General features: G+C 46.3%; 17 protein-coding genes across 21 annotated transcripts in view; 7 read left to right on the top strand and 10 right to left on the bottom strand.

Moving 5' to 3' along the window:
• Positions 1–3,541, top strand: part of LOC117850064 (uncharacterized) — a 4,138-nt gene extending 597 nt beyond the window's left edge. Inside the window, exons 2-5 of the mRNA XM_034731844.2 lie at positions 1,255–1,713; positions 1,830–2,207; positions 2,775–2,842; positions 3,067–3,541. Coding sequence (XP_034587735.1) covers positions 1,255–1,713; positions 1,830–2,207; positions 2,775–2,842; positions 3,067–3,280 — 1,119 coding nt within the window. The 3' untranslated portion in view covers positions 3,281–3,541. The remainder of the gene's footprint in view (positions 1–1,254; positions 1,714–1,829; positions 2,208–2,774; positions 2,843–3,066) is intronic.
• A 36,194-nt stretch (positions 3,542–39,735) lies between these two features.
• Positions 39,736–45,566, top strand: LOC117847596 (protein PSK SIMULATOR 1). Of its 2 annotated transcripts, none has more exons than XM_034728821.2 (12): positions 39,736–40,462; positions 41,023–41,348; positions 41,502–41,594; positions 41,679–41,769; positions 42,474–42,561; positions 42,816–42,913; positions 43,069–43,138; positions 43,691–43,791; positions 44,082–44,198; positions 44,305–44,381; positions 44,478–44,522; positions 44,639–45,566. In XM_034728821.2, exons 1-12 carry the CDS (start codon positions 40,139–40,141, stop codon positions 45,153–45,155), a joined length of 1,947 nt encoding a protein of 648 aa, XP_034584712.1. In that variant the 5' UTR covers positions 39,736–40,138; the 3' UTR covers positions 45,156–45,566. The 2 variants fall into 2 exon arrangements, with proteins under 2 accessions (XP_034584712.1, XP_034584711.1); XM_034728820.2 differs by having other exon boundaries at positions 39,737–40,462; positions 41,664–41,769.
• Positions 45,567–45,705: 139 nt separating this feature from the next.
• LOC117847597 (DAR GTPase 3, chloroplastic) lies at positions 45,706–48,797 on the bottom strand. Its single transcript, XM_034728822.2, has 9 exons — positions 48,601–48,797; positions 47,681–47,827; positions 47,454–47,570; positions 47,226–47,369; positions 47,032–47,118; positions 46,597–46,712; positions 46,314–46,495; positions 46,128–46,185; positions 45,706–46,038 (listed from the first exon to the last, which is right to left on the bottom strand). The coding sequence occupies exons 1-9, from the start codon at positions 48,748–48,750 to the stop codon at positions 45,915–45,917; spliced, it is 1,125 nt and encodes a 374-aa protein (XP_034584713.1). The 5' UTR covers positions 48,751–48,797; the 3' UTR covers positions 45,706–45,914.
• A 647-nt stretch (positions 48,798–49,444) lies between these two features.
• On the bottom strand, positions 49,445–53,385 carry LOC117847598 (probable magnesium transporter NIPA6). Of its 2 annotated transcripts, none has more exons than XM_034728823.2 (9): positions 53,008–53,385; positions 52,728–52,784; positions 52,559–52,649; positions 52,260–52,420; positions 51,786–51,913; positions 51,564–51,701; positions 51,389–51,481; positions 51,171–51,309; positions 49,445–50,021 (listed from the first exon to the last, which is right to left on the bottom strand). In XM_034728823.2, the coding sequence occupies exons 1-9, from the start codon at positions 53,159–53,161 to the stop codon at positions 49,891–49,893; spliced, it is 1,092 nt and encodes a 363-aa protein (XP_034584714.1). In that variant the 5' UTR covers positions 53,162–53,385; the 3' UTR covers positions 49,445–49,890. The 2 variants fall into 2 exon arrangements, with proteins under 2 accessions (XP_034584714.1, XP_034584715.1); XM_034728824.2 differs by having other exon boundaries at positions 51,192–51,309; positions 53,008–53,383.
• A 16,113-nt stretch (positions 53,386–69,498) lies between these two features.
• LOC117848228 (amidophosphoribosyltransferase, chloroplastic) lies at positions 69,499–71,518 on the top strand. The gene has a single exon (XM_034729561.2). The coding sequence runs from the start codon at positions 69,673–69,675 to the stop codon at positions 71,308–71,310; it is 1,638 nt and encodes a 545-aa protein (XP_034585452.1). The 5' UTR covers positions 69,499–69,672; the 3' UTR covers positions 71,311–71,518.
• A 577-nt stretch (positions 71,519–72,095) lies between these two features.
• On the bottom strand, positions 72,096–75,923 carry LOC117848229 (protein NRT1/ PTR FAMILY 5.10). Its single transcript, XM_034729562.2, has 3 exons — positions 75,630–75,923; positions 75,319–75,536; positions 72,096–73,518 (listed from the first exon to the last, which is right to left on the bottom strand). The coding sequence occupies exons 1-3, from the start codon at positions 75,724–75,726 to the stop codon at positions 72,214–72,216; spliced, it is 1,620 nt and encodes a 539-aa protein (XP_034585453.1). The 5' UTR covers positions 75,727–75,923; the 3' UTR covers positions 72,096–72,213.
• Positions 75,924–76,808: 885 nt separating this feature from the next.
• LOC117848226 (protein NRT1/ PTR FAMILY 5.10) lies at positions 76,809–82,851 on the bottom strand. Of its 2 annotated transcripts, none has more exons than XM_034729560.2 (4): positions 82,668–82,851; positions 82,338–82,555; positions 78,058–78,602; positions 76,809–77,965 (listed from the first exon to the last, which is right to left on the bottom strand). In XM_034729560.2, the coding sequence occupies exons 1-4, from the start codon at positions 82,786–82,788 to the stop codon at positions 77,161–77,163; spliced, it is 1,689 nt and encodes a 562-aa protein (XP_034585451.1). In that variant the 5' UTR covers positions 82,789–82,851; the 3' UTR covers positions 76,809–77,160. The 2 variants fall into 2 exon arrangements, with proteins under 2 accessions (XP_034585451.1, XP_034585450.1); XM_034729559.2 differs by lacking the exons at positions 82,338–82,555; positions 82,668–82,851 and adding exons at positions 79,490–79,707; positions 79,815–82,292.
• Positions 82,852–86,074: 3,223 nt separating this feature from the next.
• On the top strand, positions 86,075–87,095 carry LOC117850216 (cypmaclein). The gene is made up of 3 exons (XM_034732024.2): positions 86,075–86,353; positions 86,465–86,498; positions 86,650–87,095. Exons 1-3 carry the CDS (start codon positions 86,294–86,296, stop codon positions 86,829–86,831), a joined length of 276 nt encoding a protein of 91 aa, XP_034587915.1. The 5' UTR covers positions 86,075–86,293; the 3' UTR covers positions 86,832–87,095.
• Positions 87,096–89,980: 2,885 nt separating this feature from the next.
• On the top strand, positions 89,981–91,930 carry LOC117851004 (uncharacterized). The gene is made up of 2 exons (XM_072292768.1): positions 89,981–90,166; positions 91,243–91,930. The coding sequence occupies exon 2, from the start codon at positions 91,272–91,274 to the stop codon at positions 91,566–91,568; it is 297 nt and encodes a 98-aa protein (XP_072148869.1). The 5' UTR covers positions 89,981–90,166; positions 91,243–91,271; the 3' UTR covers positions 91,569–91,930.
• A 630-nt stretch (positions 91,931–92,560) lies between these two features.
• On the bottom strand, positions 92,561–96,306 carry LOC117851002 (bifunctional aspartate aminotransferase and glutamate/aspartate-prephenate aminotransferase). Its single transcript, XM_034732898.2, has 10 exons — positions 96,150–96,306; positions 95,824–96,031; positions 95,375–95,468; positions 95,190–95,293; positions 94,321–94,569; positions 94,099–94,212; positions 93,790–93,873; positions 93,203–93,373; positions 93,019–93,132; positions 92,561–92,930 (listed from the first exon to the last, which is right to left on the bottom strand). The coding sequence occupies exons 1-10, from the start codon at positions 96,251–96,253 to the stop codon at positions 92,790–92,792; spliced, it is 1,383 nt and encodes a 460-aa protein (XP_034588789.1). The 5' UTR covers positions 96,254–96,306; the 3' UTR covers positions 92,561–92,789.
• A 769-nt stretch (positions 96,307–97,075) lies between these two features.
• Positions 97,076–100,062, bottom strand: LOC117851001 (uncharacterized protein At5g49945). The gene is made up of 3 exons (XM_034732897.2): positions 98,937–100,062; positions 97,725–97,928; positions 97,076–97,641 (listed from the first exon to the last, which is right to left on the bottom strand). Exons 1-3 carry the CDS (start codon positions 99,960–99,962, stop codon positions 97,414–97,416), a joined length of 1,458 nt encoding a protein of 485 aa, XP_034588788.1. The 5' UTR covers positions 99,963–100,062; the 3' UTR covers positions 97,076–97,413.
• A 585-nt stretch (positions 100,063–100,647) lies between these two features.
• LOC117848115 (uncharacterized) lies at positions 100,648–102,456 on the top strand. Its single transcript, XM_034729434.2, has 4 exons — positions 100,648–100,873; positions 101,005–101,110; positions 101,879–102,027; positions 102,140–102,456. The coding sequence occupies exons 1-4, from the start codon at positions 100,733–100,735 to the stop codon at positions 102,233–102,235; spliced, it is 492 nt and encodes a 163-aa protein (XP_034585325.1). The 5' UTR covers positions 100,648–100,732; the 3' UTR covers positions 102,236–102,456.
• Positions 102,457–103,589: 1,133 nt separating this feature from the next.
• Positions 103,590–104,922, bottom strand: LOC117848114 (uncharacterized). The gene is made up of 3 exons (XM_034729433.2): positions 104,398–104,922; positions 104,122–104,199; positions 103,590–103,994 (listed from the first exon to the last, which is right to left on the bottom strand). The coding sequence occupies exons 1-3, from the start codon at positions 104,740–104,742 to the stop codon at positions 103,905–103,907; spliced, it is 513 nt and encodes a 170-aa protein (XP_034585324.1). The 5' UTR covers positions 104,743–104,922; the 3' UTR covers positions 103,590–103,904.
• Positions 104,923–105,195: 273 nt separating this feature from the next.
• On the bottom strand, positions 105,196–111,253 carry LOC117848113 (embryogenesis-associated protein EMB8). Of its 2 annotated transcripts, none has more exons than XM_034729432.2 (14): positions 110,860–111,253; positions 110,656–110,745; positions 109,962–110,029; positions 109,779–109,870; positions 109,561–109,650; positions 109,241–109,363; positions 109,056–109,133; positions 108,731–108,816; positions 108,408–108,456; positions 108,161–108,217; positions 106,262–106,392; positions 106,100–106,183; positions 105,894–105,960; positions 105,196–105,822 (listed from the first exon to the last, which is right to left on the bottom strand). In XM_034729432.2, the coding sequence occupies exons 1-14, from the start codon at positions 111,111–111,113 to the stop codon at positions 105,316–105,318; spliced, it is 1,776 nt and encodes a 591-aa protein (XP_034585323.1). In that variant the 5' UTR covers positions 111,114–111,253; the 3' UTR covers positions 105,196–105,315. The 2 variants fall into 2 exon arrangements, with proteins under 2 accessions (XP_034585323.1, XP_034585322.1); XM_034729431.2 differs by having other exon boundaries at positions 109,779–109,876; positions 110,860–111,252.
• Positions 111,254–119,066: 7,813 nt separating this feature from the next.
• Positions 119,067–120,948, bottom strand: LOC117846889 (subtilisin-like protease SBT3.11). Its single transcript, XM_034728008.2, has 3 exons — positions 120,609–120,948; positions 120,319–120,416; positions 119,067–119,392 (listed from the first exon to the last, which is right to left on the bottom strand). The coding sequence occupies exons 1-3, from the start codon at positions 120,818–120,820 to the stop codon at positions 119,289–119,291; spliced, it is 414 nt and encodes a 137-aa protein (XP_034583899.1). The 5' UTR covers positions 120,821–120,948; the 3' UTR covers positions 119,067–119,288.
• A 1,747-nt stretch (positions 120,949–122,695) lies between these two features.
• LOC117849968 (serine/threonine-protein kinase SAPK4) lies at positions 122,696–127,930 on the bottom strand. Its single transcript, XM_034731723.2, has 9 exons — positions 127,666–127,930; positions 127,458–127,532; positions 126,867–126,968; positions 126,699–126,752; positions 126,458–126,550; positions 126,277–126,369; positions 123,711–123,815; positions 123,521–123,619; positions 122,696–123,426 (listed from the first exon to the last, which is right to left on the bottom strand). The coding sequence occupies exons 1-9, from the start codon at positions 127,783–127,785 to the stop codon at positions 123,085–123,087; spliced, it is 1,083 nt and encodes a 360-aa protein (XP_034587614.1). The 5' UTR covers positions 127,786–127,930; the 3' UTR covers positions 122,696–123,084.
• Positions 127,931–135,355: 7,425 nt separating this feature from the next.
• Positions 135,356–136,747, top strand: part of LOC117847876 (uncharacterized) — a 1,904-nt gene continuing 512 nt past the window's right edge. Inside the window, exons 1-3 of the mRNA XM_034729171.2 lie at positions 135,356–135,625; positions 135,822–136,024; positions 136,124–136,747. The exon at positions 136,124–136,747 is cut by the window's right edge and continues 512 nt beyond it. Of these exons, the coding sequence (XP_034585062.1) occupies positions 135,518–135,625; positions 135,822–136,024; positions 136,124–136,747 (935 nt within the window). The 5' untranslated portion in view covers positions 135,356–135,517. The remainder of the gene's footprint in view (positions 135,626–135,821; positions 136,025–136,123) is intronic.

The following is a 136,747-nucleotide window of genomic DNA, read 5'->3' as shown; positions in this document are numbered from 1 at the left end:
CCAAGAGTATCCTAAAAAATTCTTCCCCAAAACTATGTATTGGGGGTTCTCCTAAAAAAAATTTCCCCCAAAAACATATTAGTCCACAGCAGATCGCTAATAAATAGCCCCCAATATTTCAAACACAGGCCACGTCATCGTATTGGGCCCATCGGAAGGGACGCGCGGGCGTGCGGGAATCAGGATTGGGGGAGGAACGCCAACGCTAAAATATACGCGGTGGCAGGCTGTTTTTTAGCGTCGCTAAAAAATTGGGGAAGGTTTAGGTGGATTGTTGGAGTTCATTTTTTCTCTTTTTTTTCCTAAAAAAGATATTGGGGGTAAGATTAGCAGCCTCTTGGAGTTGCTCTAAGCGGCACTGTTAGATTGGTGGTAATGTTGCATCAAAGGAAAGACTACAAGTGTAACAGCATTTCAGTCATCGACATATTAACTCATTACTAAACAACTATCCTAAATGGCCACATTTCCACAATTCGTACATGTGCCTACCTTGTGCTTCTAGTTTTGATTATTAGTAACATTTATTGTACACCGCATAATTTGATGCGTCATATATTGTATCTATGCTTTGTTGTACAAGCCAAAAAAATTGATCTCATGATGTGCACACATACATACACAGTATGCTGGCTGTTGATGGAATGATTGTAATCCTGAAATTACAAGGTATCATTTCACTAGACACTAATAGTGTGAACTATTCAAGTATAAAATGTTTAGCATTGCAAATGGGCTCTGTTTTTTTCCTGTAATCATAGATATGCGGAACTCAAAAACGCATGAAAGGAATGTGGCATGATAATAGAAAAATTGTTCTGACCTACGGTTTTAGATTTATTGGGGTGTTGAGAACTCAAGCAAGACAATGGTAGCCCCCAATCCCCATATGCTTGAACTCTCTTAAAGAAAACCAGGCCCGTTTTGGAGTATTTCAAATTGACTCAGTCAAAATTGTTAGTGATCCGTGGCCATTGTGCATGGAAGTAAACAATCATTATGGTCTTTTGCTCTGCCTGCCATTCTTTATACATCTCATGCTATCAGGATTGCAATTCTTGCGCAGGCCTTTCAGTTCTGCGTTTGCCTTAGATTTTCAAATTATATGTCAGTACCTCAGCTTTCTGCTGCTTAGCTCTTTTGGTTTTGCTGTTTGCGTTATCTTGCAAATTTGACGCTTTTCTCCATTTGAAAAACTGTTCTCTCAATTTAACGCCATTTTATGCTTTACTAATAGTTTACATGCTCATGCAGTTCTTTGGCAAGTCTAGTGAGCAGATGGTTGAGTTCTTACAGAGTTCTGTTGGCATTGTACATAAGAACCATGCTGAGAGTATAACATCATTTATTAAAGAGAGTGTCGATGAGGAGCTGAAGGATACAGATTCATCTAAACCCACTCAAAAGAAGAGGTTGACCTTTTGTGTGGAAGGGAATATTAGCGTTGGAAAGACCACTTTCCTCCAAAGAATAGCTAATGAGACTATTGAACTGCGTGATCTTGTAGAGATAGTTCCTGAGCCTATTGATAAGTGGCAGGATGTTGGACCTGATCACTTCAATATATTGGATGCCTTCTATGCTGAGCCACATAGGTATGCATACACTTTCCAAAACTATGTGTTTGTGACGAGGGTCATGCAAGAAAGGGAATCTCAAGCTGGAATAAAACCTCTCAGACTGATGGAAAGAAGTGTATTCAGTGATCGGATGGTAGGTCAATCTTTATTGAAAATGCTAGTTCATTAACTGAACGTGCATTTTAGTTGCCTTCTGAAACAATCATTTTGTATCTTTATCTAACTAATTGTTCTGTTAATGTGTACCAGGTGTTTGTCCGTGCTGTTCATGAAGCTAATTGGATGAATGAGATGGAGATCAGTATCTATGATTCCTGGTTTGATCCAGTTGTGTCATCACTCCCAGGTCTCATTCCAGATGGATTTATCTATCTAAGAGCTAGTCCAGATACTTGCCACAAAAGAATGATGCATCGCAGAAGATCAGAGGAAGGTGGTGTTACACTTGACTACCTGCAAGGTTTGCATGAGAAGCATGAGAGCTGGTTGCTTCCTTCAAAAGGATCAGGTCCTGGTGTATTATCAGTCAGTCAACTGCCCATGCATATGGAGGGCTCCTTGCCTCCAGAAATACGGGATCGTGTATTTTACTTGGAAGGAAATCACATGCACTCAAGTATCCAAAAGGTACTTACTCCCAGTGTTTCTAATGCTTTGTTCTAAGGAAAGAAATCGGACCCTCAGGGATAACTTGTTGGCTACTGGTATTTCTCGAACTGTTAGTATTAGGGCTCTCCAATGTTTGAATGAAAATGGTTAAATGAACATGACCGATGGGCTTTTATGAATTTTCAGGGGTTCTATTGGCTGGTTATAACTTCGATTTCATAATAATGTAGACGGCTATGTTTCGATTTGATAGGGAGGACAGCAAATGCATAACAGTTATAGATCAATGCACTATATATATCAGCCATTCTCCTCATGCTACTTAGTGTAAACAGCATCATTTCTTACGAACTGTATGTATATTGTTGCAGTTTTTTCTTAGCACACACCCTATCCAATGTTGGAATCCAAATGCAACAATAAAAAATGATTCACAAATTCAGAATTAGACTTTAATAATACTAATCCCACTAGGATGGCACTGGTTCCTGGTGGTATCTAGCTAGTTGCAACTGAGATTTGCGTCCCTGCTTACTCCTGCATTACCTTCAAGCAGTCCAGTTGAATGGGTCTTTTTCTATGCAGGTCCCTGCTCTTGTCTTGGATTGTGAACCTGACATTGATTTCAACAAAGACATAGAAGCTAAACGACAGTAAGTTTGCAGACCGTTCCCTATACGAATTTTGTTGTTATAGTTGTTACTAGCCTCAAGTTTTAGCCATGAACGACATTGAGTTCTTTACTCTAGTTGTTATAGTTCTGTTCCCATCACAGTTTGCTGACTTGAATTCTAACTTAATCCTTTTTTCCTACGAAGGCCCTGACCTACCCATAAAATGCTGCTTTCTCATTTAACGTCTGTCTTTGTCTATGTAGATATGCTCGGCAAGTTGCAGAGTTCTTCGAATTTGTCAAGAAAAAGAAGGAAGAAGCTCCGTCGGATCAAACAAGTGCTGACAAGGACCGCATGAACCCGCATGTCATGCTTCCTAACAGAGGTCGGCTATGGGTCCCTGACGGCAACCCCTTCACAGGCTCCCCTATGAATCTGGATTTCAGAAGAGCCATGTCTTCGTACCTCTCAACCTAGGACTCAACTGCAGAAAGAAACTAGCCGCCTCGCTCACTGACCTCGCAACGCAAACCGCTTGTTATGCCTCAAGTCAAACCCTAGGCTGCCCGATGCTAGCCACTGATGTAAAATAGCCCGTCTGTGTCTCTGTCCTGTAAATTACGATCTTAGCGCTAGTCCCACGTTTCGCAGTACTAGCATACGCGTCTGTCTGACTTGATCAGATGGTGGGTCTAATCTGTACCTTATGCTCGCTTGCTTGAAGCATTCTGTTGAACAGATCTGGAGTCTGGGACGAGAACACGTGCGTGTGCTGCCGTACTTGTACCATGTGTATCACCTGGAAGGTTCCTTGCATCCTGATGATGAAGTTTTGCGTTTAGGGGTGTTTGGGAGGAGGGGATTACCTAATTAGGAGTATTAAATTTAGATTAATTACAAAATTAATTACACAACCTCTAGGTTAAATCGCGAGATGAATTTATCAAGCCTAATTAGTCCATGATTTGACAATGTTGTGCTACAGTAACCATTCCTAATGATAGATTAATTAGGCTTAATAGATTCATCTTGCAATTTAGCCTAGAATTTTGCAATTAATTTTGTAATTAGCTTATGTTTAATCCTCTTAATTAGTATCGGAACGTAACATCCGATATGACAGGGTTAAAATTTAGCTCCTGGTATCAAACGTGATACGCCCCTTAGTTTCCTCTTCGTTTCGGAGTGGCTGCGGTGACCGAGCCGCCCTCGAGGTTGACCGGTGAAAGCCCGTGGTTGAAAAGGGCGCTGGTCAATGGAGACGTACACTGGCTGCCGCAGAACTGGCAGTTCAACTTCCAACATTTGTGGTCCCTGTCGCCTGATGCTCTGATCCGGTGGTGCCTTGTCGTGGGGCAGCCGGAACCCGGCGAACGCATGGAGCCATCTGGTCAAGTGGCCGCACCGCGGCGCAGTCCGCAGGGCACGGGGCACAGCGTATCGGGCAGGGAAAGGGTTAGCCATGGCGTGCGTCCCCCAAAGACGAATGGCGAGTCAGATTGGCGATTCCGCAGGGACGGATTACTGTCAGCCCCCCAAACCCGTGGAATTTCTTTGAACCACCGCTGGTCCTGGGATTCATCCTTTTCTTTTCTTTTTTCTTTCTTTTTTTGAAAAATAAGGATTCATCCGTTTCTCCAAAAATATGACAAGTGCAAACAAGTGGAGTAAAAGGCAAGAACACCTGGGCCCGAGGGTACTGCCCAGTGTCCAGGGAAGGTGAATGACCCGTTGACCACGTTGGGCAACAAACACTGTCCTCTTTAGGCATTCTGGGTTCAGAAACATCTACTGACTCCTGTGTTATGGACCGCTCAACGGCAAGGACCACATGCCTCTGGCCAGGCGCGCGACGTGAGCGATGCCTGTGCCCGGCGCCCGGCGCGGCCGAGCGGAGAACGAAAACGACTGCCCGGCAGGCGGGGCAACGGCACGGAGGAGATCCCGTCGCCGTCCCGGCGTCAAATCGGAGAGGAGCTGCAGCAAACCGCCTTCGCCCTCGGAGGAACCAGGTCTCCCTCTCCCACCCTCCGTACGGACAACTGTCTCGCTCCATCCGATGGTCATAGACAGTTTCTACGCTCATTTTCTGCAGTTCAAGCGGAATCATCTATCCATATGCACAACTTCGTATCAAAATAATTAGGGCTGTTTGGATTTGCTATTGCTAAAGTTTATTAATTTAAAATTTAGCATTTCTAGTCATTAGCACTCCTATCTGAAGGCACAACTAATGGATATAACTGAAGTCCATGATATGTCACTTTTACCCTTTTGTCTCCTCACCCCCCCTCTCTCTCCTTTTGGTCCTTTCAAAAGCCATTAGCACCCATTATCTCCTCCCCACTAGCTAAGGTTTTGTTTGAGAATCTTATGCTAAACTTTAGCACCCTCAAATGGAGTGCTAAAGTTTAGTCTCTTGGGCTGTTTGGGAACTATGCTAAACTTTAGCACTTGTGTTGACAAAAGACTCATTTACCCCTCCTTTTCCTCCTCTCCTTTACCCCTCCTCAACTTCTTCCTTCATTCAGTATCCCAATCTCAAGATCCTTCTTGCCCTGGCGAGGTGCGGCCGCTCCTCGCACCGACGGAACAAGAGGCGGAGCGAGTCTAAGCACCGGTCGGCCTTGAGCAGCAGCACGTCGAGCATGGCGTCGGGGTTGGCCGCGGGGGGTGCCGCCGCCTCCTCGCCGTTGAACATCCCGGAGGTCGCCATCTCCACCATCTCCGTCACCTCCGTGTCCCTCCACCCGCCCTGCCGCAGCACGGAGCCGAGCCGTCAGCGTGCACGGCGTCGCGGCGGGCGCCTCGCCGGACAACGGCAACGCCAGCTCAAGCTCCGTGAGGCCTGGGAGCACGGCGACACCGGAGGCCCGGAGGTGGGCCAACACCGCAGCCGTGACCGAGGCGAAGGAGTGCAGGCCATGCCGCGGGGACGCTGACGCTGACGAGGACCACAATGTGGCGACGCTGACGGAGCTGTTCGTGGAGGGAGGCATGAGCATCTGGACTGGTGGTGGAGGGAGGCGCGGCGGCTTGGGGAGGAGACGAAGCCGCGACTGGAGGGGAAGGCGCGACGGTAGGGTCCAGATTCGGCGGCCGCCGTCCTCTCCGCCTCCTCGACCGACCCGACTGCGTCGCTCAGGGAGGCCTAGATCCGCCGCGCGCGCCGGCGGGAGGGGCGACTGCGGAGGCAGCGGGGCCGGCGGAGGCAGCGTGGTTGGCGAGGCACACGGCGAAGGACGGTGAGGGACACGCGGTGCGGGAGGGAGAAGAGGGGCAACAGAGGAGAGAGAGAGAGAGAGGGAGGAGGGTCTGTTGGGATACGAGGTAGGCTACGCTAGCGCAAAACAAAATTTTTCTACCGCGTAAACCAGGAAAACTGCCGTATATGGATCACGGGATTACCACTCGACGCACTGGTGCGGAAGATGTAGAATCGCATCGGGGCAGCGAAGTCGATCAGCGTAGTCGAACAAGTAGTCGATCGCGTCGACGTCGAGCAGCTCCTCAACAGCTCATCCACGTGCAGCAAGGTCATCCTCGTGCCGCGGCTCGTCGTGGCTTGTCCAAGTGCTGCAGGTGCAACACCTCCAAGGTATCCACACGTGTAGGGAGGAAGTGTCGCAAGCCGGATTGCTAGGTCCGCGAGTTGCAACAGGGCGAGGGCGTGGGAGGCGCGACATATGTGTTTTCGGCCAAAGGGATGAAACCCTAGGGCGCCTCACCCTTCTATTTATAGAGGTTCCTGACGGGCCTCTGGGTCCGAGGCTCATTAGTACTTCTAAACCTGATCCAACTCGGAACATATCCAAATTGGGCTTCCAACCCCTTAAGTGTGTGACCCTATGGGTTCGGATACGTATAGACATGGCACGAGTACTCCTACTCAGCCCAATAGTCGGTAGCGGCCTCTAGCAAGATGTGCCAACTCCTATACGCACACGAAGATAATATCAGACGAACCATCACAACATCATGTACATGCTATTCCCTTTGCCTCACGATATTTGGTCTAGCTTCAAGCCGACAGCTCTTTCTCGATCCTATGATTCGGAATCCCTTTGTAGGTTAACTCTTAACCGTACGTAGCATGGCCATGCATTTCCGGATCCGATTACTCGAGGGGCCCAGAGATATCACTCTCAATCAGAGAGGGGCAAATCTCATATTGATTGACTATGCCTCACAGCATGCTTCCTGACAAATTCGAAAGCTACCTTTTTAACTACCCTGTTACGGTGTAGCGTTTGATAGCCCCTAAGTAAGTCGATCCATATCTTGAGTACATGCGACAATCTCAGGTCTACGGACAAAGCGTACATGTTATGTAAAGAGAGAACTATTTCTCATGTTGGGTCAGTCCTAGCACATGTCTCTACATATGCCTACATTATTAGTTTGACATCTCCATGTCCATGACTTGTGAAACATAGTCATCAACTAATACATGTACTAGTTTAATATTCATGTGTGTCCACACATAAACTCCGACTAGGGACAACTTTTAGAATAACCATACAAATAAAGAGTTCCACATACAATTCACATAATTGCAGATCAATTCAAGTAGCCTTTAATGGAAATTCAATGAACACAATATACAAATCATGGATACAATAAGATATTATCATCTCTATGATTGCCTCTAGGGCATACCTCCAACAGTCTCCCACTTGCACTAGAGTCAATCTAGAATATATCTAATACCCATAGCTCTTATGTGCGCATCATGCTTAGACTGCGGTAGAGGCTTTGTCAACGGATCAGAAATATTCAAATCCATCTGTATTTTGCATATCTTGATCTCACCCCGATTAATGAAGTCTCTAATGAGATGAAATCGCCGCATAACGTGTTTGTTCTTCTGTGATTCCTTGGCTTGCGCAATTGCCCCATTGTTATCATAGTAGAGATTCAATGGGCTGGACGCATTTGGGAACACACCAAGCTCAATAAGGAAATTTCCTTATCCAAACACCCTCGTTCGCGGCTTCCGAAGCCACGATGTACTCGGCTTGTGTCGTAGAATCGGCCACCGTCTCCTGCTTGGAACTCTTCCAACTAACAGCACCACCATTTAGCGTGAACACAAATCCTGATTGTGACTTTGAATCATCTCTGTCGGTTTGAAAACTAGCATCGGTGTAACCTGTTACAACGAGCTCCTCCTCACCTTCATAGACTAGGAACATATCTTTAGTCCTTCTTAAGTACTTAAGAATATTTTTCACCGCTGTCCAGTGACTCTCACCCGGATCAGATTGGTGTCTGCTTGTCATACTTAGCGCATATGAAACATCTGGACGAGTACTTATCATTGCATACATGATAGATCCAATAGCCGAGGCATATGGTACTCTACTCATGCGATCTCGCTCATCAGCAGTCGAAGGACACTGAGTCTTGCTGAGATGTATGCCATGTGACATAGGTAAGAACCCTTTCTTCGCCTCTTCCATGTTGAACCGCTTCAACACTGTGTCAGTGTAAGTATCTTGGCTTAATCCTATAAGCCTTCTCGATCTATCTCTATAGATCTTAATACCCAAAATATATGCAGCTTCCCCTAAGTCCTTCATCGAAAAACTATTTTTCAGTGAAGTCTTTACGAACTCAAGTATAAGAATGTTATTTCCAATCAGCAATATGCCATTCACATATAAGATTAGAAATACTACAGAGCTCCCACTAACCTTCTTGTAAACAGAAGACTCTTCTTCGTTCTTGGTGAAGCCAAACCCTTTGACCACTTCATCAAAACGAATGTTCCAACTCCTAGATGCTTGCTTCAATCCATAAATGGATCTCTAAAGTTTGCATACTTTTCCAGCATTTTTCGGATCGACAAAACCTCGAGCTGTATCATATACACATTCTCAGTTAGGTTTTTCCATTCAGGAAAGCTATCTTGACATCCATCTGCCATATCTCATAATCGAAATATGCAGCTATAACTAGAATAATCCGAATGGACTTAAGCATCACTACGGGCGAGAAGGTCTCGTCGTAGTCAACTCCTTGAACTTATTGAAAAACCTTTTGTGACAAGTCGTGCTTTATAGATCTGAATATTTCCATCAATGTCCTTTTTCTTCTTATAGATCCACTTGCACTCTATTGCTTTAACACCATCAGGTGGGCCAACCAAGTTCCAAACTTGATTGTCTCCCATGGACTCTATTTCGGATTGCATTGCACTCTGCCATTTTTTGGAGTCTGGGTCCATCATTGCTTCTGCATATGTCGCATGCTCATCATTGTCCAACAATAATATTTCCCGCATTTCGTGGAGCCTTGCCGACCTTCGTGGTTGTGGCGGTGCTTCTCTTGCCATGGGTGTATCAACTTGTTCTGCTACGTTAGCATCACTCGTTGATTCTTGCCCGATCGACTCATCTCGAACTTTTTCAAGATGCACTGTCTTTCCACTCTTTTCTCCTTTGAGAAACTCTTTCTCTAGAAAAACCCTGTTCCGAGCGATAAACACTTTGCCCTCTGACCGGTTGTAGAAATAATATCCTAAAGTTTTCTTTGGATATCCCACGAAAATGCACTTATCGGACTTGCATGTGATCTGGTCCGACTGAAGTCGCTTGACAAACACTCCACATCCCCATATCTTTAGAAAATACAAACTGGGAGTCTTTCCAGTCCACATCTCATATGGTGTCTTAACTACGGATTTAGATGGTACCCTATTAAGTGTGAAAGCTGCTGTTTCTAGAGCGTATCCCCAAAATATAACGGTAGGTCCGACTAGCTCATCATTGATCGAACCATGTCTAGCAAAGTTTGATTACGTCGCTCGGATACACCGTTTCTCTGAGGTGTTCCAGGCGGCGTAAGTTGTGGAACTATTCCGCAACTCTTTAGATGATTGATAAATTCGTGGCTCAAATACTCGCCTCCATGATCAGATCACAAGGCCTTAATTTTCTTGCCACGCTGATTTTCAACTTCATTCTGAAATTCCTTGAACTTTTCAAAGGTTTCAGACTTGTACCTCATCAAGTAGGCATATCCATATCTACTAAAATCATCAGTAAAAGTTATGAAGTACTGGTACCCTCCTCTGGCTGTCGTGCTCATTGGTCCACATACATCGGTATGTACAAGTCCAACAAGTCTAATGCTCTCTCAGGAAAACCTGTGAAGGGTGCCTTGGTCATCTTGCCTAGTAAGTAAGCCTCACATGTCTCGTATGATTCAAAATCAAACGAAGTTAAAAGTTCATCAGTATGGAGCTTTTTCATGCGTTTCTCACTTATATGACCCAAACGACAATGCCACATGTAGGTAGTACTCAAATCATTAGGCCAAGGCCTTTTAGCATTTATGTTACAGACAGATGAACCATCAAGATTTAAAACAAACAATCCATTCACAATGGGTGCAAAAGCAATAAACATATCATTCTTAGAGATCACACAACCATTGTTTTCACTCGCAAATGAATAACCATCCTTCATCAAACATGAAGGAGACATAATGTTTCGACTTAAACTAGGAACAAAATAACAATTATTCAATTCCATAATAAATCCTGACGGGAGGTGGAGTTGCATTGTTCCGACGGTCAATGTAGCAACTCTTGCATTATTGCCCACGCAGAAATCAACTTCTCCCTTTTCAACGCTTCTACTTCTTATCATTCCCTGCATCGAATTGCAAATATTAGCAACCGATCCGGTATCAAATACCCAAGAATTAATAATTGTATCAGCGAGAAGTATGTTGTCTATAACATTAACAACAAGCGTACCTGAGGTGGAATTACTCTTACTTCTGCCATTCTTTAACGAAGCTAAGTACTGCTTGCAATTTCTCTTCTAGTGACCAAGTTCGTGACAATAAAAACACTCTTTGTCTAGAGCAGGTCCAGATCCAACTCTAACCTTGGGTGCTGGGTTTGGCTTGGCAGCCTTGTTCTTCTTCTTCCAAGAATTGCCCTTCTTCTAAAAGCTATGCTTGTTCTGTATAGCCATCACATGGCTGCTACTAGTACTTTTCTTAATGTCACCTCTGCTGTTTTAAGCATGCCACACAGTTCATTCAGACCCTTCTCCGTCCCATGCATATGGTAGTTCGAGATGAAGTTCCCATAGCTAGGCGGAAGAGATGAAAGAATGAAATCAATGGCCAACTCTTGGCCCACTGGGAAGCCTAGCTTCTCCAACCGTTGAGTGTAACCAACCATTTTGATTACGTGTGGTCCTAGTGCTGCGCCTTTTGCGAGCTTGCTCTCCACAAAGGCCTTAGACACATTGAACCTTTCAATCTTGGCCTGTGTTTGGAACATGTCTCTAAGCGCCACGATCATATCACTCATGGTTTGTTTCAAACTGCATCTGTAGTTCGAGGTCCATGCAAGCAAGCATAAGGCAGCTTACTTCGAGGTTAGCATCACATGCTTTCTTGTAAGCATTCTTAACAGCAGCAGGTACATCATCAGTAGGTTCTTCTAGTAATGGGGTATCTAGAACATCTTCCTTTTTCTCAGCCCTGAGAACAATTCTCAGGTTACGGATCCAATCCGAGTAGTTTGTTCCATTCAACTTGTCCTTCTCAAGGACCGAACGCAAAGCAAATGGTGTGGTGTTGCTAGGTGCCATCTACAACAAAATAATAATGCAAAATACTAAGACAAAGATATCCATGACAGAGTAAAACACATTATATTATTTAACAGAATCTACTCCCACTAAAATCAATATCCATCTATTGATACCTAGTAATTCAGGATCCACAACTAACAAGTCTACTAGTGAGCTTTAGCATCACCGCTAGCAAATAAGGTAGATCGGTAAGCAACTTCTTGCTAATCATATCACATATAACTCCTGTTGTTGGGTGACATCTCCATGTCTCGGTGCCCAACCTTTATGCCCCAAGGTCCTTAACCGTTAAGATAACCTTGTTAAGCAAACCAACCCTTACGCATGTAAGTGGTCGATACAAACCCGTCTAGTCAAGGAAAACTAGTGGCACCCTAATTTCATAGATCCGCCACCAATTATACAAGACATGGGACGGTGCAAGTTTTAGTTGGGAGGGCATACAAACTTAAACTTTGCAAGGGATCATTCTACTTCTAACATCTTATTGTGCAAGAAGTAAAACATAAAGACTAGCATTCACACAGTTGTGACACAGTATGACCCGTTTTCTATGGTGATGACAATGTTGTGCAGGAAGAATTGCCACTAGTTGCAGAAAATAATAGTGGTGATGAGACCGATCGGAATGACTCAGGACCACCATTTTGGTACATCAGGTCCAGAACAAGAAGAAGCATCCAGAATAAGAACAAGAACTACAAGAATAGGTTGACGGTCAAGTTGACGAAGAAGCAGTTGTAAGTCCCTATACATGCTTATTTGCTTTTCCAATAATTAGCTAATTTTCTCCACGTTTTGAATTTTAATTTATCTTGGTTGCCATGCTTAACAAGTCCGTACCAGCATTGAATCTCTACGTGGTCATTTCACCTGCATCCATATAATATACATGTTTCCCCACAATTCTATGCATGTTCATTAGGTTTCTCTTCATGCAGCCAAACCTCACATGATTCTTAAACCATTTAGGAAATTCTTCTTCCAGACTTTTGTCCTTTCTCCAATACTTCTCTGTACATGCTGCATCACATAGTTTTAATATTCTTGGCTGCCTTGTCTTTCGGTGGTGTGTTATTTTAACACTATTTAGTAGCAGTTATCCAATCTGCCTTTGTTCCCAAATTGTTGAATATATACTTTTTTACTATAATTAATAAACTAATAGTTCATTTTTGGATGTTGTAGATGTCAATAGAAACTATGCGGAACCTGTTGCTGAACGTCCTTGGTATCGCTTCACAGCCCCTGGATAGTTCATCCTTATGAAGATCTTGAACCTGAACACCCCTGGTATCTCTTCTCCGCCCTAATCCTATGTGTGTGGAATTGTTGTCAGCACTTGGCATTCCGTCGTGACCTCCGATGCTTGTATTATGAACTTATGTGGTTCTGAGCTGTCAGTGAAATTGTGGTGCTATCATGAATTTATTTGGTTGTAACTTCATTGTGGTGAACTTTCTGTGAATTGTGCTGTATCATTTAGTGTCTATGATGAAATGGTTCTGTATGAACGTGGACCTGTATGATATGAACACAGGTAACATCCAGAAAATGGAACGTGGTGATCCAATAAGAAACTGACACGTGTACTAATCGGTAACTAACACGTGGGCCAAACAGAAAAGAACACTTCATAAGTAGAATTGCAAACGTGGACTGATAAAAAAATGACACGTGGACCAATAGTAAAATGGCACATGCAACACTAATGAAAGGACAGGTGGAACCGTAAAAAAAGGACATGTGGACCAATAGGAAGATGACACGTGGACAAACCGGGAAAGGACATGTGAACAAACGGGCACATGACATCTGGACAAATGTGAAAATGACACATGGGCAAATCGGGAAAGGACACGTGGACAAATGGGACAGTGACACGTGGATAGACATGAAAAAGAAACATGGACAGTAAGAAAGTGACATGTGGACCAATTGGAAGGACAACACATGTCAACACGGGATGATGACATGTGGGTGAATAGAATAATGACACATGGACTTGCGTCATCTCGACACGAGGCCTTATGCTAGCTAGCCATGTGGCTGTCCTCTTTGCGACATGTGTGGCCCGACACGTCACCTGCCAGCGTGGACGAAGCCACGTCACGTGCCGGCGTTTCCGGGACATGTCACTTGCCAGCGTGAACGGTGCCACATCACCTGCCAGCATGGACGGTACCACGTCACCTGCCAGTGTGGACATGGACATGTGGATTTGAAAGTTCAATGACGTTTCTATGACCCGTCATAGAACGAAATATGGTTCCATGATGAAAGTTTTTTCATCACAGATAGAACCAGTTTTATGATGTTTTTGGGCAGTTTGTCATGGAAGTACAAACTTGACGCTCCATTTTCAACAGACTGAATTTCCTCACAAATTCATCGCAAAACTTCCTTTGTGATGAATTTGGCCTCCACAGTGACGGAAACTGTTCATCACCGAAGCTACGATTTCCACAAGTGACAATTTATTTTCAAAAAAAATTAGTAAAATAGTATCCCACTGCCACCAGATGAGAGAGGAATGAAGGAGTCAGAACCAACACGCACGCCGAGATCTCACTTTGCACGGGTAGCATTATGTGGATATCTTTTATCTGCTGATCACGCATGTTGGTCACTGCTAAGTCCTCTGCCTTCTTCTTCTTCACTCATTTTCACACTTATCAATTTATGACCAGTGAGGAGAGTCATGAGGTGTAACCTTCTATGTCCAAACACAAACATCTCCCGAAACTGTTCATGACTAGTGAGAAGTGTTACAAGAAGGAAGAGAGACTAAAAAAATGAATATGATGATGCTCTTCATTGATTAAATAAATGGTGTGGTTACATATTTATACAAGGAGAAAGGACATGCCCAAAGGGCATCATGTCCCTTAGGAGTTGACCCCTTCACGAAAGGTCCAAACCCTTTCATGAAAGATCTTGTACAATTATCTCTAATACTAATTGATCACTAATAATATTAATTCTAACACCCCCCTTGATATTTTTGCTCCTTGTAAACTTCATGTAATCGAAAAACTCCAAAAACTCTATGAAAAAATATTGAGGAGAAACCAACTTATATGTCCATATGCCATTAAAACTCCGTGGAAAAATATAAGGAGAAAATGGTATAGCATATTTAAATTATTATCTTATTGCAAACTCGTATGAGAAAAACCTTTGAAAAGGAAAACTCATAATAAAGTTTGGAGATCAATAATATTATGATCTGAGGATCATATTCGAATAATCTTCCCAAAACCCAATGGGAAAATATGAGAAGGAATTGCATGTTTTTTATACCTCCTTATAAACTCTTGTAGAGAAAACATAAGATATAACATATAATATGTCTTGAATACCACACCTAGTGGGAAAAATAGGTGATATGTCATATATTCTTGTATTGATATTGCCTCATTAAAACCTTCTATGAGAAACCTTTGTGATGAAAAACTCATATAGGAAAAAGAGTACAATATGATGATAGGTTAGGGAGTCTCCCCTTGAGCCTTGCAAAATTTAAGTTGCCACTCACCACTTACCATGAACACCGTTCTATAATGTAGTAGTAGGTATGGACATGGTTCAGCGATCTGTAGTTTAGTATGGCCGTACTGAAAGCATCTGTAGTTCACCTAAGTTAGATTTTGGTAATTAATGACAATGGTTGTGGACTAACAATTTCATTGGAGATATGAGTTTAGGTTAGTCCTAGAGTTGAATTGAGCTTCAAAGGATGCTATGATGATAGCTTGGATGAATTTGCATTGGAAAGCTCAAGGAAAAGGTATATGATAGGGCTTTTCTATTTTACCGGTCAAGAGGTGCTTAGTGGATGATAATGACAGGGTTAATAGGCTAGATAGCCATACTATCAAGAGGGGTCAATTTCATTTTCTTGATGGTTCAATAGTGTCACTTTGCTCAAACAATTGCATCACATGCATATAGGTCTATCTTGTTTCAAAAGTGGGAAAAACGTTGGTAAAAATGTGTTTTGAATATGGCTAACATGTTGTGTATGGCGGACGGTCTCCCTTAAAGGCGGACCCTTATTTCACACATGTTTTGATAAGTGTGAAAATGAGTGAAGAAGAATAAGGTAGAGGACTCAAGGAGTGACCAGCATGCGGGATCAGTGGGTAAAAGAGATCCCCACAACGCTACTCGCACAAAGTGAGATCTTAAATGCGAACCGTTATTTCACACACATTTTGATAAGTGTGAAAATAAGTGAAGAAGAAGCAGGTAGAGGACATAAGGAGTGACCAACATGCGGGATTAGCGGATAAAAGAGATCCCCACAACGCTACTCACGCAAAGTGAGATCTCAGCACGTGTGTTGGTTCTGACTCCTTTGTTCCTCCCTCATCTAGTGGGAGCGGGATGCTGTTTTACCGATTCTTTTGAAAATAAATTGTTTTACTGATTCAAAGAGCGGCGACAATCAGCGCATGCATGCGGCAACTTAATGGCAGCTAGGCTTGGGCCCCTTGATCGGTCGTGTGAAAGAATGTTTCGGCCTGCTGCGTGGCTCGGTCCATGGAAACCACTAGCTCAGGTCGAAACTTTGTCTCACACAACCGATCAAGAGGCCCAAGCCCAGCTGCCGCAAAGTTGCCGCATGCATGCGTTGGCTCCACCACTCTTTGACTAATGGGGTGTTTGGATGGTGTGTTAAACTTTAACACCTTTGGTGGGAAATGACTCCATTGCTCCCTCATTTATGACCGGCAGAGAGAGAGAGAGAGAGAGGGAGGAGAGAGAAGGGAGCAATGGTGGAAAAAAGTGGAGAGGGGGACCACTTTTAGCAAGTTTAACAACTTTTAACACCCCCTTGAGGTGTTTATGAAATTGGGGGTGTTAAACTTTAACACATCCCTTTTAACACATGTGTTTGGGAGGCAATGTGATAAAAATATGTTAAAAGTAGGGTGTTAAACTTTAACACCCTCTATCCAAATAAGGCCTTAAGTAAGACAATTTATTTTCAAAAGAATCGGTAAAACAACATCCCACTCCCACCAGATGAGAGAGAAATGAAGGAGTCGGAACCAATGCACATGCTGAGATCTCGCTTTGCGCGGGTAGCGTTGTGGGGATCTCTTTTATCTGATGACCCCGCATGCTGTTCACTCTTCTGCTTTCTTCTTCTTCACTCATTTTCACACCTATTAGTTTATGACCAATTAATGGGTTCCTATACCAGGGGTACCTCCAAGAAAAAGATTTAAAATGACTGCACATGAAAAGGCCAAAAGCCCAACAGGGAGGAGCATATTGGAGGCGGCCCACCTCCCGACCTCCCCAGGTCAGGAGATAAAGAACATGATCCGCCGTACTAGCCAGCTTGGGAATAGGGCCTGCAAGGGGCCGACAATGTCCCGCCTACTCCTTGACTAAGGGCAACAGGTGCCGTACCAAGAGCATTAATTAAATGCGAGGTGAGGCCCCCCTGACCGCCCCACGCTAGGATGTGACCTGACGAAGGGAGACGATCTTTAGCTAGGGGGTCCAAGGGTGAGGCTACACCATTCGGACTGCCCAGGACGACCTGCAGGACGAGGCCATGCGGGCCGTACTCGCTCACACACCTCGGCATTATCATCATCCTCCCCACTATAGTGATCCATCGCGGTCAAGGTCAGACCGCCACGTTAGGTTTGGTACGGGTCCGCAGGCAAGGCGGGACTCAGTGTCAGGCGTCACGTTGTTGAGTGGCCGTGAGCACGGTAGAGAGGTTGGGAAAAGCTAGAGAAAGTGGCACGCCATGCCCTAGTCGATGACCCAAGGCTCTCCGACTCACCCTAGGTATGAACGTCAGCAACAGCGTTTGTCCTGTTCACTGCCATGGGGTTGGCGGACGGGAGGGGGACGCATCGTGGAAGCGGCCAGGCCCTGCGTAGGCAGCCCATGCCGTACAGGGCCCCCGTACAAGGCGCATGGTTCCCACGGCAACGAAGGGGATATGAGGAGAAGGCCCCGCAACGCTAAGGAAGGCCGGGTCGCCCCGGCATAGGACAACCCCGGGTCACCCCGGCACAGGACAGCCCCCGACCTCTGAGGTTGGGGAACCCCCTTCTTTCTCCAAACATTGTCGTCCAGTCCTTCTTTCTCGCTCTCTCGCAAACATTGATACCCACGCACCCACGCATCGCACGAACGCTTGCTTGCAAACACCCCGATGTAAGTTCAGTGCACTTGATCCAAGGAACACGACTCCTGCTGAAGCTGAACATAGGGATCTTCCCGAACTAGTATAATTCCTTATGTCTTGTGTGCTAGCCATCGGAAGTGAGGAGAGCGTGGCGTACAATCACTAGTCGACGGTGCGAAACACCGACACCAGTGAGAAGAGTCATGAGGTGAAACCTTCTATATCCTATCAGAAACATTTGCAGAAACTGTCCACGACCAACGAGAAGAGTCATGAGGTGAAGAGTCGTGCCGTCGCTGTCTCACTCCATCCATCGATGTTCGAGTTCGACGGCGTGTGATCCTTCTCGGATCGATGATCTGGTCCCCCGAAAGGACTTCACAGCCGGTGAAGAGCACAAGCTCAGGTCACGCTGGAAGCCGTCCCACGCCGACGCCGAGGTCCTATGCTCGGGGGCTCGCTGCCTGAGGAATAAGGAGGGGACCTCCCCTCCCGGATTTTAGAGCATCGACCAAGCTAAGTTACTTCCCCTAGACTAACGACTCGTCGAATTGTCGCATAATCTTACTAATTGAGGTCTATTGCCCGAGCGGCTCATGCTGACCCGCGTGGGCAATCGGCACGACCTGCTCGCGGATGCTGAGCTCGCATCTGCAACCCCCAGCTTCCGCTTAGCATGCGTCCCTTGTTCCTGACCTGCACCGCTTGAGCGACCTGTGCATGATAAAGCTCGCCGTGGACCAGTCCCCGAACTTTGCTGCACAGCATGAAAATGAAATTCTTGCGGCCGGTCCCCAGGAGCTGTGATGCGGGGAGGAAAAGGAACATGTGCAGAGCGTGAGTAAGGAATTAACTTAAAAAGGCCTCCCGAGCGTTACAAAAGCATCCCAAAGCGCAAGCAAACAAAGGCCTACAACAGCTACTCCGTGCGAACATGGGAACGGCCGTGTCCTGAACCTTGGCAGGGACTTCCGGGGCAGTTGCGCCCTGGACCTCCGCCGAGGCCTCAGAGGGGAGTTCACCCTGAGCATCAGCTAGGGCGATGGGAAGGGCCTCACCCCGAATGACGGCCGGCGAGATCTGATCGGCCAACTCCTGCGCACCAGCCACCACCGCGTTCCCGAGCTCCTTGATCTCCTTGGTCGTTCAATTCCGTGCGTACCCGCTCCCGATGGCGGTGAAATTCACGTTATCATAATGCGTGGCCATAGGGGTGAAGGCCGTATGGATGACTTGGTACAGGCCCTCCACGATCAGATCGTCTACCCGACCATGGAACGACCCGACCCGCTCCGTCTGCAGGCCCTCAGGGGCCACGCCCACGAACAGATGGGCGTACAAAGCCTTCGCCGCGCCTCGCAATGCCTCGAGCTCGCTGGACGCGGAGGATAGCTTGGCGCGCAGATATGCGAAATCGGGCGCCCGATCAGAAAAGACACGGGAACAACCAAGTCAGGAGGGAAACTGCACAGTGATGGCGGAAAACGAACAGTCTAGAGTGCCCACCTCCACGTCAGCAGAGACAAGTTTATTTTAGTTTAATTTAATGGGACAAAGTAAAGAAATACAGGTAATGTGAGTCCATGCATAATTCTTAAATTTTCATAAAAATTATGTTTATTATATCTCCGTAGAGAACACCCCTTAAGAGTTCCAACATGAGTACATTAAAAGGAAAGATTACATTATATGGTTATCCTATTACATAACTACGAAAGAAAAGTCCTAAGTCTTCTCGCCGTAGAGATGAATGCTTGCCGTAGACCAACACATGGTAAATGGTTGACTTTAATTACTATCTCTCGTGAGCTCATGCACTTATTTGGAGTTCATGCATGGTTTTAGCAGAGATACATTCTGCATATACATGAGTCACTGCTAACTTGTTTGTTTGCTTAGCAAGCCTGAGATGCAAGTGTGTGACCCAGGAGTAGCATATTCACGCCACCCTCTCATTTGATTGGAGGAGTGACACGCCGTATGTGTTTTGTAGACCATGTGCGCCATAGATCTAGAGCTTAATCATGGTTATTGTTATTTCTGTCTCACGTTTATTTGTCTAGTATTTAACTTTCACTAGACGTGGAGATGAGACCCAGGATAACTCTCACGGATGAATGCAAGAGTGACCAGACGTCATGGCCCAGTTAGTTATACTGACTGTATGCTGGTGTAGATGATGTGATAGATGTGCGTATATGATGCAACCTTGATCAATTTACTATTGGATACGCGATATGTATTGGCGTATTTGGACGTGTCATTTGACAGGAACATATAGTGTCGTTTAATTCATTTCATGGCTTAATCTAATATGTATTTTCATGGGTGCAATCTAATTTAGATGCAGGATTATTTTAAGTATCCCTGTGATCACCCGTAACATGCATAGCACACTTGTAGGATGCCCATGTGATGGGCACACGTACATGTAGCCTACAGCGTGGCGTGAATGATCATTAGCCATGAGAAACTACGTTTATGAATGCAAGACGATGCATATCTTTAACATATTTCATCACAACTGACGACGCTAGATTTGCATGGCGTCAATTTGTTTATCTCTATCTGAGGTGCCTAACCTGTTCTGAACCAGATTAACTGAACCGGCCGCGCCGAGGTGCAATTTGTTTAACTTTAACTGTGATGCATGATCAACCATCTCGGTTAATTCCCTGGCACAACTAATGCACATGCAGCGCAGGTTAGACATGTATAGACCAATGTTTGTTTATTAGCTTGCTCATTCGAACATCAATGAATTGACAGCACTCCTATATTCGTAGAATGCAATCCTTTTAATCTTGATTATACTTGATGCAGTTGCATGCGACTCGACCCTTTTTGCTAACTATGCGGCAACAGGCCGGCAGCACTGCTTGTTTATCTCGCTGCCGGCACGGAAAGAACATGTATGCGAGCGGCACGCCGGGACGTATGCAACCGCTTGTGAGATGGCATGGGATGGAGCCGAGATCGCGTCCAAACCAATTTCATACCGTGGAATGGACCCAAGATCGCATCCAAACCAATATCATACCATGGGATGGAGCCAATGCGCGTCCAAACCCGTTTCATACCATAAACCATCACCGGGTGGACGAGCCAAGATCGCGTCCAAACCGGAGTATAACCAGGGCACTTCTTGATGGCCCTTGTTTACCGAGGCAAAGCTCATGATCATTGCACTGTTGGCCGAGCTTTTACCAGAATAGAGAGAACATGAGGGAGAGGAGAAGTCGATTGGTGATGGAGAGCCAACGAGGCAGTTAAGATCAGGCCAGCATCATGAATCTTCTCACCTCCTTCAGGATCTTCTTTGCCGCGCAGCAGCGTCTTGCGGCACGCCCCTTTGGACTCCTTTCTCTCACAGTGTTTGTGTGGTGTTGCGGTTGCGGAGGCTAGTATTCTTGCCGGCAGCCTGACGGCGCTTTGGTGGAGAGCTCTCAGCGCAGCAGCCTGGCGGTCTCTGTCTCCCCGACCAACGCCCATTTGTTTTGATTTCCTCTTTTGCTAATGACGCCGGCGCGCGGGATTTAGAGAACGTGGAGTTCGTGAGAGTTTGAATCGCCAGGACTCGGTCCGTGCTGCCTGTTACGCTTTGACTTCGTCGGCTCTGGACGTCATTTGGAAATCCCGGCGCGCGCAAGGGAGATCCCTGCGTATGGCAGGTGGCCCTGCAGCTTTGCCCTTTAATTATATGATTACGAAAATGCTTAATTATTTTCTGGCCGGCACAAAGCTGTAACCTGCGCATGCGTCACGTCTGTTTTGCTCTTGAGATTAGCTTGCTAGCTTCGTCAACGCGGTTGATCATATAGATGAACGAATGTTTGTCTTGCATGTGGGCTTCTACCTTTAACCTGTCTAATCGATAGATTATCGATAGATTAAGACATTGTGTATCTAGCGTGCACATGCATGCAGGTAGTAAGCACTCATATACGTGCATGTACTATGGCTCATGCATGTTCATTTACTTCACTTGTTATTTTCTTGATCTCTTCCTTTTTGGATCGGCATGTGAGACATGGCTATATAAATTCTGTCACTAGATTGACTAATTATTTGATTAGCCAAGTGAATACTTTGATTTCCATATACTATACGTATTCGTAGAGTACGACCGGCGGCCGTGTATTGCTTTGAACACGACGTATCTGCATGTATTAGAGTATATTAGGCAACTCTGGATATGGCTAGTTTAGGATTGATCGTAATCCCGGGATAACCTTCCTTATCTCTAGGAGAGGCTACTTGCCCTCCAAGCCACACTCCTATATAATCAGCCCAAGGGACTCAAACAATATATCCCACGCATTATACACAATCTTTCATGGTATCACGAGTCTAGATTACAAACCCTAGGTCTCCGGCTTCCGCTGCCATTGCGCCGCCCCCGGGAGATCAATCTCCGCCGGGGGTAGTGCCCTCGTAGGATGCGTAGCCAATCCCTCTGATCAATTGCTCTCGTATCAAGTTAGAGATGCTTGAAGGGTATGGTGATGCCGTACTCCATGCTGAAGCACTGGAGAAAGAGCTTGCTAAGGAAAAAAATGTATACCTCTCTCTTGATGATGAAGCACGATAGCACGATGGCGACCTTCAGGAATAGAATTTAGGATCCGGAGGACGAGAAGGAGCATCTCTCAATTAGAAAATTGAAGGTAGTCCCCTCTCCTTTGATGTCTTTCGACTACTGATTATCTCTTGCTCTTGCTGACCCCATGCTAATGTTGCAAAAAATATAAAAAATTGGAACCAGAGCTTCAAGCATCAATCACCAACTGGAAGAATGCTTACTACTGAGTGACAAATGAACATGACAAGCTGGTGTGTCACGTGGAGAAATTGGAGCATGATTTGGAGAAGGAGACGCATATGCGCGAGGATGGCGAGGTTGATCTGGTCAATGCCATGAAGACCATTCGAGAGTGTGAAGCTGAGCTGCAAACTTCCAAACTCGCTCTGAAGGAGATATCTGATGTAGCCCAGCTAATACAGGATATGGTGGAGGCGATGGCTGTTATGCATGAATATGCGAATCTAAACTAGGGATAAAATCGACAGAGTTGCTCGATGTTCCTCAAGTTGTCAACATTTTCACCAGAGAGATATTGGAACCTATACGATCCAAGTCCAGTGACCTTGGAGATAATGAACAATCCCTCCCATGGTGAGTTTAGCTTGTGCAGCCCCTTGATGTCTTGGATACGCTTGAGGACCATATCGCCTATATTGAACAAACGTTCTTTGACGTTGCGATAATGATAGCGGCGGATTCCTGCAAGGCACCCTGCAAATTGGACGAGTGCTGCACAGTGAGCTTCTTCGAGGCTATCTAAGTCTAGACGTCTTGTTTCTTCTACTGCGCCTTCGTCATACTACTCGACTATTGGAGATTTCCACATGATGTCGGCAGGTAGGACAGCTTCAGATCCATAGACCAGGAAGTAGGGCGATTACCCTGTAGGCTTGCAGGCTGGGTATGGAGCCCCTAGAGGACATTGGGTAGTTCTTTGAGCCACTTGCCTCCTTTCGTGTTTCCGATATCGTGCAGCCTTTCCTTGAGAGGTTCCAGTACCATCCCATATGCGCCTCAACCTGGCCATTGGGCCACGGATGAGCGACAGAGACGTACCGGACATCAATCCTGCTATTCTCACAATATTCCCATAACTCATGATTGTTGAATTTAGAGCCTAGATCTATGATAATGCAACTGGGGAAGCCGTAGTGGTGGACAATTTTGTCGAGAAAGTCGAGTACTCTATCTGCCTTGGGGCAGGTTACTGACTTTACCTCGATCCACTTGGTAAACTTGTCAATTACCACCAGTACTCTATTGAATCCTCCAGGCACCGTGGGTAGTGGGCCAATCATGTTGAGCCCCCAACATGCGAAGCTCCAAGAGGGTGATATGGTGATCAGCTTGTAGGCAGGGACATGCTGTTGCTTGGCGAAAAATTGGCATCGGCGGACTAGTTCCTCGACGTCAACGAGAGCTGTAGTCCAATAGAACCCTGATCTGAAAGCTTTACCCACGATTGTGCGTGAGAACGCATGGTTGCCGCAAATGCCTTTGTGGATCTCCTCCAGTACGTCCTTGTCATCTTGCTGTGAGACGCACTTCATGAGTACTCCTGATGATGCACCTCTTCTGTAAAGCTTGTCTCCGACTAGGTCATAGTTTTTGTTGCGTCGTGAGACTTGTTCTGCTTCTATTTTATCTGGAGGTAACTTTTGCTCTTTAATATATTCGATGAAGGGAACTCTCCAGTCTACATCGATCATCATAACCTCCCGATCTAGTGCGGTAGGACCTCGATCAGTGGTTGTTGATGGTGCCGGCTCCATTATGGATGGCTTGTGTAGTTCATGGATGAAAACTCCTGCTGGAACTTGAGCACGAGTAGATCCAAGCTTGGATAGGACGTCCAGGGCAATGTTGTTGTCATGAACTACATGGTGGAACTCTAGACCAAATAATTTATTCTCTCGCTTGCGTACTGCCAGGCAATACGCATCCATGTTCTCCATGTGGCGATCCCACTCATCATTGACTTGATTGATTATCACCAGTTAGTTGTCGTAGACTAGCAATCTCTTGATTCTTAGCGAGACTACCAGGTGGAGCCCGTGCAGAAGTGCTTCATATTCAGCTTCATTGTTGGATACTTCCTAGAAGATTTGCAAGACGTATTTGAGTTGTTCGCCTTTGGGAGATATCAAGAGTAATCCTGCACCGGTGCCCTCGAGCTTGAGTGATCCATCAAAATACATGACCTAATGCTCTGGGCGCTCTGCTGACGTTGGTAGTTGATTCTTGTGCCATTCTGCTATGAAATCGACTAGGGTCTAGGACTTGATTGCAGTCCTCAACTTGAATTCCAAGGACTGATCCGAGTTCTACCGCCCACTTAGATATTCTTCCTGTGGCATCCCGATTGTGGAGAATTTCTCCCAGGGGGAAGTCGGTGACAACAGAGATCTTGTGCTCTTGGAAGTAATATAATAACTTGCACAAGGTGAGCAGTATTGCGTACAGTAGCTTCTGGAGCGGCAGGTATCTAGCCTTGGAATCTGACAAAACCTCGCTGACGAAGTAAACAGACCACTATACTTTGCATACATGGCCTGGTTCTGGTCCTTCAACCACGATCGTCGTGCTGACGATGTTAGTAATCGCAGCAATGTAAAGTTGCAAGTCTTCATTGGGGTTTGGGGTTGTGAGGACTGGTGGCTTTGATAGGAAGTTCTTTAATTGTTGTAGGGCTTGATCGGCTTCCTCGGTCCATTAAAACTTGTCTTGCCACTTCAGTAGTTTGAAGAAGGGTAAGCCCCGTTCTCCAAGTCTTGAGATGAATCTGTTTAGGGCTACCATACATCCAATCAGCTTCTGGACGTCCTTGATGCCTGATGGGGCATGCATGTCGGTGATGGCAGAGATCTTCTTAGGGTTAGCTTCAATACCTCGGTGACTAATGATGAACCCGAGTAGTTTCCCAAAGGGCACGTCGAAGATGCACTTTGTTGGGTTAAGATTCCATCAGAATTCTCGCAAACTTGCGAAAGTTTCTTCTAAATCCGCAATCAGGTCGTCGGGATTTTTGGTCTTTATGACCACATCATCCACGTATACCTCCACATTATGGTGTAGCTATTTCTTGAAGCACTCCTGGATTGCCCGTTGATAGGTAGCACCTGTGTTCTTTAACCCGAAAGATATTGTTGTGTAGCAGAAATCTCCGTATGGGGTGATGAACGTAGCCTTGATCTAGTCTTCCTCCTTGAGAGCTATTTGGTGATACCCTAAGTAGCAATCGAGGAAACAGAGTAGGGCGCATCCAGCTATGAAGTCGATGTCTTGATCAATCCTGGGCCCCGAAGGGATCCTTTGGATAGTGCTTGTTGAGGTTTGTGTAGTCGACACACATCGTCCACTCATTGTTATTTTTCTTTCGCACCATCACAGGATTGGCGAGCCAGTTTGGATGATAAACTTCTTTTATGAAGCCCGTCGCGCGTAGTTTGGCCAGCTCTTTCCTGATGGCTTCCCTTCTGTCTAGGGCGAACCGTCGTAGGCATTGTCTTTTTGGTATATCTTTTGCATTCACGTTGAGTGAGTGCTCGATCAACTCCCTGGGACCCCCGGCATGTCCGCTGGTTTCCACGTGAAGATGTCTCGGTTGGCCCGAAGGAAGCTGACGAGCGCGCTTTCCTATTTAGGATCCAACCATGTGCCAATCAGGGCTATTTTGGAGCTATCACCAGTTTCAAGGTCAATGGCTTTGACGTCTACTTCGCTTACCGGCTTGACCTTGCTTGTCCCCGAATTTTTTTCTGGAATCTCGAGCTTTGATGGGGACAATTTCTTGGATGCGACAAAAACTTGCATCATCGAATTTGGTACTTGGGTAATTGTTGCTAGCTCCACTGCTTCTATGTTGCAGTCATACGACATTTTCAAGTCTCCACACAGGGAGAGTACCCCTTGGGTTTTGGCATCTTGAGTACTAAGTATACGTAGCGCGAGATGGCCATGAATTTAGCTAATGCTGGTCTTCCAAGGATGGCGTGGTATGATGTTTTGAAGTCTGCTACCAAGAACCGGATGTATTCTATTCGGTAGTGTTCTTTGGTCCCAAAGGTAACGGGCCAAACCACCTGTCCGAGGGGTACAGCCGCGTTGCCTGGGATGATCCCATAGAATGGAGAGATCGTTGGGGTGAGCATATCGGTGATGTCGAGACCCATCTTCTTCAGTGCCTTGGCGAACAGTACATTGAGACTGCTACTGCCATCGATGAGTACTTGAAGAGTATCTTAGCCCCCTAAGTGGGTTTGGGTGGATTAATGACGCGAGCTTAAGTGTCTAATGAACTTTCAAGTGCATAAGCAGGTTTAAAAGGAATGATGGACATGGAGCACTAATAATTGACCCCTCAAAAAAGAAATAAATTTGAGTATAGGAATGCCACACTATTAAGAGGGACGCATAATCTCTGGTTTTTACATTGAATAAGGTGCTCTAGATGATCTAACCAACCTATAAGAGATACCTTTGCACCTACACATCACATGGGGATACATAGAATGGTACTAAACTGAGAGCTCCGGATTTTTTCGAAGATTGTTCCAAAATATTCTAGAGTTTACAAGAGTCTCCGAAAAATATTCCAAAAAATTCTGGAGGTCCTAAGATTTTTCGAAAATTGTTCCGGAAGAAACCGGAGGTTCCGGAGTTTTCGGAACAAGTTCCGGAAAACTCCGGAACTTAAGCCCCAACGGCTAGTTTCGGGGTGAAGGTGTATTTATACCCCTTCACCCCCTCCCACAGCCACTCTTGTGACCTAACTTCATGCTAAACTTCTGAAAAACATTCAAGTCCCCATCTTTAGTCCCGTTTGGCATTATTGGTGAGATTTGGTGGGGATTTAAGGAGGTATTCAAGGGAAGGGCAAGAGAGAGTGCTAGTGAGCTTGTTTCCCATATCTTGAGCACCTTATTCTTCATCAAGATGGTGATTTCGCGTTTGTTAATCTTTGGAGCTTCAAGCTCCTAGCTGGCTAGGCGTTGCCCGTGGAGCATCCAAGGTTGTGGCTACCTACGGGAAGTTTGTATTACCCCGACGATTAAGTAAGTGACTCTAGCTTGATCTTTGTGGTCGCTAGAGTGAGAAAAGTGGCTTAGGTGTGAAAAGCCCACCCTCTGTGGGTCCTCAATGGAGACGTAGGCTTCAAGGTGTGAAGCTGAACTCTGGTAAACAAATACTATGTCTCTTGTGCTTGTTGTTCTTAAGTTTGTTCATATTCAAGCATAGAACATATTTCTAGCGTATGTGTTCAATCTACTTTTCTAGCAAGTTTTACGCTGTTCTATCTTGTACCAAATGCCTAGAATATCCTGTTGCTTAACCTATTTTTAGCGATTTACATTTGAGCAAGTCTTTCATAAGGTCGTAGTTCAAAATCTTGTTTCTTCGGAGAATCCATAGATTTCTCCGGAAATTCCGTAAGTTACAGAATTTCCAGAACAATCTTCGGAAACTCCGGAAGTTGCTGATAAACTTGTTCGAAGTTGTGAAAAATCTTTAGGTTCGACTATTCACCCCTTCCCCTAGTTGATATCCTAGATCCTTTTAGTACTTTAGTAAATCTGGAGCCAACGACAACTGGGTCTAGGACAAGGGGATACCGTCCTTGGTCTGAGAAACTAGTCCATTGGTCATTCATGGAGAAGGAAATTGGCACCTCGGACCATTTGAGAAACGTTGGCATCGCAGATTTAATGGACATTATCTCTCGAAGGGTGAATTCCGCTTAGTAGCAGTACCCGGTGTTCCGCCGAAGATGATGTTGATGGTGTTTGATGGGATCTGAAACTTTCCATTGTCACAATCGTCTTCGTCTTCCTTGGCCTTGCCCTTGTCTTTGGTGCTAGATGGTTCTAACAGGTCCTTCATGACTCTGTGTAGACTGAAACAATCTATCGCGGAGTGCTTGTGGTATGGATGCATGGGCACTATTTCTTCAGGAGCTCGTTGAACGAGGGCTTGTCTTGATTCTTGCCACCACCTTTTTTGGATGACTGCGAAATTGCCACAATAGTATTGTGACCTTCCGAGTAGTTATTTTGGTTGTCATTGCTAGGGCAATCATTGCAGTTCTTGTTGGTGCGTTGGCCATTGTATTGATTGTTGTTATTCTGGACTTTGTTGCGATTGGACTCGAACCTTTCGATCTCCTTGTCTTCTTCATTTGCCCATGTCTGCAGCATGATCTTGATATATTTGAAATCCTAGAACATCCGACAGTCATGGAGGCCATTGTGAAAGCAATCTATAATGTCGCGCTCTGCGATGTCCACGATTGTGGCCTTCTTGTCGAAGAAGCGACGTAAGTAACTCCGCAGGGTCTCGCTTTCTTGTTGTTTAACTTGAGGCAAGTCAATCATATTGCTAGGACGTTGCATTGCCCCTGCGTAGTTGTTGGTGAACGCTACCTTGAGGTCCTTCCCCGAGTCGATGCAGTTTTTATCTAATGATTCGAGCCATGTGAGTGGTTCTACCTCCACGCAGATGGGGAAGTAGATGACTTTGGTGTCATCGTTTCCCCCAACTGCTTGTACTGACAGCGAGTAGCACTGTAGCCATTGGAATGGATCCTGCTTGCCATCGTACTTGGTGATACCCGGAGGTTTGAACTTTTTGGACAGAATTGTCCTCCTCACACGTCTTGAGAAGGTGGGAAACCTATCATAATCATCTCCTGGATGTTCAACTTCTTGCTCGCGTTCGTGGTGCTATTCGTCAATGATGGTACAGGCGTCGCAGCTGGCATTGATCTTGTTGTGGAGGTCTTCTGCTAGGAGTTCAGATTTTGGGTTAGCCCTACGGTGGCCACGGCCTCCCGAGGGTCCTGCCCAACTACCTTGGTCTCTATAGCTTGGTCTGGTGCCTCCGAGTTGGCTTGGTCTAGATGGAGGGCCTCTATGACTGCTGCCATGTTGACTGCACTGGGATGGGGAGAGTTGGACTGACTGTATCGGATTCTATTGATTGAGATGTTCATACGCGAGTTCCACCAGTTGAGCCAATTGTCTGGTGTACTTGTTCTGAGGCATCGCGCAGGTGATAAGATCAATAGATGCAATGGTAGCCAGGGGAGTATGATGGTGACGCGTTTGAATTACTTCAAAGGCATTATCCAGGTTCTAGATTGGTAGGTCTGGTGCAAGATGGCGACAGCGCTCTGCTCTTGCAGCGATCCTTGCTTGTCATCTAGTTCTTTGAACTCTAGACTCTTCTCCGACAACATTGGCGGTGATCTCATCCTGCGAGATGTCATCTGAGTGATGCTCATGTCATGGGTTTTTGTCCCGTTGCTCTTCTTCATCATCCTCTTGTCCAGTAATTAGAGTGAAGGGTTCTCATTCTGGGGAATAGCTTCCTAAACTTGAAGTGATGGCCTCTATGGTGCCGCCTTCCTCATAGATGGGCGACAGATACAAAAAATGTAGGCACTACCGTGCAAGGCAGCACCCGGAGCCCGCAGGGCATGCTTCTACAAGGACGGCACGAAGCAGCAGGCGCTCATGTCGCTGATCTTCTTGTAGCACCAGCACCTTGGGGTCCACTGACGCATAGGTAGTTCCGAGGATGAGGGCACTTTCAACTCCAGCAGGCGATGCCACAATCTCCCCTGGCAAGAGAGCAAACCACGACCGCTCTCAAAGCCTCCCAATGAAGCAAGAGGGGGCCATAGTTGTACCCAACTAGCTCAGAAGCAGAGCCGTGGTGGCCTCCGACACGCCCTGTGGTCCCACAAGGAGCTAGCTGGGGGCAGTAGAGCTCCCCAACGATTTCCGACGGAAACCGGTGTTGTTCCTGGTTGTTGCCAATCAAGCCCATTGGATCCACGAGGATCTTGGAGCAGGATCGGCAATGGAGAAGAAAGGGCCACTGCTCCTCCCAAAAACACTCAGCTGCTCGCTGACATTCTTCTAGCACTAGGGGCAAGATGCACGGTAGCTAGTCCAGAAGGGAAAGGCACGCCCTCTCATCGGCCTCATCTAACTATCCACACACGAAGGTTTTGGAAGTAACGAGCGGTGCTCTAGACAATGCATGGTGCGGGCTTTATAGCCCGGGCACAGGGCTAAGCCGCATGAGACCATGAGGCTCGTTACAGCAAGAAAGGGGTGCCAACCGGATGGAAGCATCGCGAGTCTCAACGCGTCGACAGACCCACGTGAATGGAGATAGGATGGGACGGAGCCCTGAGCAAGGCCCGGGATTCCACGTCATGTGAGGCACTGGGCGGACCGGTCTTGGCTACGCACCAGCATGAGTCTGCGGAAAGACCAGGGGTCCAGGAGGGATCTCCTGACAACGTCAAGCAACAAAAACCAAGCAGCACCCGCATTAATAACCTTCTGAGCGAATCCCCGATTCCCTCAGAAGCTCTGAGGTCGGGGAACCCCCTCCTTGTCCAAACATTGTCACCCGGTCCTTCTCTCTCGCTCTCTCACAGACATTGATACCCACGCACCCATGCATCGCACGACCGCTTGCTTGCAAGCATCCCGTTGTAAGTCCAATATACTTTATCCAAGGAACATGACTCCTACTGAAGCTGGACATAGGGATCTTCCCAAACCAGCATAATTCCTTATCTCTTGTGTTCTAGCCATCGGAAGTGAGGAGAGCGCGGCGTACAATCACTAGTCGGCGGTACGAAACACTGACACCAATGAGAAGAGTCATGAGGTGAAATCTTCTACATCTGATCAAAAACATTTGCAGAAACTATCCAAGATCAATGAGAAGAGTCATGAGTTGAAGAGTTGTGCCGTCGCTATCTCACTTTATCCATCAACGTTTTAGTTCGACGGCATGTGATCCTTCTTGGAACCATGCCCCGGCCTAACTACCATCGTTTCCAGCCGTTTCGGACGCTAATCGCACAACAAAACCGACCATGTGCTAGGGGTGATAATGGATCATGGCTCTCATGATTCCTTCACAATACAACTCAGCCCTATCTATTTTTAGTTCAAAATTATATAATATTATGGTCCGGCCCTTATTGAGACCGTGTAACACCCCAGGTGTTAAGTTAGGGTTAAACAAATTCACTTAAGCAAAATGAGCATCATGGCATTTCATCAATTTCTTTCTTGTTAAGAAAATTGGGTTCTCAAAATTTTTTTAGTTGTTCTCCCGACTCGAGTTTTGATTCTGAGGTTTTTCCAAAATCGTGACCCTACCTGTCATCCGCCCTTATTTCTATCTTCTTTGGAATCCTCTGTTCGGACCGATGGGTTCTGCCCGATGGACACCGCGTCGCGCATCGTTCCGTCCATTGTCGAAAGTCAGCGCTCGCTTGACTGAAACCTCAGGCCGTTCCTGAAGTTTCCCCACATAAGTAGAGACTAAATGTGATACAAATATTAGTCCTAGGAGGTTGATAACACATTTATTCAACAGATGGTTCAAAAACCGTACAACTCCCGAAGGAGCAGGCGGGCAAGCCACACCCAAAGAAGAACTAAACCAACAACGATACAGATCCAAGTTGCAGTCCAGTCGGACTCCGGGCTGCAATCAGAACTAAGCGTCAGCGGAAGCATCATGCAAAGGCCAACACCATAGGCAGCGTTGGGTGTGGAAACGACCTCCTACTCAAAATCCTCGGCGACGTAGTCCGGGTCTTCCTCTGAAGCAACAAAACAAGGGTGAGTACGAAAGTACTCAACAAGTCCAACCCCATCCACGGAGGGGGATACAAGCAAGAGTATCTACAGAATATAACATGGATAAGGGTGAGGTTCATTTGCAGTAAAGCTAGATTTTCAACACATGCAAGGGTTCACTTTCAAGAGAGTTTTCGCAAAGCATTTTCTTTAGTAACCGAAACATTAAAAGGGGTTGATCCTACACAAAGGATCCAAATTTTAGTGCTATCGGACTCCCCGTCTGTCATAGCTCATAGCACAACTGCCGGACACTTCCAAAATCCAACACACGCCATAAAAACCATCCATCTCCAAGTGCTAGTTATGTGACCAAGCCGTAACTCGTCCAATGCTGTGGACACGGCTACCCGGATAGGTTTTAACTCTGCAGAGGTTGTACACTTTTCCCACAAGTAGGGTACCATAGCACGATCATCTTAGTGCCGGTGCAGATCCTAACAAAGCTATTACCCACCTTAGCTAAGCCTGACTAGCCAACGCGAAAGTAACCAGGGGGTTAATGACCTACCAACTAGGTCTTAATCGGGACCTAAGTCACAAAGATCTTACTCCTTTTCCATAGTCTCCCGCTGCTCACCAGCTCTCCTGGTGACTAGTAGACTAGCTAGTAGGATTTATGCTAAGCCGTTGCCACATACAACGGTCGAGTGGTTGCACGATGGTTGGGTTAGGCAATATGACACATCAACTCGGTCCTTAATTTGTGACAAGATGGATATCTCTCAACCTTGCTCAACCACAAAGGTACGAGCCCAAATTATTGGCATCTCACACAAGAAACACCCATCCATCCCATCTAAGCATTTCTTTCCTTCATTCCCGAAAACCCATTTTCCCTTTTTAAAACACTCACTCCTTTATTCCTTAACAAAACACATTGTAGTCATGGTTGAAAAGAGTAACAAGATCCTAAGCATTCTAGTAGTAATTATCATCCAAATAGAGCAAGTCATATTTAGAGATAATTATAGGACAAGCAAAGAATAATCATAGCAATCAAGGGGTGGCTATCCAATCATGTTTCATCGGTAAAACAATATGCAATTTGTAAAACAGGCCAATAGGTGGTGTTTGAAAATTTAGGATAAATATGCATCAAAGGGTGAGATTGGACTTGCCATTCTCAAAGCCTTCCGGGAGTTCCTGCTTGTGGTACTGGTCCTCGAGCTCGAGCTCATGGTCAAACTCCTTCTCGTGCTCCTCCTCGGGTACTCTGCAATCTACGGCACACACAATCGAGCACACAATAAATAAAAGAAAAATTAAAATTTTACCCGTTGAGCTACGAACAGAGAATGCAAACGGAAATCTGAAGGAAGGAGTATTTTCATGAAATTTGGATATGCCTTAGTGGAAGTATATGGGAGGAGGCCGTGGTCGAATTTGGGCTCAATTGGAGGGAGTTTGGCGCATGAAATGACGAGTTAACGGACCATTTAGGGGCTTAAAATAAGGTTTAGGACTAAACTGCGAGAACCAGGGACCTATTTGTAATTATTTTTGAAAGGTGGAAGGGCGTATCCGTGAGATTTTTTTGAGAGAGGTGGGAGGGTCGGTTTGCAAATAGGGGAAACCAGGGGGTTAGATCGAAATTGAGTCCTTCTTCTTCCTTGGATCGTGATAGGAAGATGGGAGAGGAGGGGAAACCGGTGGGCGGGCCGGCCGGCCGGACCTTGCCGGCGACGAGCCAAGTGGTGGCGGAGGTAGAAGAGGATGAGGGGATCCCATTTGAGGCCTCACCTCGGGCGGATGGTGACCGGAGATGGGGCGCCGGCGGCGGGCAGGGAGGTGGCTCGAACAGAGGTTGGGGCAGCACGTAGGGGAGTAGGGAGGGGCGGCGAGCTCTTGGTGGGGGAGGAGGAGGCCGGCCTCGGGCGGCTTTTATATCCGGCGGAAGGGGGTGGGGCGAGCGGCGCACACGGGGCGGCGAGGCCTCGATGGCCGGCGGCCTTCAATGGAGGCCGAGAATCCCAGCCGGTGGCGTGCCGGAGCAGAGCTCCGAGTGGATGGCGTGGTGGGGGCCAGCTCGGTCGACGAGGAGTACAGGGACGACGACCAGCGTGGCGTGCGGTAGTGGGCGACGACCGGTGGCCGGCGATGGGACACGGGTGGCCAAGCGAGCGGCTCGGCACGGGCAGCGGTGCGAGGACGGCCAGGCACGGCGCGGGGCCGGGCGCAGACGCAGGCGGCTGGGCGAGCGGCGCTAGCGCCAGGCGCCAGGCGCCAGGAAGGGTGCGCTAGGAAGGAAAGGAAGGAGAGAAGGAAAAGGGAGGAAGAAGAAAGAGAAGGAAGAAAAGAAGAAAAGGAAAAGAGGAAAAGGGAAAGGAAAAAAAGAAGAAGAGAGAGGGCGAGCCGACGCAAAATGCGGAATTGGTCGCGCACGTGCGACAGATGAGATGGGCATGCGGTGAAATTTGCGGGGGATAGAAAAAGATGACTCACAACATTGGGTGCCGGGACGGCGGGGTTGCCAGGAAGGAAGAGATTTTCAGGAGCTCAACGGTTGAAAGATTTTGAAACAAATTTTTAGCGGGTGATTTGAGTTAGTAAATTTTACGGGCGTTACAGTTCCGCCTCGTCCTATCGCCAACCACTCCATTGCCCGTGCCTCTGCACGCCATTGCTCCTCCACTGTAGCGCTGACCCCGCCCCGCACGCGCTTGACACCACCGCGGACTACCAGAGCAAATGGGTAACCGTTCCCTGTAAATAGCTCCTGCCCGAGTAGGCCTCACTCTTCCGCTCCCTTTCACCCCCTCCACTCTTCCTTGGCCAAGAGCTAGAACAAGCAAGCCGAACGAACTCTTCTTCCACTAGCTACGCTCAAAAGCTATGTTCCAAACTTTCGATTCACCGTCACCCCCACCTCGCCGACACTCCCAATTAGTCTCCAACCTCACGGGCCGCCGCCAAAGTTTCTGGGGCCAAGAAGTGAAGTGTTGACGGTGCCATCACCCTCTCACTCCACCCTTTCCAGCCTCTTCTTCTCCAAAATAGAGTCTTTGGGTAAGCTCTCATTGAGGTGTTGCGTTTTCTAGGTTTTTCGGGTAGTTGAGAGTCCCACGACGGTGCCTGTGTGCGAGCACCGCCAGACGTGTTCCGAGTAGTTTCAGATCCACGAGTAGTCAGAGAAGTATGTCTTAGTTGTTTCAAGGCCGCTTATAGTTGATTGGGTACCAACCGAGTTGTTTTCTAAGGGCCGTGAGTAGTCTAAAGTCGTGCTAGAGTACAAAGAAGGTAGTCAGAGTAGTCATCCAAGTACTCGAAGGACCCTTCTATCGTTTGTTCAAGGGTAATCAGTAGGCGGTTGAGTTGCGTAGAGTCTTGGAGTTTTTGTGGTTTCTAATCCGGTATTTTAGGTTGTTGCACTTTTCAAATCGCATGTTGTGCATGTATATTATGTTTCCTTCAACTCATACATATGCATTGTCATGTAGACAATCCGTTAGTGGACGGTCTCTACGAGTTGGTGGCCGTGTCTGAGAGTAAGCAGCTCGAAGCCTCTTCAGAGGGAGCGCCACAAGGACTGCACCAGAGTACGGAAGAGCCCAAGGCTGATTCCAAAGGCAAGCCCCGGAGCATAACCCCTAATTTTAAAACTACCATATCTTATGAGTACTAATTTTTTACTGCATTAAGTTCTAGGAGTTGAATGGAACCTTAGTTGCATGATCCTTAGGATTCCAGGCTCAAATACTAGTATGTGCAGGACGAGTAGTGCCATGCTTAATCAGGAGCAATAAAAGTCAAGTGATCTCCTGTCACTCGCAAGAAATAGGACCTCTCGAATCAAGGAAAAACTACTCGGAACTAGAATTGAAAGACGGAAGAATTGGAGACCGGGCGGAGACAGAAAGAAAAGAAAGTCTGGAATGTTGGTTACACTCCGCCCGTGTCGATTAAGGCCTGTTCGTTGTGGCCATGCTGATCAAGTTTGAACTGTACAATGCACCTTCCGGAAGTAAGAGGTAGTTGAAATTGGTAAAGCCTAGTACCTTATTGCGTGATAGTAGTTTGAGTTCATCCTAATCCCTATTCGTGCACTAGTTTATAACTCATGGCAGGCCCTAGGAGGTACCGGTGGGGATTGGTACTCGAGGGGTGCAGGGGTTCTCAAATGCCCTCGTTCTTTAAGGGAATCGTTTGTCATATGTTGCTTGATAGGGCAAGTCATATGCCGGGTGTATAGGTCCACCTTGCAAGGTTTTAAATCGAATCGATTCGCTACCGCTCTCATTTAAGAGAACCTTGATCTCTTCATCACATCGTAGTAAGAAGTGGAATGAAAGAAGTGGAAACATGCTCCGTTAAGTTGTTATCTCGCTACTTGTTTACCTTACCTTGAAAAAGTTTTGCAAAGTTGCTCACCTAAAGTAATCTAGTTCAACTGTAAATGGAGGTTAGTAAGGATCCACCCCTAGTTGCTTTTGTTGGCAAAATAAGCCCCTCAGCCAAAAAACCTTACATACTAGAAGTCGGCTGAGTATAGTCCCTGGTCGGTTAAGTCTTGCTGAGTATTAGTATACTCAGCCTTGCTTGTTGATGTTTTTCAGGGCTTAGTGCTGACTTGTTTGAGCTAGTTGCTGGTCAACCCTAGGACGGTCGTCCTCTACCTGAGGGGTGGTCAGTAAAGTGGTCTCCAGACTCGGCGTAAGCGTACTCGGGTGAAGGAGTACTCGGACGGATGACATGAGGACGGGCTACCCATGTCACTATGTACCTGTTGTCATCGTATCGCTTAGACTTCCGCTGTAGCTATTTTATTTCCAACTCTGACTTGTAATCCGCTGCGAACTTCAAACTTGTTCCAAAACTTGTGTGTACTTATTTGGTACTCGGTTAATGAGTACTCTATGTTGTTATCAAATGTTCTGTTGTATCATCTGCTCTCACCGTCGCGGGAGCTCTGTGCATATGGTTCAATCGAAGGGATCAGTGGTAGAATCGGACTTGGCCCGACGGACTGTCAGATTACACCGTTTTAAGTACATGTTGACCTGACTAGTTGTTTCAAGGATGGTTAAGTGTACTTAAGCCGGTTTAATTTGGACGGTTCCAGCACGTGCTGATCCTTTTGCTAGATTCCATGTGTTTGTGTTTCAGAAGCGACTGGTAGCATAGCAATCAGGTACGCATTGCATGCAAGATAAGCCACCATCGCGCCGCTGTTGACAATCTCAACAAGCGGCAAGGGGAAGGGGTTAAGTAAACGAAAAAAACAGTCCACGCAAGAAAAGTAAAAGTAAAGCAGTACAAAAAGTGAAAGGAAAGAAAAGACCGGTAAGGAGACGGGCGTAGTGCCACTGACCTTGTCGCCGCGAAAGGTCACCGGCTTGTTTTTTTGTCACCCTTTTTTTCACCTCGAAAGGTGAATATTCTTCGACGATGTTGCTGCTTTCCACGGACACAAAAAGTAGCCTACTGGCTGCTGCCCTAGCCGGGGGTCTGCCGTCTGCGTCGAGATCCGAGGCAGCAAAGTGGTTGTTGCTCTGCGCTACCTGCACAGCAGCGAGATGTCCGATGTGCATGCACCTCCTCGCATTCACCGTGCCTGATGGATGGATGACTGGCACGTTCAAACAGTCACGTGGTGATCGCGGTCCTCGGGGGTCGGAGGAAGCCACCGTGTGAACTCACATGTGCAGGGGAGTAGAATTATTAAACAAGTTCACGTATGACTCGTGTCTGTTAGCTTAATGATAAAACAGTGAGGGATCACTGAAAACTGAATGATGTAGTTACGCTGATCTACCGCGCTAGGAAATTAAACGCACGCTTGTATGACAAGCGTAAAATGTTTGCCGGTGTAGCAACCAAGACAGAATGATTACCGACTTCTTGTTGCCTTTGCCTAAATAACTTCTTTCCCCTAGTGAATGAGGGATAAAATGGCTGGATACTCACGCGCTTCTCTGTTTTTTTTCTTCTTCTTCTTTCCCTGTCCAACATTCCAACGCCGTGTTGACATATCTCCGTCAATGACTCCGACGAACTTCCCATCCAAGCCTCCCGCCTCCATTTGACCTCTTTCCTCAACTCTGGTAACTTCTCGTTGTTGTGAATCTATCACAGTTAGGGTCTGTTCGGCTCCAACATGTTAAAGTTTAACACTCATCATATCGGATGTTTGGATGCTAATTAGAAGTATTAAATATAGAATAATTACAAAACTAAACAGTTGGAGTGTAATTCGCGAGACGAATCTATTAAGTCTACCATGATTTGACAATGTGGTGCTACAGTAACCATTTGCTAATGGTGGATTAATTAGGCTTAATAGATTCGTCTCGCGAATTAGCACAGGGTTCTGCAATTAATTTTATAATTAGCTCATGTTTAGTTCTCCTAATTAGCATCCAAACATCCGATGTGACACTGTTAAAGTTTAGCACATCAAATCCAAACACCCCCTTAGATGTCACCGCACGGCGCTATGGCAACATATCATTCTCCATCTGTTGACCGAGTGTTGTGAGGGATATTGTGATTTCATACAACTAGTAAGCAATAGCAGCGATTTTTTGACATTGATGGATAGCATAAGTTGAGGGTGGCGTTCCTCCATGCCTAGCTCTAGCCACAGCTAATAAGCAACAGCGTTATAGTCCTAATAAGCCGTCATAAAACACATAAAGGCTCCAGTATTAAAGGACAGGAAAATACCGTAGTAAGATCTTGGGAGATATGTGTTTCTTATAATCTTTGCTAAAATTCACTTGTCATATAGAATCACCGGTAAAAGAACTATTCATATCTATTTGTGCTTTTATTTTTCCCCTTCTTGATTGTGTTAACATATGCAAAAGAGAAAAATCAATCCTGGTTGTGTGTTGGGTTGTCTAACAACACAAAGTTTGGATTAGAAAAATTCAAAATTCACAGTGCACCAAGAATCACGATCACCTCCAACCACAATGATGTATTTGCAAATGGTTTTGTGGGTGGTCGTTTTGAATTTTCTATATACATGATTTTTCTATGCACCTAAATATACATTATATCTAGATACGTAGCAAAATTTATATATCTAGAAAAGTTAAAATGATCTACAATTTGGAACAGTGGGAGTACAATTAAGCAAGGATGGCAAATCTGTGAGCATATTGCTAACGGAAACATATTTTGAAGGAATCTCGGATATTGTTCCGCACCTAGCTCTAGAAATAACTAGAATCTCGGATAGTGTTCTGTATCTAGCTCTAGCAATAAGCTAAGCAACTACATTTTGGTTCCCACAAACGGTTACAAAATACATGATGATTCCAGGAAGAAAAAATACCACATCAGGATCTCATTGGGATTGGTGATATTTGTTGCAATCCTTCTAAAATTTCACTTGTTGTAGAGATATTATAGTAAAGAACCATCAATCCATCAATTAAGAAATCCATCATAACCTTGGTTGGATATTTTTGTATCACCTTAACATCAATCCATCAATCCCTGGTTGGATGTTGGATCACCCAACAAGAAGTTCGGGTGTACCTTTGAACATAACAATATATTGGAAATACCTGCGTATGTACGCAGGCAGGATGTCGACCATTACAATTAAGCAATAACGACAATTTTATAGCTGTTGATGAGATAACTGATGCTGTAGGAATCTCAAGTGCTGTTCCACATCTAGCTCTAGCAATAAAAGTTATATGACTTTGTTCGCTCCTTGCGTACGGTTACATAATCTTAAAGATTTTCAAGGATTAGAAAAATGCCGTAGTATGAAACCATGACAAAGGAGATGCCATTTCTTATAATCCTTTTGCAAATTTACTTGTTAGATGTGAAACAGATGCATTCTACGGATAATTGTACCTAAAATAAATGAAACCTTAATGGTAAATTTTTTAGACTACTGTAGCATTTAGTGGCTCTCACTCGACTTTCACTGGTTCTTCCTCCGCCTCCAGCCCCAGCCCGAATTCATTTCCCCGGCCTCCAGCACCTCACCGGCATCCGGGGCGTCGCAGCCTCCTCCCACCTCCCGCCATCAGCATAAAAAAAAGAGAGAAAAAAGGGGAAAATCCCCTCTTCCCCTGACCGGGGTCGCCGCCGCCGGACACATCTCTAGTCTGCTTCCACTGGAGCACGCTACCTCGAATTCTTCTCTCGCAGTCGTCCCCCTCCTCCCGTGTACTAAAGCGGGTGTGCAGATCCATCCGGACTTGGATCGATTCCTTCTTTCCTTGCCAGTAAAGCCCAAGCATTCTTGGATGGACTCCGTCCCTGGCTCCGCCGGCGGCAAGAAATCGGATTAAGACAAGGTGGGGGATCAGGGTATTCGTTTGGGGAAAGGGGATGGGAGGCCTCTGCTCGAAGGTTTCAGCCGTAGACAAGTCGCCGAGCGACACCACGCTTGGCCGGAACCAGGTTGCCGATCATGAGCCAGGGGCGGTGTTGGAGGTGGAGAAGCCGCCGGTGTCCGGAGAGGCGGCTGCGGCGGCAAAACGGCTGGAAGAGCAGCATCAGTCTTTCTCGTTCATGGAGAGCGTCGTGCCTGGGCTTGCTTTTCGTGGCGGGCATAACGCCGGCGGCGACGCGGGGTCCAGGGCCTCGCCGCAGCTGACCAGGTCGCTGTCGCAGAGGGCTGGTTTGGGCAAGGCAAAAGCTGGCGCTGCCAAGGTTTGAGGAATTCTTGCGCTTCTTGTTTGATCTACGTTTAACTTGAATCAGGCAGCAATAACATCGCATGTTTTGTAAAGTAATAGTTGTTCCAAGTGATTCTTAGTATTTTGCTAGATTTCAGTGATATAGGTACAGTGTCCCTACGGTACATAGCAACCAAATAATTCTAATCATGATACTGTTATATATTGCGGACATAACTCACTATTTGTTCAGTATCTATATTCTTCTCTATCATTTCAATTTGGAATTTTTCTTGTAGTGATCATGCTATTCTGTATGTCTTATTAAGGTAATATGCTTATTGAGTGCTTATTGGCATCCTGGCAAAAGAAATTTAGTCATTAATGTTCTGTAAAACAACTTATAGTTAAATGGTTTACCATGCGCTAGCTCACTCGTCTATGCTATTATATTTTGGCAGCTACATGCACTCCAATTATCCTTTTCTATGACCCGATGGTTCTATACCTCAGTCTAGGTTGAATGCTGTGTTTATGGTGGAAATTGTTAGATAGGCTTCTCTGCCATTCATATTTGTTTTTTTACTGAAACAGGTTTCAGAAGTGAGCTCAATTTTAGGTAGAGCTAGCACTGTTGGGCTTGAGAAAGCAGTGGAGGTTCTAGACACACTTGGCAGTAGCATGACAAGTTTAAATTCTAGTAGTGGTTTTGTGTCAAGTAATGCAGCAAAGGGAAACAAAATATCTATGTTGGCTTTTGAGGTGGCAAATACTATAGTTAGAGGCTCCAATCTGATGCGTTCTCTGTCAGAGCCTAGCATAAAGCATCTCACAGAAGTAGTGTTTCATTCAGAAGGTGTTCAACACCTTATATCCAAAGATACTGATGAATTACTCAAGATGGCAGCTGCTGACAAAAGGTTTGTGCTCATCTGCACTTCATATCATGTATCCTAATATCTTCGTGCTTGTCATTCACTACCCTGCCAGATATATATGGAAAAAACTGCACTTCACATTTCCCTTATATGTTGAATTCAAGTCCTTATTCCTTAATATGTTAATTTCTACAGGGAAGAGTTAGAAGTATTCACAAAAGAGGTTGTCCGCTTTGGAAACCGTTGCAAGGATCCTCAGTGGCACCACTTGGACCGCTACTTTGAAAAGTACACTTTTTTCCCCCAGCACCTGCATTTGTGGATGTGTTTACTTTAGGCTACTAACTTGTAATTCAGTTTAAATTCCTTTAGGTTGGCATCAGAACGAACACCACAAAATCACCTGAAAGAAGATGCAGAATCAGTAATGCAGAAATTGGTCACCTGCGTCCAATGCACAGCTGTAAGGATGCTCAGATTTATTTAGCTTCAGTGACTTAATTGCTAGTCGACCTGAACTTGCTTGGGACTAAATGGATTTGTTGTTGTTGTGGTCGATGACTTATTTGCATTACATACAATGCCATTTTGGCTGCTTCTGTATTGTAGTCAAACTGATAAATAGTTTAAGACTCTGTCTTGGCTAGACAGTTGACAAAATATTGCATTCTCTTTGGCAGTTAGAGTTCTCAACACTTAGTTTTGGTGCCATCTGACCAAATTTCTTTGGTTCCTCGAAAGTTTGTTGCCAGGATAGCATTTACTGCCAATAGCAGTATCCATGCACTGTATGCTCTATTTTCTTGCAGTTTCAAAATGTTGGTCAATCTATAATGTGGAGTGAGACAGTCAGACAGCTAAGTTTTGATCATCAATAGACGAAGATTTATCTAGTTTTGCCAGATGAAGCTTTTATATTCACTATGAAACTTTCATAACATATAACTTTTGAGATTTGCAACAATGTATTATGACACAAAGTAGTAATCAAAATGATGCAAAATGCTGTCGTGGATACCTGTATTGCTCTGTATAGGCTAGGGATAGTATAATTGCATTATTTGAATAAGGAATCCCTAGCATCATTGATGAAGTTGTGCTTTTGTTTTTTGGCATTTGCCTGTCTTCTTATTACTGACTTCTCTGCTAATTCACTTTTGCTCTCAGGAATTATATCATGAATTTCATGCTTTGGATAGGTTTGAAGCTGATTACCGTCTTAAACAGAAAGAGCATGATGGCTTGAGTTCAAGAGGTCAGTTATGTTTATGACCTGTAATGCTGCATTAAATATAGCCTGGCTGCAGTAAAAAAAACTCATGTACGGTACCCCGAGTATGAGTAGGTAACAAATAAAACTCATGATACATCTCAAGGATTTCTTGGACAGGACCTATTTCATTTGATTAACCAGTCAATAAGAATGGATATTATTGACTGGATAATATGATCTCCAAACATAGTTTTAGCTTTTAATGAATTATAAAACAACTTGTGATTTATTTGCAGGAGACAGTCTGGATATACTGAAGCAGGAAGTGAAGGGTCAGAGTAAGCATGTTAAAAATTTGAAAAAGAGGTCACTTTGGTCCAAGAATTTGGAAGAGGTTGGTATGAGGTGCCTTTGTTAAAAATCTATCATATTATCAAGTGATGGCAAGGGAAGGCAGTTTTAGGATATTGATTACCACTAATCTTATTCCAAGCATCCTTCTCTATCATCTTATTCCAAGGTTTAAATAGTATTTTTTTTTCTTCCCAGGTGATGGAAAAGCTTGTAGACATTGTTCACTTCTTACATTTGGAGATACATAACACCTTCGGTCGTGCTGGTATAATCTTTATGAATCCTACTTATCGTTGTAGCACAGTTTGAACTGCTTTTGACTGCTAGTGTTTCTTGAGTGTGGTGGTTTGAAGAAACATATTTGCTTTGTCTGGGGTATATTTATTATGTTTACTTTGTCATAACAGATTTACCCTGGTAACCCCATATAAATTATGAAAACTGAGAATGCATTCTAATGTATTTGGTTAAGTCTATCATGCCTGCAAGTTCTTGGATCGACTGATTCAAAAATCAGAATGCATGTCTCTTTTACCTACTCCGTAGATACTTCTTATGTTTTTTAGATATTTTATTTGTTTATTGTTTATCTTGTTTTAATGAACCCCCCCCCCCCCCTCCCCCCCGGCGTCCTCTCTGGGTAAAACACGTCTTAGTTGCATGCATGGTAGGACAACCTTAATTATTCTTTCAGTTTGTCCTGGTATGTTACTGAAGTCAAAAATGATTCTTCTCAAAGGACTGCATGATTCTTGTTGTGTACCACCTTTTTAGTTGTGACAATGATCTAGAGTTTCTTGCATCTATCTGACTGTAGACAGCGAAGAGCCGCAAGAACCTGCCAAACATTATAATAGATTGGGACCAGCAGGCCTTGCGTTGCATTATGCGAATATCATCAATCAGATCGATAATCTTGTAAGTGCACATACTCTTCTAGAGTCTTACTGAACTACTTTCATGATTAGAAGATAATCTTCTCGACCTTCATACATCAACCATATTGTGGGCTATCAATGCAATAAGTCTTTAATCAAGTCCCATTTCATGCTTCAAGACTGTCGGAAAATGAGGACTATTTTTACAAGGACACTGTAGTTTATGTTATAAATTGGCATCACAGCCTGCCGTGAAAAGTCTTCTCATGGGACAGTTACTTCAACTTTAGTTTCTTTACGATATCTTAACAAGGATTGATCAATTGGTAGGTTTCTCGATCATGTGCAATGCCTACAAATGCAAGGGATACCTTATATCATGGTTTGCCACCTACTGTCAAATCTGCTCTCCGTTCTAAGCTACAATCTTTTGAACTCAAGGAGGAGGTATGCCAGGCTAGTCTCAAATTAACTAATTACTATTACTATGATCGAACAGTATGAATCACTATGCCATGCTATCCACCTGAACATTTCTGCTAAATGAATGCAGCTTACAGCTCCTCAGATCAAAGCTGAAATGGAGAAAACTCTGCGATGGCTTGTCCCTTTTGCTAGTAACACAACTAAGTAATTTAATCTTTCCTAATCACCTATTATCTGACTATTTACAACTGCAATGCTTACTTATATCATACTTAGAATGTGGTTACTTGTTCATACCAGGGCATACCATGGCTTCGGTTGGGTTGGAGAGTGGGCAAATACAGGGTTAGCATCTGTACATTCATCCTAAATAGATATCTGATAAACTGAAGTTTCTCAGTGATGTAAATAGAAATTGATGAAGGTATGATTTATCTCTGACAACCTCGTTTCTGATGCAGATCTGAGTTAAACTGCAAGATATCAGGGCAAATGGACACGACCCGAATCGAGACATTGTATCATGCTGAGAAGGAGAAGGCTGATGTGCTTATCCTGGAGCTTGTCGTGTGGCTTCATCATCTTATATGTAAATCAAGAAATGGCCATGGAGGTCTAAGGTCTCCCATCAAATCTCCCATGAGCTCACCAACAAAAAAGGGTGCCACAATCACACTGTTGGAAGGCAAAACGAACAATTCGTCACCAATTCTGACACAGGAGGATCAGGATATGCTAAGGGATGTTAAGTACAGGAAATTTGTCCCTGGAATAAGCAAAAGTCAAGAGTTTGACACAACGTCAAGTTACAGCAAACAGAGTAGGCTGAGCAAGAGCAATAGCCACTCTCCAGCCAGTGGCAACAGGAAAGACATTCTTCCAGTTAGGAGGTCTTCCATGTTTCCAGTTATTGACTTCGAGATTGACAGGACCAAAGCTTTGGATCTAATCGACAGGCTTGATGATCTAAAAATATAATGAGCATCGAAGCTAACTGAAACATAAACCTGAAATTTATGCAGTCGTCTGCTATCTTGAAAGCGCCAGCAGGGATGTAAAAAAATAGTATGTATCAGCAGGCCGCCCGTCAGAGACTCTGGTGAGGAACTAACAGTGTCAAATTGGAGCTGAGAAACTGGTGGTAGCAAAGATGGCATCGTGATAGGAAAACATGTTGTAAAAATTATCTGTCGTTTCTACCTGTACAAGAAATGGAAAGTCCAATTTTTTAAAAAGAGGGGGTAAAAGTATCTAGATGTTCTAAATTTTCATGGCCACTTGGCAGGAATGGTTCCAATGCCCATATGGAAACTTATAGGTTGTATGAACTGCAGTCTTACTTTTGGAAACAGAAATTTAAGCAAGTAATAAACTATAGATGGATACCTATTGTCGGAGCCCAAAACTTAAACTTCAGTACCCCAATTTAATGGATCATCCAGAAGTGCACACAAGCAACTAAAAATGCATCGTTGCAACCCGCTTTCGCTTCTTAAACTAACGTTGCATAGTGAGCTCAGTCAAGTGATTATACGAATCAGCACGGTTTCTTTGGACTGCGTAATAACAGCAGCAGCATTAATGATGCGTTGCGTCTTTAGATGGACATCTATTCTTCAATTCCTCGTACAAGTGCAGGAAAAACTGTCCTATAATGGTGCCACGAAGAGCATTACATTGTGTTGTACTATGAACAAGTACATCTCTAGCATCTAAAATTATCTAATGTCTCCATTGCTAGGTCGGAGGTCTCTCCAGCGCCACCCAACCAAATTTGCCTTTCCTGTAGTCTGACAATATGCGGAAAGCTGCTTGATTTGCATCTCCATTGAACAAGTGAACGGAGAGCTTTGTAACAAACCTGCAATTTGTTGAGCATGCCATCAGAACATCGACTTTAACTTCTAGGTCCATGTTGAAAAGAGCTAGAGAGGATCAATCAGAGCATACGTTTTACCGCAGTCGTTGTCTACATCAATCCTATATCGCCTTCGAAATGCTTCAGAACCTGTTCAATGTAAGCCCATCAGCGATGATTTGAAGACATGTGCAAAATAAAAACATATAAAAAGTAGATGGAGTATTACTATCAGCTCAAATATAATACGATAATTATTAGCTTATCAGAAAACAGACCTACTGCCGGGTGTCTTATCAACATTTGTACAAGAATCGCCGCCACATCAGGGAAATCATACGATCTTTCTCCAATATCATCACATATAGCAAGCTTAATTGCAGCTGTCTGGTCACTAATTCGCATAGGCAAAATTCCAGGTGAATCTAGCAACTCTAGGTCTGTTCCGAAACGAACCCACCTGTTCGGAGTTTCAAATGTTAGAAACCGAATGATGCAAATACAGGATTGTTTGTATGGGTACACAATGTAAAATTACACTTATGCAACTACATAGCTTACTTCAGCTCTCTTGTGACACCTGGTCTCGGTGCTGCTGGGCACATTCTTCGTTTTAGCAAGCGATTAATCAAGGAAGATTTACCAACATTTGGATATCCAACTATTCCAGCTCGAACCTTTCAAGGCACAATAGAAACAAGTTGCAAAGTAAACATGTCATGGTTGATCATTATATTTTGAATAATAAACATATTTTTTATTTTCAAAGAAGTTCCCAAAAAAATTATGAATGAATGTATAAAAAAGCGAGTTACTGTAATCAAAAGGAAATGGCCTAGAGGCTTCACAGTATTATGCTAATAGTTTGGAGTTTGAACATAACATGCAAATTCTATGACGCCTCAAACAAGTCCTATGACATACTAATCTTCACAAACAGAGTAATTAAATGAGCCAATGAAAACAATAAAACCAACAAGATATCAGTTGGATTACCGGACGAGGAAGTAGTCCCTTTTCCTTTCGCTTTGTGTTCACACCAGATGCTACCGATTTTGCCATCCTACCTAATTTCATTGTACCCTGAACACCAGCAAAGAAAATGATGTCAAATGAATGGCACATGCATAAGGTAATCAACCAGAAAGGCCTGATCAGTTAGCTGCCAAAACTGAACGAGGCTATCTTACCATGCCCAGCTGCCCATTGGCGAACACAACTTTGTTGCCATGATTAGCAAAGTAAGTAGCCCATGCATTCCTGTCCTCAGTTGAGATCATATCCTCGCGATTCAAGACTATGATCCTTCTCCGGTTGCCTAGCCAGGAGTCCATCTGATCATACACAGCATAACTTTAGTAACATCTCAAGTTGGTGTTTTGTACAGATAAATACGAGCAATCACCAAAAGCATTAACCTTAGGGTGGCTGGTGGACAAGGGAATCCTAGCATCACGGATTTCTATGACAACATCCATAAGCCTCAACTGTTCCTTCAATTCTTTCTCTGTTTTTGCAATATGACCAGGATACCACTGCAAAGTGCCAATTGAACGACAAAAAATGAACATTAGCTAATTTTACAACGCATATGATGCTGAGTAGATATGCCGGTTTAATTGATTCCACTAATGCACACCTATACCTGCACTGGACGCAGGGATCTGGTCCAGTAGCGCAAATCAGCATCCAAGGTTTCCCAGTATCTCTCTTCTTCAAACTCCTCGTCTGCATAGTGTGAGAGACCTAATCTCTCTTTCTCATATAAACCAAGCAATGTGTCGCCAGCAACCTAATAATGCACCATAGCATGAGAAAATGAAACAGTGTATCTGAACATCAGACTGGTACCAATGAATGTGCCTAATCCAACTTATAATTGCGGTAAACAGTACCATAAATGAGAAGCCATAATTATTTTCTAAATGGAGCTCTTATATAAACTAATGATGATCATGATGCTTTCACAGGCAGTTCACAAACCGTCCAAGACTGAAGCTGAAGTATTTGTTAGTCGACAGTTGGTTGGTAACTGAAAGATATCACCCAACTATTTTTGGCCAAAAACCTTGCCCGTTTAGGTTTTGCTTTCGGATTTATTCTCTATTAATTAAAAAAAGATTACTAGAAGGAACAGGCATGTTTTCAGCGATCTCTCTGGAACCCTGCACACAACTGCATAACTAAGACCAAGTAGTAAAGACACCGACTCTGGAACCAATACTTCGACAAAACACGCGTATGCAATCACGGAGTTTTTCTAGGGTTATTCGTTGTTGGATTCTCAACTTGGCAGCATACATCACAAGGGTTATATCTTTTCTCTGTAGAATACGCGGGAGCGCATGGAACAGAAAGACAATTGCAACCGTTCCATTGCAACCAGCACGCCCACAATAGAGCTGCAGAATGCAACCGAATATCTCCAAATGCGAGGAGGCCGGCAACTAATAAACATCAAACACAAGAATCGAATCAAAGCAACAGAACAAGAGGAGGAGGAAAAGCAAGAACAAATGGGAGTGGATAAATCAGGCAATACAGAGCCGGGGATAGTACACGAACCATGGCGGATTCGCCGGCCGCCCTGAGAAGCACTCGGCGAGGAAACGTGCCGAAAGGTAAAGGCGCCGTCTTGATCCTCGCCAGCCCCCGCGCCGGCGCCGGCGCCGGCGCCGGCGGGAAGGAGGTGGTGGGTGCGGCCGAGGCTGCCATTGCGAGGGAGAGAGAAGGGAGTGAGGGGATAGCCGAAACGGGTGGGCTTTAGTTAACGGCGCCGATGGATGTTACGGCTGGCTGTCAACGAGCCAAGCTCGAACGAGCCGAGGAGCTTAGGCTTCAGCTCGACATAAACTCGAGTCGAGCTCCACCGAGCCTGATTCGTCACGTTTTGATATCTTGCATCAGTGCATCACATCACATGACTCTTGAACCTGAAAGCCACGACAGTTTCATTTGTCAGGTGCAACGTAACGCTGCAACAACCAACAGAAAAGCTCAGCAATGTGACCAAAATAAGCTCGACTGTTTGGATACTTAGATAAGCTCGACTGTTTGGATACTTAGACGCTAAACTTTAGCAGTGTCACATCAGATGTTCGAATGCTAATTAGGAAGACTAAACATGAACTAATTATAAAACTAATTGCAGAACCCTATGCTAATTCGCGAGATGAATCTATTAAGCCTAATTAATCCGTCATTAACAAATGGTTACTGTAGCACCACATTGTCAAATCATGGACTAATTAGGCTTAATAGATTCGTCTCGCGAATTAGACTCTATCTGTGCAATTAGTTTTGTAATTAGATTATATTTAATACTCCTAATTAGCATCCAAACATCTGATGTGACATGTGCTAAATTTATTGGGGTGTATCAAACACCCCCAAAGTTTGCCTCAGAATATATGCGCAGATTCTGTTAGCTCTAGTTCATACATTTACATTAGACTGTACAACATAAATACATCTGCCAAAAACTGTCAAGACTAGCTAGAGCCTTTCAGACGGTTGAGGCCACACACAACATATCTGGCTGCACCGCCTTGATGAACTGGCAGCAAAACCTTGCTCATACCAGCAGGCTCGAAGACAGATTGCTTATATCTTACTACAAGGCATCGGCCCAGCTGCCCAGTGTTCAAACTGGAACATTAACAAATCCTACCATTTCTACAAAACTTAGCAATTACTCAGATCGGTCAACCGACCGAAGGAAGGCTGTCTTGAGACGACAATGAGCATAGGAAGCATCATGAGTTTCTCAATGATGAACCATGCAAGGTGGGAAAGCCACAGAACACTGAGCATAAGTAGGATCCTTTCATGGTATTTGAGCATCCTGGAAGGTTTCTAGACAAAGTAGTCTTGTCGCACCACAGTAATGAAGTCGCCAGAGAGTAAATCATCCTCTTTCTGTTTCCCTCCTGTTTCGCTGTTGCCTTGGATATGCCAATATATTGGGGGAAGAGGAGTGTACAAATCTGTAGTTTGTAAAAGAAAAACAGTAAGTTACCATGGTGTCACTTCTGATAAGAGATTTAGATTTTGTTTCCTAATCTAAATAGAGAAGTGGATGGATAACTGTCAATACCCATCCAAGAAAAAACATTGATATTTTTTAATTTTCTAAAGAATCAGAATACAGAAAATCACCAAGTTCCCGTGTCCTTGGTAAACTATATTGAACTTGGTGATTTTCTGTATTCTGATGCTTTAGAAAATTAAAAAATATCAATGTTTTTTCTTGGATGGGTATTGACAGTTATCCATCCACTTCTCTATGTGATAAGTTATTTGATTCCTAGAAGTGTAACTGGTTGAACTGAAAACCTTTCTGGTAAATTTGTTTCAAATCTTAGAATAATTTGCGGTCATTAAGAGTTGGTGCTTATGCTACTGTTGTACTGGGTACCAATGCGGCACTCTCTGCAATTAAGTTGTTTGATTTTCTATAACAGTGAAGTTGGTTGAACTGAAAAGTTATCAGGTGGCGTACCTGGAGATTATTCTGTTATCAGTTGTTGTCAGGACATCAAATCGTTGTTTTCATATTTATGGATCAAGGAATGGTCCACCATGTTAAAGTGTTTATTGCACCTACTGCATGGGATGTGCTGACATATGTGCCCTTTTCAAATGCTTTAAGGTTTGTTTCTATATTGTTTACCAAGGACACAGGAACTTGGTGATTTTCTGTATTCTGATTCTTTAGAAAATTAAAAAATATCAATGTTTTTTCTTGGATGGGTATTGACAGTTAACTCACTCTTAATGACCGCAAATTATTCTAAGATTTGAAACAAATTTACCAGAAAGGTTTTCAGTTCAACCAGTTACACTTCTAGGAATCAAATAACTTCAGTAGGAATTGCCAGACTGAGTCTCCATACAACTATATTGCAAATCAGTAACGCTTAAAAAACACAATTTGCCATAGATCTAACGCTACAAGGCTACTAACGTGGAAATTGGTAATTTAAGATATCAGTGAGCAAAGCACTTATGCTCAGTTCCATGGAAATCCCATAAGCATGTTCGCATAATGTTGTTATCAATCCATGAGTGCATATGATGTATCACATAGCAAACATTGATCTTCTTCAGCAGAGAATGGCTAAATCATGACTCACCAAATACTAAGAAGCGGTTACCTGAAGAAAGGGTTGGATCATTTTCTCTTGTAGAATGCAGCACAACAGTACCAGTAAGCACAGTAAGAAATCCACAAATCTCAGAGGCAATACTGCTTATACTCTGCCCGGACCAGTCCTAGATGTAATCACACAACAGAATTTCAGCAAAAAGATCAAAACTTGGAATTTATGGTAGTTCTTCAAAATTTGCATACCTTGAACATTATGGCACTTGCTAAAATTGTGAGGGAAGTGAACATCGCATAATAGATGGGAGAAACAACTGCAGTATTGAAAGTATCCAATGCCTGGAAGTTCAACATAATGTGAAGATGCAAATCAACATCGTAAATATAATTACCTAAATTTTAAAGTTAATCCTAGCTGTACCTTGTTCAGGTAAACTAACTGAATAATTATGCATGTAGCTGAAACAGTCGCGAACAACCAAGTTTGGAAATAGCCAGCCTGGTTTATACCCTCAATTGTAAGCTTGATAGCAATGCCTACCGCCTTGATGCTCATTACCTAGCAAAAAAAAGGCAATGAAACACTCCATGAAAACCAAAACAAAGTTGATATCAAAGGTGTATGCCAATGAACATCATTTACCGTCAAAGATCCTATCACTGAGCAAATGCCGACATAAACCACTATATTGGTCTGGCCATAGCGGGGTGCACAGTGCAGCATCAATATCAGTGAGATCACCAATGCAGAGGCCGCATAACAAAGAAAGGCTGCAGAAAGGAAGGGGAGACATTACACAATGCACATGAAAACTCAACTGGTCAGTTTTGGTGACTGATGATTATAGGGTTGATATATAGGGCAACATATTATCCCATAATGCATCGGTCGAACTTTTTTCATTTGACTATGAGTTTCTTTACAAAAAGCTTGGCCGTATGTATTTCGTTACAAAATTTAGATAGAATCATATGAAATTATGCAAAACAGGTATAACTTGACAAACATTTTTTATTAGGATTTACAAACATACAGATATAATGTTTTGGCTAAAGTGTACTTTTTTTAACAAGTCGATGTATAAAACAATATACTCCGTAAGATCAGAGGGAATACCAGGTTGTGTTGCCAAGTGCCAGATCTGCGCCACAGAGCTTGGCGTCTCTTCTTCGGGTGCATGGAGGATGATTACGGTTGACCCGACTATACAGAGCACACAACCCAACACACCCATCCGCTGCAGCTTCTCATTCAGGATGAAATGGGCTAGAACAGCACTGCTCCGCAGAGATCACCACGCAGAGATCACCACACATGCGCATGTCCAATCAAAACTAAATCAATCCACGAAATTAACCATCTCTGCTCTCCAGACAGAACACAACAAGGTCATTTAGCAACCATCACAATCCTACCTGACAATTATGCTGAGCGCACCAAGTGGGGTGACCAGAACAGCTGGCGCAAACATGTAGGCCACGAAATTAGCAATCTCACCAATCAGCACTGCGAAGTTCCAAGCATATCAATTATTTCTGTTATATGCTGTGAAGAACGAGCTAACCAACGGAATCAGGAACGTACTGGTAACCATCCCAACCCACCACAATGGCTCCAGGAGGTATCCATAGCCCCCAACACCTGCAATTTCCATCACCAAAACCAATTTCGCATGATTGCAACGAATTGGCCATGAAAGCAGCGACTTTTCAACATCGTTCGTCACGTGGACTAAAATGAACGCCTAAAAATCGAAACGAAGAAGGGATTCGAGCGCTGCCCATGATTGTAACAGAAATAACGAAAACGAGAGAAAAAAGGAGGCGCCTTTTGGTTGCCGGTGACAGAGAGGGGACGTGGGTACCTGCGCGGGTGCCGGCAGCGCCGGCGCGGCGGAGGCCCTTCTTCTTGACGATGAAGCTGACGCCTATGAAGGCGGAGGAGGCGACGGCGAGGAGCGCGCCCGTGAGGTTGGCGGCGAAGAGGTCGCCGCCAGCGTTCGGAGGGGCGGGAGTCATCGACGGCGCGCGGTGGTGGCGGCGCGAGGCTGGCGCATTTGGGGCGGGCCCAGGTGATGATTTGGAAATGGAGGTAGAGATCGGATTTTTTGGATTTTCGTGTTCGAATTTTGTGCTTGTTCACCTGGAGGATGTGTGAGTGGTGTGTGCGGGGTTGGAGGGAGGGGAGAGAGGCTGAGACGAGAGGGGAGGGGACAAGTGTAACTGGAGCCTGGAGATGGAGATTCGAAGTCGAAGCGTGATTAAAAGATGGAAAGGTTTTCCATGGACCATGGTATGATTCGCTTACATCTGTGCTGGGCGTACATATGATGTGCACACGTTTGTGATTGGCAATGCACAGTTTTGTGTGATGTGAAAAAGACTTGGATAAACATCTGTCTCGTCATCTTTGTCCAATTTATTTCTACCGACAAAAACTTGTTTTTTTCAAACAATGGCAAACGAACTTATGATTGTAAGTCGACGCATCACGATTGATAGTGAGGTGAAAGTCTTGGTGTCATTTCGTTTTAAAAAGAGAGTCTTGATGACACCTTTTATGGATATAGGTTAAAAGGAGACGTCCAAATAGTGACCATGGAAAAGTTAGCATTTTCCGATAAGTTTGGGAAAGGTTATGCACGAAAAAAAAAAGAATCAAGGAAGTAACTAACTTTGATAGGAATAAAGACTGAATCTGACTTATAGAGAGAACATTTTAGCGTTTAAGGTGCATTAGATCCAAGTTGAAATCCCTATGCTTTGTGTATTTGAAAGCGTTCATCTTCAACAACAATTGGGACGATTTTTCGAGTTGGGATTAGAATGGATACTTTAGTTAAATAATCAATTAAAATTAAATGCCAGTTCCAGCCAAAAATAGATTGGATACTAAAATATGTGAAGTTAACCTGTTTTAGTTTTGTGTATTTGAAAGCGTTCATCTTCAACAACAATTGGGACGACTTTTCGAGTTGGGATTGAAATGGATACTTTAGTTAAATAATTAATTAAAATTAAATGCCAGTTCCAACCAAAAATAGATTCGACACTAAATACGTGAAGTTAACCCATTTTAGCTTTGTGCAAGGATAAATTCAGGAAGATAGGGAGCAGCCATATAGCGTTGCAGCGATCAATTCGTGCCCGATACTTGTACAAACAGCCCGATACTTGTACAAACAAAAAGCTAAAGTAAAGGAAGGAAGAAACTATACAGCTAGTTTTACTCGCCGAACGTCGTGTTCTTGATGTGGGGCAAGCAAAGACTGAAGGTGCTATAGATTATACTGCGAGTCCGTTTCTATTTGTGTTTCTACCCAACCTGATATATCTTTTTTTTAAAAAAAATAACTTGATAGATCTTCATCGTTGAAACGGGTACACACCCCGGGGTGCCCCATAGCAGAAAAAACTGGCACAGGTAGCAAGCCAAAAATGAAGGCGGGTTGTTAGATGGGATCAACGGTGGAGCTGGCACGATTAGCGTGTACCCGCGACAGCGCACGGCCCCACACCCATACGGCCCTCATGTCGCGACTCGCGCGATCCAGATCTCATCACGCGCTGGCTGACCGGCCCGCGGGCGCGGGACGTGGTGGTCCCGCGCTCGCTGCACGTACCTCCCCGCCGCGCTCTCTGCCACCGAGGGAGTGACCCAGCCGGCCAACCCGCCGGGGGCCCCCTGTTCAGCGTCCGAGACGGCACGGGGCTTCACGTGCCCTGTCCCTGGTCGCCGCCGCTGCGGCGCGCGGCCTCGGGCTCAGCCGGTGCCGGCGGCCGCAGCTGCGTGGAGGCGCCGGCGGGCGGGCGCGGAGCGAAGAAAGGTGCCTGCTGCTTTTGGTGTTTTTGCACCCCGGATCTTGGTGCGCTGCGCGTGTTTTTTTGTGGGCGTCGTCTGCTGTTCGATATGCTGACGCGGCGACGCACTGACCGGATTCCTTTGGTTTGGCTCGGCTGCTCCTTTGGGGGCCAGGCAAGGGATGAAAACAGAACTGAACGGGCGGAAAACCCCTCTCCCATTTTCCCCTCTCCCATTTTCGTTATCACATTTTATCATCGAAAACGGGATCAGGTTCGAAATAGTTGGGAATAGGAGTGGGAACGGGATGAACGGGATCTTTCATGAAATATGTGGTATGACCTCTTGGGCTATAAGAGAAATTGAACTAGAGCTAAGTACATACTAATGCATATTAAATCTATCCTGGATTTATTAAATACGGGATAAATACGGTCCATCCTGGTTAAAAAGGGGATCCTACAAAAACGTGCGGGATAGACCCTCTCCTGCTTCCTGTCCCATTTCCAGATTTATTCATAAATACGAAAATAGGCAGGTTAGACGTGAAAAACGGAATGGAACGATACAGGATTTATCCCGTCCGTCCGTTTTCAACCTAACGCACTTGTCTTCGTGGCTTGGCTGCTCCTTTGGGGGAGACTAACCCAAAGTGTATTAAGCTAATAAGCTTGTGTCGCGGTCTTGTAGACGTTCCCAAAGTGGTGGATTAGTTGGTACATAGTAGTAGCTGACTTTCGTGGCCAAGTTTTCCACGTATACTCTCGGCACGACAGCGATTAGCTGGACCGGTTGCTTGCTGATTAATCAGAACACCTGCACCGTTAACATTTATTGTACGCGCAATATGAGGTAGTTTTACATGTCTAAATCGTATATCAAAAATAATTGAAAATGTTTCTCACCTATTCTCTCGCCAGAGAGGATAGGACACATCCTTCCAATCGACGAACAGGTGCATGAGGGGGACGGGCGCCCTTGGTCCGCGGCGCGGCAGGAGGGGGAGGGACGGCGGTAGTGGCTGCCGAGGCTGAGGTAGCGTCCGCTGCGATGGTCGCCCCCCAGTCCTCGGGCAACTCCGTCGTGCAAGCGAGAATTGGCTTGCTTGCTGAAAATAAAATGAAATCATGCGGCCGCTAATTCCCGCAGCTGGACACACGCGCCGCCCGCTCGGCTCGCATCGCGCCGCTCCGCCGGCCTGCTCCTTGCTTCTCTGCCAGCCTTGCTTCTCTGCCAGCCAAAGATGTCGCCCACGCCTACCGCTCAGTTGGTAGTATGCACCGCCCCGCTCCTGCTAACTTCTACTAGGCCGGTCGACCGCTCGACCGGCCCTGCTCTGTTAAGCCTGGTACTGCTGCGAGTGAGGACGCCGCGTGGCCGCAATGCCGACGCGTGCGAGCTTCATCATAGCTCTCCGTGCGACAGCTGCCGCGCGTCGCTCGGCCCGCCATTCGATCTGTGCAGGAACCGCGCTTGCAACGGTGCCACCACCGCTGCTCGCTGCTCGCGGCCATGCCGCTACGCTCGCTGGATTTAAGAAGCCGAGAGAGAAAGATGCCCCATGAGGCCATGAGAAGATCAGAAGAAGAGAAGGGGGAAGAGAAGCTGCCTCCTTTCCCTCTCAACGTCATGCTCAAGCTCACCGGCGGCGCCCGGGAGTGTTGACTGGTGACCCGGGCCACCATCTCCTAGTAGGAAGGAAGCGCATGCTTTGCTAGCTCCGCTGAGGGAAAAATAAGTAACGGTGAAAAGAGGAAGAAACGAGTAGGATAAGAGAAATGAGGAGAGGAGGTGGCCTGTGCGTGCAGCTCTTGGTTGAGAGCAACTCCAAGAGTACTCCAAAAAATTCTTCCCCAAAACTATATATTGGGGGTTCTTCCAAAAAAAATTCCCAAAAAACATATCAATCCACAGCAGATCGCTAATAAATAGCCCCCAATATTTTAAAACAGGCTACGTCATCGTATTGGGCCCATCGGAAGGGACGCGCAAGCGTGCAGGAATCAGAATTGGAGGAGGAATAATAACACTAAAATATACGCGGTGGTAGGCTGTTTTTTAGCATTGCTAAAAAATTAGGGAAGGTTTGGATGGATTGTTGGAGTTCGTTTTTTCTCTTTTTTCCTAAAAGAAAGTATTGGAGGTAAGATTAGCAACCTCTTGAAGTTGCTCTGAGATAAGCTCCAACACTTGGGTCCCGCAACATCAGTTGGAAAGAAATGGGCAAGCGCTTTAAGCTCGCTCAGAACATAATTTTTTGTAAAAAAAACTCAGCAGTCGGAAAGAAATGGGCAAATGCTTGTCTGTTTTATCTAATCTTACTTTACAAGAGGGCATGAAGATACACATTTAGCTTCGGTTTTGATTATCACAAGCTATTACTGATAAATTCACCTGCAGTTTATGGTTCTAAATCCAAATTTACCAAAATATCAATAAATACATATTGCTGTAAATAAATATATCAGTGCTACTCTGTTTTGTCAAAGTAAAATGTAAATTATGCTTTTAATTTTTTAAACGCGGTGCGTGTCGCACCTCGTGCCCCTATGCTAGTAATATAATAAAGATATGTAATGGTTGGGGTAGAGCATCCGATGCCCCAACTAAAAATCAGACGCCCAACCCCATTGATCATGATGTGGTGGGAATATTTTGCACGTACTTTTATTACGATAGGCATGCAATAATGTTGCAGTGGGAGAGACACTTCAATCATAAGGATGGATGTTATGGTGAAATTTTTTCACGTTTATTTCATTGCGATAGGTATGCGATGTTGTTGCAATAATTATTTCAATATTTTTCAATGAGTCGTACGTTACCGTGGCTGTATTTCAGGATGGTTGAAATATATGATGGCGTTGTGCCAACTATATTAGGATGTTGCAAAAAATTATTCTAAATATTTTGACAGATGATTTGCACGTTGCACCTTTTTAATCAAATTAATTAATTCTATTTATTTTAATGATATTTTTTAAAAAATTATATTTTTTTATAATGTTGCAACTGTGGTTTAAACATGTTACGATTATAATTTCTAAATGCTTGAAAAAGTATGCATCGATGAGGGATAAGGGTACCACGGGTCCCCACCAACTAGGATACTAACCGACCTGACAAGTGGGGCCCCACCCAACCATGACGTGCGGGGCAAGGCATGAAGATGCGTGGTGCACAAGCTTGGAGGCCGGACGATCGGATTCTGCTCGGATATCTCGGGATACTTGTTGTAAACCGATTCAGATTGATTTCCTTTTAACAACCGACTAGGATTACATCCTATCCGATTGTAATCCTAGGTTGTCAGCCTATATAAATGTAATCCTAGGTCGTCAGCCTATATAAAGCGGCCAGGGGCGCCTCCCGAGGGCACGTGAATTTTTCGCACCTGCGATCAGCAATACAATCTATTAGAACACAGGACGTAGGGTATTACTCTCCGGAGGCTCGAACCTGTCTAAACCTTGCGCCCCTTGTGTTACCATTCAACTTCTTGGTCTTAGGATCTCCCCCGCCTACAAATCTACCACTTAGGTAACCCCTAATGGACTGCCGATCACTAAATCTGACAGTTGGCGCGCCAGGTAGTGGTGATCGTGAGATCCTCCCCAGCGAGCTCGATGGCATCTCGCCCCGACGTCATCTTTTCCGAGAGCATGAAGGACTTCCTTGTCAATCCGATCTAGCTCCGCTTCAGAAGTATGCTGGTGGACTCGGACTCCACCGCCTCCATCGCCGACTCAGCGTCCACCGCCAGCTCGGCCTCTGTCGAATCTGCATTGGCACACAAGGTCTCCACCCAAGGATCATCGCTCCGATCATCCAGCAGGTCGGCGACCTTTCTCTCACAAAGAGGGTCCCACACATCCTCGCGGCAACCCACCCGCCCACACCCTCTGATCTAATCACGGGGCTAGATCGCATCAGCAGCACCATTGTTGAATGCATTAACCTATCCGAGTTAGCTCTACACTCTGGGAGGTCGGGCCAGGGCCCTTCTCGTGCCCCTTTTGGCCTCAAGAACTTGGATGTCGTGTTTTTCCAAAAAAACTCGCGTAGTCGTTCCAGATCCAATATGATGACCCACCCGAACCTACCCAGTTTTCGGACTACGTTGAGTTCCAGGTCCCTCGCTTTGCCTTAACTCCAAACTCCTATGGCGAGGGCGAGGATGGAAGCTTCACCTCGCCAGATCAGGAAGTCTTCATCTCCAACGACGAACCTCCACAAGATGGGGAAACTTACTCCCACAAGGAAGGCCGTAACAATAGGAACCATGATCGTGCGGTCCGACGCCAGCAGGAACGAGCCGAGCAAGCTCGTCAACTGCCCGCCGCTTCCGCAGCGACCGACGCACCACCCATCCTGCTAGCGCAACCTAACGGCGGTGACAATGTTGACCAAGGTGATGCAGGAGGTCAGCGCAGGTGCCCTAACCCCATGCGGGCACACAACCCCCAGAACGACTTTGAGCAAAATGATCACGATGTCTTCGCCACACCCCAGGCCAACCTGGGGGTTGTTTTCACCGACCTAGAGAACCTCTTGGACTCGAAGCAACTGCAGTGAATTCGGGCGAGCATCCGTGTCGCCAATACTCAAATCAAGGAGAGGGCCCAAGTGTAACGACCTCGGTTAAAATCCTTCACATTAATCTTAATCCGAGTCCCTGATCCCCTGTCTCAGCTTTACCGAGTTTAAGTACTCCACTTCCGACCCCTCAGGTCCGACCCCTCTCCACCGCTCCCCAGTTCCGACCCTACCGACCCCAAACCCATGCCGCCGGATCTTCTAAGTCCTCCCACAACGCCTCCCTTCAATCTGAGCAGTGGACCACCGAGACTGACCGGTGGACCCACGAGATCTTTCTCCCCGATCTCCCGCGACAGACGCACTCGAGTAGCATGCCCGCTTCAGAGTTCCCTTGCCGCGTGGCTCAACTTCTCTGACGCCCGCCGCTCCGCCTCGTCGCCGGCCACGACCGGATGGATTCTCGCGCCCTCTTCCCCAATCGCAGCGGAAGCTCCTCTGCTACCCTTTCTGCAGCACCTCGCCGCCCGCGCCCATCATCACCTCGCTAGACCCCCGGCTGCAGAGCCCGATGCCGCCCGTCTTTTACGTCGCCCCTCCACAGTCGCGCCGCCCCGATCTGCGCTACGCGACGATTCCTCCTCCGCCAACCCAGACCACGGCCGCGATAACTCCTTTCCCGCCCTATCAGAGCTCCGCCCCCGACAATCTGTTGCTCCGCGCTCGCCCGCGCGACCGCAGCCGCCTGTCTTCTCACCTGTGCGCCTTCGTTTCTAGCGCCGTTCCCCCAGTCACTTCCATCAAATCCACCGCACGACGACGCCCGCCTTCGCCAAATCTCAACCACCGGCAAAACCGCGCCTGCGCCTCCCCACCTCTGGTGCCCAATGACCGCCGGTGTCATCCCCAAAGTCCTGCTCCACCGCCCTCGTTGCTCAATCGCCGCCCCGGCAGCGCACTCTATCATTTCCTCCCCGGCCTTCGCGCCGCTTTCCCCTTCTCTCTTCCGCGCAGCTATAAAAGGGGAATGCCAGAGCTCCGCCAGAGTTTTCCCCCGCCATCGCTGCCCTCCCACCTTGCTCTCTGTTCGCGCTCAAGCGCTACAGCCTAAGTCCCGGAGGAACCCTCCTCTCCGCTCAACACCACCTTCCCCAATCCACCCAGCCACTTGCTCCTCCGCGCAGTGCAAACGCTTGCTTGTGGTTCACAAGAAGCCCCGCCGCCGCTGGAACCCACCGGACCTCGCCGCTGTCCCAAGCCTCAGTCTTTCCGCCCGAGTCTGCTCTTTCCCGACCCCAAGCTTCATCCGCAAGACGAAGGTAAGCTGCCGACCCTTTGTCCGTCTCGTCCGACCCCTCCTATCCGCCCGACCCCTGTTCCGTCTCGCCCGACCCTGTCTGTTCCGCCGACCTTTCTCCGCCTCGCCCGAGGGCTTGACTGTATCTTTTTCCTTGAACCGAGGGTATATGTGTAAAACTCGGGGACTTCTCTACGTTAAGTCTGAGGACCCCAGCACATCTATTCCTATAGTCTAAGGGTCAGCTCATAAGTTTCCTCCATCCGACCCTCATGTCTGGATCTCCACCAACTCAAGCAAACCTCCCCACCTTTCCCGTAACTTGCCGCAAGTTTCTGGGCTCAAGCCTGCAAGTGTTGCTGCTGAAATAACCGTCTAACTGCTAACCCATGCTTTGCATTCGTGTAGAGCTGCGTCTCGCTGACGGCTTCTACGAACTGTGCCCGACGCCAGAGGACGAAGCTGCAGCAGAGCTCCCACCTCCAGAAGCCGAAGCCGTCCAAGCAGAAGAGCAGCTTCCCTCCTCCTTGTTCAAAGGCAAGCCCCGGATGCATGAATCCCCCTATGTTTTACCAAACTTGCGCATGCCTTCTTTATCATGCTTGTGCATTTACGTATAGGAGTTGTTTGGAACCATAGATGCATGACTTAGATCCCTTGAACTGATCACTAGCTGTTGGACCGAGTAGATGCTTTGCTTAAATAGGAAACGGTAAAAGCTGAGTGATTCCTGTCACTCGCGAGTTGTAGGAGTTGGTTGTTCCTCTTCTGTTACCACTATAAGGACGATGGACGGGGCAGGATTTTGGGTAACTCTTTGGTGGTCGGCCGATCGCCCCGTCTATCTATGAAACTTGTTAAGGCCCGACAGTGGTGGTGTTCGTGATCAAGTGTTTGAAAGTACTAATCTCATACCTAGTATGGGATGGGAAAGCCTAGTACCTGATTGAACTAGCGCGTGGCTTATACCCCTACTGTCCCTGGAACGAGGTTCCCATGGTGCATCATGTGGGTGCAAGTGCGGTCACAGTACGGTAGAGACCGGGACTGTGGAGCATTGCATGCCAAGGAAAGTTTGGACCTGACACGCGCCTGGGAATTGATGGGGACGGCCGACACGGGAAGCGACCCTGGTGGTGCGCGGATGTCGTGAGATTAGGTTCGCCATGCATGGTTAAGAAACCCGAATCGATTCGTCTGTCTCTCACAGTTTGAGACTGCTTGATCGCTATGTCACCCTGAGTAACAAAGGAATCTGATGATAACATGGTCTTGCTGAAGATATATATACCTTTTGAATGGTTCTATGTTTTCTTAGAGTAAGTTGCTAACTTAGATCGGATAATGAACTTAGAACCTGAGCTAAAAACTTGAAAGTAGGGATACACCTAGCGCTTTTGGCAAACAAACCCCTCGGCCAAAAAGCCTTGCATGTCTAGAAGTGGTGGAGTAGCGTACTCCCTGTCGGTTAAGTCCTGTTGAGCTTAGTAGCTCAACCTTGTTGTGGCTCTTCTTTTTCAGGTGAAGTTGCTGCCCCTGAGCCCTCCTCTGTTGGCACTTGGCCGCCCCAACTCCCTCCGGGTTGGACGGTTGAGTGGAATCCCTCCTCGGACGGCGAGGAGAGGGATCACTGACGTCCCGGGTGGAGTAACAAAGGAATCTGATGATAACATGGTCTTGCTGAAGATATATATACCTTTTGAATGGTTCTATGTTTTCTTAGAGTAAGTTGCTAACTTAGATCGGATAATGAACTTAGAACCTGAGCTAAAAACTTGAAAGTAGGGATACACCTAGCGCTTTTGGCAAACAAACCCCTCGGCCAAAAAGCCTTGCATGTCTAGAAGTGGTGGAGTAGCGTACTCCCTGTCGGTTAAGTCCTGTTGAGCTTAGTAGCTCAACCTTGTTGTGGCTCTTCTTTTTCAGGTGAAGTTGCTGCCCCTGAGCCCTCCTCTGTTGGCACTTGGCCGCCCCAACTCCCTCCGGGTTGGACGGTTGAGTGGAATCCCTCCTCGGACGGCGAGGAGAGGGATCACTGACGTCCCGGGTGGCCTCACCAGGGATGTCCGACCCCGACGAAGTAGCTTCCGCTTGTTGTTTTACCTTCTGTTGTTTTCTTTTGAACCTTGTAAACTCTGATGTTGTTTTATGGCCAAACTAAATGGTTGATTTGTTTAACTCAGTGGACTGGTTGTATTCTCTAGAACCACTCACCTTCGTGTGAGTTTGCTATTCGGTCCTGTTCAAGTGGTTAAATCGGATGAAATCCGACGGCACTTCGTGTTTACTTGGTTAAGGCATGAGTGTCGCATATCAGGCGACTTAATCATGTTTAATCAAGCAAATCCGAAGTGGATCCGCCACACCAGGCCCCAGCACGCTCAAGAAGCCGGTCGTCACACTCCATAACTACATCTACCCGGCACTCCCGAAGCCGATCTACTCAGAGTAGATCCGATCGCAGCCGAGCTGATCACGACCATCGCAGGGGAGGTCGGCTAGAACCCATTCTAGAGGAGGAGATGGAGCAGTTCCAAAGCAACGACCACCACCCTGACGACAAGGATCGCCGATCAGATAACCACCACCGCGACAACTGTCGCCGCGACAGAAGAGGAGACGGCGAACGCCACAGCCGACCCAATTGACAATGTGACCACAACCTCCACCACAATCCCCACGACTGTCGTGACCTCCATGGCAAACTCAACAACCGTCACCAAGAGCGGGTGTTGACGCAAAAAGTCGGACAGTGGTCCCGACTCTTGCGTCGAGCACAGAACCCGGGAGAATCTGCTTAACTCCTATTCGGGTTGTCGCCCTGGTGCGTTTCACACGACGTGCTAGTCAATCTGACCTGTTGATTGACAAGGAAGGAAATATATCAAATTCCAGAGATTCGATCGGCTGAAGTTCCGATCTACTCCAAAGGATGTATCAGCGGGTTGGCCGATTTCAATATAAGGATAATCGGCTATGAAACAGCCGATAATCACGTAGCAAATGTAAAAGAAACTACTAGAGTAACCTAAATAATGCTACAGAGACAACACCTGATACAGATCTAATCGACTGTATGATAATAAATAATGTAATGATATAGCCGACAGCTCGTGCCTCAAGGTGGATAACTGATAATAAAAACTAAAATAATAGGCAAGACCTATAATTCTAGCAAATATCGATAACTAGTGAATAAATCTAAAAGAAACAACAGCGATGCGCCTGAAGTTAAAGCTTAAATATTATTCAAAACGTGGAACTTACAAATTGGCCGGAGATCACGTTGATGCAGTCCTGCCAACTCGCACGAACTCGTGAAATAAAAAGGTATGGCGAAGTCACCGACTTGGAAATAAAGTTGCGTAGAAAAGTAGATTTGTATTGTTGTTTGTTGATTGTTTTACAAGCCTCACGAGGCACCTATTTATACCCTGTTACAAGTCGTTTTCTAACCGACTACGACTCAATATTCTATCTCTTATTCAAAGTAACAAATATTTACATACGGATACAACTCGCATCGGAGTCGAACATCATTCAATCCTCTATGGGCCAATCCTGTCTTCATCTTGTTACCGCTTTGACCCATTCAGGCCCATATCGGCCAAGTTGTTCTGGCTTCCAATCAACTAGTCCCCATCGATCTCATCGGCTAATCGGCCGAAACACTGTAGCTTTATCGGCCGATTCTTCTAGCCATAGCCTCTTGTTTAATCGTATCGGCCACTTTCTTCTCCTCTTGAAGCCGACCCTGACACGTGTCAAAAACCGACGTCAACACATGCCCCCTAGTTTTGAAGTGAAACATATCTTTTGCTCTGAAATTTTCTCAACTCCAATTCCTTCCTCCGGAAGAGACGCAACAATAAATACAGCAAAACCTTCTTTACTCCCAAAATCTTCTCCTTGATGATTGCATTTTTTTCGAACAGAGCGCCCGCATCTTTTCAAAATTAGCACAGATGGCGTGGTAAAAATTCCATATTTACCCTTCTCCTGAGCCATCCCACAGATACTCATCTCTTCCGTCGTATTTTCTTCTTCTAGGCGAAAAGGGTTTCCTTTTCGGCGAATCATCTTCCAGCACACTCCGGTGACCTTGCTCGTGTCACCTCTAGGCGCATCCCATTACACTCCGGTGACTTGCTCACGTCCTCCATCGACCACACCGGCCCCCAAGTTCTAAAGGCGGCACCCACAGCTACCATGGCCTTCGTTCCCGAAGTAAGTCTTCTAGGCTCTCCTCATCTTTTCGCAATTTTGGATTTGTTATTTAGTCTTTCTTCGCATTTGTTCAGGAGCTCAGACAGAGAATCACCATCCCTATGGCCGACACCCCTGGATTCATCAGCCCTGGCCCTATGGGAGATCCTAACCCAACTGATCTGATTAGCCTAGAAACTCATAGGATCCCTTTTAAGCAATCAACCATGGAATTAGACAATTGGGCGAACACCTTCAAGTCCTGGCCGAATCAAACCCCCGGATGGAGAGATTGGTTTTTCAGAATATCAAATTCCAACAGAGTCTTCTAGGACGAGCGAAAATTCGGCCATTGCATAAATCTGTCTCTATCTCATATGGAGAAGAATGAATCTCTGCTCATCGCAGCATCTTACTTCTGGTCCGATGCTCTCAATGCATTTCTTTTTGGCTATGAACCAATGACTCCAACCTTGACCGATGTCCTGATGCTGACTGGCCTCGATATTTCCTTCGCCGACTCATCTTTCGATTTCTTAATCAAACCTACCCATCGGCTGGAGATGAAAGCCATCGGCGGATGGAAAGGCTTTATTGAAAAGAACATGAGGACCGGACCCATTACAGGAAAGGAGCACACGTCCTTCTTAATGATGTGGCTGGAAAAATATCTCTTCTGTGGCAAATCGGCTGGTCCTACTTTCAACACACAAGCTTTGGCCGAAGCACTAGTCAGAGGCGCCGCAGTCCCTTTGGGAAAGCACCTGCTAGGGTCAGTGTACTACATGTTGCATCATGTCGCCGTGAAGCTGTCATCTGAAGAACCTATCGGGAACCCTGGTGGTCCTTGGTGGTTTGTCAATCTCTGGCTCATGAGTGAAATCTTCAAGGAGCGGATTGAGACTAAGACTTTCCCCAATGTCGAATTAGAGACTGACCCATCGGCAAGACGACGCTGCACTTCCTTTGGCGAAGTTGTATCCTCTTTTCCAGGCAGCAAACTCGCCCCCTCAAGAATAGTCGAGCACTTCAAATGCTTTTATAATGGTTTTGGAGAAGAAGTGATGAACTGGTATCCGTATTAGAGAGAAAATCCAACTTTTGAGAATCCTGACTGCTTTGACTCGGGTACCAACACCTTTGACAAGGGAATCATGGACACCCGATCAAACCTGGGATTCTACCGGTGAACTTCTTTTCTAGGAAGGACTCTCCAACATACGAATTCTATAATCCGTCGGTAGCGTCTCGGCAATTTGGTCTGGGACAGATGCCAATAGGAGTTCACTTTGTCGGCCGAGTGAAATTTTGAGAACCAATTTCACGAGGACTGGAATACAACAGATTATATAATCTGACACCGAATTCCAACACCATTGATCTGAGCGCTTGGCTGGTGGTCCCCTTCTCCACTCAACAATTCAAATTATGGTGGGCCGAGTGGAAACAGTACATTTTCTATGCGGTCCCTGCAGTGTATTGCAATCAACTAGATCCCGCTCACGCTGATCCAAATGCAGAGGTAACAATACTTTTCTGCCGACTCCTTACTTATAATTCTCACATGCTGCAGAACTTTCTTATCGTTATCCTTTTCTTCTGCGCAGGTTGACAGCTAAGTGCCTCCAACGCACAGTCGGAGTGGCAGACTAATAGAGACCCATCATCCATACACGTCGTACCCCCTCATCGGCTATCATGTCCCATCAATGGAAGACATAGCCACCGACCGATTGAAGCATAAGCTCAAAATGTCTACCACAAAGAAGACGAGTCGCAGGGTACGAGCTTGTACTGAATCGGCGACAACTCGGACAGCCTACCAATCAGCAGCAACATCGGCCGAGCCCTCAGTCGCACCAATCCAAGCAGATGTCTTGCCGGCAATTCAGGACATTGATCCCCTAGCAGCATCAGAAGCTGGGTCAGCGATTGCATCTGTCCTGGTGGAAGCCATACAAGTAATCTTTCTATTCTAACTTCCTCATATGTATAACCAATACTAAATTTGTTTCTTCCCAACAGGCCGCACAACTTATCCCGGAGCAGACTGTTCCTCAATCGGCCGATCCTCGAGCCGAAACTGTGTCACCAACAAATCTTCAGATTGAGATAAAGAACACGCTCTTCACTTAATCTCCACAATTTAAGTGAAGAGCGAACTACTTAAAATGGTCACGTTTCTTATGATAAACTTGATCATCCAAATTTCTTATGATAAACTTGATCATCCAAATTTAAGTTCTAGACTCAGTGCGAGTTCAGGAGGACTAAATATACAATTTGCAAGCTCGGTGATCAGATGACACCCGAAGCTAAGTTTAGAGAGTCGAATCTATAGAGTGATAAGTCAGAGAACCTATAATTTAATTTTGTCAATTTTAAATTAGTCTAATTTTTTAGTATTTTGATTCAAATAAGCTGATGGTTTCTCTGGCTTACGAGGAACTCCAGCTTCTAGCTTAAGGGCAAGCATATTGGTGTTTTGTCTAACAGGCGATCTCATGCATTGACACGTAATCTTGAGACGACTTAACAAACAACTAGTAGAATGGGTTGTCTTTTTAATTTGTCTCATAATAATTTTTTTTCTTAATTTGTGTATAGAAAAAAAATATTATGACTTGCATGCAACCATAATTCGTACAATGGTGGAGTAGTCATCTCATAGTCCTAAAATCTAGCCTATGAGGCAGTTATTTCATGAATAATAATAGTCTCTTTCTCTCTCCTCACCCTCTCTCCTCCACGTCAGCGAAAATCCTACGGACGATCTATGAGACTGCTAAGGTGTAGTAATATAATTGCTCTAAGATTTCTTTTTAAGGGGAATAGAATTCCATTAACTCAACGGCTCAGTGGAATCACTGGCTACTAGGACCTCGATGCCTTGCGGCGTACCCTCCCATTGCTGGTGGTACAATGAGGACACTTAGGGTGTGTTTGGTTTGGGGTCGAACTGGGTTGGAACGGGTTCGACCCCCATCGAGCCCCGTTTGGTTGAAAATGCATCTGGGTTGGGTTGGACCCAGGAGGGAATATTCCTCCTAGATGCGGGTCGAATGCATTCGTCCAAAACGAGCGGACACACTCGACTCACATCAACAGCATCACTCTCCGTCCGCTCCTAGAGGTCAACGCGCGCCTGGAGCCCCGCGCCGCCGGACGGGCGAGCTCGAGCCCCGCCGCCGCCGGGAGAGGGAGTGGCGGCCGGTGCCGACCTGCGCCGGGAGAGGGAGGTGGCGGCCGGCGGCGCGAGGGAGGCTGGCGTGGGGAAGGCCGGCGTGGGGCGGCGAGCGAACGACGCCGACGTCATGGAGGATCGGGAGGATCGGGCGGCGTGGAGGATCGGGCGAGTGGAGGGAGGACGAAGAAGATAAGGTGACGTAAAAAAAAAGAGGACGACAGATGGGTCCTGCAGCTGACAGGTGGGATCCATTGCTAACAGTGTTAAAATAGCATCTATCACATCCCTCTCAACCCCTTCAATCAAACAAAAGACTGGAATAAATCCATTCCTCTCATCCAAACACGAGATAGATTGAACCCAAGCCATTCCACTTCATTATAAAACCAAACACATGCTTACATCCCATCGCAGCCAATGCATGCGCCATATTGACCATGAAGTAAAAAACGTGCTTATTACATTCTTGATCTCGAAGATAATTCCACCAGTTGCTGCGAGAGAGAAGGTATTCGACACCACCGCCAACTTGACAAGAACTGAGTCTGTCTCAATCACCACTTTGCTGATGCCTTTTTCCCCTGAATCACCACTTTGCTGATGTCTTTTTCCCCTGCTGCTCGTACCCCTTCCAAGCATGCTAGCAGTTCTGCGTGCAGAGCATCCAGGAGGTATTCACATCGACCGGCTCCGGCACTAACCACTGTGCATGCATCATCTCTGATCACATAGCCCCAACCTCCATCGCCCGAGCATGCCATGTAGGCACCATCCGGATGGTTTACACCAGTGCACTTTCTGTCTTCTAAGCTGGGCATTCTCCTTCTCCCTTTCCCCTATTGCCACGTATTCGTCAGAGAGTTTCGTGATGATAGAGGCAGTCCCGGATGGTTCCCGGATATGCTCTCCTTCTCTGACGCGGTTCCCCTCCAACCACCAGTGCCATAGCAGGAGGACAACCCGCATTCTTTCCACCTCCCTCAGCCCCAGCACGTGTTTAACCAGCTCTATCGCCGATGCCTTATTCAGCAGCTTAGATTGGAAACAAACACGTTGTCTTCTCCAACCGAAAAAAATGGAGGGATTTGGTTGGGCCTTTTTTGGATGGTTTCTTGTGGGTCGAGCTTCTTTTAATAAGGGCCCATCCATTTATACGGGAAAGAGAGGCTTTGTGGCCCATAGGATTCCTGGGCCTGTGACCCGTAGCCTTTGTATGGACTGTTACGAGTCAACACGTCTCTTCTCCTGTGGATTCAACGCATCCTGGTCCACGATTCCAGTACCGGCACCTCTTTAAGTCGGCTGAGTGTTAGACCCACAAGTCAGTTGGTCTCCGCCGCCATCCAGCGCGATTTGCCGACCGTGCTCAGCACCTCGCTTCCCAATCCAACGGCAGCCAGGCGCCCACCAGCCAAAACCCTTTAAATCCCGCCCCTTGACGCGCACCAGAGAGGGGCATCGCCCGTGTGCCCTCGCCCCGCTCCAATCCCCTCCTCGCTCCAATGGGGATGGTCGCCGCCGCCGCCGCCGCCACGTCCACGTCTCGCCTCCTCCTCCTCCACCACCGCGCCGCCGCTGGCTCCGACCGTCACCACCAGCACCAGCTCAGGTACGCCGCGATCCAGTACCCTCTCTCGCTGCGCTGCGGCTCCGGCCGGCGTGGGGCGGCGGCCGGGGCGCTCCTGCCCGACCGTGTCACCCCGTTCTCCTACGGCGTGGACGAGGACGCGGATGACCACCCGCGCGAGGAGTGCGGCCTGGTGGGGGTCGTCGGCGACCCGGACGCGTCGTCGCTGTGCTACCTGGGGCTGCAGAAGCTGCAGCACCGCGGGGAGGAGGGGGCTGGCATCGTCGCCGTGGGCGGGGACGGCAAGCTCAAGTCCGTGACGGGGCTGGGCCTCGTGGCCGACGTGTTCGGGGACCCGTCCCGCCTCGCCTCGCTCCCGGGCCCCGCCGCCATCGGGCACGTGCGCTACTCCACGGCCGGCGCCGCTGCGTCGCTGCGGAACGTGCAGCCGTTCCTGGCGGGATACCGGTTCGGGCAGGTCGCCGTCGCGCACAACGGCAACCTCGTCAACTACCAAGCACTCCGGAACAAGCTCGAGGCCCGGGGTTCCATCTTCAACACCTCCTCGGACACAGAGGTCATCCTCCACCTCATCGCGACGTCGCTGTCGCGGCCCCTGCTCGCGCGCGTCTGTGACGCGTGCGAGCGCCTCGCGGGGGCCTACTCGCTCCTGTTCCTCACGGCCGACAAGATGTTCGCCGTGCGCGACCCGCACGGGTTCCGCCCGCTGGTGATGGGCCGCCGCCGGAACGGCGCCGTCGTGTTCGCGTCGGAGACCTGCGCGCTGGACCTCATCGACGCCACCTACGAGCGCGAGGTGCAGCCCGGGGAGGTGGTCGTGGTCGACCGCCGCGACATGTCGGTGGCCTCGGCCTGCCTCGTCCCGCAACGCCCGCGCCGCTCCTGCGTCTTCGAGCACATCTACTTCTCGCTCCCCAACTCGGTCGTCTTCTCCCACGCCGTCCACGAGCGCCGCACCGCATTCGGCCGCGCCCTCGCCGAGGAGTCCCCGGCCCCGGGCGCCGACGTGGTCATCCCGGTGCCCGACTCTGGCTTCTACGCCGCGCTCGGGTTCGCGCGCGCGTCGGGGCTCGAGTTCCAGCAGGGCCTGATCCGGTGGCACTACAGCGGCCGCAGCTTCATCCAGCCCACGCAGGCGATCCGCGACCTCGCCGTGAAGCTCAAGCTCGCCCCCGTGCGCGGCGTCATCGCCGGCAAGAGCGTGGTGGTCGTGGACGACTCGCTGGTGCGCGGCACCACCTCGAGCAAGATCGTGCGGCTGCTGCGCGACGCCGGCGCGCGCGAGGTGCACATGAGGATCGCGAGCCCGCCCGTGGTGGGGTCCTGCCTCTACGGCATCGACACGCCGAGCGAGGGCGAGCTCATCTCCAACCGGATGGACCTGGAGGGCGTGCGCAGGGAGATCGGCAGTGACTCGCTCGCCTTCCTGTCGCTCGGCAAGCTGCACGGCATCTACGGCGAAGAAGCGGGGGACTACTGCGACGCGTGCTTCTCGCGCAAGTACCCCGTGTTGCCCACGCTGGCCGACCCGGCCGCTGAGCTCGAGGAGTGAGGCGGTGAGCAGGTGAGCTCTGCTGCTCCTCTGCTCTGCATCGCCTGTACTTGTAGGTTGTTAGATTCAGTTCTGGTTGGATAATTTTGTGCGCCTCAAGGCTGTAGCTTAATTTGGTGAAGCATTCTAGTATCATGTTGCCGAAGGAATACTCATCTTTCTGTTCCATTAAGCTGAGTACCAATAAGATCAGATGATGAAGTGCTAACATCTTGTCTGTGTAAATTAGCTATGCCAAAACCTGGGTAATTCCAAATTCAGTTCAAAGAAAATGGCAAAAATCACAAGGCCACCAGGGTTGTGCATAGGTTACTGCCGGTCAAATTTTTCCATGGCATTGCAAAATTTGGGCTTCAAATCAAATGGATGCCGAGTTTCCCGGGCAGGACCTAATTTTGGCTTGGCACAATGGGGCTGTGAACCAAACACCGGTCTAAAGATTCTCTTCTGCTCAATTTTATTCTGTAATCAAGCAGTTAGCAATTTTTCACCTAGAAGAATCAACAGTGAAATCATTATTGCGCCCTATGATCTTACTGGTGCTGTCATTGCAAGTTTGTAACGCATACCTGGGCCATAGTTCACCTTCTTAACCATTTCCCGAAGGCTGGGAGTTCTTTCACTATAGCCTGCGCTGTCATTGCAAGTTTGTAACGCATACCTGGGCCATAGTTCACCTTCTTAACCATTTCCCGAAGGCTGGGAGTTCTTTCACTATAGCCTGCAGGATTGTGCTGTTTGTGTGCTAAAAACAGCCCATTATGATTTCACCAGAACACAGAAGATTGATGGATTTATTTTACTTTATTTATTTTTGCTGCTGCCATCTAATGTGATGGCATACACGATCTTGACTCCATAGTCCATAGGTGAACTATACATATGCATGCCTCTGCTCATTAGTCAATGGCTATTGCCTGCCTTTCTCCTGTAAACGTAAGACGTTGAAAAGTAAGTGAAAGCGACAAGCTCTAACGCAGTGAGCGCAGCAAGAAGCAGGTAGAAGTAGTCGAGGTGTCCCCGGTTCAGGTCGTCGGCGAACCAGCTCGTGCCGCCGTTCCTCGTCGTCAGGCCGTCGATGACCGTGATGAGGAAGCTGCTGATGAAGCTGCCGACGCCGAGGACGCTCAGGTAGAGCGCGAGCCCGAGGCTCTTGAGCGCGCCAGGGACCTGATCGTAGAAGAACTCCTGCATCCCGACCATGGTGAACACGTCCGCGGCGCCGAGGAGCACGTACTGCGGCACGATCCACCACAGGCTCATGGGGACCGCGGTCCCGCCGGAACCGCCACCGTCCATCAGGCCGGCGTCCCTCGCCGCCCGCAGCCGCCTCATCTCTACCAGCGCGGCGACGGCAAGGGTGACCAGGGACAGGGCGATCCCCGTGCCGATCCGCTGCAGCATGGTGATCCCCGAGGCTACGCCGGAGACCCGGCGCGCCACGGGCACCAGGACGCGGTCGTACAGCACGATGCAGGACACGATGCTGACTCCGAGGAAGCACTGCAGCGCCGCGGGAGGTATCTGGAACGACGACCCCACCCGGCGGTCCAGCGTCCCCGCCTGCTTGGTGAAGAGCGTGGGCGGCTGCGCAAACACCACGCCGTAGAGGAGGCACGTCGCCCAGATCGGGAACAGCCTCGTAAGCCCGCTCACCTCTTCTGCGAGCGCCGCGTTCTCGGTCTCGCCGTCACCGTGCTCCAGCTCCGCCGGCAAGGCTTCCTTGGACCTCTTCCTCCAGGCGACGAAGGCCTTGCCGACGAGGGAGAACGTGCCGGCGCCAACGTTGCTGCCGCCTCGCGAGCCGCCGTAGAACCGGTAGGTCCTCGTGCCGAGCAGGAAGATGGCGAGCGCGAGGAGCATGACCATGGACGGCACGCCGAAGCCGAGGGCCCAGCTGACGTTGTCCTGCACGTAGCTCATGATCGCAACGGTCATGGTGCCGCTCACGCAGATCCCGAAGTACCACCAGTTAAAGAAGGAGGCCCGGGACGAGGACTCGTCGGGGTCCGTGGCGTCGAATTGGTCGGCGCCGAAGGCCTGGACGCAGGGCTTGTGGCCGCTCTGAGCGATGGCCACCAGGTAGAGCGAGATGTAGAAGAAGACTGTCTGTAACGAGGATGGCGGGCATGCTCCTCGGCTGTCGGCGGCGACGCCGCATTGTTGAGGTGATGGGAACATGGATGAGAGCGTCAGCATCCCAAGGCCCTGCAGATTCGCCAAATTTTGATGAGGGTGGTCATTTTGATACAGCATGAAAGCTAACATTCGAAATGGATACATGAATAGAACAATGATAAATGGAAATGTATCTTGAAAACTATTTCATAATGTTCTCTTTTACATAATGTTGTAGTTTTATTTGGTTTCAAAAAGATACAACTACTTACGTTCTTGGGATAAGTAAGTTACTTGTAAAATTATTTTAACAGCCCATTAGTTTTTTTATGATAGAATCTGTAAAAATTTGCTCGCCGAGTTTAAAGTGGAAGGGACGTGTCCATCGATAAGAGACGCTGTTAATCCAAATAAAAATCTGCCAGCTTAAATTTACGGAGTGTGTATAGTATGATTGGACTTAAGAGTGAGCATGTGTGCGTGTATATGCGCCTAGGCTACTATGTTTTGAAAAAAAAATCAATTTACTTGGATTCATAATAAATTACGACCACTGCAGCCTGGACATGGACCCTCAACTCAAACTGGCAGTGTATATTCATTTGTCAGAGAAGCAATGATTCGAATCCCCAAGGTACGCAGGACGGAACATCTGTTACCCAAATAGTATTAGGTGTGTTTGTTTCTTTAGCGCCTCCTAAAATTCAATTCAATGTTTAGATACTAATTAGAAGTATTAAATATAGGCTAATTACAAAACTAATTGTACAGATGGAGACTAATTTGCGAAACAAATCTATTAAACCTAATTAGTCCATGATTTGACAACGTGATGCTACAGTAAACATGTGCTAATGATGAATTAATTAGGCTTAATAGATTCGTCTCGTGAATTAGCCTCCATCTGCGTAATTAGTTTTATAATTAGCTAATATTTAGTCCTCCTAATTAGTCTCCAAATATTCGATGGGATATAAAATGGATTAAAGATCCAACACCCCTTAGCGTGGTTCGCTTTGGCTTGCCATCTTTGGTTGGTTCCGTTACTACTCGAACGCGACCACCGGCCGGTCCTGCTCTATTTTGCCTCTGAACTGTCTGGCTCTGCTGAAGGACAGAAGGCACGCTTTTCTGCAATCCTGCTGATGAAGCCGACACACTGAGAGGGACTGAACGAACCAAAGGCGTCTCCGGAGAAGATACGTGCAAAGTGCAACACAATCCTGTTGAAAATCGGAGCAATTTGCACACACGTAACAATGTCGAGTCCAGATCACTTATACGAAGATGCTTTGAAGGAGGAAGAGGAAGAGCCCCTCCAATTTGCTTCTACGCCTGGTGACAGCACGACGCACAACGGGACAGCTATTGCCGAGCTATGAATACTACGGTTACGACGGAGTGAAGTGTGAGATTGCAGGCTGTATAGTGGTTGCAGCAGCTGCGGCGCCCGGCAATCTCCACCCCAGGCCCCCGACAAAATCGTGCGCCTGTGGACTGTGGGCGCTGCCTGCCTGCGCCAGGAAGCTTTGCTCATGCCACCATTGCCTGTCTGCTTCTCAGAATCTATCCATCATCACTTGCAAATCGCAATGAAAATTATCTCCACTAATTATAATCAGTACTACAATCACTAATTACGCACGCGGCTCCCCATCCATGCGCCTATCGTGCGAAATTTCTTTACTGGATTTTTATATGATCGCGGACAGGTCAGCAACGACATGACAGCGAAAAGTAATACACGAAAACGCAGGGGTTGGAACTGATAAAATATGCCGGCTGTCGAGAGTATGAGAGAGAGAGAACTGCAGCGAGCAGCGAGGTCGTGATTCGTGAGATCGAGGAGGAAGAGGAGGGGGATGCGGTTGTTGGGGGCCTGAGGCTGACCATGGTGTAGAGGACGGAGGAGGCGACGATGGTGCGGTAGCGGCCGAGCCAGGAGTCGGCAACGGCGGCGCCGAGGAGCGGCAGCATGGACGCGGCGCCCGACCACGCGTTGACGGCCGCCGCCGCCGCCGCCGTGGTCTGGCCGAGTGGGCCGGTCAGGTAGCTGATCAGGTTCGACGAGATGCCGTAGTACGCGAACCGCTCCGCCACCTCCACCCCTGCAACCGCGCCGCGCGCGCTCTCACCACTCACCAGTAAGCGAGAATCAAATCTAATCGGGGCGAGAAATCGTGGGTGCGGTGGTGGCTTACAGATTATGAAGAGCGCGGACCTCCAGCCGCCCTTGGACGGCGCGCGGCGGCGGAGGAGGAGCGGGTCCGTGGAGCCAGGGTCCGACTCCGACGCCATGGCTGGCTGGCTGCTGAGGCAGGGGTCTGTGCAGTGCGCGTAAGCGAGAGCCGTGCCAGCGAACTACCGAAGGCGTGGCGCCTTTGAGGAGCTGAGGAGGAAGCGGTGGGCTGGGCACGGGCGGCTGGCAGCTGGGGCCGTGCTGGTGCCACTGCCATGGCTCTTTTTTTTTCCCCATCGATGGCGGGGTGTGATGGTTGCTAATGTTTGCATGTATTAACTGTTCATAAATTCTATGGGCCGGCCACGGTTCGGGTTTTCCAAAAAAAAATTTAAAAAAAACATGTCGGTACAGTAGGACCAGCCGAGTCCAGCGAGCTAAGCCCGGCCCAATACTCATTTAGGGCAAGGCTTGGTGCTGATTTTTGGTGCCCAAAAAATTAGTCTGCCCTAAGCCCGGCTCAAATAGTAAAATTATTCATCTTCAAAAAAATAATAAAATTATTTATTTTTATATTGAAAAACGACGGGTGGCCTCGCCCGAGACTAGGCTCGCCCCGTCTTGGTTACGGATTGCACAGAAAAATGCTTGGGTCTATCACTATACTCCATTTTTGGCTAAAATACATTTTTTTTAAAAAAAAATAGCTGGAGGAGCTCATTTTAAAAATACAGGGTTATGCTAGTCAATCATACTTGGTTCTAATTTGATGCACATCTTCTTTCTTTTTACACTGATCGTCGTTGAGACTCACCACCATGAACACTTAGGGTGCGTTTAGTTGCATGCACCACATGATACATGCATGGATGATCTTGGATGGGGTGGTTCAACCAATTTGCTTGTACCATATGGTTCACTCTGATTAGTAGAATAATGTATTAAGTGAGATGACCTCATCCTGGATGAGTTGGTCCAATTCGCCCAACCAAACAAAAGGATCATTATTATTTTGAATCATTTCATACATGAATCAAATGATACAACCAACCAAACACGCCCTTAGGGTGCGTTTGGTTGCATGCACCACATGATACATGTATGGATGATCCTGGATGGGGTGGTTCAACCAATTTGCTTATACCATATGGTTCAATCTGATTAGTAAATAATGTATTAAGTGAGATGACCTCATCCTGAATGAATGAGTTGGTCCAATTCGCCCAACCAAACAAAAGGATCATTATTATTTTGAATCATTTCATACATGAATCAAATGATACAACCAACCAAACACACCCTTAATCGACTCCAACAACCTCAATCGACTCCAATAAACTGCCTATATATTCCACGGACCAATTGAACGGCCAATTTGCCGATTACTATTTGAATCTGGTTTAAGAATGAGAGACTAGCCCACCCGGCTGATACAAATAGGAACCAACGTCGAAGATGGGTTTCCATCACGAATCATGATGGAGGGAAAATGCCATTTACACCCTTCGGTATCATGCCGCCTACTATGTATCACCAATCCACAACTCTAGCTACTAACCAGCAACAGCCGCATGTACGGCTCCTTTGTTCTTGTACTTGTAGACCACGGCGAAGAAGACGTAGGCGAGGAGCTCGAGTGCGCTGAGCGCGGCGAGCAGCCAGTAGAAGTAGTCGACGTGGCCGCGGTTCAGGTTGTTGGAGAACCAGCTCCGGCCCCTCGCCGCCGTCACCTTGTCGATGACCGACACGAGCGCGCTGCTGATGAAGCTGCCGACGCCGAAGATGCTGAGGTAGAGCGCGAGCCCGAGGGAGCGCAGCTTGTCGGGCACCTGGTCGTAGAAGAACTCCTGCAGCCCGACCATGGTGAACACGTCCGCGGCGCCGAACAGCACGTACTGCGGCACCATCCACCACAGGCTCATCGGCACGGGGATCTTGGGCTCGTCGACGACGCCGGCGTCCCGCGCCACGCGGAGCCGGCGCGTCTCGACGAGCGCCGCGATTACCATGGACAGGAGCGAGAGGAACATGCCCGCGCCGATGCGCTGCAGCATGGTGATGCCCGACGGCTTGCCGGAGTACTGGCGCGACACGGGCACGACGACGCGGTCGTAGATCGGGATGAAGACCACGATTGTAATGCTGATGAAGCTCTGCAGCGCGGCCGGCGGCACCTTGAACCGGTCACCGATGCGCCGGTCCAGGGTCGCCGCCTGCTTCGTGAAGAAGGTCGAGGACTGCGAGAACGCCACCGCGTAGATAAGGCACGTCGCCCATATCGGGAATAGGCGGAGGACGGCCTTGGCCTCCTTGACGAAGCCCGCAGTGCTCGCCACAGCCTGCTCCTCCTCGTCGACACTGCAAAAATCGACATGAAAGGGTAATTACGTCATGAACACCTTTCGTGAAAGATTGTGAGACGCCCGCATGCAGACAGTGACAGGGTGTACCGGAATCCCGGCGCCTCTGCTGAAGCTGGATTGTGTTCTTGCGCAGCCTGATGCAGGAGGCCTGCCTTGATCCGCCTGCTCCGCCACTCAGCGAAAGCCTCGGCGGCGCGAGCAAACAGGCTTCCCTTGCCGCTGGTGACGTAGTAGCGGTAGGTCCGCGTGCCGAGCAGGAACACGGCGAGCGCGGCGGCCATGACGGCGCAGGGGATGCCGAAGCCGAGCCCCCACCCGATGTTGTCCTGGACGTAGCTGAGGAACACGAGCGTGACGGCGGTGCCGGCACACATGCCGAAGTACCACCAGTTGAAGAAGGAGCTCCGGGAGACGGACTCCTTGGGGTCGCTCTGGTCGAACTGGTCGGCGCCGAACGCCTGCACGCACGGCTTGTGGCCTCCCTGCGCCAGGGCCACAATGTAGAGGGAGACGTAGAAGAAGGACACCTGGAGGGTCGACGGCGCGCAGGCCTGGCCGCCGGCGGTGGCGCTGGCGCATTGGTGGTGCCCGCCGGAGGAGAGAAGGGTCGAGAGGGCTAGCATGCCGAGACCCTGCATGCATTTTCAAGCTCAATGAGGCAGGAAGTCCCAAATGTACAGATTCTATCGAAGGCGCTATGGGCTGGCATTTGAACCTAGCCCAAAACCTTTGTCTGTTAGGAAATCAAGGCCCATTAGCACTAGACTCAGACAACGAAACAGTCAAACTGGTATACTATACTGTAGGTGAAGAACCGAAGACCAAAAAATTCTGAAGATCGTATCACGGCCTTGTTTAGTTTCCTTTTTCCCAACTTTAACGGAAAAAGAAGATTCACTGTCACATCAAACTTGCAGTACATGCATGGAGTACTAAATGTAGACGAAATTAAAAACTAATTGTACAGTTTTGTTGTACTTTGCGAGATGAATCTTTTGAGCCTAATTAGTCAATGTTTGAACAATAATTCACAAATACAAACGAAATGCTATAGTTGCATATTTATAGTAAAATGCAAACTTTACCACCCAATTTTCACAAATACAAACGAAATGCTACAGTTACACATTTATAGTAAAATGCAAACTTTACCACCGGAACTAAAACAAGGCCCACGATGGTTATGCTCCCTTTGTTTTCAACGATTCCATCAGCAATGATTTTAATACTATCGACAAGCACTAGAGTTGCGAGAGCGTGATGTGACGCGACGACGCCAACTACCTCCAGTGAATCCGGCGATATTTTAAGATCAACTTGGCACGACACCGGTCAGATGCAACGTGCTTCTAGCGTAGACGCCCTGTAGGCTGTAGCTTCCCGGATCTCTCGCGATCAAGCCAACCGGGGAATTTTCAAAGGAAGCATAGAGAGGGCTAAAAGCCTAAAACAAGGAGACGAGACAGAGCGAAAGCGACGTGCCGATTTGGCATCTGGGGTGTGGTGTGGGGTTGCTTACGAGGACGTAGAGCCACGACGCGATGACGATGGTGCGGTAGCGGCCGAGCCACTTGTCCGCGAGGGCCCCACCCAGCAGCGGCAGCAGCTGCGCCACCCCGTTCCACGCGTTGATGGCCGCCGCCGCCGCCGCCGTGCCCTCCCCGAGCGGGCCCGTCAGGTAGCTAATCAGGTTCGCCGACACGCCATAGAACGCGAACCGCTCCGCGATCTCCACCGCTGCACGCCACACATCCATCCATCCATGGGGTCAGCTCGAGCGATTAACTAAACGCTACTAGTGTTCTTCGCCATGGAAAGGTCGAGGAGGAGGATTGGAGACTTGCCTATGATGAAGAGCGCCGACCTCCAGCCGCCGGTGGTGCCGCGCTCGGCGGGGAGGCCGCGGTGGTCAACAGCCGCATCCGGTAGCATGCCGTCGGCGCGGGCGAGCAGGGGTTCCGAGCCGGAAGGCATCTTCGCCGGAGGACGGGGGCCGGGCTTTATACGGTCGTCGATCGCCTCGAGGAGTCGTGGTAACGGCCGGAGAAGCTGGATACGAGGTAGCTCGATGATCGATCTAGTAGCCCGCGCAGCCGAGAAACGGCAGGCGCGAGCTGGCGCTCAACCTGGACGACGGGTGGGAACTGGATACCGGATAGCCGCCTCGGCAGCGGCGGCGGGCAAAGCTTTGCGAAACTGGATGCAGGCAAGCAGTAGCTCTGCTGTTTATACGCCGCTCGTATAATTGGTTCCTCTGACTTATTTTTAGCACCCGTCACATCGAATGTTTATATACTAATTAGTAGTATTAAACGTAGACTATTTACAAAACCTATTATATAAGTGGAGGCTAAACGGCGTGACGAATCTATTAAACCTAATTAGTCCATAATTTGACAATGTGTTGCTACAGTAAACGTGTGCCCTTAGACAAATCGACAGGGCCAGCCAGGAATTCAGGATACCATCCCACCTGCGCCCACGCACATCTTTCCGGCCGGGAACAGGAGCGGGTTCAGTTCTGTAGTTGTTTTGGTGGGCTTGTGAAGCGTGGTAGCTTATGGGCTGAACTCCTCATTACATGTTTATATTTTTTTTTCTTTTTGTATTTCTGTGATGCTGTGATATATGAGCATTTTTAACTCGCCCCTTTTTTTTCAATTTTTTTGGATTATTTCGGTGGTATACTGGGGTTTCCCACCAAGTGGTACATCGGCTCTTGAACTGACTTCAAAAAAAATAATACTCTATCTGAATGGCGTGGATGACTCAAAGAAGGATGATTGGATGATTGAAAAGGAAACACGAAGACATCTAGTCACGCACCACGCCACAAACACCAAATGGAGAAGTTTAGGGGTTGTTTGGGAGGAGGGGACTAAATTTTAGTCCTCGTCATATCGAATGTTTGACACTAATTACTAATTACACAACCTCTAGGTTAAATCGCAAGACGAATCTATTAAGTCTAATTAGTTCATGATTTGACAATGTGGTGCTACAGTAACCATTCGCTAATGATGGATTAATTAGGCTTAATAGATTCGTCTCACGATTTAGCCTAGAGGTTCTGCAATTAGTTTTGTAATTAGCTTATGTTTAGTTCTCCTAATTAGTATCCGAATATTCGATGTGATAGGACTGAAGTTTAGCCCCTGCTATCCAAACGCTCCCTAGATTGCTTTATTTTGGAATCCAACTGACAAGATTCATAAGGGTTGCCTACTTGCCCTTAACTAAATGCATTGAACTGAACAAGGATAGTCGCCCTAAATTTGTTGATAAAAACGTGAGGACTGCAACAATGTAAACGCATCCTGGATACATTGTATATGAAACAGTAGACATTATTTGAAGTTTATTAGTTCATATTTTTGGCGCGTTCACACTTGATCCACCCTTGTAAGCAAGCTCCGGTGCGCTTTGCACTTTTTATCTTGAGATGCTTTTTTTTTTACCCAGAAAAGAGTGTGAATGGCGAACTTTGCATGCGGTAGGAAAGTCCGAAAACCAAATGCTTACTACATGTTTATCCCGTGTCAGGCATAGATAACACACCCAAGACAAAATGCCACATTGCCACTGGTTTGTCCTTAAGAACATCGATGCATGGTATGAATGTGCAGCAAAGCAAGCAAGGTAGTCTGATTGGACTGTGTGTCTCTAATGTCTTACCGTTTCTCTTCGCTCGTGTTTGTACAAGTCTTTGTTTCTCTTCCCAGCCATTGGTCGGCGGTCGCATAACAAAACAAAATGAGTTTTCATTCGTTTCAACTTTCAACTTTCAACTCACCAAAGCAACCCATCGAGACCTCGTACCCGTCTGGCGCATCCGCGCATGCGATCCCCACGTTTATCATTTCCTCTCTCCAGAAATTCAGCAATGTCCTCTACACTCCACCAAATGTCTACACTCTACCAGCAAATTAAAGGGGAGAAAATTGTCTTGTTGGTGGCTCGAGAATTTCGTAAACATTCGCGGTGCAGAGAATTAGTGCCGTTTGCCACCTAGTAGGCCTAAAATTAGACCCTTTGGGACGCCGTGGTGCTAAGAACGTCATTTTTGTAAGCAATGAACTTTTTTTTGAAACATTGGAACTTTTTTATAAAGGAGATAAGGAAGTTTGAAACATTGAAATATTCTCACCAACTAACGTAAGTTTTAGTCTCTGTACTGTGAGTTTGTGCAGCCACAAATGATTGGATGAAAAATGATCTAAAAAGAAATCGTTGGATGTGCGCCCTAAAACTTCCCCACAAATCCAGAAACCGCTGCTCTTCATGCAGGAGCCACACGAATCCTTGCCTTTTTCTTGCAATAAAAGAACCAAAGATGTGGAAATAAATGTAATCTGGTTTCTGCTTACTAGGATGTAGACGAGCGAGGCGAGCACGATGGTGCGGTAGCGGCCTAGGCACGAGTCCGCGAGCGCCCCGCCCAGCAGCGGCAGCAGCTGCGCCGTGCCGTTCCAGGCGTTGAGGGCGGACGCCGCCGCCGCGACCCCCTCGCCCAGCGGCCCCGTCAGGTAGGTGATCAGGTTCGCCGACACGCCGTAGAAGGCGAACCGCTCCGCGATCTCCACCGCTGCACGCGCATCATATCAGCCCACCGGAACACGTCGAGAAATCAACACTCCGCGCGGTGCACACAACACATGGCGCCTGCGTATGGAGCTGCGGATAGGATTGAAACTTGCCTATGATGAAGGACGCCGACCTCCAGCCGCCGGTGGTGGCGCGGGAGGCGGGCCGGCCGCGGTGGTCCACCGCCTCGACGACGGAACCATCCGCGATCACGCCGGCGCCACCGTCCGCCATTCCTGATCGAGCAGGTTTGTCGTCGTCCGACCCGACGACGACGTCTGAGACCCGGAGCCGGGAGCGAGCGAGCTGATAGCCTGGCCTGGTCGCCGAAGCTGCGGTTGGGGGACGTTATATAGCCGTGGACTCTGGAGGGAATCAGGTACAGCCGGCCGGTGACGTGGCTACTGTCCACTTCTTTGTTTCCAACAAGTTGACTTCATTTGCCGTGTTCGTGATCGCGAGAGAGGTTGGGAGTGATGTGGGATAGCCTCATTCAACGATTCGTCCAACCAAACAAAAAGATCATTATTATTTTAAATTATTTCATATATGAATTAAATGATACAACCAACCCAACTGTTTGGTGAGCCGCGCGGTCAACAAAGCCCATCCATCCATCCGTCGACTTGCTTTGGTGTGCATCCACGACGCAGCCACGCATCAGTAGCCACGTCGGCGGCCGGTGGCGGCGGCGCGACAAGCAAAAATGGCAATCGGTCACTGCCGATTCGGGAACGTGTTCGCAGGATGCCGCCTGCGCGCGCCACGTGGGACACCAAGTGGCCATCCGTGGCGGGCGAGGGATGTCGCCCTGTCAGGCTCGCGATTGATTGTCTGTAAGAAAAGAGGGCAGAAATCACACTGCAAGACTGCATATGATGCTCCACCTGCCGCCGTTCGTCTCTCCCCCGTCGCCAACCTGGCCAGACCGGCGAGCCACCGCCCGGAATCGATCTCTTTCCACCAGCCGCAACGGAGACGTCACAATCTTTGAAGCAGATAATTCAAAAGCTGCCCGAGCTGAAAACTATTGAACAGTAGAAACAGTCCTGATTCCAAAATCCAAACTATCAAACATGCAATGAAATTTGAAGCCATGAATTGGTAAACTTTTGACCGGATATTATAGGTTTGAGATTTGGCGTCGGTGCGCAAATCTTTCATTTGATTGATGCTGATCACACCGAAGCCTATATATAATATAATAAAGATGGCTATGACGACCGACTAATAAAGATGGCTGATATAATATTTAGGCCCGGTTAAGTGTTTGGGCCGTAATGAGCCCAATCTGCAAACCCATTTAGCCCTAACCCTGCAGAATTGTCTAGGCCCAGCCCACGCATGAAAGAGGAAAAATACAATAATAAATCGCATAAAAATTAAACAAAATTATCCTTTGAGAATGATAAAGATAGGGTAGGCATATCAAACGTCGATGAGCACATCACCACTAGCCGCATTACTGAAAGTCTGAAACACACAAGACACCTGACCTGATCTCTGGTGGGTAGGGTAGGGTTACAACTTACAACAAGTCAACCACCTCCATGAACAACCTAAGCTATTGCATGGTTCTTGACAAAAACACAACTTGAACCTACAAATCGGGTATTATGTTGCTATCTTTATTCAGAGCGACCCATTTTTCTCCTATGACAACCTCCACGAGGGCGTAAAAATACTAAGTGCTACAAGCTTACACATATTGACATGAAGCTTCACCGAATTTGTTGCATCGTGTAATAGAGAAAGTGTGTGGACAAATTTATTCATATGTGGACTCATCGATTTGATCTAAAAATACGACCATACTTCCTTTTATTTTGCGAGGATCATAAAATGATTTACTCCGTATATTTAGTATAATCTCATTTCTACCGTGCTTCAATTTCTTTTGATTAAAAGTGTTCGCACAATTATTTAGTTGCGTGCTAAGTTCACAGATAACATTATATATTGAACTTTGAACGCCGCAAAGAAATTAGTAGGTCCATTGCACTTAAAATTTGCCATTTTGCAAAATGGTAGACAAAAGAAAACTAGGAAATAGCCTTTTGTAGTCGTGGTTTGATGACTGATTAGGTGAGGACCCCTTTTAGTGTCGTCCACTTGGTGGTCAAAGCATGAGCGACCATGCCATATCTACCTCAATTTGGGTAACGACAACACATTGAATATAACTTTGATTTTATCCTAAGTTATATTCTCCAACTTTGACTATATCTTTTTAAATATATTAACATCTATAATACTAAATGAATGCGCTGTCAAACATATTTTTTACGGTGAATTTAGTAAAACTAGCTGAATGTTTTAGATGGTGGTGCTTTTTCTCTGTGTTATGTGATAGATAAAGTGTGTGCGGGCAAATTTATCAATGTCTGTGCTCATTATTTGTTCTAAAAAACAATTACCGTTTCTCTTTTATTTTTCTAGGAAGATTATTAAATAATTAGTTGTGTGTTAATTTCCGAAAAACAAATTATCAAAGTTAAACACCGCGTGGAATTAGTAGGTCGATCCATGGCACTCCAAAATTCCCAATTTGCAAAATGGTAGCCTGTAGTTAAAAGAAACGGAGTGTGGGAAGCAATGGCACTTGTACTCGTGGTTTGACGAGCGATCAGCTGAAGCGTTGCCTGTTGGTGTCGTCCGGTTGGCGGTTTCCTTATGCAGGCAGGACAAGCACGACCGACCACGCCATCGTCTGGCCTCGATCTGGTTAACGACGACACACTCGAACTGGACGTAGTACTAGTTGTCGAGTCATCGTTGGTGGTTACTACCGAATCAAGCATCCACAGATCCACTATCGTCTGCCGAGCTAGCGTGGCGTCAATAATTAAGCTTGCTCCTAATGGCAGGTTTACCGAGTGCAGACGCCTCATCAGGCAGGCGCCAGGCGGGGTTGCATTGCGAGAAGCCGAGAAGCTTTGTGTCATTGTGTGTATCGTCGTTGGTGGAGACTACTGTCTGCCTAAACGGCCGTTTAGTCCATTTAAACAGCGTTTAAACGTTAAATAGAGACCTCCCGTGTCGTTTGAGTTCTAAACGGTGAATTAAACGGTTGGGCCGTTTAAACCGTTAAAAACCGTCTAAGCAGAATCGAGTTAAACGTGATTAGATGAGTTAAATATAATTTAGTCAATAGAAGGATTACAGCTACCACAATCAACACTAAACTAATTAGTATCGTAAGTATATGAAGTGTTGTGGGATTTAGATTTCTTCCAAAAAGATTATTTAGTAGAATACTTACATTTTACATTTGTAAATACGTAGACTTTCTAGCATATTTAACTTTTATATACATAATATATGTATATTTTTGTGTTATTATACAAAACTGTTTACGTCATTTAATCCCGTTTAAACACCGTTAAACGGCCTAAATGCTAAACAAGGGTGACCGACTGTTTACCGTTTAGCGTTTAGGATAACGTTGGTGAAGACTTGAGAGAGAGATCGAGCAGCACGGAACCATGCCAACGGCGCGCGCACGCCGGGCTCGTGTCGTGTCGTGTGGCAGGTGTGCCGGCCGCCCACCGTGCTCTTCCAGTGTGCGTCGACCGGAATCCTCTCCATCCCACCCCACGGCCGCGGCCGCCCGGCCTACAAATTGGCCCCCGCGCACCGGCCAGAGGCTCTCCTCATCTCCCTCACTGCACACGAGTCACTAGCACCATCTGCGTGCGTCTCTCGAGCGAGCAAGCAAAGCTTCCCCGCGCGCGCCGCCATGGGCAAGGCCAGGATGCTCTTCGCGCTCTCGCTAGTCGTCGTCCTGCTCCTCGTCGAGGTGAGAGCAGACACGATGTGATCAACCAAAGCGCTTCAATTCGTTCTCTGATTGATCATGCGTGCGTCGGTGCTGATGAAACTTTGTGTCTGTTTTCTTTGCGTTCTGCAGACCACCGCTCCCCATGGACAGGCTCACGCCATCGGTAAGCTCACCATGCACACATATCACTCATCACCAACCATGGAATAATTGTTCTTCGTTCTCTGTTTCTTAATCCTCGTGTGTCGCCAGTATCTTTGTATGACCCCCGGTCGTTGGAATTGCATTTGAGTTGGTTGCGTGCACGTTCGCAGACTGCGGCGCGAGCTGCTCGTACCGGTGCAGCAAGTCGGGGCGGCCCAAGATGTGCCTGAGGGCGTGCAACACCTGCTGCCAGCGCTGCGGCTGCGTCCCCCCGGGCACCGCCGGCAACGAGAACGTCTGCCCCTGCTACGCCAACATGACCACCAAGAACGGCAAGCACAAGTGCCCCTGATCCACCGTGTCATCCCCCGCATCATCGGCTTGCCAAGAGCCCAAGACATGATGCGGCCATGAGACATGCATGATACTATACTACTTGTTCCTACCTAGCTATACTACGTACTACCGAATTACTGCCTACTAGCTAGCTAGCCATCCGTGATCCATCAGTCAGTTCATCGTGTATGCGTGCTTCCGTGTGGTTTGGTTCGTTTGTCGTCGTCGTGTGTTCCCATCACACGTGAATAAATCAAATCAAATACAAATACAAGGGGGAGATGCTGTGTGTTCGCTGGCTTAACGCTACTGCAGGCAGGAATCTCAGCGAAGTTGCCAGTTGCCATTGCGTTCTTGTGTGCGCACGCATGCATGGTGCACTGGTGCGCGCGGCGTTCTTGCTCCGGCGGCGAATAATCTCCGTCCGTGGCACGCCGCCCTACGAGCGAGAAAGCTTGTTGGTACGCTACGCACACGGGCGCCTTGTACTCTTGCTCGCATGCGAGATGTGATGTGACCAGAGATTGGCAGCGCACCGCCGATCGATCAGCCGTCTCAGCCTCACGCTACAGCCATGCATGCGTGCCTACACGAGCGGACGCGTCCTGTGTGCGGCGGGCAGGCAGTCTGCGTCCGCAGCGGTGGCTTGAGACCTTGGGAGACGTGCGTGCGGCCTTACCTTGGCAAAGCGCCAGGTGTGCGTGCACCAGTTCCTACGAGTGTGAAGTACACAGATAAAAGAGTCCCACGAGCGCTTGGATTGCAGGTAACAGCTGGAACTACGGCTGCTCCTGCTGATTATATGGCGATGTGGAAGCAAGCAATCATGGTGAACATTGCTTCAAGCCCCGGGGCCTGGGCTCCGCTAGCTCCAGAGGAAAATGTAGGCAAGATCGATGGCGGCCATACAGTCATACAGAGTAGTGACAGAGTGTGTGACGAGGCTTAGATAAACCACCTTTGATTGATTAATCTTCAATGCCAAGAAGCCCAACTGCTTCATCATGATCCCGTGTAACTGGTGGTGTGCAAAACAGCAAAAAGGCGACGAAGCCTCACACGACTTTCCTGCTTCTGTTGTTTAGCCTCTTGTAGCTAGATTGCGAAGCAAAGTTACCCGATCGAGCGAGCTTATCTGCAGAAGGGTGTCACGACGTTGTCGACAGCTCGAAAGCAGTTCGTTGTGCGCCCATCATCCATCCAATCGATGTCTCGTACGCTGTCCTGTTGTCCTCCACGGCTCCACGCCGGCCGCCACACTCTCAATGTGGAAACGGGCCGAACAAGCAGGGTGTGCTCTCTTCCTTCAGCCAGCCCCGGACAAAATGGGCTTAGTGGGCCGGTTTCTCCGTCAAGCCTGACCGGAAAAGAATTTTTATTTTTTTATTTTTTATTTTAGTATTTTGCTAAAATACATGCCCTATAAAAATTAGGAATCTATATTTATACCGCCATTTCTTGCACTGTAGCAACCTACCGCCGTCCCTAAGCAGCACAATTTCAAAAAAATATAACTAATTCATATGAACTTGGATGGAGATAAACTTTATATAAAAATTGTAGCTCTAGACGAGATTTACAACTTTGTAGTTTAAATTTTTTTCCATTTGGATCCATCTTGGTGCTCAAATAATGATAAAAGTTTCATATCTAAAATTTAATTTTAGATCTGATGATTATTTGAGCACAAAGATGGCACCAAATGAAAACAATTTGAACTATAAAGTTTTAAATCTTATCGAGAGCTATAATTTTTATGTAAAACTTATCTCTATCTGAGTTCATATGAATTAGTTATAATTTTTTGAATGTGTTTTGCCCAGTTTCGTACTAAAATTTGAATTTTAGATTTAAAACTTGTATCGATTATTTGAGCACCAAGGTGACACCAAATGAAAAAGTTTGAACTACAAAATTGTAGATCTCGATGAGATCTACAATTTTCATATAAAGTTTATCTCCATCCAAGTTCACATGAATTATTTATGATTTTTTTTGAATACTACCTAACCGACGGTAAGTTTGCTACAGTGTACCTTCTGTCGTTTCATTTGGCTATAGCCGTTTCAACGGGTATAGATTTGTAATTTTTTAAGATATATATATTTTTTTAAATACTAAAATAAAAAAAATGATAAAATTCGACCGGAAAATATGATCTCTCTCCTCTTTCACAAAACACCATAGCTGGGCCATTGCGGCACCACGAGGTAGCTGGACATCCACCGCTTGTCTCTTGCACTGCTGCTACAAACCACTTACCAACGTCAAACCATATTCACCCCTAAATAGGGGCATGTAGAATCAGCTAAGTTTTAGCATACAACTACATACCAATTTGTATGTATATATACTAATTATAAATTTTGGATAAATTTTTATATTAATTAAACAAAGAGTGACATGAAGACGAGACTTAGGTAGATATGCGATAGGAAGGACGGCTAAGGAATAAAAAGCATGAGACAAGGAAAGCTGCTTAAGAACAGTCTCACTAGAACTAATCATTTGCATAGCTTTACGATTAAACTACATAGAGTAAAATTTACAAGGGGTCGCTAAATTTGTTCTGAAGTGTCATATGAATTCCCCAACTCCCATAATATATTTAGCCGCCCCTTCTCACCGCCCGCTTTCAAGAATGAAGAATATCAATATAGGAGGCGAATGATAACTAGGGGTTGAAATCCAGCCAACACCATAAGCGTAGGCTCGAGTCTCGTGGTCAACAAGTCGCAGCTTGTTTGCGGCGTTGTCTGAAGTTTTTATCAGGGGAGGATGGTGGCTTTATCAAGAGTAGAAGGAGAAGATAGCACGGGGAAGTTGCAGCGGCGGCAGGAGGTGAGATATAGTGTGGGAATCTGGATGAGTTCTCATTTTTCACGCTGTTTAGACTAGTGATGACGCTTACGATGAGTTTGAAAATCTGAAAATGTATTTTGAAAAATTTAAGAATCCGAATGACACTTCAGCATAAGTTCAAGGATCTAAAAGTACATCATGATAGTTTAGGACGTGGAGCATTCTAGGACGAGATGCCTTGAAGCATACACGTCAATTACATATTTTTTGAAAATAGTATAATAAATTACATAATAATAAACAGTTTTATGTATGCTATTATTTGACCGATAAAAAAGATAGCCCTCCGCTGCCAGTCTGCCACTGCCATCCGGGGCGGCTCGAGCGCTTCAAGTCGTCAACGTTGCGTTCAACCATCCTTTTTTCTCTTTCTCCGCTCCACTCCGTCGTCCCTCTCCCTCGGGCCTTTCTTTCCTGGCGGCGACCACACGGCGAGCGGCACCGCCCTTGGCCAGGTCTTCGTCGGGCGCTTCTTCGGCGACGAGCGAGGTATGCCTGCCTGTCCCTTCGGACCTTCTCTTCCCTCCCCTCACCTTCCTGCTGTGCGAAATCGAACACTCCAAACCCTAATGTGTGGCTATTTGAATTCGGATCTGACCATGTATTTTACCTGCTACCTTCGATTTTTTTGCAAAAAATTATCGGGTGTGGATGTGCACGTCTATGTCCTATGTTGGGTCCGCCCCTGGTGGCAAGGGATCTTCTCCTTTACTCAAAATTCCAGTGCTAACACTTCGCTGCCTACCCTTTTATTTTCCCTGATAAAGTCGTATATTGAAGTTATCCATTTGCCATACTTGTTTACTTCATCGGGCATGGTAAAATTGTATGTGAATATCTACAAGATACTTCCCTTGTCAGTGTCAACATGCACGGACTAGATCTGTCATTCCCTTTAAATTGGGCTCACATGTTATTCTGTGCTACATGCTTCATGGTTGTATAATTTTGAACACTGAAGAATAATGTCTATAAGAAGATTTACTCATTACCAAAATATACTAGGCATGCTTCTAGGCATGGTGTTTCCTTTATATACTAGACATGCTTCTAAACATATACTAGACAATTTGCATACTATTTTCTTGCTATGCTTTTGAGTTGTACAGATTGGAGCCCTGAACATAAATATTAGTGATCGTCAATCAAATTTTGCATCCTGTGTAGCTATGATGATCGTGTGATCGTGTCACGCACCATTTCCCCCACAATTCAGCAGATGCATTGATGCTACCATGCAGCAGAGATCTATCATGCAGCCTGGAGCCTGGTAGTAGTTATTATTGACTTATCATTTTCTTTTAGGCAAAAAAAAAACTTGAAGCTCATGGCATATGTTTTGTTGCCACCAGTTGTTACTGAATCAGCTGTGCTGGTAGAAGTGTTTTGCTCTATGTTGCAAGGTTATGAATATTTGATATTCTGTCAGAAAGTTCTATTGGGATCAATCATTTCTTGCTACTTTGGTGCTACATCAACACCACTGTTCGATATGCATTGGGTGCATGAAATTTCCTATATGTTCTGATAAATATTTTCTAACATTGCCTAATCCATTGCTGTAGTAACTGGTGGTTTCAGACAGACAGCAATCATGAGTCTTGCTTGCCTTGTATGCCATGGCATGAACAGCCCCTCGCACTCTCTTAGAAGCTACTCAGTGTCAAGTTCAGAGGAGGAGAGCCGCTGTGGTGCTGCTGTGGCCTGCTTAGCTCGAAGAGTAACTCCAGCTGGAACTTCGACTAGTGTCGGGACATCAAAGGTGACCCCATTTCCACCCATGGTGACTGGCCAAGGCACAGAGGGCACTCCTCGCCTTCAACGCAGCCGTGCTGTGTCCAGGGACCTCGTTAGGGATTGGAACTTTGACGAAGTGATTCTCGCAAACTAGAGTAGCCTTCAACAGTTCTCAGCTGGACTTTGTGTGCTACTTATCAGGGAGGAGATTCCTTCATTTGATGTACATTTTTTCCTAGTAGACGTCTTGAAGTCCGTGTTATCATATATTGATACTAAAATGACTTGCTGAGAAAATGCCCAGAGAGGTGGTACCTTTCAGGAGCTATATTGGATTTGCAGTTCTATATGGTCGCCTACCTGTGTAGCTAGGATAAATGTTTAGGATGCCTTTTCAGCTTTTCCTATTTTCCAACATGGATAAGTTGTCCTGTACCTTTATGTATATTATGAACAAATCAACTTCCCATCTTTGTCAAGTATTGAAAACTAAAGTGATGTTTTGGTGTATTGCAATTGATGTTTCTAGGCCAACTCTTTCAGGCATAACGTAACGTTGAGCCCTTATCTCTTGGCATAACGATTAATGAAGGCAGAAACAAAGCTTTTAGGCTGGATTTCCTGAATGGTTGAAATGAAGATGTTCTGGGGATCTAAGAAACCGTTCTTATCATATAAATACAAAAGGGCTGTTTGGTTTGAGAAATGAGGTGGCCCATCATTATCTTACTCAAAAGTATTTTGTTTGTTTGAGAAATGATTGATCACCACTTTATTCCTTGTGTGCACACGATTGCTATAAGACATTGGAATCGGAATCATCCATTCAACATTCAAGAAATAAACTTATAGACCGTTTCATGTAGAATCAGGTTACCGTCCCATACAAACAACCAAACATCTTTGTACAATCACATCAGGATCATCCTATCTGGTTCATCTTTGATCAAGCAACCAAACACGTCATCATCCGGTTCTTCCATGTGTTCTCTACATGAGATATGGATTGTATACATTGACGCACATGCACATTATAAAACCTTTATGACTTCATGTAAGTTTGAGAATTATGTCAACAGGTAAAATCACCACAAAAAGTTATGAAACATTCACGATTTCATGTTGTCAAAACTCAGTGAAGACATATTTTCCATTGCAGGCAAAAAGAACACTGCAGAGTTCATTTTCACCGCGATGAGTATAAATTCCAAGTCTTCATATACAAACAACAAGATAAAGTCAAATGATAGCACAAACAATTTTTCTGAAAAGAAAAGAAAATGAAACTCTATTTTACGTCAATAGATGTATTTAATATGATAGAGCATTGCAGAAGTCTTTTGGTACACAGAGGACTAGCAAAACGTTGGTTTCATTAAACGGCAACAGGGGGCCTAAGCAGAGCCATGGCTTCTTTTATCTTCTCCATTGCAGTTTGCAGTGTTGACATAGCTGCAGCGTACGAAATGCGAACACCCTTGTCATCTCCAAATGCATCCCCAGGGACAAGTGCAACCTATAATGCAATCCATAATAAGCACTGTAAATGTTCTTGTATGATTATATCTAATATTGATGTTCTCAAAATCTGAGTAATTTCTTACCTGTGCCTTCTCTAACAGGAACATGCAGAGGGCCTCAGAGTCCCTGATGGTGCCAAAACCTTCCACCTCAGAACCATAGTAGGAGCTGAAGTCGATAAATAAATAGAAGGCTCCCTGTAAACTTGAAAACTTAGATACTTTCCTGGTATATGTTATATATTCCCAGTAAGTACTGTAAACATACCTTAGGTTCTGATATCTTGACTCCTGGCAGCTCCCTAAAGCTGCTTACAAGGTAATCACGACGCTCCTGGAATGCTTTGACCATGGTTGATACTGCTTCACCACCGGCATAACCCAGGTTCAAAGCTGCAAGCCCTGCCTTCTGTGATATACTACTGGCCCCCGAGGTGTACTGAAGTAAACAAGGCACTAGCAGGGCTCAGGGTGATAACCAATTCAAAATTTGATTCAGTTTCTACAAGATCCTAAGATTATATGTTATAATGAGTAGTGGAAACGGTGGGTAAAAGCTACTGGCTGCTGCTGTTTAAGTAGTTTGGCAATATGATGTTATTATTGGTGAACTTAAATCAGGATGTAAAAACAAAAGGAAGGTTCTTTGGTGAGATGATCCTTCATTTACAAGATTACCATTTTCACAAAGGAAAAGACAACAAAAAATGATTATAGATATGTGAGGAGAAAGAGAGTATGATTAAGATCAGTTAACATTGGCCTGGACATAATGCTTGTGCAGGCAAGTTCTCGAAAAAAAATATTGGCCTGGACATCATTTTTAAGTGAAGGAAGAGAGATATAATTGCCCACCTGGCTTTGGATCTTTCCACAGGCCGAGACAAAATGTTTAGGGGCAGCTAAGTATCCAAGTCTCCAACCGGTCATAGCAAAAGCCTATAAAAACGTGTCGTCATTAGATATCCAAAATATTAGCCGGACAATGGTCTTGAATATAGCAGAATGTAATGAACAAAGAGATCTTCTTCACTTATCACGTTCTGTTTGCTACTAAATTATTTTCTGAAAATTTCAGGCCCCGTGTACTACTACAGAAGGACACTTACAGCCCTGTTGGTTGATCCAGAAGAAAAGAAAGAAAAATAATAGCGAGGTAGTTACCTTAGAAAACCCATTTACAGTTAATGTTCTTTCCCACATTCCAGGCAAAGAAGCAAAGCTTGTATGTTTAGCAGGTTGATAGATAATATGCTCATAGATCTCATCAGATAAAACCTGGAAGGAAACATTAATAATGTGGTATATCAATATTCAAGAGGAAGTCTTGATGCAAAATGTCTCGACTCCAAAATAACCTGAATGCAATAAGATCCGAGTGCTAACCAGGAGCCTAGGATGCTTTCTGACTATAGCAGCAATCTCCTCAAGCAACTCCTTAGGATACACAGACCCTGTTGGATTAGATGGAGAGCAGAGAATCAAGATCCTTGAATTTTCATTGATCACCGAGGCAAGTGACTCTGGCCTTAGCAGGTAATTGTCTGATATGCTTGTAGGGAGAATAACTGGCGTTGCACCAGCCAGTCTAGCCATCTCAGGATAGCTGACCCAATATGGGGCAGGTATCAAAACCTACAACAAGATAGCATCTCAATATTTTTCAGAGAACACAATGCAGAGCGTTCCAGTTCTAAGATAAATAAGCACACATAATTACAACAGCGCTTGCTTCATCTGGATTAAGCCTTACATACCTGAAGTTAAACTAAAAAGAATAAAGCAATCACCTAGGCACGTAAAGGATCAGATGCTGCTACTTTCATCAACATTTCAAATATTAATGTTATTATTCTGTAAGAGCATTCCTCCAAAAAATGTATATAGATAGATACTAACAATATGTGCACACAATGATTACATAGTTTGTTTGGTCCAGCCTAAGCTATACATATTTGCAGTGTAAAACTTGGAATCAGCATAATTCTCAAATGATAGGACCGACTTCTTTTGCACTAGAGAAAACCAGATACACTGCAAAGACCCTTAGAATTTTGAATATTCAGAAGTTGAAGCAATTAGGAAGTTGTAGACTTTGCAGTATAACTAAGAGTAAAGATGTGTCCAAACAAAATGATTAAATATCTGCAACAGACAAGCACATGCTGCTCTTATCATGGATGTGTAAACGATTAACATGATAGTATTTAAGAAAATTCATCCTAAAGAACTAGGTAGAGAGATGAGAGCTTTACTTCATCACCAGGTGAGCAGACGGCAAGCACAGCTTGTGTAATGCACTGCTTGGCTCCATTGCTCACTAGCACCTGATCGGGGGTGTAGGACAAACCATTCTCCTCTGTACATCAAAAGTGAACATGAATCGTTAAATTCCCGTCAATCTAGCACATGCAGGAACATGGAATCTGTCCACACTTACCCTGAAGCTTTTTGCAGATAGCATTCCTCAGCTCCAGAGTCCCGGCATTGGGCGTGTATCTTGTAGCGCCATCCCTGATAGCATTCATCCCAGCCTGGACCCAAGCAACTACGTTAAAAATTTTACCTCAACTTCCAACAGTTATAAACAATGTCAACAAAACACATTACTCTGAGCTCTGTCCTGAGATTCAGAGTTGCTATGATCCAAAGGAAAATACTGTTACATCAATCAACGAGACAATCCTTCGTGAAGGTATCCACAATTAAGCTGGCTAGAACTTTCACCTAATGCCCCGAGGATATACATTCCACCAAGATCCAAACTAATCCGCGATCTAGACCAAAGGACTACCAAACCAAACCAAATCTGTCCCTGGTTTTCCTCTCCCCCCGGCCCCTTCCCTTCGCCTACGGAACCAATTGAGAACGCCGGGTCTGAATTCTCACCTCGGCGATCACGGCCGGCGTGTCGAAGTCGGGCTCCCCGGCGGCGAGCCCGATGACGGGCACGCCGGCCTGGCGCAGCGCGGTGGCCTGGTCGGTGATGGCCATGGTCTTGGACGGGCGGAGCGCACTCACCCGCGGGCTGATGGTCGTGTCCACCGCCTCCGCCCTCACCGCCATCCTGGCCCTGCACTTCTGCGGCTCCCTCGCCCTGCGAATCAAAGAGACGAGCAAGCCTTCACCAACGGGCACACACCGACGACGACGAGGCGGGAGAGGAAGGCTGGCAGAGGCAGCGAAAGGGGACTGCTGCTGGTCAGGCAGATCACCAGGGGAATGAGACGGAGACGGAGCCGGTGCCGGGGGAGGCTTTGGTGGGGAGGGTGAAGGACGGGGTGGGGGTGGAGGTGGGGGCGGAGAGGGAGGCGGCCATCGGAGCAGCGGCTTTTTGCTCTGTTGGCTGGTGGCGCGTTCCTGCTGGGCCGCTGGGTTGGTTATACTGCTCCGCTTGGGAAGGGGAAGGTGGGTGGGGGTGGTAGGTGGGTCGCCTCGCCGCCGGAGACCCGTGTGTTTCGCTGCGCTTGGGCTGGGTTGGTGCCAAAGTTTCCCAAAGAAACGAACTGGGATGGTTTCGTTGGCTCGTTTCCGCTTTCTAATTGTACATGAGGCTCACCATCTACTCTCAAGTTTTTTTTTTTTGATACTATCTACTCTCAACTAGCGAAGTCTAAACAACCCGCACCAAATCATTTGGCTTTCAATAGGCTGATCGAAAAGATATATTTCTACATCATGTTTCCTATAGAATTTCTGCATCTTCCTTGGCGTAAAAAACTGGCAATTCTCTGATCCGCGAATGAAATGACAACTTCAGAGGATCCAAATCCAAGTCCCTATGCATCATGCTTCGCCATCACAATCAGAGGTGCCCAGGCATCAGGTCGGAATTTCTCGGCAGAGAATGCACAATGTTCAAAGAAACAGAAATCTGATGCACCGGTACCACCTGACTAGTCGTAGATACAGCTTATATTTTGCAGCATCAAAAAATTCCAGCGCAATTGAACAGCCATCGAATAAATCACATCCAATTGAAATGCATCAGCACGATCCAGTCCAAATTGTAGCCCAGCAAATCCATTCCCAGGTTTCTGGATACCGGGAACCATTACTGCTCTAACAACAGAAGAGAGAAAAGAGTCAAAACACACGAAACGGATGCCGATCAGCAAATTTGCTCAGACATGAAAGCATGTAACTCAAGCACGTAATTTCATATCATAATTCTATCAACATTCTACACAGCGAATCGTGTAAGTTCTAGTTTTCTTACAATGGAGCTGCTGCATTGCAAATTCTTCATAAGGTGACCAAACTATCATGGGCAAATTGGGCTAGAGATCTTGCACGTATCCAATAAAAGCCGAAACACCAGTGAGGATTCTTTTCTCCTGGATCCTTTTTTGCTCATTCTCACAACAGGGAAACATGATGGCCCAAAATTGGAACATAAATGAGAGTCTAGCAGACACTGAACTATAAGCTAATCAGCTGAGTGAATAGCTAAAGCCAAGCTATGATAGATTGATGTTACTAAGAACGGAGCATTTTCACTTTGGGTCCAGACTTCTTCATCTGCCGTGCCCTTTCCTTCTCCTCTTTCTTCCGGAGTGCCTCAGCACTCAATTTGGCATCTGCCTCCTCCATAAGTTTCTTCTTTTCAGCTTTTTTCCTTTGCAGGGCCTCCTGCCTCGCATTCTGAAGTTCCTTGAAGGCCTCCTGAGCAGCCTTTGTTCTAGCTGCATCAGTTTTCGAGCGAGCCTGCCAACAACATGGACAAAAGTTTAGTAAATATAACTGGAATATGATCATGAACTTTAAGAAGGGACCAAGAGGATACTCACATGCGAGCTGAGCTTGTAACGTCCAACCAGATCGATGTAGTATGGCACAAGAGCAACCAATCTCGTCATCTCTGACATGTTGCTTGCATCCGGCAGTACAAACTTGAATGTGAGGACCTTCTTGTAGGATCCTGCCAATTGATCTGAAAAATGAAGTGAGATGAACCACTTTCCAAATTTCTCGAATGCCTTCTCACCAAGGACCTGGAGATGAAAGAATTATTAGAAGCAAAGTAAGGCATACTATATACAAGATAAACAGTGAGTCAGTTACATTGGCTTATTTGGTCTATTTGACCTGCTTAAGCTTAGGCCCTTGGTCTCAATACAGTGTGCAGGTCCAACTGACTAGCTCTCTTTTGGTCCTAGTTACTCCTAATTATCCTACCTCAAAAGATGAAGATGAAACGGACAGTAAAAGGTTCATCATGCTTAAAAACAGACATTAGTCTTATCAGACATACATAATGTTTTACAGTAAACAGAGTAACACACTAATTTAGGTTACAACAGATTCCAGCTAAGTTGAGTTGAGCCTTGCCAAAGTCTAATAATTCTATCCAATCATCTCATTAGCAGTGTACCAGTAATCTCAAAACAGTTCGTATCATTAAACAACTGAAACTACTTCAATCATTAAAAAACAGAAGCTACTTCAATATGGAAAATCTCTAGCATGGTAGTAAATGTCCCTGGACATTCTTTCCTTATCCACAAGGCTTTCATCAATGTCCAAAAGGTGGCAAAGTGAGAAAATATCCAAAAGATAAACATACCATGGACAAAATCTTTCTCAGAATGAATATGACACAAGAGAGGAAAAAACGGCATGCTCAAAATCAATAAAAAGTAGGCAAAATCTACCAACATGCTACCATACATCAGCATTTATACAATTCCATGTATAAAAAAGGCTAATCATTTTCATCTCTTGACGGTATCTCATCATCTACTACAAACAGAATGCTACCTATAAAGAACAATAGCGGCAAATTCCAAAGTAGGTATTTCACAAAAATAGTTCAAAAATTTCTGATGCTAACTCAAATTACAATTTTTGATAGTTCTACTTCAAGAGTTGCTCTAAGGAGATTCAACAGCTACACTAGCTAGTTCATTAAATATCAAAAGTCAGCAGCATACTGTAAGTATCTAACTATCACATACTTGCGTGAACCCACAAAAAAAATCAGAACTAAAGTAAGCTCTCACCTGGTCAAGCACAGCCTCAGTGATGATATCCCCAGCAACCTCCTTTGACTCAGCCACCACAGCAAGCTCATCCGACACCCACTTCCTCCCAGCGGGTGCCGAAGTGAGAACGTTGGCAAATCTCTGCAGATCCCTCTCCTCTTTCTGCATCATCTTGGCCGCCTTCTTCCTGGCGACGGCCAGAACCACATGGTCCATGGCGTCCTCATTCATCACCACCTCGAACGTGATGGTGTCCTTCCTGGGGAACACCAGCTCCACGAACTTGGACAGCAGATCGTGCCGGGCGCGCATCTCCATGGTGGCGAGCATGCCCTGGCAGAAGCGCCTCCCGCTGGCGTAGAACTTGAACACGTCCTGGCCCTCCTTGAGCAGGAGGGGCGTGTCCTTGCCATCGCCGGTGCCGAGGAGGCTGAAGTTCTTGTCGAAGATGGAGTCCCTGGTGGCGAACTTGGTGGCCCAGGCCAGCGCGATCTTCTCGTTCTGCTTCTTCCCCGTGAAGTAGTTGAGCACGAAGCAGATCAGGAAGCTGACGCAGGCGATCTCGACCGAGAAGGCGCGGAGGAGCTCCGCCGGCGTCTTCTTCGGGGCCGGCGCCGCCTCGGCCGCCGCCTCCACGGAGGGATCTGACGGGGCGACCTCGGCCGGCGCGGCGGAGTCGTCGGAGGAGATCGCCTCCGGCACGGGGATGCCCTCGAACTCGTCCTCGTCCCAGAGATCGAGCGCCGGGGTGGGGTTCGGGGGCGTGGGCGCGGCGGGGTTAGGGTTCGGCGCCGAAGTCGTCGTGACGGGAGGGGAAGGCGAGGAGGTGGAGAGGGAGATGGGCGGAGGGGGCGGGAGGTCGACGCCGTCGAGCCCCTCCTCGTCATCGTCAGCGTCGAGGACGCCGGCCGCGGAGGGGAGGTCGTCGGAGTCGAAGCCCTCGAAGTTGGCGGCGAGGGAGAAAGTGAGGTTGAGGGCGAGGAGCAGGAGGAGTAGGAGGGCTGCGCGCGGCGGCCGGAGCCCGATCCAGCTCGGCGCCGCCATGGCCGATGAGGTGTGTGCTGGGGAAGACGGAGGGGATGCTGTTAGCTCGGTGGTGTGGGGGAAGGTGAGGGATAAAAGGGAAGAGTCGTGCGAGTTTGCGACTGTGGACGGAGGTGGTTGATCGTTGGGTTTGGATCGGATCTGAGATTTTTGTGGTTTTAGCAATTTGTATTCAGGTAGGAAAATGTGAATTGCACATATACACGTATACAGTAAACTACCCAGTCGTCTCGATTTTTCTATATTTATACATACTATTATGCATTTAGTACATTATATTTAAAGTGCATAGAAACTAGTATACATGTTATTATGCATTTAGTAGAAACTAGAAAACCGAAACGAACAACCTACAATTTGAAACGGAAGGAGTAGATCACGTCGCAATATGCATGCGATCGAATTGCTCTGTGCTAATATCGTTTGGATCATGAGCAAGTTGGTTTAATTTAAATCTCATACCGCAAATGACATTGTAAGGAGTTTCAAAAAATGAGAAAAATTGCCACAACAAAGATTTGGGAATAGAGGGTTTTTTAAAATCCACACAAAAATGGATTGGCCATTCGCTCAGAAAACATCTTCTAAAAGATCAAGACTTGGCTGGACAACGATAAACGCACAAAAGTTAATAAGATCAGATCTGAGGGGTATGCCTATACAATGTGCAAAATACAAATTCGTCAGGGCTATGCCCGCAAATAACCCGTCTGTTTCCTTTCCCGAACTCTCTCCGGTTCAGTTCGAGCTCCGCCGCCGAGCGCCACCCGATGGAGGAGGTTCAGGCCGCCATGACGGCGCACCTAGACCAGGTGTCTGGTCTCGTGCAGGCGCTCTCCTCCGAGCTCCGCCGCGGCATGGGGCCCGCCGCCGACAACCTGCGCGCCTTCGTCCGCGCCGTCGACTGGACGGTATCACTCCTGAATCCCCCCAATAGGAGATCCCATCCGGATCACCAAAATCTCGTTCTCTTCTCTCCTTCCATTTCAAAGCTAACAAATATCGTGCGCTGTGTTGCGCTTCGGATGTGCAACTGTTTCAGGAGCCATGGCTGGTGTGCTTGATGGCATTCCATGTGATTCTGCTGCTCACCGCCGTCGGGTTCAGGAGGAACGCTAACTTTCAGCTGTTGTTGCTGTTTCTTGCTTGTGAGTTCTACTATTTATCATATTCTTATTTCTTACTCAGCAAGCCTCGTATATGGACTGGTGAATTTTAGTCGAGGGAAAGCAAGCCTTGTATACGGACATGTGAATTTTGGAGTTTAGTTGAGGGAAAGAGTCCATGATTTCATTCGCAGCAAGAATTGTCCGATTTTTATAAATTTGGATTTTCAAATTTCGTTGGGACAACCTGTAATCCAGTTTTTTTTAGCTCTTATGCTTTGGCGTCGTTTGATTCAGGCCCTTATGTGTCAAATGTCAAATGAAAATTGATGGGAGGAAATGTTCTTGACATACTGAGTTCGATCAAGATATTACCCAGTAAGGCAGTAATATGGTAGTAGGAATTTAGTAATGTACTGGTTAGTACAAATTTCACGAAGTAAATAAAAACATTGGTGTCTCCCACATTACCAGGCATTAACTCATTCGAGCTGCCGAGATACTAACACATGATCATTTTTCCCAAGCGTGCTCCTTGAATCCACATAATTTTCCTGCTATCTTCTATGAGGCCTCACTTCTATAAAGCTTCGAGGGAATTTAGGCTATTATGGCATAAAATATTCTTCTGGATTTCAAAGAAGAATTGAATAACAATACAAAATAATCCACATTATCTCTTTTCTTTTTGAGGAACAATCCACATTGTCTTGCAACACTTGGTCAAAGCAGGATGTCTATGGTTGGAAATTTGGAACCTGGTTTCTTAATTTGCCCTCCTTTTATTGGGTTCATGGTTTGCCTGTGCAGATTCAGGAGTGTATATGGCAGAAAAGATGAACAGATACCTGGGAGAGCACTGGAAGAGCTTTGCCAGTCAGAATTACTTCGACCGTTCTGGAGTTTTCATCTCTGTCATCTGGTCTGGGCCTCTTATCTTCATATCTATTGTCAGCGTGGTTAGTATAAAAACCTGCTTGTCCTGATATAAAGTTGCTGTTCATTATGTCCTGCTGCCCATTTGCAATTCAGCTTATGGTGTTTGTATTATACTCTTTCTTACCATTCCAGGTTAGCAGTCTCATTGCACTATGTCGGTTGATGGTGAAATGGAAGAGAGCGGAGCTTAGGCACCGAGCTCGACTTGCTCGCGACAAGCAGGACTGAGAGAAAACAAATCCTTGTTATTGGAGAACTGAATGATTTAGTGATATTGATCATTGGCGCTTTGCTGAGGCTTGTGCCATGCGTTTGCATCTCTAAAGTGTTGTAAATGCTGGATGTGCTAGCACGTAATGGGTGCCTGCTGCTATTGTTCTTGCTGATCATGAACTACTATAAAAGCTGGGGCATACTACATCAGAAAACAGATTTGGCACCTGTTCCAATCGTGATTTGGGTTGTCGATGTACTCTGACGAGGGGATGTAATTTCAACGAAATTGACATAGTTTGCAAACCTAGCCTTGTATACGGACTGGTACGCACACGTACGCACACCACCTTGTGAACACATGTACACACACCCTATGCCTATGAGTAAGACTGGAGTTAGCTAGCACGCAAAGCTTTTGAAAAAACAAAGGATTTGTCTTGGCGTAGACAGGATTGAAATACTTCACACCGTTCTTATGACATATCGAGTCGAGCCATTGGGAATTGACCAGAACTGATTTTCGTTCTCCCAACTTTTTAAGGAGACCTTTGCTTGGGAAGAACAATGTATCGTAAACGTGTTATATGTTATAAGAGAATTCTGAACCGCAATCCGCAAAAATAACATTCTCGATGGCAGGTGATCTTGAGGTTGAACATACGAGTAGAGTAACTCACGCAATATGAAGAAATTTTGATGGAAAAAAAAAAACTAACAGAGCAACATCAGGATATATTTTTTTTTCGAGAGAATACGCAGGAGAGCTGCGCACCTTTGTATTAAGAAGGGGGAGCAACATCATGATATAAAGCGTTAAGTCAATTAAAGTAGAGGATTAGGGAGCCAGAAGAACTGGAATAGTAAATTAAAAGGTTGCCCTCCTCCGGTTCCAAGCTATAAACTACTAGCTGGACAGCATGAGCAATGAGCACTGGATCACACAGGTAGCACCGGACGCCAACAGATGAATTATGAACAATTATCGGATTTCTCGGAAATTTCTCGGATTCGACGTTTTTCTTTCGGACAAAATTTAGAAAAAACCTCTCAATTTGTACACAAATTAACCTAGATTATTTCCAAACAACCTAACATGAAATACAAGACATAACAATGCATAGAAATAGGATAAGATTTAGGGTTACGGGGAGCCGGGAGGCAGGGATTTTTGGGCCGGGCTTTTTTGTTTGGGTGCGAATTCAAAAGGGCCGAAAATTTTGAGCGGTAAAAAAAAACAGGCTCAACCGAGAAACAAGTTTATCGGATTTCTCGTTTTTTTTTCGCCGAGAAATTATTCCTTGGTTATGAACAAAATGGCGCAACACATGAAACAGTAACCTCAGTTCCGATCCTTCAACAGATCGAGTTACTAAACTGTCATCTCATTCCATTCAACCCAAGCCAGCAAAAGCACATTCATGGATCATATAAGCAGTCTAGCTTCCAATTCTTGCTCGTCCTAATCCATGGATCCTGAGACTGCTGGATCAGCAGAAGCTGTAGTGGATGCAACCGATATAATCAAGGCGCGGAGCGCATTGGCAAGATTTCAACGCTCCTTGGAGGTATTGTACCACGGAGTTACAGCTAGTGAAAAGATGAAGATTAGATACTAAAATTCTAGTATTGTAATTTGGTGGTGCATTCTAGCTACATCCCGAGGACCATAACAAGTAGGGAGCTAGAGCTGAGTGGATGAGGAGGTTCTTCTGATGTGGGAGTTGCCCTTGCTGCTGCTTGTCTGGATCAGTGCAGCCATCTCCACTTTCAGCTGCATTATGTTATTCAACAGACCATCCATGCACATGCACATACAGACAAGGTTAGGCTGATTGTATTGTATAGTATAGATGGGCTGCTGGTGCTAATTGGACAACCAAGAAAGAAAGAAAGATTACTTGTTTGCACTGCCTCTTGAGCTTGAGGTTCTCATTCACCAGGCGACGAACCTCCTTCTCCAGCTCCTGCACGTACGCCTGTTGTATCCCAGCACCCAATGACCAACAGATTACAACTGGCAACACTTGTTCAAATCACTACTACACTACAGTAGTTAGTAATAATCAGAGGAGAGGAGTAACAATTTCAGGCATCAACTACTGTAAATTTCAAGAGAACCCAGTACTTGCGCGCAAGAACAGTAGAGTAGAACACTATTGTAGTTAGGCACCTACCCTCTTCCTCGCCCTGGAGCGGAGCGCAGACTCCCTGTTCTTCATCATCCGGATGTTCTTGCGCTCGTCGTCGCCGTCGCAGCAACCGCTGCTGTTGCTGCCGCCGGCCCCGGTGAGCTGCAGATCCAGGCCGCCCAGCAGGTACTCCTCCTCCTCCTCCTGCTCCTCATCGCCGCCGCCGCCGACGCTGAGCGACAGAAGAGGGCCGCGCGGGGGCAGCGGGTGGAGAGACGACGGCGGCGGTGCCGCCGCGGCCGCGCTGTCGTTGTCGCGGCTCGTGCTGGTGCTGGACAGGGAGAAGAGCGAGCTGCAGCCGCTCAGGCTCAGCTGCGGACTCCTCGGCATGATTCACTCACTCCTTCCTTCCACCTCCGGTCGAGTTGGATCGGATTGGGTTGGCTTGGATTAGAGCAGGCTTCAAGCACTTGTTTGGTTCCGCTTGGGTGTGGAATAAAGGTGTGGTGGACGACTAGACGAGCATAGACGACGACGTCGCGAATGTGACGCTGCTTCTCACTCATGGTCGCACTCACGCGGTCACACCACACCAGTGTACACCGTACAGTAACTAGCAGGAACCCCGCGCGGTGCGCTGGCGCGGAAACCCCACAAAAATTTGCTCGTTATAAACATGCTAGAATTCCTAACACTGGCGTGTATGAATAGAACACTCTGATTTATTATATCGTACAACAATCGGACGAGGGGATGTGATTTCAATGAAATCGACATAGTTTGCAAACCTATTGCCTTCATCATGAAACAAACAAACGCAGGAAGCATCCTCACAAGGAAAGCTACAAATGCTATTGTGTTTCAGCTGGATCTTTTATTATCATGGATTGATGCATGAACAAATGTGTTAATGCTTGTTACAAGGATTTTATTTTACTTGTTCCAGAAGAAACACGTTTGTGTTTACAATTTCTTCATCTTCTTAGCTAACAGAGAATTACTAAATCTTTTCCTAAAAAGGAAAAAACCTAGGGTCCCAAGCAACGGCCAAGACGTTACAACAGCAATGTAAGCGAGTAACCAGACTGACTTCCCCTGGGACCTGGTGATCTGGTTTATGGATCTCCTAACAGGGGCAATGGCGTCACGGATATTATTTGCATTGGGCTCTTCTCGCTGTTCATGATTTCCTTCATGGCCTTGGAAAGATGTCACATTCCCTTCTGAGTTGTTCTTGTCACCTACCCCACTGTCACTCTCATTCTGTATTTCTCCGGTCTGTTCATTCTGTTCTATGGCAACCATATCATCACTGAGTTTGATTTCATCAACAATCTGGTTATGCAAGGAGTCATCGTTGTCAGGACCATCATTAGTTACTGCAGCTACCATTCCGTCTTCCATGAAATTAACATACGGGCTCTTGTCGATTAAGGATTCCAGTGAAGAGTGCAAACCATGCTCCTGTGCCTGCATTCAACTATGACATGTTATACCATGTTAACAAAAAAGCTGACACGTGAATTACTACCAAGCATCACCTTCTGCCGATGCATATAGCAGCTATCATGTAGAGCACAGAGGAACTCAGTAACAGGCCTTACCCACCTGTCAAGCATTTAGATACAAGCTGAATGTCAATTACTATTGGTTGGTCAAATACAACACTCACATCATAGTTAACAAAGAGATGCAAGTAGAAAGCACATCGAAGAATTGATGCTAAGCACTTTTCCAAACACATTACCATAGTCTTCCAGCAGTTAGGCCTTCAAAGAAAGCAAGATGTCCACCATTAGGAGTAGTTGCCAATACAATGTTTTTGTTTGCCCTAAATCATCAATTGTTGACCTCATCAAGTCATGGAACAAGAAATGTTCAGAATAGTGAGATTTCATCACATGTTTACCTGCATTCATCCCAGGGAATGGCCTCCCTTGTGCAGAGGGGGTCATCTAAAGCACTGATACAAAGCAAGGGAACTGACACATTGCCAATATAGTTCGCACTGCTGCATTTGCGGTAGAATGTGTCCACTGTCTGAAAATAGTTCATCACTACATGGAATTTATTTTCTAAAAATTATAGAACGCATAAGTTGCTACAACAGCAGTAGCCTTCTCAAATAGTATAAGTTACCAAGAACAAACGGAATTCAAAAGACCCAAAGGATTGTTCTCGACTTGCATAAATAATTTTTCTGGCTCATGAAGATTCTGTTGGAACTTGGAACCCAAACCATCTATAGTTGATTCATGTTCAAGTAACCTGAATTCTATAATGTAAATACTCTACAAATACAAACTTGCCTATTCTAGGACTGCCTGAAATTCCTAATATGTCTTTATTAGCTCCTCCATGAAAGTGACGAAGTGTTGCCGTGCCATGAATCCAGAATTAAGAAACCCAATTCAATATTTTTCCATGCAGACCTGCAAATTCCAAGGCTCCAATGCGGATGCTGCTGGCGATAACCTAACCCTAAATTGCAAGCCTTACTATTACTGTCGATGTTAGCAGCATACATTTCAAGCTTCCTATGTTCCATCAAGAGGTGAAACCAAGTGCATGAATTACATGCTAGTTGATATGGCGCAGGGATTGGGGGAGGAACAGGGAACTTTATAGCTCTGAGGACAGGTTACAATGGCGCAAGAACAGATCCTACTCGCCCTCACTAGGAGGCTCTGAGTTCTAGATCTATTCTTGCTTGATTACAACTCTCCATGCGCCTGGAATATATAGAGTCCAGCCCCAACAAACTAGCCAACCAATCTGATCTAATCTTATCTCCTTCTAACTAACCTTATCTCTAACTTGTCCCCTAAGGCAGGGACTTTTAGGCGCCAGTTTCAGGCGCCACAACAGGCCCTGGCGCCTTCTTTCTGCGGCTGTAAACCTTTCCAATGAAAGAGTCCACAACACTAGTGAAGACTTAAAATACCACATAACCTCACTTTTATTACTGTCCATCGTTACTGCTGGATGTAATCAAGCAAGAGGCTCAAGTGACCAATATAGGACAAAGTAAGCACCATTACATGCCTAATTTTTTAGTTCCTTGGTCAATCTTTTTCTCTTTATTAATCTTTTGATATGACTACTCTGATTTTGTTTTTTTCTCTTGAATATGCAGGAGAACTGAGTATCATTGAATTAAGAAGAGCAAAATATTTACAAGACGCTACACCCGTACACCAAACCAGAACAGATTACATTCACACCAGGGAAAAGACTAACAACCACGACCAAAAAAGTACCAAAAAGACCTCAGGTGGTAGCAGCCTGAAGCTGCGCCAACCCCCTGACTCCTGCCAGGTGCCCAGGTACCAGAATTTGTACCTTCTCTAAAATTCACTGGAAGACCAGCTGTACATTAGGGGCAGCTCCATTGAATGCACAGTTGTTTCTATAAGCAATATGGGTTTGACTGGTTACGCGTGCACTCTAGTGCGCCATTTCATTCTAATGGAAAGAGTAGTTCACAAGCTGGTAGATGTGATGAGGATTCAGTTACTACTCTCCAAGAATTTTGATTCGATGCACCAACTTATGACTATGACCAATATGGATCCCGTCCCCTCACCAAACAAGGGTAGGGAAGGTATTCGCTATCCATTTCCACTTCAACCAAATGCGATTGCTTCCTTCCACTTAATTCTCAATGGAATAGAAAAACTCAAAAAAGGAAAGTCACCAACAATGAATAACAAGAGCAGTGAAGCTGAATGTAACCAAGAATCTAATATGAACACTTTGCTGGTTGTTGATAACCACACAGTGCAGACTCTACCATGAGAAAGAATACCTCGTATTTTGCAACGACACAAGTGGCATGCCGGTCAAATTCCCGGATAGAGCTTGACTGATGAAAGAAAACAAAGAAAAAAGAATGAATAAGCACAACCCTTTTGCATGACCAGCTAATTTATTAAAAAGTAGTCAAATTGCTGCTTAAATGACTACAGTTTTTTGTTTTTCTAATGCAAACTGAATAATATATAAACATGATAAGGACTGCATGACTATGAAAAAACAGATGAGTGCTAACTTACCGAGGTAATAGCTTCCCAGTTTGCAAGTCTTGCCAAGACTGGTTGGTGTCTGAGAAAATAAGACAATGGAAAAACTACTAACTGAGCATGGAACAAAAATAGATTGGATCTTATTATTCAGTTGCATTGTTACACATAAAAGATGCTCTGCTAATTTCTAAATGGTAGAGATCTAAGAAGGCAAAGCATCATGGGCAATCAGATAAGAATTTCTTGAGTAATTAGTACACATTAGTTAGCAGAAAAACATAAAGGTAAGGAAGATCATACATAATGAAAATCTTGCTTAATACTTAGTAGGGAAGAGCATAACAAGTACATACAGTTTTGCATATCCCTTGAGACCAATTGCAAGAGCTCTGTCATAACACCGCTGCACAAGCTTGCGTGAAATAAATCTGTTGGTCACCTGCATAATTGCAGTGATATAACAATATTAACAATATTCAGTGTAATGTTCGTAAGTTGTAGTTTATTAACTAAGATAGTTAGGGAAGTTAATGAGTAAGTGAACGGAAATAGAAGAAATGTATTTGAAAACTGCATGTGTAGTATAGTTGGGATGCAAACCAAAGGATTTATGCACAAAAGAACAACAGTAAAACCAGAAGAAAAAAAAGGATGCAAAATCTCTGCTAAATCACTAACCAGCAGATCCCAGGGTGAGCAAATAGATGCAGCACCAGCTACAGGGGTGCTTTCACCTTCTTCTCCGAGGTACTTGACCTGAATGGACAACATACAAGAAAACGTCAAAAATAAGCTTAAGCTGTTAAACACAGCTGCAGCAAATTTTCCACAGGGAGGGAAGGGGGCAGAAAAACTCAACCCACCACAATATTGGCACCTATGCTTGTCCCAACAGTGAATAGTGGAGCCTCTGGATACTTTTGGTGAAGATAATTAACAACTTCACGCATATCTTCCGTCCATCCAGCATTGTAGAAGCAATCAGACTGCCAACAGAAAAAAAAAACTAGTAAACTTGAGTAGCAATAGGCAGCTAAACCTTTTATTAGCCACTGATGTTGGTGATGATTTTTCTGGTGTTAGAACATATATTCAAGGTTTAACAAACTTATAAAAAAAATCCTTGGTTGAACAGAAAACCATGTATTCAAGTTATCATAAGATTTGTTTGTGAGAAACTTACTGTTATGGAGATGCCACCCAGACCCCTATGATTGCTGACAACAACATTCCATCCTTTGCTTGCCATAGAAAAGACTAAATGCTTGACATACTGCACCAAAATCCCTGCATCTTGTTTAGGATTAACTCGTAAAGGTACCAAAATGAAACATGGATCATACATTCAACTTCTTGTTCCTGTTCAAACTAATTAGCTTGTAGAGCTATCTAGGGACTTACAGCAGCACTAGAATCACTAGTTAATCCAGGTATCACAAGAAGAAGGGGTGTTGAATCATCCTTAGAAATGGATTCGTCACAAGAATCAACATCTGCAGCTGCAACATAGCACAATGGAAAAAAGGTTAATCATCCCTGTTGCTAGTGACCAACCAATCCCAAATTATCCGAAATCCACAGAACCTTCAAGATCAGAGGCTAGTAACCAATCCAAGGCAATGGTTCCACCATCATGAACAGTGTACAGCTGCCTGCAATATGAATAGTCCAATCACCGTGAAGGATTAACACAACCATAAAATATTGCAGAGCTTTATCTTGTGACATCCAAACTAAAAAACATGCACGCTGCAAATCGCTGAAATTACTTTTCTGAACTTAGGGCCTGTTTGGTTCCTATCGCACCTCTAGCATGCCTAAGAAAGTGTGGTGTCCCTTCTATCCTGTTCTATGCCATTTCTCACCAAAAGTTCGGCAGCTGATTTGTCCACTGCAACTCAGGCAAGCCGCAGAACCAAGCAGGCCCTTAGAAAAACTAATGTTACCTCCTTACAACATCGTATACTAGAGCTATAGCACACACATGTATCAGAATTCATAACTGTGTTTTTGGAGAATTTGTGCAACAGCCACAAAACAGAAGAATTGGATGCCCAAATTAAAGCATCATGCGTGCACTCACATAACAGTCACACCAACCAGGTCTTACTAAAGCATTAGATTGAAACATGACAGACACATCAATATCGCCAAACAACTGTACAGGTACAACCGCTATGTACTCATTTTACTGCAGATAAACTACAAACCAACAACAACTGGAAGAATGCAGCACGTAAATGAAGAATATTAATTCTGACAATGATTTTACTCCAACCTCCGATAGGTGAACGAAGGCGGTCTACCAGAGATGCTCAGGAACAACGTCTGCAGATGAGGACTCGCCAGCCACGGCGTCGCGAGGTACCTACGCAACCAAATTTTTTTCGCAACATAGGAAAAATTCAGCAATTTTCTCTGGTACAGGGAGGAACCCACACAGCGGAAGTCTCACGGTACGATTCCCTTCCCATATTCCCACCTGCCGTGGAGCGAGCGGCACTTGGAGGCGACCCGGTGGTACACTTGAGACTCGGGGTGAAAAGTGAGCGCGACGCGGCCGCCGCGGAGGCCGCGTAGGAGGTCCCCGATGAAGTGAAGCTCCAGGAACCTGTACAGGAGCGCGGTGGCGAGGGCGAGGGCCGCGAGCGCGTAGTGCGTCCACGGCACCAGCGCCGCCGCGCGGAGAAGCAGCTCACCCGCCGACTCCCCGTCGCTGGAGGCCGCGGCCTCCATCGGTTCGGGGGACGCCACGAGCTAGTGGGAATCGACACCGAAAGGCCGTCGCCAATAGAGAAGAGGAGCTCGATCTCGCCGGATGGATGGGGTAGGGCCGTAGGGGGCAGAGACAAGAGAGGGAGGCGAGTGATTCGAGTCGTTTGCGACCTGGAAAGCGATGGGCAGACACGCGAACCGTTTCGTCGTTGAATGGAGATGGTGTTTTACTCGTGACTGTTGGAAGCGACTTTTTTTATTTTTTAGCCCTTTTTATGAAAGATTCTCACAAATACGTCCCTAGCAGAACCAATTCTAAAAATGTACCCTTAGCTTGGCGCCATCCACACTGGCGCCAAGCTTACACGTCTCGGCGCCAGCTATCCTGGCGCCAAGATCCATGCGCAGCTGCTGACGCGGATACCGACGTGGTAGGGGCTTGGCGCCATGAATCTTGGCGCCGAGCAATTTACCCATTCCTCCTGGCGTTTCGAACGAAACAAGTATAATTATTCCGAGAAGTGTGCAACAAACTATGCTCTAGTTCAACTGGTTAGGACGTGGGCTCCTTATCCTAGACTTTGGTGCCAAGATCTATGGCGTCAAGCCCCTGCCACGTCGGCATCCGCGTAAGCAGCTGCGCATGGACCTTGGCGCCAGGATGGCTGGCGCCGAGACGTGTAAGCTTGGCGCCAGCGTGGATGGCGTCAAGCTAAGGGTCTATTTTTAGAATTGGTTGGTCAGGGGTGTATTTGTGAGAATCTTTCGAAAAAGGGTAAAAAAAAAGTCGGCTGTTAGGAAACCAGGCGTTTTTATATTTTCAGAAAAAGAAAACCGCACAGGTGTCCCTCTCTGGAAGGATTCTAGGCGATAAACACTGGCGTGTGGGCCCGGATGCCATTGTTGGCACTGGCAGACCTACTTCCGTTGAGAAATTTCGTTTCTTCTGTTTCGGACTTCAGAGAACGCTACTGGAATCTTTCAAAAAAAAAAAGAACGCTAATGAAAGATCTAGCAAAGCATCACAACAGTGCAAGCCATACAGGTGGAGTACAGCTCTTGATGATTTTTTTTGACGAGAACGGTAGAGGAGGCCCCTACCCTTATTTTTTTTTATATATAAAAAGGACATATGTACAGGTTACAAGGCCTTACTTAGGCTAGCCGCACCGCGACTACCCAAGCCAACCGGCAAAGTAGGATGGTCCACCGTCCGCACTTCTTTTACAGGTCGGGAACGGGCAGCACGCTGCCGCCAGAGGGCCTGTTACGCCCCCCCCCCAAAAAAAAAAATCATGCCGCAGCCCGTCACCGAGAGTGGATACAGGCGTGGGGCCCGCCCTGAGAGCGGATACATGTGCGGGGCGGAACCTCTGCCTATCCCGGTCTCCTGTAGCGAATGGAGATTTAGCGTACCCCATAGCGGCGCGCGGTGCAGCTCCTCCACCGCCATATTTGCAGGTGAGGTCCATTTCTAGGTCCCAGGTGCGGATAGCCTTAGACCCAAGGCAAAAGGGAAAAAATTATAAGAGACTACTCAGTCAAATTTTAATCTTCTGACTAAGGCAAGGTTTAGCCCTAAGGGTAACCTTTTCTAATTCTATCACAAAGGTAGATTTCCAACTGTTAAAAGATTATGCTATTTCTATTATTCCAAATGGCCCAAGAAGCAACTATAAATGCTGGAAGCAAACCTCTCCCTTGCTCTGATAATCATGTCCAAAGGTTGTAGGCTGAGATCCCAATGAATATCAAGTATAACCAACAGGCTTGGCTAAAAGGGCAATCAAAGAATAAGTGATTGATTGGTTCCTCAATATATTCAATGCACAAAACACAGGAGTAGCTTTCCAAGAACATGTTCTTCCGATGCAGTTCCTGGTATTAAACATGTCACGAAGGAGAAGCCAGAAAAAGAATTTGTGCTTGTTTTGGACCTTGGATTTCCACATCCATTTGAAGAATTTGAAGAGAGGGGAGGCTGGAGCAGAACCAAGAAGACTCTTGTATGTCGTTTTACTTGTGAAGCTAGCGGATCCCCAATATAAGTCTAGGTATCATTGATGGTTTCTCCCGGTTGCAACTGATCAAGCAACAAATTGACTTCAGTTAGCTGAGCAACAACAATCTGAGAAAGAGGCAGCCAGAACTTTCTGCTGTTATCAATTGATATGAACTTTCTGACAGAGATTGAGGTTTTCCTTAAGAAAGAAAAGAGTTAGGGAAATTTCCATTTCAGAACATCCAAATACCAAAGGTTATTCCAAAAGGCCATTGTATCTCCTCTCTAAGCATTGCAAGAGGCTCTTGCAATCATGAAGAAATTCTGAGCAAGTGATATTATGTCCCTCCACCAAAAAGACCCAATATGTTGTCTTTCATGGGGTGAGGTACCATTCTTGTATAAACACTTCCAAGTGAGATGTACCCAAGAAATGTCCACCTTGTTATAAAACTTGTGTAGAAATTTCAGTAGCAATGCAATATTATGTGTCCTTAGATTGATAATGCCAAGACCCCCGTCTTCTTTACTTGTGCAGGCCACCTTCCAGGCTACCAAGCAACCACCTCTTTTGGTCAAATCTCCACCATTCCAGAGCACATGCTTCCTATACTTGTCAATTTGGTTCAGGACTTCAACAGGTATCTTAAGTGCACACATGTAAAAGGTGGGCATGGCTGAGTAGATTGAATTGACAAGTATTAACCTACCAGCATAAGACAACATCCTAGAAATGCCCATAAGATGTTTCTCCAAATGTGTTAGGATGGGCATGAATTCCACCACTGAGGGCCGAGTAGTACCAAGAGGAAGGCCAAGGTAAGTAAATAGCATGCTTCCTAGTTGACAACCCAGACTTTCTGTTAACTTTGACCACCTTGATTCATCCACATTGACTGGGACCAGGAAGGATTTGTGGAAATTCACCTTGAGTCCAGTAGATATGGCAAAAGTCTGTAGGATGCCTTTGAGGCCAAGCAGTTGACCAGGATCAGCTGGGAGGACTATGAGAGTATCATCAGCATATTGAACAATTGGGTAGTCACCACCAAAATCAGCACCAAAGGGGTGTGAGAGAACTCCATCATTGGTTGCCTTGTTAATGACTGATTGCAAGAGATCAGCTCCAAGCACAAACAAAAGAGGGGAAAGGGGATCACCTTGCCTAACCCCTTTCTTACACTTAAAAAGGTTTTCTAGGAACCCCATTAAAAAGAATAGAAGAAGAGCCAGAACAAAGAGTGCTTCTGACCCAGGAAATCTATTTATCAGAGAAACCTTGTGTTTCAGAACCTGCAAAATGACCTCATATTCAATCTTATTAAAGGCTTTTTCAAAATCTAGCTTGAGGAGCATAATTTCTTTCTTTGATTTGTGATAGATGTGGAGAAACTGAAAAATCCATGCTAGGCAGTCTTAAATATTCCTTCCCTTAATGAAACCATATTGGTTAGTGTGGATCAATTGTAGTATCACTTGCTGAAGTCTATTGGCCAAGAGCTTTGTCGAAATTTCAGGGACTAATTCATCAAAGAGATGGACCTGTAATCATTAACTGACTTGGGGTTGTCCTTCTTTGGAATTAGAGTGATGAGAGAGGTGTTTATGCTTTCCAAATTCAGTTCCCCAACAGAGAAATCATTGCATAATCTGATGATGTCATCTTTAATTATATTCCAGCACCTCTTGAAGAAAGCTCCATTGAAACCATCTAGCCCAAGAGCATGGTCTGAAGGCATGTCTTTAAGAACAACCAAAAAAATCCCCTGAGGAGAAAGGAGCATCAAACTACTTAGGCAAAGGAATAGTATGTAGTAGTTCTGGTAGATCAAATTGAATACCGCTGAATTCAGAAACACCTAATCTCTCCTTAAAGGCAGTCCAGAGTGCCCCAGCTTTCAGATCATGGTCAAAGACACAGGAGCCATCAGCCATAGTGATACTTGAGATAAAGTTCCTTCTGAAAGAATAGGTGGCCATGGTCTGAAAAAGGCTAGTATTCTCGTCACCAAATTTAACCCACCAAGCAGTATTTCTTTGTCTCTAATATATTCTCTTAGCTTCGAGAAGGGTCTTTAAGTGATTCTTGACAATTGCTCTGAATTTGCTTTCAGGCCTACTTAGAGGTTTTTGATCTTCCAAACCATTTAACAAAGCAACGATGAAGTTGCAATTATTGATCAATTTACTGAGCTTAGAGAGATCCTTACTCCATGCTTTAAATCCAGCTCTCACTTGCTTGAATTTTGCTGTGAGTGTCTGAGCTGCATTGGCAAAATAAAGAGATGTGTTCCAATGCAAGTCTATTGCTTGTAAGAAGTCATTGAATTCCAACCACCAACCAGTAGTTTTCAAACTTAAAGAGATTGGACTTTGGAATGCAAGTACCCTCTTTTACCACATATGGACAATGATTAGAGATTGGTTGTCCTAAAACTTGCACTAAAGTTGTTGGATATGAAAGCACCCAGGATGAGGAAGTGAAGACCCAATCCAGCTTTTCCAGAAAAGGATCCTGTTGCATGTTGCTCCAAGAGAAGTTTCTTTCTTGAAAAGAAATATCAGTCAAGTCGAGATGCTGAATGAGGTCATTGAATAGCAGCATATCAGAAATGTTTCCCCTGCATGGTTTCTGTTCTTTGGAGATCAAATCAAATTGAAGTCACCCACCAAGATCCAATCTTCAATGTGAGAGGTCTCAAAATTATACAACCAATTAATAAAAGAAGCCTTCTCAGGAGAGGAGCTAGGTCCATAAATGTTGATCAGGTGGAAAATACTCCTAGAAGCCAGACACACAAATTTTATAGTGATAGAATACGAGTTGGTTGAGACCAGCGTGCCAGAATACTTCCAGAATTCCAAACAGCAAGCAGACCACCAAAAGCCCCTGCCGAGGGGAAAAACTCAAACAAATTGAGATGTCTTGGGCAAAATTTCCAGATGTAGGAATGATCAAATATTTCTCTCTTGGTTTCCTGTAAGCAAACAATGAACGCAACACATTCTGAGATCTTGTCTCTTAAAGCATCCCATTTCTGCTGTGAATTCATTCCTCTAACATTCCATACCAGTATGTTCATAACTTTGTGACTATTCATGATAAAATAGCACAGGAGTGATAGAAATAAATTCTGTTGGACAGAGTCCAGTAGAGGAGGAATCAACATGAAAGAGAGACAGAAAAAAACCAAGGATAAGATTCACACATGACCATGGACAGATTAACCAAAGATAAGGTTCACACATGACCATGATTTCAAACCCAAGAACAAAAGAAAGAGGTCTCTTTAAGAGAAATGACCCAAAAGATAGAGCTACTAAGAGACTAGCCCTATTACAGCTCAGATTAAACATCATCATCATATAGCTTAAGTAAAGCAGCAGCAGAAAATAACCTCAGGCTGGATCTGGAGGAAGCCAGTCGCCATTCCTTGGATGTTGTCGATGGAGAGATAAGGAGCAACATTTGCTTCGTCAGAGGTGGCAACATTGTAGATTGATGGATTGTTGGCAGCTTCCTGCGCAGCTTCTTCAGAACGGAAGCCATCCAGATTAGAGTTAAGCCTCTTGCTGCGCCTGAGGAAGACGACATCCAGGGGCTCTTTAAGCTTGCGAGCACGGTGCTTTCTTGGAGTGGAACGCAGAGGGCCGTCAATCTCCATCACCTTATGGTCATCACTGTCCATGTAGGGGACTGGGGAAGTCCAGCAGGAGGCAGTGCCGGACCAAAGACATGACACTTCTCATTCTGGTCAACAGAGATAGAAGCCAGGAGAAATTGAACAGAGTCATCAGCTATATAAGATGGGATAGTAGTATGTAACTCCAAGTCAAGCAAGCTAAGATGTAAGAAAAAGAACATGGAAATAGAACGTTGAACGGACGAGGAGAGATTGAGAGCCATAATCACATCATCATCAGAGAGGATGCAGACCTTAGATTGAGCAACCACCACGTGAGCAGAGCTTGAAATGACAGCCAGAGCAGGAGGGACATTATTATCTGAAGTATGCCCACCATTATTACCATCAGCAGCAGACAAGGTCTCATCAACATCTCCATTGTTATCACCCATTGCAGGCCCATCAGCAACCTCCGAAGTAGCCATGTTGTTAACTGGAACATTGATGCCCATCCATCTTGGGGGATCAGCAGGAACCTGATGCAGGGAGCCTTCTGGAGGAAAGAAGTCCTCATCTCCTAACACCTTAACACCTCTGTGCTTCAGAACATGCATTGGACAGGTCCAAGAATGGACCCTGGGAGGTAGACCCGTAGAGACTACAACATTGTGTGGGATCTCCGCATCATCATGAAGGTGAACCTTTACTACAATCCTTGCATTGTTATTGGTATCAAACTAATATCTGAGCAGACCAAAGCCCGCAACCGCCTTAGAGATAGCAGAGTTGCTACGAGCATCACCAGGAAAGAGCATGAGCATCAACCAAGCTTCCCTTTCTAAATCTCTCTCTCTAACATTGCAACCAGCATCATACTTGATGAATCTAAGCTGATAGTTCTGACCAAACTGGATGATCTTATCCAAGAAGCGCTCACACTCTACCGGACTATTGAACTGAACAAACGCATCTCCGATCGGGGAAGGTTGTACCTCAGCCAGACAAACGCCCTTGTGATGAATGAAGTAATCCTTGAGCAAGGCGGCCATGGGCTCAAAGTTGCGCTTGGAGACTACCGACATGAGGAAGGCGATAGCCAAATCCTCGTTGTATTGCTCCATCACTCCACCAATGTACGCGAACAGATGCTTCGAGGGCACAGCAGGGTCATGAGGAAGCACCTTGAACTCGCTAGGAACATGTGGTTGAGGATCAATCTCAAAGTTCGCCATTGCCGACGGCGGAGGGGTGGAGCCTGAGGGAGGGGGGGTTTCTTGGTGGCGTCGCTTGGAAGGCGAGGGGTCAGGGTTTTTTTTCCTCTGGAAGAGGATGCATTTAAGGGCATCTCAGGATCCTCCGCTCCAATGGGCCCACCTTAACCTTGGGCCGGTACACGGGGGAAGATTTCTTTCTACAAGATTTGGCAACGTGACCATAAAGGAAACAAATTTTGCACTGAACCTTCTACGTGCACGCAGCGATCAGATGGTTGGGAGAGAGGCAACGGAAATAGCTACGATAGGGAGGTCCCCGAGAAAGGCGGACCGGATCCGATTTGCCAAACTCAGCACTGCGCCGAAAATTCGAATTCAAGTTCGAACGGGTGGCAGAGGTCGAAGAACACAGCGAAGATCGTTCGCGATGAGAATGAGAGAAGCCATTAGAGGACGAGGAACGAAAACCCGATGCAAAATTGGAGGCATAGTAGGATGAAGGGAAGAGAACACAGATTTTCGTGCAGCGGCATGACTAGGAATGACCTTGGAACCACTCGATTTAGCAACTTCAGCATAACTGCGAGACTTGGGACGTCTAGCAAGCTGCCACTCCAGGTCTTGCTCTAGATCCCACTTAGCTTTTTCCTTGATAAAATTAGGTCCACCATTACGCCAAAGCGTGAAAAAGATCACACAAACTTGCTCAGACGGTGAATCATGAGCCCAACTGAATTTGAGGCCACAGAGAACCGAAAGATCCATTCAGATTGGTGAACAACACGAAAGTTGGGGGCATTTCCACCCAAGACCGCTTGTAAAATCAAACTCACAGTCTGAATTGAGACGAAGAGACGAACGGCAGAAGGAGGCGATAAAAAAAAATCATTGATGGGGTTGGGAGAGGAGATTTGGGAGGAGGGACCAAACCGATTGCGGACGACAGCTTGAAAGTCCAGCCCGTGAGAGAAATCCAGGCCGGAGAGAGACGCCATAGCGGAGATCAGAAGTCGCCATGGTGATCCACGTCGACGGCAATCGCCACCTCCGTCGCCCCGAGGAGAGTCGCCATTTCTCAATGTACTTGGAGATTAGTGTACAGTTGTTTGGTTGATGAGTACAGACAAGAAAGTATGGTAGCTCTTGATGATTCATACAAGGCTTTTTGAATCTGGATAATATAGTTGTCTACCATTGTATTAAGCAAACATGCACGCATCATTACACACTTCAGAACAGGCCTGAACCTGTGTACAAGTAGGTACAGGCGATACATCTCTTATTCATGTACTACACATTCGTTCATCAGACACAGCTGCCATACTACTAAACACAGTCTTCTTCAGCTTCACCTTCACATAAGGCCCAAGGTCCGCGTCGTGCCCTGGTGAGTGCCGGACCCAGGTCCATGGAGCTGGTATGTCTGGCTTGGCACAACCTGAAGAACGCCTGGTTGCTCTGCAAACCAAACAACCAATGGCCAAGTTAAGAAAAGGCCTATGTACAAGAATGAATTGTGGAGCCTAACATTGTGATTTTTCGAAACTAAGGCACTGAAATCTGTCCTGGATAATGAAGAGTGCTAGCGTGTGGTGGCACGCAGAGCCTGTAGTCAGATGTAGTTTCCACAACATCACAACAGGTATAATGTATTAATAATCATATCATGTTCAATGTCTCTGTTAAATAGAATGTCGCAAACTTAAGCCTGTCGTGAAAAAAAAATGAAGCATAGCATACATAACTCGAGTTAACAGATATAGATCCCAATTCACAAGGAAGACTTCCCATTCCTAGTGTATTCTCTAGGGCCTCCAGCAACAGTTAAGGATATCGTATTTCGCAAATCTACCATTCGGGATAAGTAGGGTGCTAATTTTGTAACCCGTCCGCCATATCTTGGAAAAGCTTTAGTGATAAACACAATAACAAATTCCTTTCTTTTCAATAGCTGGTGCCATACGCTTTCATAAAATTTGTGAAGGCAGATTATATAAGAACATGCCCCAAGCTTATAGGAGCATGGGATAACTAGGTGCTCACAGCAGCTGTAAGCTACAGCTACGATTCCCCAATTAGATCCCCAATTCCTTAACTGTTCTGTGTGCGCACTATAACAGTATAACGTGAAAGAAGGTATCAATTCGTTAATTTGTTATCCTAGAACATCGCACATTAAGTCCGAGCATCCAACAATCTACAGCTTGGAGATTTCACAAAGCAAATTGAGCACGGGTTTGAGCCACCATGACCATGGGCAGCCACAAATTTTGGTGCGAACACAAACAAGAACAATGCCCTCTGCAAAATTTCCCAAGTACAGTGGCGGGACAATGAAGCAAGTGGTAACTTAATCGCAAGAAAATTAGTGAAGGGGGACTCACTCTTGAGCTCCTCGACCTGCTGGGGAGTTAGCTTCGCTGAGAACCCGCTGGCGGCGTGCCTGTAGTGGTAGAGCACCGCGTCCTTGGCCTTCTGCTCGCTGCGAAACCAACAAGTAAAACTCCCCGCATCAGAAAAACCCCCATCAAGTCCCAGATCAACAAATTGGCATCCCCCCGGCGCAAATTAGAATCGATCGAGCCCCAATTTTTCCTCGTATCAACAACAGGGGCCAGACCGATCGGGTCCCGCGAGAACAAATCTCTAACTACCGGCTCGATCCGACGGTTACCTGCCAAGGACGGGGTTGAGGATGCGGAGGTGGAACTCCTCCGGGTCGGCGCCCTCGGGGCGGTCCACGTACACGATGTGCACGGCCGCCTCCTGCGCCGCCGCGTTCTGCTCCGGCTCGGCCGCCATGGCTGCTGCTGTCACTGCTGTGAGGAAGAGGAGGATCAGGAGAGGGCTACGATGTTGGAGGAGCGGGGAACTTGTCTTCTTCATCGCCGTCGGCTTCGAGGAGGGTCTCGTCTATATAGCCGTCAGTGCTGGTGGTGCCGTGGTGGCGAATCTGCCGATGGGGGTCGACGGGTCGTTCTCGGCAACTCCGCGTCGCGTCTGTTTTGCTTTTGCCTTCTCGACGAAGTTTTTTTTTTCCGGGTTTGCCGAAAAGCTTTCTAGATCGCGCCCAGACGTTTGGTTTATTTCAGAAAGGCCACTTTTATGTGACGTTGTGCTGAAGCGATGCGGTTTGTGAAGGGTACGAATGGAAAAAAGGAAACGTGCGGGGTTGTTTCGGGTTTCCGCCTTTCTCTTGGCGGTGAAGCAGCCGGCTCCGGCCCGCTGATGATGAGCTTAACAAATGATTAGATCCTGTTTGGATACACAATGCTAAATTTTAGCACAGTGCTAAACTTTAGCACCATCAAATGGAGTGCTAAAGTTTAGCACTTAGGGTTGTTTGGATACAGTGCTAAAGTTTAGCACATTGGGTGAGAAATGACTACATTACCCTCATTTATGACTGGCTTGGGAAAAGTGGAGAGGAGAGAGAGGGGGGCAGCAGGGGAAAAAATGAGCTTGGGATTACTTTAGCACCCATTAGCACCTTTAGCTCACCTCTTTTAGCACCCCTGTTTGGGAGCCCAAGTGCTAAAATGTGCTAAAAAGTGGGGTGCTAAAGTTTAGCACCCCTCTCCAAACGGGTCTAATTAATACCAGACGTGTAAAGTAACATCATGCGGTTAGTTAAGGTGAAGCTAAAGTTGCCGAATATGACTACACTCTTAACCAAATAGGATTTGTCATTTGTGCGTGTTGCGAATGTGGGGGCAGCGTACATGCATACAGCACGTCATCTCCTACTCAATAAATCTCTATTTCAACCCGTTGTAATGCAATACTTCTGGGCCTGTTCGCTTCAGCTTATTCAGCCAGCTTATCAGCCACCAAACAGTGTTTTCCTCTCACAACAAATCAGCTGTTTCAGCTTTTCAGCCGGCTTATAAGCTGAAGCGAACAGGCCCGTCTTTCTGAAGCAGGAATCTGGAGGGAAACAAACATCCCAGCACTCTTAATCCAAATTCATAGATTTCTCAGATGATGCGTGGCAAAAGATTCATGAAGTATGAACAGAAAAGGAGAATTTTGTAACAGAAAATAAGAGTACGCAAGTATTTGGGCTTCGGCGTCAGCTATTCACCTGAACATTCAGAGATTCTGGTGCTCGGCTAAGGCACAGAATTTGATTCTTAATTCCATGTAATTCCAGGTACCTGGCACATTATTCTGGCTTTAAGACGGGAAATTGGAGACTCGCCGCAATAGCATCTGTGCGTGGGCTGCGATAGAAATGGGACCTGCATTCTGTACCAATGTTTCAGAGTTCAAACTGCATGAACTTGTTCATCGTAAGGTCCCTGTCTGAAGAAAAGCAGTAGCTAGGGTAATGGCTATAGGGCTTCAAATTCAGTACACCATAAATCTTTTTTAAATGTACAAAATAGTCTTTAGGGTTATGGCTTCCTCTCCATAAGCTTAGGACGGAAAACATGTAAGTTTGCACACACATAGCAGTTAAGATGGCATGGTGACCAGGAGACCAGAGTATTCTCTTCCTTTCACGGGAGAAGTTCCAAACTTAACATTTTGGATGCGCGGCATCAATATAATCCAGTTCGTGTGCAATTTAGTGAATCAAACATTCAGCGCAACCAAATCGTCCAGTCAACATTTTGAGCGTGAAGTGTAGTAACGCTAGGAAAAGAAATCAGGGGTGACAACTCAACCAGTCAACCTACTGGTTAAATTCGAACATAAAACTAGTATTGATGCTGACATTAAACAGATAGTCAATCAAATCACTCAGTGGCACAAATAGACACTCGATTCCAACTTTTTATATTGAAAGTTTGAAAAGAAAATCATATACCTCGTTTTGAAAGAGTTTGCAACATTTAACCATTTTTACATGGCATGCCCCCACACACTTATGCCTTACAAATTCCAAAAATGTTTGCTGCAGAGTGCAAACAAATGGCAAATCTTCCTATCCAAAAACACAACCTGGTGTGCCTGTACAATACCTTGCTCCTTTAGAACAAACCTTATACCACACATACAGTTCATCAGAATATATATTACAGGGTGGGAAAGGCCTAAATAGACTACAATAACTGAACCCGGAATTGCATACATATACATTCTACCCAGTCCAGCAGATAATAAAGCCAAATTATCTACATCCAACCACCTCAGAACAAGCAGATTTAGATGTGCAGTGAGGCCATATCCAGCTCCCCACTCTCACGAACCTCCCTGACCCTCTTATCACACTCATCTTCCTCCTCCTCCTCCACTTTGGGTTCATTCTCCTCTTCCTTTTCCTCCTCATCTGAGAACTCGTCATTGTAGCCGTAGCCTGATCGAGATGATTTTGGCATGGTTCTTGCCTCCTTGACAATCTTCATGATTTCTTCTGTTGTTTGGTCTGAGAAAGCAGGGACAGTGTTGTCCCTCCTGAAGTAGGATAACTGCACTGCTTCTGTGAGCTCCCTCGGCAAGTTCTTCAGGAACCATGGATGGCTTTTTATTTCCCTCATGGTGATTCTCTATGGCAAGTACAAAGTTACAACATCAAAGGAAAGTCACTTATAAACCTACCATGCTAATATAGTAATACTACAACTGAGATAGTACAGATACCCTCAATGGATTGCTAACAAATATACGGGAAATGAGCTCTCTGCACTCATCAGATATGTGAATATTGTCTGGGATCTTATACTGAATTGCTGCTATTCGCTGCAAACAAAGATTTAAATGTTAGGGCATAAAAGATCCCCCCCCCCTCAATGCATGTGAAGAACATCCATGAAATTGGACATAGTGTCACCTGAATGGTCTTTCTAATATTTTTAGGATCATCCTGGTCTTCAAATGGGTAGGCTCCCACGATCATGACAAAAAGAGTGACTCCACACGACCATACATCTGCAAGCTACACTAGCAAAATAGCCTTGTCAGTTGTCACCATATGTAGGACCAGATACTAATGCTGCCTTATAGGAAGAAATATTTGTAATCAGTAATACTCAATTAGATTAAGAATAATCAAAATCAAAACTGTAAATGATCAAGCAATAATTGTGTGGCTAGCATGCTTGAATGGACTACAGAGATGAAACATCAACTGGAATAAGTTGAATGTGATTTTTCCACCTTTAATGTCATCACAATGCATAAAAAATAAAAGCTTTGTCAATTGTATATTATTTCTTTCACACAGTTCAGTTATGCATGGATCAAGCTTTTTAAAAAAATGTATATTACAACTAACAAGGAAAGCAAGCCTCTCGGCCATTTAAGAATTGTTGTTTGTCTATTAAAAATTCAATAAAACTAAGAAAAATGAACTAGAGATAGATTATATAGAGATATATCACGATTTGTCAAAAAATAAAATGGAAAGAATGTATTTCAGATATCGAAAAGTTGCAGTGTCCTATTTTAAAGCCACTGAACTTGCAGTGGTACGGATCTAGTTAACCCCATTAATTATTTTTAAGAATCCTGCAATTACTAGATAACCATTTCCTGCCTAGTATTTGATACTTGTACACAATGATGGTTACTCTGCCTATATAATCCTTACTAGGCAAATTTCAATAAACCTTGTATATATTTGACTTAGAAACTTTATTTTGGAACATTCGTTTATATGGTCAGTTATCTTGCCCAACAAGATTAATCCTACACTTCTAAATATAAGTTATCCAAACAATCTTTCTATCTTCTGATTGACCAATTGGTTTGACCATGTAACTTAGTTGCAGATCCACCATCCTCACTCTGACCATAGTATTTGACAATTCTTGATGGAAACAGAGGTTCTGTCTATCTAATCTAATCACCTAATTTAAACAACTCATTGCAACTTACAGAAAAAGATAAAAATGACATACTCAGGCTCTATCACAAATTTTCCATTTGATTAGTGATTCTGATAGCATGATTGAATCAAGAAAAGCTAGCAGTGCAAACACTACAGTAAATTAGAACTAAATGATGTTTGTAACAGCCAGTTTTGCTTGCTTCCAGCTTTTTTGCTGTTCAAAGCGTCATGATTGGAGGTAGTAATATATCTTCTGTCGATAGTAGAAACAATGTTTCAGTGAAAGCACTGAACAGACGCCACCATTTATATCAACCTACTGTGGTTTTTTGGTAAATCATTCTAGATTGACTGATGGGGCATCATGTCATAATATCTGAAGTCTGAACTGCACATACAGCTAACTAAATCTTGCACTTCCTTTATCGCATTTGAGTCTGTAGGAGGTATGAAGCAAATAGCAGAAATTTCAGAACCTGGGTATTGAGAATACATAGTTTACTGACCTAAAATATCTAATTAAATCTACTTATAGAGATACGGAGGAGCATATTAAAGGCCAACACTCCATTAACCACTCAACCAGAAATTGGACCAACTTATTGAAGAATGGAGGATATGTGGAATAAGGGCCACTTGCGGTTTGCATGTGTCATGGGCCAATGAGTCCACACAACTTTACCAGTGTCAACATCTGTTAGGTTACACACCTTACCTACACAAACCCAAGGGTGGAGAGGAGATTCCAACACCATGTCTGACAGCGACTACTTATCCTCTATTCACTGTTGCTACTTATTCCAACAGTCAATCCACTATCTTGCATAAGTTGCAAGCATCTATCGAGAAAACTCCAGGCATTATGGTCCAAAAATGCTACTGTAGACCACCATGATGCTGAATATCAATATAAGAAATCCGTACTCATTCTGGAATCTATAAGTGTTCATAGCTTCGAAAAAGTGACGAATCAAATCAAATATACTAGCAAGTATGTTCATCGACGAAACCAGTAACTGTCTAACTGATGAATAAACTGTTGTTCAGAAAGAGTATAACTGACCAAGTTAGACATCGAAATCGCAAAGTTCAATACAGGTATCTTTCGTATCTCATGTCTCTTTCCTACGTGACATCAATATTGGGGGCAAATTCTCCAGATCAATATAGGCAACTGTGGATCACCAGATTCAACTGCCCACAAAAATTCAAGAACCAAACATGCATGTGCATGCGGTGCCAAAATCTTGAAAATAAACCAGATATGTAATTCTCGTAGTAGATGAGTTAATTATAATAACCTAATAATTGGTAAAGTGGTACTTCTACATCTCAATAACATTTTTAAAATGAATAAGCCTAAACTAATAATTAAACTAACTTGATGAAGCAGCACGTACTTTAAGGTAATGTGAATGCCAGCAAAAGAAGAAGGTAATTAAATATATATGTGTGTGTACAATTATGATAAAACGAATAATAATAATGATGTTATATCTCTTGAATTATGCTTAACGAAACATCAACATACATGTCATACAAAAAAAAAGAGATTCTTGCCACTCACCTTCCCATCATACTCCCTCCGAGAAAGCACCTCTGGTGCAATATATGCTGGGGTCCCCACTGCTGATTTTGGCCTTGAATGTAGTACTGATGACTGTTACAAATTGACCATCGGTTTTCTTAAGCACTTAGTCATGTCAAAGAACTTAAACTATCAATTCACTTAGAAATTAACAGCCAACCTTGGAGTACCCAAAATCACAAATCTTGAGCCGTGGAGCTGGGCTGCCATCCAAGAGAACATTCTCCAGCTTCAAATCTCTATGGCATATTTGCTGAAAAGCAGCCAAGATTGCAACATTTAAGCATATGTTCAGGTCCCACCCGCAAATATTTGAAAAACCACACCTGCACTTTCCACAGCAAAGCATATCTATATGTGAACTGTAATTAGTAGACACTAAATTTATTGTTTCTCCATACCATGTGATGGCAATAGCTCACTCCACAGATCAACTGCTGGAAGAAATATCTGGCCTACAATGAGCAGAAGAAAGAACACTAAAATTCCATTATGTGGGGGGTATGAAGAGCACATCAAGGATATAGAATAATGCTCAAAGAAGAACCAATAATGATGCTATAGTGTACCTCATCCTCGCTAAACCGCCCACGATCGACGATTCGATCAAAGAGTTCCCCACCAGCTGCATACTCCATCACAATTGCAAGATGTGTTGGAGTTAGGATCACCTGGGTAGATTTTTAAGGGAATCAGCTTTTGAATTTGTACTTGTTTATTTAGCTCAGTATCTTTACATAAATTACAAAGTGACTGAACCGTAGCGTTATGTAACTAGAGAAACTAAAAGCCAAGCAGCTAAACACACACTAAGTTTATGCAACCAGCCTGTTCCCCAAACAATTAAAGCCCAACCAACCAGCACCTCAATACTGCCCCACGAATCCTAAAAGGCAAACACGGACACGGTGCTCAACTTAAACGCAATCAACAGATGCTAATAAACACAACAAATCAAGCTAAAAATTCCCCCGTCGAAATTTCCCCTTTCTCCATCCCTCCGAATTCACACAAAAGCACGCACACCGGCACACGGCACGAAAGCCACAAAATAAGTCCTTTTTTATCCCTACTAATACAACCGAGTGAACCTAACAGGACAAAAAAGGAGTAATAAACAATGGATAAATCTCTGCTCCAATCCTTATCGGCGCACGCACCTCTATGAACTGGATGATGTTCGGGTGCCGCAGCGAACGGTGGTTGACGATCTCGCGGTACACATTCTCGTCGATCTGCGCAAAAACAAGGCCCGATCGACCTGATCAGCACAAAGCAGGAACCAACTCCACCGAATCCGCACCCCGGCGGAACCAACCCAAATCCAAACCCCGGAGCCGAGACGAGCAGAGGAGCCAAGGCCCAGACCCGGTGCCCGCGCTCGATGAGCTTGACGGCTACGAGCCCTCGGGTCTCCCGGTTGCGCATCAGCCGCGCCACCCCAAAGTTGCCCGACCCGATGTCGCGCACCGGCTCGTACTTGTCCATGCCGTCCCGGGCGTCTGCGGCCGCCGGCGGCGCGCTCGCATGCAGGGGGTACGCGGCCGCAGGGAGGAGGTGGGGAGGAAGGGAGGGAAGGAAGGAGGCAGGGGAGCGAGGCGAGGTGAGGCAGGGCGAGCTCGACGAATCGGCGGGTGCAGGAGGCTGGGCGGAGGAGGCGGTGTGGTCTCGGGCGCGGTTGTGTCGCTTTCCGGTGTGGCGCCTCGCTGGAGGTGTATATATAGCAGATGCACGGTGGGTGCTGAGCGGGGCCCAGCGTCAGTGCCTTGTGGCGTGTCCAGGAAGGAAGCGCCGATTTGATTTACGGTAGCAACGGATTTGGTGCGCTTTGCTTAATTTTGGAGTAATCTGTGTGGGATTAGAGCTCTTTAGGCTTTAGCAATTGTGTCTTTGTGAGGTTCGATCTTCACTTAATTAACCTTTTGGGTCTTGGCTGTAAGACCCGTTGTCTTTAATTATGTAAAAACTTGATTTTTCCCCCCTCACAAAAATCTGGTGCAAAGCATTCAAAAGAGAATCAGTTCTTGTGAAATATCCCACTCCCATATTTCAATCCAACTCAAATAAACTAATTTGACATGAATTATTCTCCAACTTTCAACTCAATAATGAATCAATCCCGCAATAGAAACTTGCCAACTCTTAAATCTAAATGATTGAATTTTCGATATGAACTAAAAAAAACTTTCAACTAAAATGAATAATCCTTCAACACAAATTCATTGATGAGATCCTACATGAAGCTAACTCGAGAAAGTTAACGCCGCTTGCACGTATGCAGAAAATGCCACTTTTATGCTTAATTAATTAGCTTTATTATCTCTCCAACTGGAGCATAAGTACGTACTTTTGCCAATTAGTGCTGGTGTTATACTCTCTTTCTATTTTTATATATATAGACACACACTACTTATACATCCAAACTTCCATCTCCTTTAATATATTACTCTTCCTTTAATATATGACTGCTAAGGATTCATCGGACATTTCGGAGACCACCCTCTTGGTGTGAATTGAGTACTGCTCTACTAGTATCTAAAGTAAACTATTTCTCGTACCACTATAAGCACCTCCAAGAAATGCTCGTACACGTACATGCACATCCCTACCTAGTTTCTATGACCATCTCCTAGAGAATGGGCTAATCGTATCTTGAGATTAATGAACTTAGGCCCGTTTGGTTAGGCCTGTTTGGTTTTTTAGGAGCTCATAAAATTCCTGTCACATCAAATGTCTAGATACTAATTAGGAGTATTACACATAGACTAATTACAAACTAATTGCACAGATGGAGGCTAATTTGCGAGACAAATCTATTAAACCTAATTAGTCCATGATTTGACAATGTGGTGCTACAGTAAATATGTGCTAATAAATGAATTAATTAGGCTTAATAGATTCGTCTCGGAAACAGACTGGCCCGTCCTTTAGGCACCTTTGGAAGGTGAACTAAGTTATAGCCCTTGTCAGAGATATTTTAACATATAGATAATTTCTTGCCGGGTGCATACTTTAGTGCCACTAATTAGCGACTTTTTATTGGCCGTGAATTTCCTAGGTGAACTCATGTAAATAGCAACAGCTATAGTACAGTACTCAAGTAAATGAATTCGCCTAAGGATCGAGGATTCACTTCACTAGCTAGCCATTGGCTTAGGCTGCGACAAAAAAGCGGCTTGGTTACGACGACATCGAGTTGGCGGCGGAGGTGGCAGATGCTCAAGAAAGAGCTTAGATGGGGAGGGTCAAGGTGCACGGGGTCTTACCGTCTAGCCGTTGAAATGAAAATCATAATATTAATATTATTAAAATACCCGAAACAACTGGGCTATTCATTCCGTTGCCACCTTTGTTCAATCGAGTCCATTTGCAAATTTGATCCCTTCGGAAGCATGCTTTGGATCACAGACGCTCTCTCCCCCCATGGCCTTTCACCTCTGAAAGCGTCCTACCCGTTTTTGGAACGTCCAATGCCAAAATCACAGGCTTTCAGGATATCTTTTCGTTAGCCTTTTGAATTCAGTCAGGTACAGCTTGTTATACTAGGGATGATTTTGTGAATCATTGAAAAAGCACCATTTCATCAGACATGCGTATTTTTTATTATCCGGTGGATTTACACAGTTTCATGGACTCGATATACCATCTAAATTCCAGAGAGTATTGGGTAGCGAGGGAAGAAATTTAACCATCTTCTAGGATGATAATGCATAAGCACAAGATTGGCCGAGCGTTAGCGATGGGCCACTGTTTCCGACCGTCTGTGTAATTACTTTTATAATTAGCTCATGTTTAGTCCTCCTAATTAGCCTTCGAATATTCGATGTGACATGAATTTTAGTTCGGACTAAAGATCCAAACACCCCCTTATTACCACATGCTCTTTATTACTGATAGACACGTCGTTCGGAGAAATTGGACTGACACATCCTAAAATAATTGATAGAGTCATCGCAAACTCTTCACTATTGATGGATACATTGGCTATCACAAAAATAATAATTAGCTATAAATGTAGATACCTAACAATACTAATTTGATATCGTAAATGTTGTTATTCTTTTCATAAACTTTTACACACACACCAGGGTGTTGAATAATATTCAACGCACCGGCGGAGCGCCGCCGCCTCCGGCAAACCACGTAAATATCCTGCAGCCGTAATTCTCTACATGTAACCGTAAAAACAAGCGAATAAAAACTTCGTTCCGGTCAACCGATGTAAAATTAAAAGGTTCCCTTTCCTACCGGCGATGGCGACATGGCCACGGCCGTTGCGGCGGTCGTCACCCCCAAGCACCTCTTGCCTAGGCACGGGACGGCGCGGCGGATCTGAGCGGGCGATTCCGCCGGCGGTGGATCCGAATCCACTAGGCGATGACGACGGCCCCCTCCACAGGAAGCGCAGCTCGTCCCCTCCTGTCAAAATCGGCCACGAGCTCTGGTTTGAAGGATTCGGTAGGGAGCGGCAAGCGCCCTGATCCCCCTCTACAGCTGTGCTACACGGCGATACGATAGATCGATGGATAGATAGAAGCTAAAGATGGTTTGACTTGGGTGAATGTAGAAATGCGTGTTTATGTCTGTACTGTCTAGAAATGCTTATGTTTCGAGACCCACCAAGCATTGATGAATAGCCTTCTCTCAATTCCGTGGTAACCGGCGTGCTTTGTGGCGAAGCGAATTTCAGCTCTGTTCGACTCAGGCAGCCGCAGTTCAAATTTCGGCAATTGTCACCGGCCAGCGCGACACCGACACGTAACGTGACGTGCCGAGCCCGCGCCGAATTGCCGGATAGGCAGGTTGCGCCGGATCGTTGGCCGGTCGTGCCGCGGAGCTCCGGAAAATGACGCCAGAGAGCGACCCACCGACTGATAAAGGAGTTGACGTTGTAGCGGCTGGAGAATTCATTCGGCCTCCGCAGAAAAGCCAGGGAAAGAGGAAACTGATCCCAACCTGCCACACCGCCGTCCACTCCTCACCGAGATGGCCGGCGAGATGACTTGTCGGTCTTCGTTTCGTGGACGAAGCCCATGACACATTCCACAGCCACAGGCATCCATGCATCGATCTAGTGTAGCTAGGATGGATCGATGCCAGGGACCCAGGGAACACAGAGACCAAAATCCAGGGTGACAAATTTAATTCGCAGCACGGCATGCATGTGCACTGCAGCACTGTCTAGTAGTACAAGGATCCACTGGGCGCTACCACCTTTAAGTACTGAAGTGTGAAGTGAGAGAAGTGAACCAGTGAATGATCAGTGATCAAAGGACTTGATCATAGTAAAAACAAAAGAAAAGATACAAAGGAAAGGGGAAACATGAAGCATCAAGCACTGATGCAATGCTCTGGCTGGGGCAGAGAAACGACGCGAAGGCACGGAAGAGATGCATGCATGAGGTCGATCAGGTCCTCCGCTCCAACAGCGAAATCTGCGTCAAAAGGATGGAGGATCTATGTGAGCACGGCCGGGCACTGGAGCCCGAAGGAGCGGCGGCGACGAGGCCGATGCCGGACCGACAGCTAGGTCTCTTTGGATGCCGCCAGGGGGCGCACCGCGCACGCTGCAGGTGGGGGACTGACACTGGGGGTCTGGGGCGTGCCGGCGTGGTGGTGGCGCTCATCAAGAGGATGCAACAACGGCATGTGATTCCGTATGCTCTGTGTGTACCTGGCTTGATGCCCTCTGCTTCTTCGCTTAGCCTGGCCCCCTGAATCATTGCATGCAAACAAGTTGCCCGGCGCAGGCGTGACATGTTTGGTCCTCGATGGCGAGGACCTGCTACGGCTTTTCTGTTCCTTGATTCATCTCCTCCTCTCTCGCTTTTGCCTTTTGTTTTCTCCATCGGTTTTCAGCTCAAGCCTCAACGTAAAAACTTTTGACCGAACGGATTGATTATGTTGCGTACGTCTGGAATCATGGATCGATTCATTCCTCACATGCAGCTAAGCTGTCGTGATGGTCGAGATCGCACACGCACCCGATCGACCCGGTGTCCGCTCGCCGTGACTACACATGTCCGGAGCCCGGCGGCCTGCCGGCCGGACAGCAACGCGCGCGCGGCCACCGCAAGAGTCCAAAGACTCGCGTCGGTCGGGGAAGTTAGCCCGCGCACCCGCCTCGGGGCGCTGCACGTTCGTTCAGTTATCCTCCGTTAACTTCTCCCAGGATTTATTATTTGCCACGACGAGAAAAGAAACTTATCCGTGGAATGAATACCTCGCTGCCTCCGCCGCGCGCTTGACAGCGACGCAGGAATGGCCGGCCGCCGGCTGTGCGGCCCGTGCCCCCTCCGTCCGATCCCCCACGAGACGAGACGTCGAGACGAGACCGACCACGCAAGCGCGGCGTGGGTGGCATCGTTTCAGGCTTTCAGCTCGTCGAGTCGTTGCGAACTTGCGCGAGTCTCCGTTTCGGAGGCCCGGGGTGGCCGGGTCACCTTGTTCAGGTATGGTTGCGCTATCAGCCTGGTCGTTATCCGTCGCCGTCCACAGAGTCGAGATTTTAGCGCGCGCGCGGATTATCCGGTGTGGTCGGTGTTGAACTGTTGGTGGATCGGACGCCTATGGTGCCGCAACGTGCCGTGTGGGCGTGTGGCGCTCTGACCGTGTGAGCGGGTTAGCTAGCAGCACGAAACCGGCGAGCGACGGGCGGGCCGCCGGCACATGCTGGAAGTTAGCCGGCAGGCTAAGTTGCTATGGCTGGCTGCTGGTTGGCTACGGGCCGGGCGAGAAGTTGGAATGGCTTTGTTTGGAGTCGGTGCTTAGGCCCATCTGGACCCATCGACGAAGATGATGAGATACTCCGTCCGTACACTCCAACGCCGAGCGATCCACGGCCCGCAGAGAAAAATGCATTCAGATTATTGGTCTCACAGGAATTTGACGCCGAACAAATTCAAGTTTCAATGGAATAATACTCGTAATTGGAAATATTGATCTCTCCTTACAACAGGGTAGGGTTCCTCTTTTACAGATCCATAACCTACTTTACATTCGAAGAATGTCTTTACTTAACCACTACATTCCTAGGATATGCCGTACATAAAAGTCATTAGAGAAAACATGTACAAATTGAACTCCTCCACATGGCCACGTTTCTCACGCCTTCCGTCCTCTAATCTCGAGACTTCATCTTTATTCAAAGTTGATCGTCCAGCCTTGAGGATTCATCCGCGATCCGAGATTAACGCCCAGCCTCGAGGCGCCTGCTTCATTTAGTCTTGCTGAGAGGTCTTAACCTCACATAGTTCTTCTTCGAGCATCATTCCTGAGTAAAGAGAAAAAAGATAAAAGCTCGGTATTTGGAACCGACCCTGAACACTTGAGGGTTTATCCAGCGGGAGTTAGCTATTATTGTCGTCAACCACTGCCCTCAAGTCCTCCCAGGAGCAGAGGTGATGCAAGGACACGAGATTTACTGTTAGAAGTGCCTCCATATATCGTGTGAGGTTAAATGAGTTCCGCTTTTGTTGCTACCGAAACGCAACTTGCGAGGTTAAGATTGAGGCGTGCTAACAACGTTCGAGGGTACCTGAGTTTTATTTCTCGGTTTGAAACTCACGAGGCTAGAAGGGCTCCGCGCCTCTTTATACTTAATGTAGAAGTTACGAGGTCAAAAAATTTCTTATACTGTGGATGATGCTTGAGGGTATTTAGGTTTTAACGATCCCAACATAGATTTCAAATGGCCTTCTCTCGCCTGCTCTCAGTCTCAGCCAGTCGGCACTGCTGCTCACGCGTCGCGAGGCTCCAACTTGCAAAGCGCTCGCAGCAATGGTTGACAACCCCAAGTCTTCGAGGGGACCATCGTTGACCTCGGCGTTTCCTTCGTATTGCGCGGCTGATTCGACGACTGGCCTAATAATCGCCGCAAGATGCCAAGATGTACCGCCTGTGCAGGCTGTGCTCGATGTACACTCCATTGACATTCATATTTTCCTTCACGGTTGACGACGATGCATGGCCAAGCCAGCTTGATGGAAGTACAGAGCGGCGCTGAGCGTAGCACGTGCTGCAAAATGCAACCTACTAGCTCACTGTAGCGCTACCTTCTTAAAAAAGTTGTGATCCCTGTCACCCTGGTGCTGCGCAGCAGCCATCGCTGTGAATGAACAGGCTGTAGAGCAGATCCCAAATGCATGCATATGCATGAACAGGCTCCTGAGATTATCTTCCGAGACGAAGTGGTTGGGCCGGCACTGTGTCCCAGTGGATCCAATCTCATGCGTGGGATCTCCGAAAGACCGACGACTATGCATGTAGTCTATACGCGTTATCGGATATAGCGCCATTCACTCTACCCTTACGCGGCAGAAGTGGCAAGTCAAGTCAACTAGATAAACAGTACAGACAGAGCAAATGCGCTGAGATTTGATGCTATTTGAAAAAAAATTGATTCGATATTGTCATATTGATATATACCCAGTACGCATAGTTCATTCTAAGACTTGAAAACGTTTTGCAGTGTTTAACGAGCAACCACATGCATCTCGTAGTAGCCTATATATACGAACGTTGCCAGCTGAACAAAGGCAGTTTGATCGAGGCCATCAGGTGTTTGTTACGTTCTTGTTCTCCTTCACTACCAGCGATCGACAGAGCTAGAAAAGGTAGCGACCATGCATTTTTACTATGGGTACTACTGTACGTATGGTCGTCCCTCGCAATAAATAAAATAGAGATGAAAAGATGTCTCAAATAGCCCCTATATATGGACGAACGGCAAAACATGAAACATCCAACAGCTCGATCTGCCAACATGCAGCTATTGGAGCGTTGGACTCTGTATGTCAACTGGGTTGTCTAGCTAGCCTGTCGACCTTCTGGTTTCTTGTCCAACGAATTTAATGGCACATGCATGGCTACGTGTTTAAGCCCCTGAATACGTACTACAGTACTTTCTAATTTTCTGTCTCCGCTGGGTCGTCGCTTGTAAGTACACCGGCTTCGAAGAATTTCCAGGAGCATGCCCAGGACATACATGATGGCTGTTAAAACACTATCCCCATCACCGCTTCCATTTGCATTGACTTTAGCTCAGCTCGTCCCGGTCTACGTACGTCTACCCCGAGCTGAGCGCTCACGGCAAAACTGGAAGCGTGTGTGCAACGCCTATATAAACGACGTAGGTCGACTGATCTAGAGACGGAAAGTTAAGCCACTCCTCCGGCGGACATCTCTCGTCTATGCCCGGTAGCAAAGAAGAGTTGAGAAAATGGCGATAAAAATGGATAAGACGACGATCATCGTGTGCGCAGTGGTCGGGTCTCTAGGAGTGTTGAGTGCCATCTTGGGGTTCTCGGCTGAGGGGACAAAGCTCACTGTAAGCACTACTGATCTGCCTAGTTAGTTTTTCTCTCTTTCGGTTTGAACAGTCAGTTTAACAATTTTTGAAGTGTTGAAGCCAACCTATTCGTTCATCATATGCCCTTGGGCATGAATGATCTTGTTTGAGCTGTGAACTTGGGTACACTCGCTTGCCTGCTTAACTGAACTTGAATCATGATTCATTCATGCAGCCATATACGATATTTGTTTATGGCGACGACTGCATCTACCCGCAGAACCCGGCGATCGGGCTGGGTATCTGCGCCGTCATCTTCCTTCTGGCGGCGCAGGTCACCATCTCGGCGGTTGGCGGCTGCTGCGGCTGCTGCAAGTCCCGCTCCATACCTTCGGGGACCAAGCGGATCGTCGGCGTCGTTTGTGCCGTCGTCTCATGGTGAGTGATCGACTGCAGTTGGTCTCACCGCGTTCGCACTACGTGTGTACTCTTCCTGCGAGCAAACCATCGAGCTAGTACACTTTCTTCTGCGAGCAGGATAGCGGCGGTGATCGCGTGGGCGCTGCTGATACAAGGAGCGTCGTGGAACGCCAACGTGGTGCGGGTGGCCGCCGCGCCGTACTGCCCCTACCTCAAGGACGGTATCTTCGCCGGCGCGGGCGTGCTCTCCCTCGCCGCCACGGCGCTCGGCATCACCTCCTTCATTATGCTGCGGAGGCCGCAGCCGGTCGAGGCGGCGGCGACACCGGCAGCGTCTGTAGGCGGCACACCGAGCAGGCCAGGCCAGCAGTCGCCGTTGAACGAGGTTGTAATGGGCCGCCCGCTGTTACCTCCACCGAGCAAGGTACAGCACCCTTCCAAACCTGAGGCGTACGTGCAACAGGTCCCTCCTACTGCTTCTCATCCACAAGGGAACGGAGTCAACGGACAGCAAGCACCACAGGACCTACAGGCTCCTCCTCTTCCTCCTCCTGCTGCTCAAGGCAATGGACCCCAGGCAGCGAACCAGCAGTTCCTTCCTCAAGGGCTCCCCGCGGCCGCGGTACTGGCGGCAGCGGCATCATGTCCACCCCAAGAACCAGGCGAGCAGCCGCCGCGGCCGCTCGGGGTTGCGATGGGCGGCCAAACGCAGGTCCAGCTGCCTCAAGTACCGGTGCCGAA

The sequence above is a fragment of the Setaria viridis genome, chromosome 3 (genome assembly GCF_005286985.2).
Source record: "Setaria viridis chromosome 3, Setaria_viridis_v4.0, whole genome shotgun sequence".
Taxonomy (NCBI): Eukaryota; Viridiplantae; Streptophyta; class Magnoliopsida; order Poales; family Poaceae; genus Setaria; species Setaria viridis.
Note: the sequence above shows the minus strand (reverse complement) of the source record. Positions and strands in the feature narration are given on the sequence as shown.

Excerpts from the sequence above, each read along its gene's own strand:
- LOC117847596 (XM_034728820.2), top strand. The coding sequence starts at position 40,139 with ATGGGAGGCCTCTGCTCGAAGGTTTCAGCCGTAGACAAGTCGCCGAGC. Across the intron at positions 44,199-44,304 it reads CTTTTGAACTCAAGGAGGAG|CTTACAGCTCCTCAGATCAA; the intron begins GTATGCCAGGCT and ends AAATGAATGCAG. Across the intron at positions 44,523-44,638 it reads GGAGAGTGGGCAAATACAGG|ATCTGAGTTAAACTGCAAGA; the intron begins GTTAGCATCTGT and ends TTTCTGATGCAG.
- LOC117847597 (XM_034728822.2), bottom strand. The coding sequence starts at position 48,750 with ATGGCAGCCTCGGCCGCACCCACCACCTCCTTCCCGCCGGCGCCGGCG. Across the intron at positions 46,713-47,031 it reads AGGGACTACTTCCTCGTCCG|GTTCGAGCTGGAATAGTTGG; the intron begins GTAATCCAACTG and ends GTGCCTTGAAAG. Across the intron at positions 46,496-46,596 it reads GGTGTCACAAGAGAGCTGAA|GTGGGTTCGTTTCGGAACAG; the intron begins GTAAGCTATGTA and ends AACTCCGAACAG.
- LOC117847598 (XM_034728823.2), bottom strand. The coding sequence starts at position 53,161 with ATGACTCCCGCCCCTCCGAACGCTGGCGGCGACCTCTTCGCCGCCAAC. Across the intron at positions 52,421-52,558 it reads GCGCTCAGCATAATTGTCAG|TGCTGTTCTAGCCCATTTCA; the intron begins GTAGGATTGTGA and ends TCTGCGGAGCAG. Across the intron at positions 51,702-51,785 it reads CAGTGATAGGATCTTTGACG|GTAATGAGCATCAAGGCGGT; the intron begins GTAAATGATGTT and ends TTTTTTTGCTAG.
- LOC117848228 (XM_034729561.2), top strand. The coding sequence starts at position 69,673 with ATGGGGATGGTCGCCGCCGCCGCCGCCGCCACGTCCACGTCTCGCCTC.
- LOC117848229 (XM_034729562.2), bottom strand. The coding sequence starts at position 75,726 with ATGGCGTCGGAGTCGGACCCTGGCTCCACGGACCCGCTCCTCCTCCGC. Across the intron at positions 75,537-75,629 it reads GTCCGCGCTCTTCATAATCT|GGGTGGAGGTGGCGGAGCGG; the intron begins GTAAGCCACCAC and ends GCGCGGTTGCAG. Across the intron at positions 73,519-75,318 it reads CCTCCGTCCTCTACACCATG|GGCCTTGGGATGCTGACGCT; the intron begins GTCAGCCTCAGG and ends GCGAATCTGCAG.
- LOC117848226 (XM_034729559.2), bottom strand. The coding sequence starts at position 79,944 with ATGCCTTCCGGCTCGGAACCCCTGCTCGCCCGCGCCGACGGCATGCTA. Across the intron at positions 78,603-79,489 it reads CGTCGTGGCTCTACGTCCTC|GGTCTCGGCATGCTAGCCCT; the intron begins GTAAGCAACCCC and ends AAATGCATGCAG. Across the intron at positions 77,966-78,057 it reads GCAGAGGCGCCGGGATTCCG|TGTCGACGAGGAGGAGCAGG; the intron begins GTACACCCTGTC and ends CGATTTTTGCAG.
- LOC117850216 (XM_034732024.2), top strand. The coding sequence starts at position 86,294 with ATGGGCAAGGCCAGGATGCTCTTCGCGCTCTCGCTAGTCGTCGTCCTG. Across the intron at positions 86,354-86,464 it reads TCGTCCTGCTCCTCGTCGAG|ACCACCGCTCCCCATGGACA; the intron begins GTGAGAGCAGAC and ends TGCGTTCTGCAG. Across the intron at positions 86,499-86,649 it reads TGGACAGGCTCACGCCATCG|ACTGCGGCGCGAGCTGCTCG; the intron begins GTAAGCTCACCA and ends GCACGTTCGCAG.
- LOC117851004 (XM_072292768.1), top strand. The coding sequence starts at position 91,272 with ATGAGTCTTGCTTGCCTTGTATGCCATGGCATGAACAGCCCCTCGCAC.
- LOC117851002 (XM_034732898.2), bottom strand. The coding sequence starts at position 96,253 with ATGGCCGCCTCCCTCTCCGCCCCCACCTCCACCCCCACCCCGTCCTTC. Across the intron at positions 94,213-94,320 it reads GAAAGCATCCTAGGCTCCTG|GTTTTATCTGATGAGATCTA; the intron begins GTTAGCACTCGG and ends GTTTCCTTCCAG. Across the intron at positions 93,374-93,789 it reads GTGGAAAGATCCAAAGCCAG|TACACCTCGGGGGCCAGTAG; the intron begins GTGGGCAATTAT and ends TGTTTACTTCAG.
- LOC117851001 (XM_034732897.2), bottom strand. The coding sequence starts at position 99,962 with ATGGCGGCGCCGAGCTGGATCGGGCTCCGGCCGCCGCGCGCAGCCCTC. Across the intron at positions 97,929-98,936 it reads CTGAGGCTGTGCTTGACCAG|GTCCTTGGTGAGAAGGCATT; the intron begins GTGAGAGCTTAC and ends TTTCATCTCCAG. Across the intron at positions 97,642-97,724 it reads GTTACAAGCTCAGCTCGCAT|GCTCGCTCGAAAACTGATGC; the intron begins GTGAGTATCCTC and ends TGTTGTTGGCAG.
- LOC117848115 (XM_034729434.2), top strand. The coding sequence starts at position 100,733 with ATGGAGGAGGTTCAGGCCGCCATGACGGCGCACCTAGACCAGGTGTCT. Across the intron at positions 101,111-101,878 it reads GTTGTTGCTGTTTCTTGCTT|ATTCAGGAGTGTATATGGCA; the intron begins GTGAGTTCTACT and ends TTGCCTGTGCAG. Across the intron at positions 102,028-102,139 it reads TCATATCTATTGTCAGCGTG|GTTAGCAGTCTCATTGCACT; the intron begins GTTAGTATAAAA and ends TTACCATTCCAG.
- LOC117848114 (XM_034729433.2), bottom strand. The coding sequence starts at position 104,742 with ATGCCGAGGAGTCCGCAGCTGAGCCTGAGCGGCTGCAGCTCGCTCTTC. Across the intron at positions 104,200-104,397 it reads GCTCCAGGGCGAGGAAGAGG|GCGTACGTGCAGGAGCTGGA; the intron begins GTAGGTGCCTAA and ends GGGATACAACAG. Across the intron at positions 103,995-104,121 it reads TCAAGAGGCAGTGCAAACAA|CTGAAAGTGGAGATGGCTGC; the intron begins GTAATCTTTCTT and ends AACATAATGCAG.
- LOC117848113 (XM_034729431.2), bottom strand. The coding sequence starts at position 111,113 with ATGGAGGCCGCGGCCTCCAGCGACGGGGAGTCGGCGGGTGAGCTGCTT. Across the intron at positions 109,134-109,240 it reads GCATAGGTGCCAATATTGTG|GTCAAGTACCTCGGAGAAGA; the intron begins GTGGGTTGAGTT and ends TTGTCCATTCAG. Across the intron at positions 108,218-108,407 it reads ACTGGGAAGCTATTACCTCG|TCAAGCTCTATCCGGGAATT; the intron begins GTAAGTTAGCAC and ends TTCTTTCATCAG.
- LOC117846889 (XM_034728008.2), bottom strand. The coding sequence starts at position 120,820 with ATGAAGAAGACAAGTTCCCCGCTCCTCCAACATCGTAGCCCTCTCCTG. Across the intron at positions 120,417-120,608 it reads CTCAACCCCGTCCTTGGCAG|CGAGCAGAAGGCCAAGGACG; the intron begins GTAACCGTCGGA and ends TTGGTTTCGCAG. Across the intron at positions 119,393-120,318 it reads GCAGGTCGAGGAGCTCAAGA|AGCAACCAGGCGTTCTTCAG; the intron begins GTGAGTCCCCCT and ends TTTGGTTTGCAG.
- LOC117849968 (XM_034731723.2), bottom strand. The coding sequence starts at position 127,785 with ATGGACAAGTACGAGCCGGTGCGCGACATCGGGTCGGGCAACTTTGGG. Across the intron at positions 123,816-126,276 it reads GGAGGGAGTATGATGGGAAG|CTTGCAGATGTATGGTCGTG; the intron begins GTGAGTGGCAAG and ends TTGCTAGTGTAG. Across the intron at positions 123,427-123,520 it reads TTGTTAGCAATCCATTGAGG|AGAATCACCATGAGGGAAAT; the intron begins GTATCTGTACTA and ends TACTTGCCATAG.